The 112,500-nt window shown below is 44.1% G+C and overlaps 2 protein-coding genes, 1 long non-coding RNA gene and 1 pseudogene across 7 annotated transcripts; 3 read left to right on the forward strand and 1 right to left on the reverse strand.

Annotated features, from left to right (window-relative positions):
- The first annotated feature begins 28,498 nt into the window (after nucleotides 1-28,498).
- LOC118374177 (repulsive guidance molecule B-like) lies at nucleotides 28,499-42,512 on the forward strand. 2 transcript variants are annotated; one of them, XM_035760553.2, is made up of 3 exons: nucleotides 28,499-29,309; nucleotides 34,724-35,241; nucleotides 40,859-42,512. In XM_035760553.2, the coding sequence occupies exons 1-3, from the start codon at nucleotides 29,189-29,191 to the stop codon at nucleotides 41,591-41,593; spliced, it is 1,374 nt and encodes a 457-aa protein (XP_035616446.1). In that variant the 5' UTR covers nucleotides 28,499-29,188; the 3' UTR covers nucleotides 41,594-42,512. The 2 variants fall into 2 exon arrangements, with proteins under 2 accessions (XP_035616446.1, XP_052334890.1); XM_052478930.1 differs by having other exon boundaries at nucleotides 28,501-29,306.
- Nucleotides 42,513-47,172: 4,660 nt separating this feature from the next.
- On the reverse strand, nucleotides 47,173-47,864 carry LOC118374179 (uncharacterized). Its single transcript, XR_004823552.2, has 3 exons — nucleotides 47,725-47,864; nucleotides 47,433-47,600; nucleotides 47,173-47,207 (listed from the first exon to the last, which is right to left on the reverse strand). It is a non-coding gene; the product is annotated as an uncharacterized LOC118374179 (long non-coding RNA).
- Nucleotides 47,865-50,684: 2,820 nt separating this feature from the next.
- LOC118374176 (endoplasmic reticulum aminopeptidase 2-like) lies at nucleotides 50,685-62,647 on the forward strand (annotated as a pseudogene).
- A 9,902-nt stretch (nucleotides 62,648-72,549) lies between these two features.
- LOC118374175 (leucyl-cystinyl aminopeptidase-like) lies at nucleotides 72,550-97,968 on the forward strand. Of its 4 annotated transcripts, XM_052478934.1 has the most exons (23): nucleotides 72,553-72,905; nucleotides 76,979-77,097; nucleotides 79,241-79,335; nucleotides 79,458-79,651; nucleotides 79,797-79,908; nucleotides 84,435-84,692; nucleotides 85,281-85,471; nucleotides 85,663-85,801; nucleotides 85,986-86,120; nucleotides 86,268-86,388; nucleotides 86,680-86,831; nucleotides 87,064-87,177; nucleotides 87,266-87,403; nucleotides 87,525-87,656; nucleotides 87,983-88,143; nucleotides 88,646-88,734; nucleotides 90,822-91,005; nucleotides 91,411-91,567; nucleotides 91,673-91,857; nucleotides 92,027-92,188; nucleotides 92,753-92,893; nucleotides 94,303-94,384; nucleotides 94,613-97,968. In XM_052478934.1, exons 3-23 carry the CDS (start codon nucleotides 79,264-79,266, stop codon nucleotides 94,742-94,744), a joined length of 3,051 nt encoding a protein of 1,016 aa, XP_052334894.1. In that variant the 5' UTR covers nucleotides 72,553-72,905; nucleotides 76,979-77,097; nucleotides 79,241-79,263; the 3' UTR covers nucleotides 94,745-97,968. The 4 variants fall into 4 exon arrangements, with proteins under 4 accessions (XP_052334893.1, XP_052334894.1, XP_052334892.1 ...); XM_052478932.1 differs by lacking the exon at nucleotides 76,979-77,097; XM_052478933.1 differs by lacking the exons at nucleotides 76,979-77,097; nucleotides 94,303-94,384; nucleotides 94,613-97,968 and adding an exon at nucleotides 93,905-94,296 and having other exon boundaries at nucleotides 72,550-72,905.
- Nucleotides 97,969-112,500: the final 14,532 nt, after the last annotated feature.

Consider the following 112,500-nt stretch of genomic DNA (forward strand, 5'->3'; position numbering starts at 1 on the left):
TGGGGGTGCGTCGCCTGGGTGGGTTGATTCACTGTTGTGGTCCTCCACCCACTTGGGTTGTACTGGCGGAGATCTTTGTGGGCTATACCCCTTGTCTCAGGATGGTGAGTTGGTGGTTGAAGATATCCCTCTAGTGGTGTGGGGGCTGTGCTCCTTCCTGTTTGGCCCTGTCCGGGGTGTCCTCGGATGGGGCCACAGTGTCTCCTGACCCCTCCTGTCTCAGCCTCCAGTATTTATGCTGCACGGGGGGCTAGGGTCAGTTTGTTATATCTGGAACTTCTCCTGTCTATTCGGTGTCCTGTGTGAATCTAAGTGTGCTTCTCTAATTCTCTCCTTCTCTCTTTCTTTCTCTCTCTCTGAGCCCTCCATGCCCCAGGACTACCTGACATGATGACTCCACTGTCCCCAGTCCACCTGGCCATGCTGCTCTCCAGTTTCAACTGGCCTGGGCCCTAGGACCATGTCCCTCCACATGAGGACTCCTTGCTGTCCCCAGTCCACCTGGCCATGCTCCTGCTCCAGTTTCAACTGTTCTGCCTTACTATTATTCAACCATGCTGGGTCATTTATGAACATTTGAACATCTTGGCCACGTTCTGTTATAATCTCCACCCGGCACAGCCAAAAGAGGACTCTACCCCAACTCTCTCTAATTCTCTCTTTCTTTCTCTCTAGGACCTGAGCCCTAGGACAGTGCCCCAGGACTACCTGACATGATGGCTCCTTGCTGTCCCCATTCCACCTGACTGCTGCTGCTCCAGTTTCAACTGTTCTGCCTTATTATTATTCGACCATGCTGGTCATTTATGAACATTTGAACATCTTGGTCATGTTCTGTTATAATCTCTACCCGGCACAGCCAGAAGAGGACTGGCCACCCCACCCCTTCCTCTCTAGGTTTCTTCCTAGGTTTTGGCCTTTCTAGGGAGTTTTTCCTAGCCACCGTGCTTTTACACCTGCATTGTTTGCTGTTTGGGGTTTTAGGCTGGGTTTCTGTACAGCACTTTGAGATATCAGCTGATGTACGAAGGGCTATATAAATAAATTTGATTTGATTTGATTTACCAACCCCCTCTCTCTCATGTACCTCCACACCACTCTACCAACCCCCCTCTCTATCATGTACATTCACACCACTCTACCAACCCCTCTCTCTCTCTCTCTGTACCTCCACACCACTCTACCAGCCCCTCTCTCTCTCTCATGTACCTCCACACCACTCTACCAACCCCTCTCTCTCTCTCATGTACCTCCAAACCACTCTACCAACCCCTCTCTCTCTCTCATGTACCTCCAAACCACTCTACCAACCCCTCTCTCTCTCCTGTACCTCCACACCACATTACCAACCCCGCTCTCTCTCATGTACCTCCACACCACTCTACCAACCCCTCTCTCTCTCTTGTACCTCCACACCACTCTATCAACCCTTCTCTCTCCTGTACCTCCACACCACTCTATCAACCCCTCTCTCTCTCATGTACCTCCACACCACTCTACCAACCCCCTCTCTCTCATGTACCTCCACACCACTCTACCAACCCCCCTCTCTCTCATGTACCTCCACACCACTCTACCAACCCCCCTCTCTCTATCATGTACATTCAAACCACTCTACCAACCCCTCTCTCTCTCTCTCTCTCTCTCTCTCTCTCTCTCTCTCTCTCTCTCTCTCATGTACCTCCACACCACTCTACCAGCCCCTCTCTCTCTCTCATGTACCTCCAAACCACTCTACCAACCCCTCTCTCTCTCCTGTACCTCCACACCACGCTACAAGCCCCTCTCTCTCTCCTATACCTCCACGCCACTCTACCAACCCCTCTCTCTCCTATACCTCCACACCACTCTCTTTCTCATGTACCTCCACACCACTCTACCAACCCCTCTCTCATGTACCGCCACACCACTCTACCAGCCCCTCTCTCTCTCATGTACCTCCACACCACTCTACCAACCCCTCTCTCTCTCATGTACCTCCACACCACTCTACCAACCCCCCTCTCTCTATCATGTACATTCACACCACTCTACCATCCCCTCTCTCTCTCTCATGTACCTCCACACCACTCTACCAACCCCTCTCTCATGTACCTCCACACCACTCTACCAGCCCCTCTCTCTCTCTCATGTACCTCCACACCACTCTACCAACCCCCCTCTCTCTCATGCCTCCACACCACTCTACCAACCCCCTCTCTCTATCATGTACATCACACCACTCTACCAACCCCTCTCTCTCTCATGTACCTCCAAACCACTCTACCAACCCCTCTCTCTCTCTTGTACCTCCACACCACTCTACCAACCCCTCTCTCTCTCCTGTACCTCCAAACCACTCTACCAGCCCCTCTCTCTCTCCTATACCTCCATGCCACTCTACCAACCCCTCTCTCTCCTATACCTCCACACCACTCTACCAACCCCTCTCTTTCTCATGTACCTCCACACCACTCTACCAACCCCTCTCTCATGTACCTCCACACCACTCTACCAGCCCCTATCTCTCTCTCATGTACCTCCACACCACTCTACCAACCCCTCTCTCTCTCATGTACCTCCACACCACTCTACCAACCCCCCTCTCTCTATCATGTACATTCACACCACTCTACCATCCCCTCTCTCTCTCTCATGTACCTCCACACCACTCTACCAGCCCCTCTCTCTCTCATGTACCTCCACACCACTCGACCAACCCCTCTCTCTCTCATGTACCTCCACACCACTCTACCAACCTCTCTCTCTCTCCTATACCTCCACACCACTCTACCAACCCCTCTCTCTCTCCTATACCTCCACACAGCTCTACCAACCCCTCTCTCTCTCTCATGTACCTCCACACCACTCTACCAGCCCCTCTCTCTCTCATGTACCTCCACACCACTCTACCAACCCCTCTCTCTCTCATGTACCTCACACCACTCTATAAACCCCTCTCTCTCTCATGTACCTCCACACAACTCTACCAACCCCTCTCTCTCTCATGTACCTCCACACCACTCTACCATCCCTCTCTCTCTCATGTACCTCCACACCACTCTAACAACCCCTCTCTCTCACTCATGTACCTTTACACCACTCTACCAACCCCTCTCTCTCTCATGTACCTCCACACCACTCTACCATCCCTCTCTCTCTCATGTACCTCCACACCACTCTACCAACCCCTCTCTCATGTACCTCCACACCACTCTACCAGCCCCTCTCTCTCTCATGTACCTCCACACCACTCTACCAACCCCTCTCTCTCTCCTGTACCTCCACACCACTGTATCAACCCCTCTCTCTCTCATGTACCTCCACATCACTCTACCAGCCCCTCTCTCATGTACATCCACACCACTCTACCAACCCCTCTCTCTCTCCTGTACCTCCACACCACTCTACCAACCCCCCCCATCTCTCTCATGTACCTCCACACCACTCTACCAATCCCTCTCTCTCTCCTGTACCTCCACACCACTCTACCAACCCCTCTCTCTCATGTACCTTCACACCACTCTACCAACCCCTCTCTCTCATGTACCTCCACACCACTCTACCAGCCCCTCTCTCTCTCCTGTACCTCCACACCACTCTACCAACCCCCCTCTCTCTCATGTACCTCCACACCACTCTACCAACCCCCCTCTCTCTCCTGTACCTCCACACCACTCTATCAACCCCTCTCTCTCTCCTGTACCTCCACACCCCTCTCTCTCTCATGTACCTCCACACCACTCTACCCTCCCCTCTCTCTCTCTCTCTCTCTCTCATGTACCTCAACACCACTCTACCAACCCCTCTCTCTCTCATGTACCTCCACACCACTCTACCAACCCCTCTCTCTCTCATGTACCTCCACACCACTCTACCAACCCCTCTCTCTCTATCATGTACATTCCACACCACTCTACCAACCCCTCTCTCTCTCATGTACCTCCACACCACTCTACCAGCCCCTCTCTCTCTCCTGTACCTCCACACCACTCTATCAACCCCTCTCTCTCTCATGTACCTCCACACCACTCTACCAACCCCCCTCTCTCTCATGTACCTCCACACCACTCTACCAACCCCTCTCTCTCTCCTGTACCTCCACACCACTCTATCAACCCTTCTCTCTCTCCTGTACCTCCACACCCCTCTCTCTCTCATGTACCTCCACACCACTCTACCAGCCCCTCTCTCTCTCTCTCTCTCTCTCATGTACCTCAACACCACTCGACCAGCCCCTCTCTCTCTCTCATGTACCTCCACACCACTCTACCAACCCCTCTCTCTCTCATGTACCTCCACACCACTCTACCAACCCCTCTCTCTCTCATGTACCTCCACACCACTCTACCAACCCCCCCTCTCTCCCATGTACCTCCACACCACTCTACCAACCCCTCTCTCTCTCATGTACCTTCACACCACTCTACCAACCCCTCTCTCTCTCATGTACCTCCACACCACTCTACCAACCCCTCTCTCTCTCATGTACCTCCACACCACTCAACCATCCCTCTCTCTCATGTACCTCCACACCACTCTACCAACCCCTCTCTCTCTCATGTACCTCCACACCACTCTACCAACCCCTCTCTCTCTCATGTACCTCCACACCACTCTACCAACCCTCTCTCTCTCATGTACCTCCACACCACTCTCATGTACCTCCACACCCCTCTACCAACCCCTCTCTCTCTCATGTACCTCCACACCACTCTACCATCCCTCTCTCTCTCATGTACCTCCACACCACTCTACCAACCCCTCTCTCTCTCATGTACCTCCACACCACTCTACCAGCCCCTCTCTCTCTCTCATGTACCTCCACACCACTCTACCAACCCTCTCTCTCTCATGTACCTCCACACCACTCTACCAACCCCTCTCTCTCTCATGTACCTCCACAGCACTCTACCAACCCCTCTCTCTCTCATCTACCTCCACACCACTCTACCAACCCCTCTCTCTCCCCTTCTCTCTCTCTCTCTCGCTCTCCCTCTCGTTCTCTCTGTGTTTGTGTTCTTCTCTGCTCATATTTCTACATTACACTCACACCTGCTTTGTCTGTCTGTCTGTCTGACCATCTGGAGCCTCACTTACACCTCTCATCTGGGAGAGAAAGGAAGGAGAAGAGAGAGGAGTGTGAGGGGAGGTGTGTGTGGCGGGGGTGCTCTGACCTCTAGTTTGGTCTGGTGTAACATCAGTGTGAGTGAGTATCTCATTGTCTCATAGAAACATGATGAGTGTCATGAGATTCTGTGTGGCATCACTGAAGGAATCCCTGCCCCCCTGTGTAACAACCCTCCCTCTGACTTGTGTGTGTGTGTGTGTGTGTGTGTGTGTGTGTGTGTGTGTGTGTGTGTGTGTGTGTGTGTGTGTGTGTGTGTGTGTGTGTGTGTGTGTGTGTGTGTGTGTGTGTGTGTGTGTGTGTGTGTGTGTGTGTGTGTGTTTGAGAGAGAGACATTCATTAAGTCCAAACACTAACCGCATGATCCTCATCTGCCTTATCACATTCCTCAGCTGTTCCCCTCTGTGTGTGTGTGTGAGAGAGAGTATGGTCTGGACGAGGACACAGGCGTTGTTGTTTTCAAGTGACACTGTGCTGCTTTAATAGATTCAAGGCCTAGATGACAGGAAGATGTGGGGGAAAGAAAGAGGAGGGGAAGAAGAGAGGAGGAGAACAGGAAGAGAAGACATTGAGGAGGGTGAGGTGTGGACAAGGTTGATCCAGAGAGTGAAAGGGAGATGGAATAGGAGAATGAGCGATGGAGAGGGAGAAAGAGGAAGAGAGAGAGGTGGAATAGGAGAATGAGAGATGGAGATGGGGAAAGAGGGAGAGAGGGAGATGGAATAGGAGAATGAGAGATGGAGAGGGAGAAAGAGGAAGAGAGAGAGGTGGAATAGGAGAATGAGAGATGGAGAGGGGGAAAGAGGGAGAGAGGGAGATGGAATAGGAGAATGAGAGATGGAGAGGGAGAAAGAGGATGAGAGAGAGGTGGAATAGGAGAATGAGAGATGGTGAGGGGGAAAGAGGGAGAGAGGGAGATGGAATAGGAGAATGAGAGATGGAGAGGGGGAAAGAGGGAGAGAGGGAGATGGAATAGGAGAATGAGAGATGGAGAGGGATAAAGGGAGATGTGCAATAGGAGCTGTGTTGTCTTCCCTGCCAGGGGCTGGGACCGGAGATGAAGGAAGCTCTTTGTATGGCTGGGAGAGACACAGCTCAGCTGAATGTAGGAACCATTCAGAGACCAGATGACTGTGTCCCCTCCACCCCAACCATCTTACATCCTCTTCAACAATGTGATTTACACATCCATCTATTCTATCTCTCTCTCTCTCCCCCTCCTGTTCCTCTTACACTCTCTTTCTCTTCTCTGATGAGTATAATCTAGACACACAGTTTAGTCTGAGAGATGGGTGTAAACCTAAGATACTGTAAGATGTAAGGTGTGTGTGTCTAAGGTAAGATAGGTTGTACGGTATACAGAGATACCCCAGTGAAACCGACCATTATAGTGTTCAGTCATATACTAACATCACGACACAGAGACACATGTTGTCATAGGGAGGTTTGTTAGGTCATCAAGTCACATCAGATACACACCTGCTACTATCCCCAAAAAACGTGATCGGAAATTGTTTTGGAATTTTTGATTTAAGCTTATCCCAAACCTTAACCCTTACCTTAACCATTTGGAGTTAATGCCTAACCTTAAGAATATGGAGTTAATGCCTTAACTTAACCTTAAACACTTTGAAATGTGCTCTCTCTCTCTCTCTCTTATTTTCTATGGTGGTGGTGTAGAAGAGGCTGGGTCTAGTCATGCTATGGATGGTGGTGTAGATGAGGCTGGGTCTAGTCATGCTATGGATGGTGGTGTAGATGAGGCTGGGTCTTGTCATGCTATGGATGGTGGTGTAGATGAGGCTGGGTCTAGTCATGCTATGGATGGTGGTGTAGATGAGGCTGGGTCTAGTCATGCTATGGATGGTGGTGTAGATGAGGCTGGGTCTAGTCATGCTATGGATGGTGGTGTAGATGAGGCTGGGTCTAGTCATGCTATGGATAGTGGTGTAGAAAAGGCTGGCTCTAGTCATGCTATGGTGGTGGTGTAGATGAGGCTGGGTCTAGTCATGCTATGGTGGTGGTGTAGATGAGGCTGGGTCTAGTCATGCTATGGATGGTGGTGTAGATGAGGCTGGGTCTAGTCATGCTATGGATGGTGGTGTAGAAGAGGCTGGGTCTAGTCATGCTTTGGATGGTGGTGTAGATGAGGCTGGGTCTTGTCATGCTATGGATGGTGGTGTAGAAGAGGCTGGGTCTAGTCATGCTTTGGATGGTGGTGTAGATGAGGCTGGGTCTAGTCATGCTATGGATGGTGGTGTAGAAGAGGCTGGGTCTAGTCATGCTTTGGATGGTGGTGTAGATGAGGCTGGGTGAAGGTTTTTGGGGCTAGAGTGAGTGCAGCCCAACACAAGACAGTACACATGGGTGAAGGTTGTTGGGGCTAGGGTGAGTGCAGCCCAACTTGAACGTTTTTACATGTCCAGGAATCAGAGCAATAGGCTGTTGGGCGCTACCATTCTACCAGTGGGGTTTTCAGATCACCACATAACCATGGCTCGGCTGTCTATTTCACCAGGGCCTCGGCAAGCATCCTCTTGGAAGTTTAATGTAAAGCTCTTACAAGATGCCACTTTTTGCTCAGGTTTCCAGACCTTTTGGGAAAGGTGGAGGCAGCTAAGAAAGGAGTATGAGTCTCTGAGTCAATGGTAGTGTCACACCCTGGTCGAAGTATGTATGTTTGTCTTCATTTATTTGGTCAGGCCAGGGTGTGACATGGGTTTATTTTGTGGTGTGTTTTTGTATTGGGGTTTTAGTAGGTATTGGGATTGTGGCTGAGTAGGGTTGTCTAGGAAAGTCTATGGTTGCCTTGAGGCAGTTCTTAATCAGAGGCAGGTGATTTTCGTTGTCTCTGATTGGGAACCATATTTAGGCAGCCATATTCTTTGAGTGTTTCGTGGGTGATTGTTCCTGTCTTTGTGTTTGCACCAGATAGGGCTGTTTCGGTTTTCACATTTCATTATTTTGTAGTTTCTTCATGTATAGTTTTTTTCCTTCATTAAAATATCATGAATCATCATCACGCTGCATTTTGGTCCGACTCTCCTTCACCACAAGAAAGCCGTTACAGAATCACCCACCACAACGGGACCAAGTGGCGTGGTAACAGGCAACAGCAGCAGCAGGAGCAGCGCTTCAAGAATTTCTGGACTTGGGAGGAAATCCTCGACGGAAGAGGACCCTGGGCTAAACCAGGGGAGTGTAGCCGCACCAATGTGCAGCGAGAGAAGGACTGGACATGGGAGGACGAACTGGACGGTGAAAGACCCTGGGCTCAGCCTGGAGAATATTGCCGCCCCAAGGAAGAACTGGAGGCGGCGAAAGCGGAGAGGCGCTGGTATGAGGAGGCAGCACGGCGACGCGGATGGAAGCCTGAGAGTCAGCCCCAAAAATGTATTGGGGGGAGGCTCACAGGGAGTATGGCTATGCCAGGTAGGAGACCTGCGCAAACTCCCTGTGCTTACCGGGGGGCTAGAGAGACCGGGCAGGCACCGTGTTATGCTATGGAGCGCACAGTGTCTCCAGTGCGGGTGCATAGCCCGGTGCGGTACATACCAGGCAACGTAGGCCTCTAGGCTAATTTAGCTGAATTACGTAGGGACCTGGGTAGTTTATTCTAGGTTAAAGCAAAGGGAGCACTTGTAAGAGCTAGGTTCTCCATGCTCAAGGAGATGGATGCTCCCAGCTCCTTCTTCTTTGGTTTGGAAAGACAGAGCGGTGAAGCCAAGGGTATCCATTGTCTATGGCTGTCTGATGGGTGGGTGACCTCTGTGGTGGGTGAGATGCGGGAGCGGACTGTGGAGTTTTATACTGAGTTGTATAGGGCAGAAATGTGTGATCCTATGTGTGCTCAGGTCTTGTTCGCAGGACTCCCGAAGCTCTCTCTGGCACAGAGGGATGAAATGGACATTCCTCTGTTATCCCATGAACTGGCAGAGGTCCTAACCCAGAAGTCCCCAGGTTCAATAAAACATTCTGGGGAATAATTGGATAGGACTTATTTTGCGTGTTGCGTGAATGCGTCGGGGTAGGAGAGTAGCCGATGAGCTGCCGCCGGGCAGATTGAAGTCCCATCTGGACTCGACAGTACATAAGGACCAAACATATTGTGTACCGGGACGCTCAATAACGGACAACTTGTTCTTAATCAGGGACATGTTGGACTTGTTGAGAGGTTCTAATGTGAACTTTGGACTGGTCTTTTTAGATCAAGAGAAGACTTTTGATAGAGTGGACCATGAGTATGTGTTTAATGTGATGTCTGTGTTTGGGTTTGGGAAGATTATTTTGACCTGTGTGAAGCTGTTGTATGCTGGGGCATCATGTATAGTCAAGGTGGGAGGGGGGCTCAGTAGGGCAGTCTGGGTGAGACGGGGCATCAGACAAGGATGCCCTCTATCGGGGCAGTTATATACATTAGCCATTGAGCCTTTTTTGGGGCCTGCTATGTCGGAGATTGCAGGGAGTGTGCTGGACAGGCATGGGTGTGGTGACAGGCATAGCAGTGTCAGCATATGCAGATAATGTTTCTGTGATGGTCAGGGATGGTCAGGATATACAGGCACTAGAGACCAGTCTGGAGCTTTGTCAGCTAAGATAAACTGGGGCAAGAGCAAAGGTCTTTGTGGGGCATGGGGGGATAGGGCCCCTCCCCTGCTTTGCAGTGGGGTTGTGAAGGGCTTAAAGTGTTTTTTCTGGTCGGGCCACCACTGGCTGAGAGCGGCAGTGTTGTACATGACCGTCCACGAAGGAGGACAGGGCCCTGGTGGAACTGGAGAGCAGGGTGGCTGCTTTCCGACTAAAGGTGGCGCAGAGACTGCTGTACCATACTGATGTCGGCTGGAGAGAACCAGCATGCGCACAGCTGAGGAGAGCTGGCGGATTAGGGTTGGACCGGCAGCTGTTCCTCATGAAGCTGGAGAGGATGAGTACAGCAGGTCTCTCAGACTTTTACTCCACGGTGCTGAGGGCCTGGCAGCTGCTAAGGCCCACACGAGAAGGGGGTGTGGAGCCTGGGCTGTGGGTATGGGAGGAGCCTATTTTCCACAACCCAGCCATCTCTTTGAGATTGGTTCAGTCGGCCATCCTACAGGGGCAACTGATGGCAGCGGGTTTACAAAGGCTGGGTGACCTGCGACTGCTGGGAGAGGAGGGGTGGAACACTTCGGAGGAGGTCCAGGAGGCACTGTCTGAGCCGGTAAGGGGGGTGTTTGAGCGGCCAAAGGGGGCGGGGCCACCAATGTTTTTGCCAATGCAGGTGACTGCAGAGACTGGCAAGAGGCTCTGGAGGACTTGTTAGATTTTAACACTCCGAGCCTGGGGGAGTTTGAAGGGGTGGGAGGTAAAGCCCTCTACAACCTCTGCGTTAAGGTAAAGAACATTAGGAGCCTAACAGGAGTGAAGGCACATCAGTGGCAGTAGGTATGTGGGGTGGAGAGTATGGTGGGTTTTAGATGGAGAGGGCTTTACAAACCCCCAGTACCAAAGAGATCAGGGGACCTCCAGTGGAAGGTTCTTCATGGAGCCCTGGCCACTAACAGATGGTTGGTACGGGTTGAACCGGGAATCGGGCAGGGGTGTCCTTTCTGTGTTATGAAAGAAACTGTGATTCATGTGTTTTCTGTGTGCTCAAGGTTAATGCCATTAATGCCTCTGTTGGAATGTCTGTGTGAGAGGTTGGGGGTGGTTTTTACTGTTGGGATGTTTATAATGGGGTACAGATATTCAAAATAGGAGAAGGCCAAATGTGTTTTGTTGAATTTTCTGTTTGCTCAGGCGAAGTTGGCTATTTGGCTAACAAGGACGAACAGGGTCAAGGGTGGGATAAAAGAGAAAAGCCCAGTAGTGGAGACTGGACACTCACCCATTCAGTTTATCAAACCACTCACTACAATTTTTCTTATCAAGGTGAAAATGGAATTCTCTGGTAAAAAAGAATGTGCCAAAGCTACTGTACTGTATCAACATTCCAAGATGTTGATGGTGTTTTCTGGATGTTGTTGTCTTGTTGATGTTGTTGGTTTGATGTTTTTATTAATGGTCCTTCATTACATTGGCTGTTATTTGTATAGTTTGTGTCTGTAGTCTGTAAAGATGTGTGTGTACGTGCTATGTGTGTTTCCATTGGTGTACATGTACTGTGTAGGGAAATGAAAACACAGTGACTGTGAAAAAAATACATTTTACACACAAGTCTTCATTAGACCCACAGGTGTCTGATCAACCAGTAAAGTTCACAGCGTAAACATTACAACACCCTTGACAGTGATGTCAGAGGACGTCACACCCTAGTATTTTTAGCTCCATGATAACTAAACTGAAAAATTGACACTGTTGGTCTAAAATTAGAAAGTAGTCTAGTTACTGCCTTAAAGACACATATAACCTACTCACTACAATGTTCAAATATATAATAGACAAGTAATATTTAAATATTTAGACAAATGTACTTTACACTTCTGTTTTTGAAAACATCTGACACACAGCGCTCAAGAGATAAGTTGACACATTTTGTACCCTGATGAAGTAGAACATTGACTTGGCTCTGGGCCACATCCATGCACCCACTCAAACACTCACCGAAGCCAACCCCAACACCTTTTGTGCTGATACACAGACACAAACACATGCATTAACAGAGCAATTGGCTTTATTTGGTGCTGGTGACTTCTGTCCATTAATCTCAGGATTTGAGGCGGTACGTAACCATAACCTGCCTTAGCTTCCTGGTAGAAACTAAGAGGGGTAGAACAACACAAACAAGAAAACATAATAGCATAATGAATTCATAGATGGAAATGAGATGCATGGATACCTTCGTGAATATATCATGCCAGTCTCTTGTGAAGTACATACTCCTGTGCTGAGATTGTGTGTCTGCATTACTGTGCATAATTGTATGTGTGTGCCAGTCAAAGATAGATGGAGGACTCATCTTTATATCTGAGCCATTATAGCATATGTAACAGTATGGGCAGCACAATTGAGGCTACAACCCGTAGGAATCCCCAACTAGTTGACTACTTTAACTACTTTAAAATGGTGGAAGCCCTCAATGGCAATGTCCATGCTAAAATGGGATAGTATAGTCATTCTGGTCGGCTCGACTATAGTAGAGATTGATTGAAGCGCAATGTTAAATTCAAAACACCCCGCTTTTTGCCATGAGCCGTCCAGTCGTTACAGAGAACCACATACCAGATTTTTAACATTTCTCATTTCTGTCCATTATGAACCAACGATATGCTACCTTTTGTAACATTTCTGACAATGCTAACATCTTTTTCAGCCAACGCTCAGCGATCTAACACCAGGTTGGTTGCTCGGCAACAACACATCTGCTTGCACCAGGCTGCCAATCATAAGGTGTATGCGAACGCGAACAAACCTAGGCTACTGTACATAGCTAGCTTTATGGTGATATTCAAGCTGAGGTTAATCAATACGTGCAAACAAATATTTAGATTTACTCGGTAGCTAGCTAGCTCTCTAGCTAACACTTTGTTGCTTGTCCAAGTCCAACAGCTAGCCTGTGTAGTTAGCTAACGCCAGTCTGCTGGAAGTTTGCTAACGAACAGGCAAATAACGGTAGCTAGCCAATTAATGTAGTTTTGTTTTAATTAGCTGGGTAGCTAGCTAGCTAACATAACGTTATACCAGTCAGATGAGAGCTAATGTTGACTAGGTAGCTAAACAACAAGCGAGGAAAGCTAGCTATATTTTGCCAAGTAAGGTTTTTCATATAAGGCTAAAGTCATGTGTAAACTGCTGACCTAGACACTTGCGTGTAATCAGAGCACAAACGAATATGAACAAATAAGCTAGTGAACATACTTGGTTTCTTTGATAGCCAGTTAACATTAGCTAGGTAAGACTAACATTAGCTAACGCTTATGGCCAGTTCATGCACCACAATATATAATATGTTATTACTCAAAACATAGCTAACGTTAGCTATGTTAAGTTTAAAAAGACTAGCATTTGACAAACTGCCATGGTGCTCATGTTAGTTTGCATTGCTAGCTACAACCAATGATATGCATTGTTTACTACCGAACTAGCAAGTGAGTAAGCCAATTTTACCCCAATAAGATTGTACCACAACTCAATGTTGATGTTCTATCCTAGCTACATTTTTCCACAAAACATAGCGAAATAGGTTCAAAGCCAAACTTTGGGAAACTGTCAATAGAATGATAAAAAGTGTGGAGATGTTTCAGGAGATATGGTGTGTTGGGGGGCTGTTTGTATAGCTGGGGAAGATGTTTTGGATATACGGTTGTAGAAGTGGTAAGATTTTTTGGTTATTGTGATGTGTGGTGTTGTTTTGTATTGTGTGGTACAGGGAAAGATGAGTATGGTACATGTATGAAGTACAGGATATATTTAGGTGTTTTATTTTTAAGGGGGGGGGGGTTGGTGAATTTGAATGAAATGAGAATGTTTCATTAAAGAAAGACAAAGTCAAGTCTCTCCCTCTCTCTCTCTTTCTCTTCCTCTCCCTCTCTCTCTCTTCATCTCCCTCTTCCTCTCTCCCGATCTCTTCCTCTCTCTCTCTTAAGGAATATTATATTCATTGTATGTTTCATGCACACGTATGTGTGTGTGCCTTGTGTGGGGTTCTTTGCTGGTTAGCACAATAATAGCTGCTATCAGGGTTAGGACTACTGAGACTATGATCTAATTCTGTCGAAATCCCACTTAGCCAGGTGAATGAAATTAAGTTCAAACTGTTTGTATATCTTATCGTCCATGCACCAGTAGACAAAGGAAGCTGTCTGAGGCTGTGTTTACCCAGGAAGAGCCTGACTAATGTCTGACTCAATGTGTCTCTGTGACCCCTGGTCTGGAAAATTCTCGGTCATACTGGACCAACACTAGCTAGATAAACAGGTGTTCCCCTGGCCTGCTTTTAAAAACCGACACAGACACAGATAGACAGACACAGAGAGAGGTGTGAGCCATGTAGTGACAGACATTTTGAGGGAATAGAGAGGGGGAGGAAAAGAGGGAGAGAAAGAGGGACGGAGGTGTGGAAAGGAGTGGAAACGAGAGGTGAGAAGGTGAAGAAAGGGTGGACATTTGAAAACAGGTCGAGTGTGTGTACAGTTGAAGTCAGAAGTTTACATATACTTAGGTTGGAGTCATTAACACTCGTTTACCAACCAGTTGTAAAGGAGAACTTGTTCTCAACTAGCCTACCTGGTTAAATAAAGAGGAAATAATAACTTCAACTGTACGTCTCCAGTGCATTCTGATCACACATGTGTATGTTTCTGTCAGTTTCAGCCTCCCCAGTCTAAGCTGTGAATGTAATTGATTAAATTAATTAGTATGAAATTAGCATGATGAATAAGATAATGTGTGTGTGTGTGTGTGTGTGTGTGTGTGTGTGTGTGTGTGTGTGTGTGTGTGTGTGTGTGTGTGTGTGTGTGTGTGTGTGTGTGTGTGTGTGTGTGTGTGTGTGTGTGTGTGTGTGTGTGTGTGTGTGTGTGTGTGTGTGTGTGTGTGTGCATACTTGCGCATTAAGTACAAGATATGAAATGAGTATTGATGACTAGCACCATATGTTAGCACATGAGAGCTGTAATTGAACCAAGTAACATTTGTATCTGTTTCTGCCATGACAGTCAAGCCCCAGAGCTCAAGACTGTTTCCCTGCTTACTCCCAAATTACAGTTCTCTTTTTACACCTCAGAAATAGACAAATGTCAAGATGATTATCCCCATCCCGTCATGTTGCATAGATCCAGTTATGCACCTCATTCCCAGAAGAAGTGAAGAGATAGTCATCAGAGCAGAGTTAACAGGAAACGGCAGATATAATCTAATCACAGGAGGTTGGTGGCACCTTAATTGGGGAGGACAGGCTCATGGTAATGGCTAGAGCGGAATCAGTGGAATGGTATCATCCATTCGCGTCGTTCCAGCCATTATTATGAGCAGTCCTCCCCTCAGCAGCCTCCACTGAATCTAATATCAGTGTTTGGTTAACAAGGATCATTTGTTCTGGCTACGTCTGATGAGGAGTTTAGTAGTCTGTGTGTGTGTGTGTGTGTGTGTGTGTGTGTGTGTGTGTGTGTGTGTGTGTGTGTGTGTGTGTGTGTGTGTGTGTGTGTGTGTGTGTGTGTGTGTGTGTGTGTGTGTGTGTGTGTGTGTGTGTGTGTGTGTGTGTGTCCAGTTTTTGATTTGTTAAAAAAGTTAGAAATATCCAATAAATGTCGTTCCACTTCATGGTTGTGTCCCACTTGTTGTTGATTCTTCACAAAAAATACAGGTTTATATCTTTATGTCTGAAGCCTGAAATGTGGAAAAAGGTCGCAAAGTTCAATAATAATATGCCATTTAGCAGACGCTTTTATCCAAAGCGACTTACAGTCATGTGTGCAGTCAGGGGGCCGAATACTTTCGCAAGGCACTGTAACATACAAACATAACCAAACATAACACACACCAACCTATAACACACGTCAAACATAACACACACACACCAATAATACACACCAACCTATAATACACACCAACCTATAATATACACCAACCTCTAATACACGCCAAACAAAATACACACACACCTAAAGCACACCAACATAAATAACACCATCCTATAACACGCCAACCTAAAGCACACACCAACCTAAAGCACACCAACCTATAACTCATGCCAACCTAAAGCACACCAACCTATAACACTCACCATCCTAAAGGACACCAAACTAAAGCACACCAACCTATAACACACCAACCTAAAGCACACACCAAACTAAAGCACACCAACCTATAACACACACCAACCTAAAGCACACCAATCTATAAAACACACAACTAAAGCACATCAACCTAAAGAACACCAACCTATAACACACCAACCTAAAGCACACCAACCTAAAGCACACCAACATAAAGCACACCAACCTAAAGCACACCAACCTAAAGCACACCAACATAAAGCACACCAACCTAAAGCACACCAACCTAAAGCACCCCAACAACACACCAACCTAAAGCACACCAACATAAAGCACACCAACCTAAAGCACCCCAACCTATAACACACACCAACCTAAAGCACACCAATCTATAAAACACACAACTAAAGCACAACAAACAATAACACTCACCAACCTATAACACACACAAACCTAAAGCACACCAACCTATAAATCAAATCAAATCAAATTTTATTTGTCACATACACATGGTTTGCAGATGTTAATGCGAGTGTAGCGAAATGCTTGTGCTTCTAGTTCCGACAATGCAGTGATAACCAACAAGTAATCTAACTAACAATTCCAAAACTACTGTCTTATACACAGTGTAAGGGGATAAAGAATATGTACATAAGGATATATGAATGAGTGATGGTACAGAGCAGCATACAGTAGATGGTATCGAGTACAGTATATACATATGAGATGAGTATGTAGACAAAGTAAACAAAGTGGCATAGTTCAAGTGGCTAGTGATACATATATTACATAAGGATGCAGTCGATGATGTAGAGTACAGTATATACGTATGCATATGAGATGAATAATGTAGGGTAAGTAACATTATATAAGGTAGCATTGTTTAAAGTGGCTAGTGATATATTTACATCATTTCCCATCAATTCCCATTATTAAAGTGGCTGGAGTTGGGTCAGTGTCAATGACAGTGTGTTGGCAGCGGCCACTCAATGTTAGTGGTGGCTGTTTAACAGTCTGATGGCCTTGATGGCCAGAACAGGGCTCCGGGCAGCCGAGCGGAAATGGAGGAAAACTCGCCTCCCTGCGGACCTGGCATCCTTTCACTCCCTCCTTTCTACATTTTCCTCCTCTGTCTCTGCTGCTAAAGCCACTTTCTACCATTCTAAATTCCAAGCATCTGCCTCTAACCCTAGGAAGCTCTTTGCCACCTTCTCCTCCCTCCTGAATCCCCCCCCCTCTCTGCAGATGACTTCGTCAACCATTTTGAAAAGAAGGTCGACGACATCCGATCCTCGTTTGCTAAGTCAAACGACACCGCTGGTTCTGCTCACACTGCCCTACCCTGTGCTCTGACCTCTTTCTCCCCTCTCTCTCCAGATGAAATCTTGCGTCTTGTGACGGCCGGCCGCCCAGCAACCTGCCCGCTTGACCCTATCCCCTCCTCTCTTCTCCAGACCATTTCCGGAGACCTTCTCCCTTACCTCACCTCGCTCATCAACTCATCCCTGACCGCTGGCTACGTCCCTTCCGTCTTCAAGAGAGCGAGAGTTGCACCCCTTCTGAAAAAACCTACACTCGATCCCTCCGACGTCAACAACTACAGACCAGTATCCCTTCTCTCTTTTCTCTCCAAAACTCTTGAGCGTGCCGTCCTTGGCCAGCTCTACCGCTATCTCTCTCAGAATGACCTTCTTGATCCAAATCAGTCAGGTTTCAAGACTAGTCATTCAACTGAGACTGCTCTTCTCTGTATCACGGAGGCGCTCCGCACTGCTAAAGCTAACTCTCTCTCCTCTGCTCTCATCCTTCTAGACCTATCGGCTGCCTTCGATACTGTGAACCATCAGATCCTCCTCTCCACCCTCTCCGAGTTGGGCATCTCCGGCGCGGCCCACGCTTGGATTGCGTCCTACCTGACAGGTCGCTCCTACCAGGAGGCGTGGCGAGAATCTGTCTCCTCACCACGCGCTCTCACCACTGGTGTCCCCCAGGGCTCTGTTCTAGGCCCTCTCTTATTCTCGCTATACACCAAGTCACTTGGCTCTGTCATAACCTCACATGGTCTCTCCTATCATTGCTATGCAGACGACACACAATTAATCTTCTCCTTTCCCCCTTCTGATGACCAGGTGGCGAATCGCATCTCTGCATGTCTGGCAGACATATCAGTGTGGATGACGGATCACCACCTCAAGCTGAACCTCAGCAAGACGGAGCTCCTCTTCCTCCCGGGGAAGGACTGCCCGTTCCATGATCTCGCCATCACGGTTGACAACTCCATTGTGTCCTCCTCCCAGAGCGCTAAGAACCTTGGCGTGATCCTGGACAACACCCTGTCGTTCTCAACTAACATCAAGGTGGTGTCCCGTTCCTGTAGGTTCATGCTCTACAACATCCGCAGAGTACGACCCTGCCTCACACAGGAAGCGGCGCAGGTCCTAATCCAGGCACTTGTCATCTCCCGTCTTGATTACTGCAACTCGCTGTTGGCTGGGCTCCCTGCCTGTGCCATTAAACCCCTACAACTCATCCAGAACGCCGCAGCCCGTCTGGTGTTCAACCTTCCCAAGTTCTCTCACGTCACCCCGCTCCTCCGCTCTCTCCACTGGCTTCCAGTTGAAGCTCGCATCCGCTACAAGACCATGGTGCTTGCCTACGGAGCTGTGAGGGGAACGGCACCTCAGTACCTCCAGGCTCTGATCAGGCCCTACACCCAAACAAGGGCACTGCGTTCATCCACCTCTGGCCTGCTCGCCTCCCTACCACTGAGGAAGTACAGTTCCCGCTCAGCCCAGTCAAAACTGTTCGCTGCTCTGGCCCCCCAATGGTGGAACAAACTCCCTCACGACGCCAGGACAGCGGAGTCAATCACCACCTTCCGGAGACACCTGAAACCCCACCTCTTCAAGGAATACCTAGGATAGGGTAAGTAATCCTTCTCACCCCCCCCCCCCTAAAAAGATTTAGATGCACTATTGTAAAGTGGCTGTTCCACTGGATGTCTTAAGGTGTATGCACCAATTTGTAAGTCGCTCTGGATAAGAGCGTCTGCTAAATGACTTAAATGTAAATGTAAAATGAGATAGAAGCTGTTTTTCAGTCTCTCGGTCCCAGCTTTGATGCACCTGTACTGACCTCGCCTTCTGGATGATAGCGGGGTGAACAGGCAGTGGTTCGGGTGGTTGATGTCCTTGATGATCTTTATGGCCTTCCTGTAACATCGGGTGGTGTAGGTGTCCTGGAGGGCAGGTAGTTTGCACCCGGTGATGCGTTGTGCAGACCTCACTACCCTCTGGAGAGCCTTACGGTTGAGGGCGGAGCAGTTGCCGTACCAGGCGGTGATACAGCCCGCCAGGATGCTCTCGATTGTGCATCTGTAGAAGTTTGTGAGTGCTTTTGGTGACAAGCCGAATTTCTTCAGCCTCCTGAGGTTGAAGAGGCGCTGCTGCGCCTTCTTCACGACGCTGTCAGTGTGAGTGGACCAATTCAGTTTGTCTGTGATGTGTATGCCGAGGAACTTACTAGCGTTTAAGAGCAGTTGGAGGCCACGGAAGGAGTGTTGTATGGCATTGAAGCTCGTTTGGACGTTAGATAGCACAGTGTCCAAGGACGGGCCGGAAGTATATAGAATGGTGTCGTCTGCGTAGAGGTGGATCAGGGAATCGCTCGCAGCAAGAGCAACATCATTGATATATACAGAGAAAAGAGTCGGCCCGAGAATTGAACCCTGTGGCACCCCTTAGAGACTGCCAGAGGACCGGACAGCATGCCCTCCGATTTGACACACTGAACTCTGTCTGCAAAGTATTTGGTGAACCAGGCAAGGCAGTCATCCGAAAAACCGAGGCTACTGAGTCTGCCAATAAGAATATGGTGATTGACAGAGTCGAAAGCCTTGGCAAGGTCGATGAAGACGGCTGCACAGTACTGTCTTTTATCGATGGCGGTTATGATATCGTTTAGTACCTTGAGCGTGGCTGAGGTGCACCCGTGACCGGCTCGGAAACCAGATTGCACAGCGGAGAAGGTACGGTGGGATTCGAGATGGTCAGTGACCTGTTTGTTGACTTGGCTTTCGAAGACCTTAGATAGGCAGGGCAGGATGGATATAGGTCTGTAACAGTTTGGGTCCAGGGTGTCTCACCCTTTGAAGAGGGGGATGACTGCGGCAGCTTTCCAATCCTTGGGGATCTCAGACGATATGAAAGAGAGGTTGAACAGGCTGGTAATAGGGGTTGCGACAATGGCGGCGGATAGTTTCAGAAATAGAGGGTCCAGATTGTCAAGCCCAGCTGATTTGTACGGGTCCAGGTTTTGCAGCTCTTTCAGAACATCTGCTATCTGGATTTGGGTAAAGGAGAACCTGGAGGCTTGGGCGAGTAGCTACGGGGGGCGGAGCTGTTGGCCGAGGTTGGAGTAGCCAGGCGGAAGGCATGGCCAGCCGTTGAGAAATGCTTGTTGAAGTTTTCGATAATCGTGGATTTATCGGTGGTGACCGTGTTACCTAGCCTCAGTGCAGTGGGCAGCTGGGAGGAGGTGCTCTTGTTCTCCATGGACTTCACAGTGTCCCAGAACTTTTTGGAATTGGAGCTACAGGATGCAAACTTCTGCCTGAAGAAGCTGGCCTTAGCTTTCCTGACTGACTGCGTGTATTGGTTCCTGACTTCCCTGAACAGTTGCATATCGCGGGGACTATTCGATGCTATTGCAGTCCGCCACAGGATGTTTTTGTGCTGGTCGAGGGCATTCAGGTCTGTTCTTAGTTCTGCATTTTTTGAGAGCATGCCAAAATGGGCTATCTGTTCTTAGTGCTTTTTTGATGCTTATCTAAAATGGTGAGGAAGTTACTTTTAAAGAATGACCAGGCATCCTCAACTGACCGAAGTGTTTTAGGGAGCGTTTGACAGTGGGCGGAACAGCCAATGAGGCCGGAGATCCTGGTTGAAGACAGCGGAGGTAAAAAAAAATATGAGGTGCCCTTGTTTACAGAGTGCTCTGGTGATTTGTGTGAGATTGAGGGCATCTAGCTTAGATTGTAGGACTGCCGGGGTGTTAAGCATATCCCAGTTTAGGTCACCTAATAGAACAAACTCTGAAGCTAGATGGGGGCGATCAATTCACAAATGGTGTCCAGGGCTGGGAAGGGGGTTAGCTGAGAGACTTATTTCTGACAAAATTAGTAGTTCGGTTTGGGTAGCCTGAAGTATGACATTACTTTGCTATCTCTGCAATGTTTTGGCTGACGGAAGATGATAGCTGGTAGTTCCAAATGGTGGCCTTCCTGAGCCAGGATTCAGTCAGGGTTAGCAGAGTGTGCTAAAGCAGTGAGTAAAACAAACTTAGGATCACATGCATGAAACCAAGGCTAAACATGAAATGCACTTTTTAGGAAAGAAAGGAGTAGTATGAGGGTGCTAAAGGCTATTGGGTGAGCGTTGGGTTGGGCAGGAGAAGTATTTAGAAGACAGGGGTTGAGATTTAGCAAAATGTTTTAAAAGATATGTGAACAAAGAAAAAAAAAAAAAAAAACCAACCTGAAAAAAACCCATTTGAGAGAGACATACAGCGATATATGCCAAAAACAGTAGACAACAACAGCTCACACTAGACAAGAGGTAAAATGGCGTCTTATTAACTGAGCTAAAGGATCTTTATAACCTAAAGCACACCAACCTATAACACATGCCAACATATAACACACAGACCTAAAGCACAGCAACCTGAAGCACACCAACCTATAGCACAGCAACCTGAAGCACACCAACCTATAGCATACACCAACCTATAGCACACACCAACCTAAAGCACACCAACCTAAAACACACCAACCTATAACACACACCAACCTAAAGCACACCAACCTGAAGCACACCAACCTATAACACTCACCAACCTAAAGCACACCAACCTATAACACTCACCAACCTAAAGCACACCAACCTATAACACTCACAAACCTATAACACACACCAACCTAAAGCACACCAACCTAAAGCACACCAACCTGTAACACTCACCAACCTATAACACTCACCAACCTAAAGCACAACAACCTATAACACTCACCAACCTATAACACTCACCAACCTAAAGCACAACAACCTATAACACTCACCAACCTATAACACTCACCAACCTAAAGCACAACAACCTATAACACTCACCAACCTATAACACTCACCAACCTATAACACAACAACCTATAACACTCACCAGCCTATAACACTCACCAACCTAAACACAACAACCTCACCAACCTATAACACCAACCTAAAGCACAGCCTATAACACTCACCAGCCTATAACACTCACCTAAAGCCTATAACACTCACCAACCTATAACACTCACCAACCTATAACACTCACCAACCTATAACACTCACCAACCTAAAGCACAACAACCTAAAGCACACCAACCTATAACACTCACCAACCTATAACACTCACCAGCCTATAACACTCACCAGCCTATAACACACACCAACCTATAACACTCACCAACCTATAACACTCACCAGCCTATAACACTCACCAGCCTATAACACTCACCAGCCTATAACACTCACCAGCCTATAACACTCACCAACCTATAACACTCACCAGCCTATAACACTCACCAGCCTATAACACTCACCAACCTATAACACTCACCAGCCTATAACACTCACCAGCCTATAACACTCACCAGCCTATAACACTCACCAGGCTATAACACTCACCAACCTATAACACTCACCAACCTATAACACTCATCAGCCTATAACACTCACCAGCCTATAACACTCACCAGCCTATAACACTCACCAGCCTATAACACTCACCAACCTATAACACTCACCAGCCTATAACACTCACCAGCCTATAACACTCACCAGCCTATAACACTCACCAGCCTATAACACACACCAGCCTATAACACTCACCAACCTATAACACTCACCAGCCTATAACACTCACCAGCCTATAACACTCACCAGCCTATAACACACACCAACCTATAACACTCACCAGCCTATAACACTCACCAGCCTATAACACTCACCAGCCTATAACACTCACCAGCCTATAACACACACCAACCTAAAGCACACCAACCTATAACATTCACCAACCTATAACACTCACCAACCTATAACACTCACCAGCCTATAACACTCACCAGCCTATAACACTCACCAACCTATAACACTCACCAACCTATAACACTCACCAACCTATAACACTCACCAGCCTATAACACACACAAACCTAAAGCACACCATCCTAAAGCACACCAACCTATAACACACCAACCTATAACACACCAACCTATAACACACCATCCGAAAGCACACACCAACCTAAAGCACACCAACCTATAACACATGCAAACCTAAAACACTCACCAACCTATAACACACACAGCAACCTAAAGAACACCAACCTATAACACACACCAACCTAAAGCACACCAACCTATAACACACACCAACCTAAAGCACACCAACCTGTAACACACACCAACCTAAAGCACACCAACCTATAGCACTCACCAACCTATAATACACACCAACCTATAATACACACCAAGCTATAATACACACAAACCTATAATTCACACCAACCTATAATACACACCAAACATAGCACACACTAACATAAAGCACACTAACATAACACACACCAAAGCCTAACCTAAACACACCAACCTATAACACACACCAACCTATAACACTCACCAAGCCTAAACACACCAACCTATAACACTCACCAACCTATAACACTCACCAGCCTATAACAACATAAAGCACACCAACCTATAACACACCAACCTATAACACACACCAACCTATAACACTCACCAACCTATAACACACACCAACCTATAACAACCTATAAGCACACAACCTATAACACTCACCAACCTATAACACACACCAACCTAAAGCACTCACCAACCTATAACAAACCAACCTATAACACTCACCAAACCTATAACACACCAACCTAAACACTCACACAAACCTATAACACTCACCAACCTATAACACTCACCAACCTATAGCATCACCAACCTATAACACACACCAACCTATAACACTCACCCAAACTATAACACACACCAAACACCAACCTATAACACACCAACCTAAAGCACACAAACCTATAACACACACCAACCTAAAGAACACCAACCTATAGCACTCACCAACCTAAAGCACACCAACCTGTAACACACACCAACCTATAACACACACCAACCTAAAGCACACCAACCTATAACACACACCAACCTATAACACACACCAACCTAAAGCACACCAACCTATAACACACACCAACCTATAACACACCAACCAGCCTATAACACACACCAACCTAAAGAACACCAACCTATAGCACACACCAACCTATAACACACCAACCTATAACACACCAACCTATAACACACACAAACCTAAAGCACACCAACCTATAACACACACCAACCTAAAGCACACCAACCTATAACACACACCAACCTATAACACACCAACCTAAAGCACACCAACCTATAACACACACCAACCTAAAGCACACCAACCTATAACACACACCAACCTAAAGCACACACCAACCTAAAGCACACCAACCTATAACACACACCAACCTATAGCACACCAACCTGTAACACACCAACCTAAAGCACACCAACCTATAGCACTCACCAACCTATAATACACACCAACCTTTAATACACACCAACCTATAATACACGCAAACCTATAATTCATACCAACCTATAATACACACCAAACATAGCACACCAACCTAAAGCACACCAACCTAAAGCACACCAACCTATAGCACTCACCAACCTATAATACACACCAACCTTTAATACACACCAACCTATAATACACGCAAACCTATAATTCATACCAACCTATAATACACACCAAACATAGCACACCAACCTAAAGCACACCAACCTAAATCACACCAACCTATAATACACACCAACCTATAATACACACCAAGCTATAATACACACCAAGCTATAATACACACCAACCTATAATTCACACCAAGCTATAATACACACCAAACATAGCACACACTAACATAAAGCACACCAACCTATAACGCACACCAACCTAAAGCACACACCAACCTATAACACACACAAACCTATAACACACCAACCTAAAGCGCACACCAACCTAAAGCACACCAACCTAAGACACACCATCCTCAAGCACACCAACCGAATACACACCAATCAATAACACTAACCAACCTATAACACACACCAACCTATAACACACACCAACCTAAAGCACACAAACCTATAACACACACCAACCTAAAGCACCTCAACCTATAACATAACTCTAACTTAAAGCACACCAACCCACAGTGGGGCAAAAAAAGTATTTAGTCAGCCACCAATTGTGCAAGTTCTCCCACTTAAAAATATGAGAGATGCCTGTAATTTTCATCATAGGTACACTTCAACTATGACGGACAAAATGATAAAAAAAATCCAGACAATCACATTGGAGGATTTTTTTAATGAATTTATTTGCAAATTATGGTGGAAAATAAGTATTTGGTCAATAACAAAAGTTTATCTCAATACTTTGTTAAATACCCTTTGTTGGCAATGACAGAGGACAAATGTTTTCTGTAAGTCTTCACAAGGTTTTCACACACTGTTGCTGGTATTTTGGCCCATTCCTCCATGCAGATCTCCTCTAGAGCAGTGATGTTTTGGGGCTGTTGCTGGGCAACACGGACTTTCAACTCCCTCCAAAGATTTTCTGTGGGGTTGAGATCTGGAGACTGGCTAGGCCACTCCAGGACCTTGAAATGCTTCTTACGAAGCCACTCCTTCGTTGCCCGGGCGGTGTGTTTGGGATCATTGTTTGCTGAAAGACCCAGCCACGTTTAATCTTCACTTCCCTTGCTGATGGAAGGAGTTTTTCACTCAAAATCTCACGATACACGGCCCCATTCATTCTTTCCTTTACATGGATCAGTCGTCCTGGTCCCTTTGCAGAAAAACAGCCCCAAAGCATGATGTTTCCACCCCCATGCTTCACAGTAGGTATGGTGTTCTTTGGATGCAACTCAGCATTCTTTGTCCTCCAAACACGACGAGTTGAGTTTTTACCAAAAAGTTATATTTTGGTTTCATCTGACCATATGACATTCTCCCAATCTTCTTCTGGATCATCCAAATGCTCTCTAGCAAACTTCAGACGGGCCTGGACATGTATTGCCTTAAGCAGGGGGACACGTCTTGCACTGCAGGATTTGAGTCCCTGGCGGCGTAGTGTGTTACTGATGGTAGGCTTCATTACTTTGGTCCCAGCTCTCTGCAGGTCATTCACTAGGTCCCCCTGTGTGGTTCTGGGATTTTTGCTCACCGTTCTTGTGATCATTTTGACCCCACGGGGTGAGATCTTGCGTGGAGCGCCAGATCGAGGGAGATTATCAGTGGTCTTGTATGTCTTCCATTTCCTAATAATTGCTCCCACAGTTGATTTCTTCAAACCAAGCTGCTTACCTATTGCAGATACAGTCTTCCCAGCCTGGTGCAGGTCTACAATTTTGTTTCTGGTGTCCTTTGACAGCTCTTTGGTCTTGGCCATAGTGGAGTTTGGAGTGTGACTGTTTGAGGTTGTGGACAGGTGTCTTTTATACTGATAACAAGTTCAAACAGGTGCAATTAATACAGGTAACGAGTGGAGGACAGAGGAGCCTCTTAAAGAAGAAGTTACAGGTCTGTGAGAGCCAGACATCTTGCTTGTTTGTAGGTGACCAAATACTTATTTTCCACCATAATTTGCAAATAAATTCATTAAAAATCCTACAATGTGATTTTCTGGATTTTTTTTCTAATTTTGTCCGTCATAGTTTAAGTGTACCTATGATGAAAATTACAGGCCTCTCTCATCTTTTTAAGTGGGAGAACTTGCACAATTGGTGGCTGACTAAATCTTTTTTTGCCCCACTGTATAACACTCACCAACCTATAATACACACCAACATAAAGCACACCAACCTAAAGCACACCAACCTATAACACTCACCAACCTAAGGCACACCAACCTAAAGCACACCAACCTATAACACTCACCAACCTAAAGCACACAAACCTAAAGCACGCCAACCTATAACACACCAACCTATAACACTCACCATCCTAAAGCACACTAACCGATAACACACACAACTAAAGCACACCAACCTAAAGCACACAAACTTATAACACACACAACTAAAGCACACCAACCAATTACTCTCACCAACCTATTACACTCAACATCCTAAAGCACACACCAACCTAAAGCACACAAACCTATAACACATGCCAACCTAAAACACTCACCAACCTATAACACATGCCAACCTTTAACACTCACCAACCCAAAGCACATGCCAACCTATAACACTCACCAACCTATAACGCATGCCAACCTATAACACTCACCAACCTATAACACATGCCAACCTATAACACTCACTAACCTATAACGCATGCCAACCTATAACACTCACCAACCTATAACGCATGCCAACCTATAACACTCACTAACCTATAACACACACCAACTTAAAACACACAAATTTAAAGCACATCAACCACTGAGCATCTCTTTTCCATACTCTGGCAAGCACATGCACACACTCACACCCATATGCATGCATATATATAAACACACACACACACACAGCGTGACCACACATAGCAGCAGTGATGTTAATGTGAACAGAGATTCCCACTGGTGTCTAACTGTCCTAACACCTGACACATTCTGTCTGGACTACGGGAGAGGATTAACAGCCACACATGCAAACACACACACACACACACCCTAGAAGAGAGAGAGTGAGAGAGAGAGAGAAAAAACAGTTGGAGGGAATTCGATTTAAAAAAAAAAAAAATGTATATGCAGGCTCAGCATTCCAGACATCAACAATGGAAATGAGATGCTGTGAAGGTGTGTAAAAATAAGGGTTGGTAGGTAATATTCTCCTCTGAGCTAGTCTCAGTAACAAATATATTTGGGTCTCAGTGGGACTCCAACACCCACGATGCCTCTGTCTCACCTGTCAGGAGATGAAAGACATCGTACACCTGTGTGTGGCAATAATTGGTTTGAGCATGTTTAATAGTGTCATCATATTCATTACCATTAGGGCTTGTAAAACTTAATTTTGTCTCTAGGTCTTTGTCTTACTTCTGGAAATGTATTGCATCAATACATCATGTTTTTAAAATAACATGCACTATTCCTCCCTCTTTCTCTTTCTCCAGGGAAGCCAAGGAGGCCTCTATCGGAGGCAGGTTTTTCGCCAATGGTGTGGTTCATTCGCTAAGCAAACGGAGGAAGAAGCAATGCGAGAGGGATAAGTGGGCCCAAAATCTGTTTCTCCAGCAGGTGGCGATTTTTATTTGATTTTTTCGCTCACCAAGCGAAGAGTTTGTCTATGGGAGGTCACGAGAGTGTCGAATAGGGTTAACGAAAAATTGAATGGCTTATTTGATACGTGAGGCTTATTTAAAATAATAGAAATGTCGTAATACTTACCTTATTACGAGTTTACTGATATAAGTAGAACACGTGACATCCAGGCAACTTTGATAAAAAAACAAACACTTTATATCGGAGTCGTGCCCGTTTTCACACGCGTATCTGTCCTCTCATTGGCTAGAATGGTTCCAACTGATCTTACCTCCTCCCGACTGCCTTTTTAAATACATTTATTTTCATTGTTAGAGTGGCCACTTGAGTATCTGGTCAACAATGGATCATCTGTGGTATCCATCTGGGAAAGGCTATATGGACACTCCTGACCTGCAAATTGATATTTAATTTCAGAATCGGTTAAAATTAGATTACGGTAAGGGTTAAGGGTTTGGTTAAAGTAAGGGTTCGTTTTATATTTTAGTTAGTCGTTTGCAGGTCAGCAGTGTCCTTAAGTCTCTCCCATAGATCTGAGGAACAGAGAGGAGAGGGGCAGGATTCTGAGGTGAGGTAGAGAGAGACAGAGACAGGGGAGCCGAGGTTGATCGCTACAACAACACTCAACTCAGTCAGTACGGAATAAGCTGCTAGAGACACACTGCGGGGTCTGGGAAGGAAATCTGTCACAGGGGACGAAGAAGGAGTGGAAGTGTTTATGTTGCTGGATGGACTTGTATTTTTATATCGCAACTTAGTTTTTCCCTTTTCCTCTCCTTTCCTTTCCACCGCCCTAACGGATCGCATTCCGCGGAGCAGCTGCGCTTTAATGCCCCTGCGCACTCGAGGAGGAGAAGGAGAGCAGAGGCCTGACTTCTCGGAAACCGCTCCGCCGCCCCTCACGCCTCTCCCCCGTGGCTGTCTGTCCCCTCTTCCCTCCTGGCCCTGTATGGACGGGGATGGGGAGAGCCGGATGTTGTTACCGCGGGGCTGAGCGCCTCGCATCCCCACCGAGGGTGCCCCGTCTGCGGCCGTTGCTGGTGCTGCTCTTTGCTCTCTGCTACGGGGCTCACAGAGGTGGTAACTATATTACTTCGGATGTTGTTCATTCTCGGTAGCCTAAATCGGGACCTAGTACCCTGTACGCCGTTCACTTCAGCTCGAGCGCTGCGAATGTGCCATAACAATTATAGGCTAATGAAGAATTAATAACCAGTTAATAATGACACAACTTAGAATGTCCCACTGGGCATAAACGTCAATTCATCGTCTATTCCACGTTGGTTCAAACCACGTTGATTCAACCAGTGTGTGCCTAGTGGGGTGGGATTGGAATGAGTCTTCCATGTGGTTTGAGGGGAGTCTAATAGTGTGTATATCCTATAGGCCTGTGCCTATGGGAGTGTATCTGTCCTCTTCGTGTTATTTTTTGATAGTGCCTCTCTTTCTCTCTCCTGCGGACCGCAGTAACGCAGCAGTTAATAGGTCTCTCCAGTGTTTCTCCAGAGTTTCTCCCGCGGTGTCTCTGCCGTGGGACGCTAATGGCTGATAGAGAAAGGGAAGGCTGGCTATGCAGATATCTTGGTGGCAGGTCCTCGGCAGACAGGCTAACAGATTATTGTTGACACATTTTTTAAATAATAGAGGTTTATAATAATATTTGGAATGAAAATTATAAATGTGTACAATTATGTTCCAAAATTATAGCTTTACTTGTACTTTTAATACACAAAGGAAATAGTAGAATAGAATAGGACCACATGGAGACTCTAGAATAGAATAGAATGGAATAGAACAGAACCGAACCATATTGTGACAGTGCAAATAATAATTTGTTGTTCATTTAATTACTTATATCAGTAAAGGTAAAAATATAAATAAATATATAATCTAGAATAGAATATAACAGAATACAATCATACAGAAACTCTAGGATATAGAGAAATATAATATAATCAAAATGATGTAATAAAGTAGAATAGACTTAAATACCAGAGGAAAGCTTTTTGGGTGCTAGTAGGCTAGGCTACTTGAAGTCGTCATATAGAGTCTGGGTTGGCCTCAGTAACGCGGTGCTAGCTGGCAGTTGTGCCCATACAGAGAGCCATGTTCTGGGCTGGCACTGCGACAGCCCACCACCAATCTGGATGTCCCCCAGACCTGCTGTGCAACTCGTGCTCAATGACTGTGTGTGGTGTGAGTGCGTGCAGCAGGTAATTAGTTTAACATGGTCCCAGACAGCTGGACATGACACTGTCTGTGTACAGTTCTCTGCAGTAGGAGGATGAGGACTGGTTGATAAGCATGAAAAACACTCTGATGCTCCCTGCCAATAAGAATTACAATTTAAAATCATCTAATCTATTTAGAAGGTCCTATTTCAAATCAAATCAAATGTATTTATATAGCCCTTCGTACATCAGCTGATATCTCAAAGTGCTGTACAGAAACCCAGCCTAAAACCCCAAACAGCAAGCAATGCAGGTGTAGAAGCACGGTGGCTAGGAAAAACTCCCTAGAAAGGCCAAAACCTAGGAAGAAACCTAGAGAGGAACCAGGCTATGTGGGGTGGCCAGTCCTCTTCTGGCTGTGCCGGGTGGAGATTATAACAGAACATGGCCAAGATGTTCAAATGTTCATAAATGACCAGCATGGTCTGGGGACATAATCATCATGTCAGGTAGGCAGAAAGTTGAAACTGGAGCAGCAGCATGGCCAGGTGGACCGGGGACAGCAAGGAGTCATCATGTCAGGTAGTCCTGGGGCACGGTCCTAGGGCTCAGGTCCTCCGAGAGAGGTCCTCCGAGAAAGAAAGAAAGAGAGAATTAGAGAGAGCATATGTGGGGTGGTCCGACCTCTTCTGGCTGTGCCGGTTGGAGATTATAACAGAACATGGCCAAGATGTTCAAATGTTCATAAATGACCAGCATGGTCGAATAATAGTAAGGCAGAACAGTTGAAACTGGAGCAGCAGCATGGCCAGGTGGACTGGGGACAGCAAGGAGTCATCATGTCAGGTAGTCCTGGGGCATGGTCCTAGGGCTCAGGTCAGTTGAAACTGGAGCAGCAGCATGGCCAGGTGGACTGGGGACAGCAAGGAGTCATCATGTCAGGTAGTCCTGGGGCATGGTCCTAGGGCTCAGGTCCTCCGAGAGAGAGAAAGAAAGAAGGAGAGAATTAGAGAACGCACACTTAGATTCACACAGGACACCGAATAGGACAGGAGAAGTACTCCAGATATAACAAACTGACCCTAGCCCCCCGACACAAACTACTGCAGCATAAATACTGGAGGCTGAGACAGGAGGGGACAGGAGACACTGTGGCCCCATCCGATTTCACTTTTGTAAGTTTGTTCATGACAGCATAAAACACCATTGACAGTATAATTCCATTGAACTGATTCACACTTTTAATTTATCAGCATGTCCTGTCTCATTGGGGATGTTAGATGTTGCAACGAGGAGATATATACAAAAGCAAAACAACAATTATTGAGAAGAAACATCGACTTGGTGTGTTTTATAGTGTTGTTGGTGTGTGTAGCTAGCTTGTAACAAAACTTGGTCTGTGGGTTATTCAGCTGATGGTGTGTGGTCTGTGACTGTGTGTTACTGGTCTGTGTGTTGATGGTGTGGTGTGTTGCTTACTGGTCTGTGTGTTGATGGTGTGTGTAGCTAGCTGGTCTGTGTGTTATTGTGTTGCTAGTGTGGTGTGTGTCTTGCTTACTGGTAACAAGGCTCCACAGCTGTCTCATGGTGCTCATCACTGCCAGATGCACCAGACCAGCCAGGGATCTATCACTTCTGATCCTGATATTATATTGCAGCGTCATTACCACCAGCCGTCCACACTATTTACCGTTATTCAGCCCTGTGTGTGTGTGTGAGAGAGAGAGAGAGAGAGAGAGAGAGAGAGAGAGAGAGAGAGAGAGAGAGAGAGAGAGAGAGAGAGAGAGAGAGAGAGAGAGAGAGAGAGAGAGAGAGAGAGAGAGAGAGAGAGAGAGAGAGAGAGAGAGAGAGAGAGAGAGAGAGGACTGAAACGTAAGTGAGTGTCTCTGAAGCGGAGGCCAGAGCAGATGTGTATTGTGCCACAGTCAGTCACAGTTATCAGTATGTTCAGACTAGACTCACTGCACAAAGACCTGTGTGATCAGGAAGACCTGTGTGATCAGAAAGCACTGGAGACTTACAGTACATGTGTTTGGCATAGAGGTTTAATCTCAAGATTCAGCCTGAGAATTAAACTTTTTAGTTGTTCACTGTATCTGTGAGTAACTCTCATGTGTGTGTGTGTGTTTGTTGAGGACTAGTGTTAGTATTTAACACAATGAAGGGAGATTCTGATCCGGAGTGTGAGTTGGACGTGTTATGTTGTGTACCCCCCTCTAATACTCAGCACACTGCTGCCACCACCTGGTTGGCCCGGGTACTAACACACACAACCCTCTCACCACACAGTCCTGAGAGAGTGAGAGCGTTGGTTTTATGCAACATTCTTCTTCTTTCTGTTATCCCTTCATCTTATGGTTCAGGGCATTCATACCAGGATAACCATGGGTGTGTTTGCATTACCACTGTTTGCACCATGGGAACTAGGCCTATTGTTAGCATAAGTTCTGTATGACGTGTGTGTGAATAGGCCTATATTGTGTGTGTGTGTGTGTGTGTGTGTGTGTGTGTGTGTGTGTGTGTGTGTGTGTGTGTGTGTGTGTGTGTGTGTGTGTGTGTGTGTGTGTGTGTGTGTGTGTGTGTGTGTGTGTGTGTGTGTGTGTGTGTGTGCTGCAGGGGTTTTAACCAGAACAGAACATAGAAAGTGATCTCGAGTGGTTCAGAACAGAACTTTTCAAATCTTGAGAAACGGTAAATAATTGTATTTTTTGTTCCAAACAATATTCCTGGTGTGTATATCATTATGTAGATGATTGGAGTTATGATGATAGTAATAGCCTAAACACATTCCTACCCATCATCATGCTCAGTGCTTCAACACAAACCCCCTCCATGTCCACCGCTTTCTCCTGCTCTCTCCCCACCCGTGGAATTTCAATCACATCTCGTGCCTGCACTTATCTGGCCATCATACATGTAAACAACTAGCTTACCCGTTCCATAGCAAGATGCTCTATCCATGCTAATTGGTGGGTGGTAAATGAATGAGCTAAATGTAGAAACTATGTTGATTTCCTGGGATACAATGAACAGTAACTTTTGTTTGGTTGGAAACGGTTCAGAACTTTGTAATGCTGGTTGGAACACTGGAACGGTACAAAATAAATAGGGGTTCTACTCAGAACGGAATGATTCCAACCCCTGGTGTACTGGTGTCTGTTAGTAAATCATGCCATAATCAGGTGAGCTCTGACAGTGTGTGTTGTTGGCAGTGGAAGCAGAGCCAGTATTCACTCAGAGATAGTTATAAGTAAGTGTGTGTGTGTGTACGCATTAGAGAGCCTCTGGCCTAATCTAATAGGAGCTCACTGTGGCTGATGCATTAGGCCTGGCATCTTCTCCTTTTATCTCTTCTTTCTCTCTCTCCCTCTTCTCTAAGCCTTAACAGGCCTCTCTTTTCCAAGCATATATGAACTACTGCTGCAGTACATTGACCAAGATGCTGCACTACATAGGAAAACATTATCGCTGGCTGAACCATCTCTAGATGGCTTTTACTGCTGTATAGATATAATCAGTGAATCATTCCAACGTGCTTTCTTTTCCTCCATTGGCTAGAGGCCGGGGGCAGAGGTCACTGCAGACTCCAGCCTGGCACTGAGAGCTCGGAATAACTTCTAGATCATAGAGTTGGCTAACACACTGCGGTCTGCGGCCACCCGCAGCTTTTAGTACTTCTTCATGATGGTGTCTCTGAGCTCTTAAAGATGCACTCTGGAGTTTTCTTTCCCATGTGAGGGCATTATTTTGAGGCAATATCATAAACATGGCAGTCTGGAGAATGACAAGCTTCATTAGGCAGCATAGAATATTATGTAACAGTTATCAGATGTGGATGTGTGTGATCTGTTATTCTTTCACTCTCTAGCTCAGTCTTATCTCTGGCTCTGTGGGAAGGTCTGCAAGTCTCTGTGTCAGTCTCTCAGCGCTGCTCTTTGTTCTGGTTTATAAAAGTCATAAAGTGGTGTTTCTGTACACACACACACACACACACACACACACACACACACACACACACACACACACACACACACACACACACACACACACACACACACACACACACACACACACACACACACACACACACACACACACACACACACACACACTGTATCCTGTTCTTTCTCTGCTTTATTGGTCTAATCTGAACAGGCCAGTAGTGTTGTGTGTGTTTATTTGTGCCATAGAGATCAAAGCCTCCTCCATATATATGCTACCCTGCCAGGGCTTTGGTATTGTATTAGTGCTGTCATAATAGAACTGTAATACTCTTGTAGTTGTACTATAGTACTGACAGTTAGTGTGTGTGTGTTTCTCCAGGTCATTGCCAGGTGGCCACCCCTCAGTGTCGTATCCAGAAGTGCACCACAGACTTTGTGACCCTGACGTCTCACCTGACCCCAGCGCTGGATGGCTTTGACGTAGAGTTCTGTAAGGCTCTGAGGTCCTACAGCGCCTGCACCCAGAGGACAGCCAAGTCCTGCAGGGGCAACCTGGTCTTCCACTCTGCTGTCCTGGGCATCTCAGACCTCATGACCCAGAGAAACTGCTCCCGTGACGGGCCCACCTCCTCCACACACCCCGAGATGCAATCAGAGCCCTGCAACTACCACAGCCGCACCCAGCATGCTCACACACACCCTCACACACACACTCACACGCTGCCAGGGTACCTGTTCTGCGGGCTGTTCGGGGACCCCCACCTGCGGACGTTTAAGGACAGCTTCCAGACCTGCAAGGTGGAGGGGGCGTGGCCGCTTATTGACAACGACTACTTGTCTGTGCAGGTGACCAACGTTCCAGTGGTAACGGGATCCAGCGCCACGGCGACCAATAAGGTGAGGGGAGATCATTACTGTATGTATATATAAAAACTCCTTCCTACATACTTCAGAAAGGGTGACCGTCCACAAAGTAGAAAGCAATACACTTATAGATACAGGAAGATTGTTTTGTTTCAATATAAAACAAAAATACATGTACTAAAAGTATTATGTGGAGCATGTTCCATCTTGTAGTAGAGTAAAGGTATGAAACTCACAGAACAGACCCTGCTCTCGAGGACGGAGGGATGCCCTCTGTAAGACCTCTGATAGATGGATGTTCTGACCCAGCTCTCTACTGAAGCAGCAGTGTTGTGAGGATGTAGGATACAGTGAAGGCTGGGACAGAAGAAAAGAGGTTGAGTTTGGCGTACAGAATAAACAAGCTGTTTGGTATGAAGAGCTGTGCAGCTGAAGCCAGAGCTGTTCTCATTGAGGCAGAAAACACACACACACACACACACAGTCTCACTCACAGGTGCGAGGAGAGCAGAGCAAACAGTTGAGTCTTGTGACCAACACGTGACTAACGTGGTGTTGGAATCCTAACTTAACTAATAGCTGCTTATAGCATGACCCCTAATACCCTGGAATGGGCGGCGCGTGAAAGAAACCACTGTGTGTATATGTGTGTGTCTGCAGTGGGCTCAAGAACTTTCACACACATATGGCTTGAAGCAGGTTACTGTCGAGAGTGAAGGGCACCATACCTTAAATGACAAAATACGCACGCACGCACACACACACACACACACACACACACACACACACACACACACACACACACACACACACACACACACACACACACACACACACACACACACACACACACACACACACACACACACACACACAGGCTGAGAGTGTTTTTAGACGTCAGTAAATCCGTTTTGTGCCTCACAAAGGCATCTCTGTGGTGGCCAAGCGGCCATGCAGTCCCCCCCGCCCATTCAGGTGATAGTTATACTACTGCTGCTCTGACCCTGTGTCAGGGCTCGCTATTAGTCAGAATTATTAGCACACAGACATGCACACACACACCCATTGATGTGTGACTGTGCCTGCAACATGCCTAATGGCTGCCCAGACCTCATCTCTGACAACTGGACAAAGCAGTCATTCATGCTAATGCTAACCCTATGACTGTGTGGCTATGGCCTAGATAGAAGGACCTGGCTAACACCATGCCACTTAAATCCAAACTGGTTCTCTAGTAAATTGGTAGGAATGTCTCATCCTATGTTCAAGAATAGCCTTTTTCCCTTTGTTCAGATTACACCTGCTCACTTTCGGTTGTTTGAAAAGGAAATCATCTCAAATATCGTTATTTTTTTAAACAAGCCTTAGAAAGTTGGTTGCAATTTCAGTTGAATCCACCTGAAAAGACAGAACAAATAATACAACAAATATTGTGGTTAAATTCAAATATACTAATTGATTAAAAAAAAACATATTTTTCGAAGAAATGTTTAAAAAAGGTATAATTTTAGTGAATGATATCATAAATAGGATTGGTGGAGTTATGTCACACATGCAGCTAACACAGACATATGGAAATGTCTGCTCTACCCAAAATTACAACCAACTAATTGCAGCATTACCACAAAAATGGAAGAGGCCATATAGAAGGGGAAAAAGTAAGGAACTTGTATGTCGGCCCTGTATTAAAGAACATAAATGATTGAAGAAAAGTGTAATAAATAAAAACATATACCAATTTCATGTAAGGACCAAAATACATATAAATTGTTACATAGTTGGGAAGAGATGTTGGATGTACCCATTCCATGGCACATGGTTTATGAATTGATACGCAAAACAACGCCGGATTCAAAACTTTTTTCAATTTAAATTACGATACAAAATTCTTGCAACCAATAGAATGTTATATTTATTGGGGATACAACCTTCCCAGCTCTGCAGATTCTGCTGTGAGGAGGCAGAGTCATTAGATCATTTATATTGGTACTGTCCATTTGTAGCTCGTTTTGGGTCACAGGTCCAGGAATGGCTGAAGAATTGCAACATTTGCCTAGAACTAACACTGCAGATAGCAATACTGGGTGATTAGAAAAGCCATAGTTAATCAATCAGTAATCTAATTATTATTTTAGCAAAAAAATATATTTTTAATTTACAATCTGTAGGAGCTATGAGAATAGAAAGGATCACTGCACAGTTGAAAAATATATGGCAAATAGAAATCCAAAATGGATGATGTTGAGAGATAGATGGGAGAGGTTTAATGGAGCTGAAGGGTGGGACTAATAATAAGTAAAATGTATACAGGTTCAGAACTTTTGTGAAATAGCACAGTTACAAATAGAAATCAAACTGGATGGACATCAGAAATAGAGGAAGGACTAAAAACAAACTAAATATAACTTGTAAAATAGACTGTGTCTGTAAAATGTGTATAAGATGTATAAACTGAAGGTCGAAGCCTAAAGTGTTTATTGGTTTGCTCCAATTGGGAGAAGAGTGGTAGGGTTTTTTCAGGGAATAATAAAGGTATATTTTTAAAAAAAAAACGTATGTATGTCTATATAGGTATGTGTATATGTGTATATGTATGTATGCATGTGTGTATGTATATGGATATATATATTTACCCCAAAAATATAAGGGGGATTGGAAATGATGCAGACAATTACATTGATGGAAGCAACATTCTTTCCACAATATTAAGCTGATCCACCCCTTAAAAAATAAAAACCACCATGCCACTGCGTCTGCCATCCCACATCCTGGGTGTGTTTGCTTAGCTGTGTCTGCTAATCACGACTGGTTCAAATGTCATTTGGTCATCGCTAAAATGTATTCTGTGGAGAGTTAATGGCATGAGTGTAGCGACAGGTAGCCTAGTGGTTCGAGCGTTGGGACTAGTAACCGAAAGGTTGCAAGAATGAATCCCTGAGCTGACAAGGTAAAAATGTGTTGTTCTGCCCCTGAACAAGGCAGTTAACCCACTGTTCCTAGGCTGTCCTAGTTAAATAAAGGTCAAATATATATATTTTTAAATGAGTTTGTGTGTGCGCACGCATGTGTGTGTTTGTGTAAAATAGAGTTGGACTGAGCCCTCTGACAAATATGATTTCAGAGAATGTCAACAGTCTGCAAAGCTGTCATCAAAGCAAAGGGTGGTTACTTTGAGGAATCTCAAATATAAAATATATTTGTTTTACACTTTTTTGGTTACTAGTTCTGATGTCTTCACTGTTACTCTACAATGTAGAAAATAGTAAAAATAAAGGAAAAACCTTGAATGAGTAGGTGTGTCTAAACTTTTGACTGGTACTGTATATGTTCTATATTTTTTGCTGAGAAAACTTGGGGGGCCAAATAAAATCACCCTCAGTCCAAATTCGTCTCGCAGGCCGAAAGTTGGGGAATATTGTAGTATTTTACAATGAGTGTTCAAAACATTAAGGACACCTTCCTAATATTAAGTTGCACACCCCCTTTTTGCCCTCAGAACAGCCTCAATTCGTCGGGGTAGGGACTCTACAAGGTGTAGAAAGCATTCTACAGGGATGCTGGCCCATGTTGGCCACACAGGAAACTGTTGAGCGTGAAAAACCCAGCAGTGTTGCAGTTCTTGACACAAACCGGTGCACCTGGCACCTACTACCATACCCAGTTCAAAGGCACTTAAATATTTTGTCTTGCCCATTCACCCTCTGAATGACACACATACACAATCCAGGTCTCAATTATCTAAAGGTTTAAAATCCTTCTTTAACCTGTCTCCTCCCTTTCATCTACACTGATTGAAGTGGATTTAACAGGTGACATCAATAAGGGATCATAGCTTTCACCTGGATTCACCTGGTCAGTCTATTTCATTGAAAGAGCAGGTGTCCTTAATGTTTGTACACAGTATACAGTGGCAAGAAAAAGTATGTGAACCATTTGGATATACCTGTATTTTTGCATAAATTGGTCATCAATTGGCGGACAGCCTAACATTCTCCTGCAAAATGTCTTGATAAACTTGGGAATTAATTTTTCCGTCGATGAGAGCAAGCTGTCCAGGCCCTGAGGCAGCCCTAAAGCATGATGCTCCCTCCACCATACTTTACAGTTGGGATGAGGTTTTGATGTTGGTGTACTGTGCCTTTTTATCTCCACACACAGTGCGGTGTGTTCCTTCCAAACAACTCAACTGTAGTTTCATCTGTCCAGAGAATATGTGTCCAGTAGCGCTGTGGAACATCCAGGTGCACTTTTTCAAATTCAGACACGCAGCAATGTTTTGTTTTTGACAGCAGTGGCTTTTTTCGTGGTGTCCTCCCATGAACGTCATTCTTGTTTAGTGTTTTACATATCGTAGACTCGTCAACAGAGATGTTAGCATGTTCCAGAGATTTCTGTAAGTGTTTAGCTGACACTCTAGCATTCTTCTTAACCTCATTGAGCATTCTGTGCTGTGATCTTGCAGTCATCTTTGCAGGACGGCCACTCCTAGGGAGAGTAGCAACAGTGCTGAACTTTCTCCATTTATAGACCATTTATCTTACCGTGGACTGATGAACATCAAGGCTTTTAGAGATACTTGTGTAACCCTTTCCAGCTTTATGTGTCACGCCTTGGTCTTAGTATTTTGTGTTTTCTTTATTTATTTGGTCAGGCCAGGGTGTGACATGGGTTATTGTGGTGTGTTTTTTGTCTTGGGGTTTTGTGGGGTGTCTACGTAGTCTATGGCTGCCTTAGGCGGTTCTCAATCAGTCAGGTGAGTATCGTTGTCTCTGATTGGGAGCCATATTTAGGCAGCCATATTCTGTGAGTGTTTCGTGGGTGATTGATAGGGCTGTTTCGGTTTTCGTTATTTCATTTCGTTATTTTTGTAGTTTCTGTATGTAAGTTTTTCCTTCATTAAAATATCATGAATCATCATCACACTGCATTTTGGTCCGATCCTTGTTCTACCTCTTCGTCAGAGGAGGAGATAGAAGAGAGCCGTTACATTATGCAAGTCAACAATACTTCATCTTAGGTCTTCTGAGATCTCTTTTGTTTGAGGCATGGTTCACATCAGGCAATGCTTTTTGTGAATAGCAAACTCAAATTTTGTGAGTGTTTTTTATAGGGCAGGGCAGCTCTAACCAACAACTCCAATCTCGTCTCATTGATTGGACTCCAGGTTAGCTGACTGACTCCTGACTCCAATTAGCTTTTGGAGAAGTCATTAGCCTCGGGGTTCACATACTTTTCCCACCTACACTGTGAATGTTTAAATTATGTATTCAATATAGACAAGAAAAATACAATAATTAGTGTGTTATTAGTTAAAGCACACTGTGTTTGTCTATTGTTGTGACATAGATGAAGATCAGATCAAATTCGATGACCAATTTATGCAAAAGTCCAGGTAATTCCAAAGGGTTCACATCATTTTTCTTGCCACATTAGTATTGAATGTCAGTGTGCAGTCAGTGTTCTCTTTGCTGCCTAGAATGAGGGGTTAGAATTAAACAAGTTGGGAGGCCAGTATCCTTGCTGTGTTTGGATTGCAAGATAAACTTCATAAGATATTATAAAGTGTCTGGCAAACCTGTTTTAACCTGTTTCATACAAAGATCAAAGTTATTGTGTGCCTGGTCACTTTATGACGTTTGTGTGTCCATAGATCACCGTCATATTCAAGCCCTTTGAGGAGTGTACAGACCAGCGTGTTTACCAGGCAGTAACAGATGACCTGCCCGCTGCCTTCGTAGACGGTACCGTGAGCAGTGGGGCCCCTGACCACAACCTTAACGGAAATACCGGGAAGGTACAAGCGCTGTGGATCTCGGAGCATAGCCCCGGTCGCCACGTGGAGCTGCATGCCAGCTACATCGGCGTGACAGTTATCGTACGGCAGCTGGGGCGCTACCTGACCCTGGCGGTGCGCATCCCGGAGGAGATGGCCCATGCCTACGACGCTACGCAGGACCTGCAGCTCTGCCTGAATGGATGTCCCACCTCGGAACGCATCGACCGGGGGGGTCACCTGCCCCTGCCTCTCCCTCTACCACGTCCAGCCCTGGGCTTACAGCTCCAACAGCCACACGGCCAGGGCCAGTCCTCACACACACACTCCCACACGGCTCCCTACAGCGCCCCCCATGGATTCAGTATGGAGGGTGCGCGGGCACGCTGCAGGGAGCAGCTTGAGGTGCAGGATATTTATTTCCACTCGTGTGTGTTTGACCTCCTGACCACCGGGGACGCTAACTTCACGGCAACGGCGTTCAGCGCCCTGAAGGACATGGAGAGTCTCCACCCCCACCGCGAGCGCTGGACGATCTACCCACCCAGCTCAGCCCACACCTCTCAGCCTATCACATGGTTCCTACTGCTTACGCTCTGTGCGCTCGGATAGGCACTGGTATAGCGTGAGTGTGTGTTTGTGTGTGTGTGTGTGTGTGTGTGTGTGTGTGTGTGTGTGTGTGTGTGTGTGTGTGTGTGTGTGTGTGTGTGTGTGTGTGTGTGTGTGTGTGTGTGTGTGTGTGTGTGTGTGTGTTTGTGTATGTGTGTGTTAATATAGAGCTCCTAGCTGAGCTGTAGGATAAAGTTCCCTCTTGATGCAGATCTAAGTTCAGTATTGTGTTTTTCGCTCTAATGGTTATGATTGGGGAGGGTGACCTAAGCTGATCCTAGATCTTTGTCTAGGAGAAACTTCTAACCAGAGCCCCTCTGGAGATTTACCCTTTTCTTCTTCTTGATTGAACACCCGGGGTATATTACTGCCACAAATGAGCTGCAAGCCCACAGGTCCGAGCCCACAGGTGGATTCTGAACAGATTCCATGACAGTCTTGTACTATTCCCAACTTTGCTATGTGGGATCTAGCAAACCTTGTGGAGATTATGACCTATCTATATGTGAGCAAGCCTTGTGGAGATTATGACCTATCTATATGTGAGGATAACACATAAAGGAAGACTCCAATAAACACTCCCAACTTGTGTGTATATTGTATAAACACACCCCAGACTGTAAATAGTGTGTGTGAGTATTGTATCCAGGAACTCTGAATGGCGTCGAGTTTTTGTTTTTATTTTGCCTTGATTTTGTTGTGATAGTTTTTTTTATACCTCAGACAGGAAGTTGATTTAACCGAAGCACTTTATTTATTTTTTGTTGCTAAATCCACACCAGTGTTTCCCCTCTCTACCCCACCCCCTCAACCTTTCCCCTCTCTCCTCTCTACCCCACCCCCTCTCTACCCCACCCCCTCTACCCTCTCTACCCCACCCCTCAACCTTTCCCCTCTCTCCTCTCTACCCCACCCCTCTCTACCCCACCCCTCAACCTTTCCCCTCTCTCCTCTACCCCACCCCTCAACCTTTCCCCTCTCTACCCCACCCCCTCTCTCCCCTCTCTACCCCACCCCCTCTACCCTCTCTACCCCAACCCCTCAACCTTTCCCCTCTCTACCCCACCCCACCTCTACCCTCTCTACCCCACCCCCTCAACCTTTCCCCTCTCCCCTCTCTACCCCACCCCCTCAACCTTTCCCCTCTCCCCTCTCTACCCCACCCCTCAACCTTTCCCCCTACATGACACCCCCCCACACACCCCCACCCACCCCCTCCCACCCCCCCCAACCCCTCAACCTTTCCCTCTCCCCTCTCTACCCCACCCCCTCTACCCTCTCTACCCCAACCCCTCAACCTTTCCCCCTACATGACACCCCCCACCCACCACCACCAACAGCCCAAGCTGTGGATTTCATCTGCCATTTTCTTCACTCACAGTGCAAATCTCAAATGACTCCTGATTTCCTCAATATGCACTTTTCACCAGAGGGACATAGGGAAACAGGGCTCTGGTCAAATGTAGTGCATTATATAGAGAATAGGGAGCCATTTGAGACAATTAACCAGCTCACTAACACAGTGAGATGGGACCTCTGTTTTAAAGCCGACATTCCAAAGGCAGTTGAGTTGATTTATCCTCTGTTCTATTGTAAATACATTTTTCTGTTGAATGTATTCTGTATGGTACCATAGTAGCTGTTAAGAACAGTTTCACACACCATCACCATTTAATGTTTGGTTATCATTTACATTTTACAGTATTTCTGCAAATACAGTGGGTGTGTGTGTGTGTGTGCTTGTGCACAAGTTTGCGTGTGTTTACCTGACTTGTCGTCTGAGGACTGAAAAGTCAGTCACCCTCAGCAACTCTTTTTATGAACATATTCCCTGTTTGTTCACACTGGTGTAATGACTATAACATGCTCTGACTACGTTTATTTTTACTTCCGCAAATTTCAGCTGGTGGCAACAATCCATTTACCAAACAGCTTTGACTCTCAGCTTTTCTATGTTGTGGTTTTCTCTTTTTATGAGTGTTCAGTTTGCTTTCAAAGACAAACACGTACAGTGATTCACTATACAAGTTCGCCAGTTTTCATATGTTCGAACATGATGATCACACATCCCCTCCAAACCCAAACCGTAACCCTCGCCCTGACCCCTTCCTACACATCTGTAACTCTTAGTAAACTTGCTACTGTAGATCAAGTCTATTTTGGGCTGCTCCCCAACTGGACACATGACTAGACTGTAGTAAACTGTAGACCAGGGTTGCACACTTTAGTTCCAGCCCAGCACTAACACACCTGATTCAGCTACCCAATATATTGATGATTGGTTGATTAGTTAAACCAGGTAAGTTCTAGCTGCGCTGGAATAGAGGTCGGAACACAATTCCCTACAGTAATAGTGTTGCCTACAGGCTGTAGATGGAGCACTGGGACTCCTACAGGCCGAGACGACGTCACACACTTACAGATAAATCTACAATGCAGTGTCTGATGGGATATACTATACATGCCTATTGCGCTCATGTACAATTACAAAGCCGTATCTGATGGTAAATGAATGCTCAGTCTGCCTCTGGCATTGTGAATTATTAAGTTGTGTCCGTGGTGAAGAGTGACTGCTCAATGTTGAAATATGTAACTTATTTATAAACATAGTGTCTGTTAGAGGAAGGTACGCTTCATATTCTGTCTGTTTCAGATGGGATTGTACTGCCACCTAGTGGCGCTTCGTTGCTATGTCAGTGTTTTACTCTTAATGGATGCACTAAAGAGAACTTGGGGGAAAAATGTCATGTGAACAAGTGTTTTAGTTAAAAAAACAATAAATGAAAAAGAGACCCATTGTTTTTCAGATTATGTGTTGTTGTTGTAAACAATGGCAAAAGGGAAATCAATTAGACCAAATCATTTTGTTCTCAAACTTATTTACATTTTATTTACATATCTTATGTTATTTCACATTGTCTCTGGTCTTAGTGTTTCTAACTGACAGAGAATTAGGTCAGAGTGGAAGCCTCTGTGTGTCTACATCTGTCTGAGGTGATCAGATACTACAGGTTTGTTTACACACACACACACACACACACACACACAGAGACACACACATACACAGACACACACACACAGAGACACACACATACACACACACACACACACACAGAGACACACACACGCACACACACAGAGACACACACAGACACACACACACACAATAACTGTCACCCTAACATTCACAGGGACACACACACACACACACACAGAGACACGCACACACACACACACACAATAACTGTCACCCTAACATTCACAGGGACACCTGCAACCTCCATGTTCCTGAGAAGCATGCCCAAACTCATGACAGCTACTCCAGGAGATGCCCTCTGCAGACCCTAGACATTACTGGGCAATGTCCTCTGTGGTGGTCATCATGGTAGAGGTGAGAAGTCATCCTTTCTGTGGACCATGGTCTCTCTCTCCTCTATGAAGACCATATAGAAGTAATCTCTTTTCATCTACTCCTGGCCATCTGAAAAAGGGAAATACTAACGTTACTATTACAGCCAACAGTTAATGTTATAGAGTTGAAGTCAGAAGTTTACATACACCTTAGCCAAATACATTTAAACTCAGTTTTTTCACAATTCCTGACATTAATTCCTGACATTTAATCCTAGTAAAAATTCTCTGTCTTTGGTCAGTTAGGATCACCACTTTATTTTAAGAATGTGAAATATCAGAATAATAGTAGAGAGTGATTTATTTAAGCGTTTAGTTCTTTCATCACATTCCCAGTGGGTCAGAAGTTTACATACACTCAATTCGTATTTGGTAGCATTGCCTTTAAATGGATTAACTTGGGTTCAACGTTTTGGGTAAACTTCTACAAGCTTCCCACAATAAGTTGGGTGAATTTTGTCCCATTCCTCCTGACAGAGCTGGTGCAACTGAGTCAGGTTTGTAGGCCTCCTTGCTCGCACACGCTTTTTCAGTTCTGCCCACATATTTTCTATGGGATTGAGGTCAGGGCTTTGATGTCCACTCCAATATATTCACTTTGTTGTCCTTAAGCCATTTTGCCACGGGTCATTGTCCATTTGGAAGACCCATTTGCGACCAAACTTCCTGACTGATGTCTTGAGATTTTGCTTCAATATATCCACATCATTCCTCCCTCATGATGCCATCTATTTTGTGAAGTGCACCAGTCCCTCCTGCAGCAAAGCACCCCCACAACATGATGCTTCCCGGTTGGGATTGTGTTCTTTGGCTTGCAAGCCTCCCCCTTTTTCCTCCAAACATAACAATGGTCATTATGCCCAAACAGTTCTATTTTTGTTTCATCAGACCAGAGGACATTTCTCCAAAAAGTACGATCTTTGTCCCCATGTGCAGTTGGAAACCGTAGTCTGTTTTTTTATGGAGGTTTTTGAGCAGTGGCTTCTTCCTTGCTGAGCGGCCTTTCAGGTTATGTCGATATAGGACTTGTTTTATCTGTTTCCTCCAGCATCTTCACAAGGTCCCTTGCTGTTCTTCTGGGATTGATTTGTATTTTTCACACCAAAGTACATTCATCTCTAGGAGAACGTGTCTCCTTCCTGAGTGGTATGACGGCTGCGTGGTCCCATAGTGTTTATACTTGCATACTATTGTTTGTACAGATGAACGTGGTACCTTCAGGCGTTTGGAAATTGCTCCCAAGGATGAACCAGACTTGTGGAGGTCTACAAAATGTTTCTGAGGTCTTGGCTGATTTCTTTTCATTTTGCCATGAAGTCAAGCAAAGAGGCACTGAGTTTGAAGGTAGGCCTTGAAATACATCCACAGGTACACCTCCAATTGACTCAAATTATGTCAATTAGCCTATCAGCTTGTAAAGCCATGACATCATTTTCTGGAATTTTACAAGATGTTTAAAGGCACAGTCAACTTAGTGTATGTAAACTTCTGACCCACTGTGATACAGTGAAATAATCTGTCTGTAAACAATTGTTGGAAAAAATGACTTGTGTCATGCACAAAGTAGATGTCCTAACCGACTTGCCAAAACTATAGCTTGTTAACAAGAAATTTGTGGAGTGGTTGAAAAACTAGTTTTAATAACTCCGAACTAATTGTATGTAATCTTCTGACTTTAACTGTAATTCAGTGATGTCTGATAATAAATAGTCAGGGGTTAGACTTAGGAGTCAAGAGCAGATTTAAGGGTCAAGTAATCTCGGTTGAGTCATGGTGGACACACTATGCTCCCAAGGGGTCAAAGAGTTTTAAATTTTAAAAAGTCAATCCTGGTTAACTCAGAACTAAAATCTCAGGTCATTTGAGATCAGGGGTTAGAGGTAAAGGTTGGAGATCAGGGGTTAGAGGTCAGGGTTGGAGGTCAGGGTTACGGTCTCACCACTTTCTAACAGCACATGCTGTGATCAGAGCATTAAAGATGGTGGTCTTTAGGAGGAGAAGCCTCAATGCCTGTAGAGTCACATGATCAGTCCATAAGCCATTGGCTGCAGAGAGAGAGGAACACAGCTGTAATAAATGTGTGTTTGTTTCAAATGAATGTTCTAACTAAACTCACTTCCTCAATGGCAGTTTAGTTATTGACAATGCTTACACGCACCTTGAAACACACTGTTGTGATGTTCATAGCAACTTTCTTCGTCTTCATCTGTAGAAAAAAGTTGTTCACCATCGCACTCTTTCAACAGAACTAGAGTATTGTATACCAGGTTATTTGAAAGAAAACACACACACACACACACACACACACACACACACACACACACACACACACACACACACACACACACACACACACACACACACACACACACACACACACACACACACACACACACACACACACACACACACACACACACACAAACCTTACCTGTGAAGGTGGCATGGTGTGTCCTAATGACTCTGGCGTGGCGGCGGTGACTGACAAAGCAGCTGAATGATGCCCATTCGCTGGTCGCCACGGTTACTATGGCCACGGCGCTGCGGCCACTGTCCTGTTCCTCCCCGGCCACACTGTAGGGAGCACTGGCAGGACTCACTAGATTACCATGTCAGAGAGAACAGAGGTGTCAATTCACCAGACTGTCATACTGGGAAGGGCAAAAACAGAAAGAATTTCTCAAATGTAACATCTAGTCTAGTGTGTGTGCTGATGTGCCTACCATCTCCAGGTGACCTCCAGGTGACCTCCAAGTGACCCCTCCCCAGGTCAGTGATGACACACACCAGCAGCGTCCAGCCCACCCTCTCACCTGCCAGGTGCACTGGTGGGGCCAGGGAGGCCAACACATCACCATGTACTAGGACTGTGGTCGGGTGGAGGGGGAGAAGGAGAGGAGAAAACGACTGTAAGTCACTGTGGGTATGGGCATGATAAAAAGAGAAGGATGAAGAGAGTGATAGTGAGCTGTAACACAGTCTCTAATGGTCTCAGGCTCTACCAGTCATTCCTGTAGTTTGTTACTCAATATATATACATCATCATTTAAGTTATTGAGAACAAAAAACAGTAGTTGATTATACTAAAGATCACTCTTGAAAGCAGCAAAAGGTGTGCTGGCAAATGACCTTGTGGCCTCATGGATGGAATATTATTCATATTTTTCATAGTTTTATATTTCTCTTTAAATGCCGAAAATCCAGTGTTTCTTTGTCAAACAGTTTCGATATATTTCAGTCTTCTGTGATGTATATAAAGTGTAAAATTGGGATGCAACCTCAAAATGTAATACAATTCAAGTCTATATCTGACATGGTACAGGTGTCATCTTTTTTAAAGCCCATAACCATGTGTGTGAGGTGTATACGTTTGTTTCAAAGTAGATTCGTTCAAGACTACCAAGAATCACTCTGCGTGACCCCGATTTAGCCCACTGCAGTAAATGGTTAAAGACTATTAGTTAGTTAGGTAGTCAGGCAGTTTTTTAGTTAGTCAGTTTTTACTCACCAATACAAAGGTAGAGAATAGTGAGGCGGAGGAGAATCCTATGTCGTTCTTTCATGTCTGTTGTATGTCTATGTTACTGATGAGCATCCTGCTCTATGGAGCCGTTATGCATGCGTGTGAAAGTGTGTGAGAGAGTGCATGAGTTGGGAGAGTGTTTGAGTGAGTGAGCGTGTTCTTTTTTTTGTCAGTAGCGTTCTACAGGGTGGAGACCTTTCACAGCAGTGCATGGGGGGGATTATCAGCCCATAGTCATGTGATCTCACCCGCCACGGAATCTCCCCACAGATTGAGAGGGAGATTGAGAGAAGACAACGAGAGAAGGAGAGGGACCATTTCACCTCTGCTCTTTCACAGTGTCGTTTTAACTCTATCAAGTAGTGTGTCTGAAGTGTCTATAGTTCCGAGGTCCATAGGATATTGTAGTGTAGTGTACAACAGCGAGTTCACTGGTTGTGTCTTCAACTGTGTGAGTAGGCCAGTAGTCTACCAGTAGTAGAGCAGTAGTAAACAGGTAACCACAGAGGACACCTGGAGCTCTGGGCTGTTAGATCTGAGGTAAGAGGCTGATCATATCAATCATCCCCAGAGTACACCTGCACACACACACCTGCACACACATCTCATGCTCTACAGAAGCCTGGTGTTCTGGAACAAAAGAGCATCACTTCATGAACCCCATGGTACTGTCAGGAGGCTAGTTTAGCACTGTGGATGAGATACATGGAAAGTATGTTTTCTTGCAGTGTGTGTATACATGAGCGATGGTGGGGTTGGATATAGTATGTTAGTCTCCAGTATGTAGTGTGAGTTCTTGTGCAGGCCATGTGGATTAACCACCTGGTTTCCCCTGCTGACAGGCTAAATGCGGGCACAGGGCAAAAAAGTATTTAGTCCGCCACCAATTGTGCAAGTTCTCCCACTTAAAAAGATGAGAGAGGCCTGTAATTTTCATCATATGTACACTTCAACTATGACAGACAAAATGAGAAGAAAAGAATTCCAGAAAATCACATTGTAGGATTTTTTATGAATTTATTTGCAAATTATGGTGGAAAATAATTACAGGCCTCTCGTCTTTTTAAGTTGGAGAACTTGCACAATTGGTGGCTGACTAAATACCTTTTTGCCCCACTGTATATGTCACTCCCTTTGTTTCCTTCCCCAGGCGTTGTTGTTTCTGTTCCAGTGTATTGTCTGTGCTTTGTTTGTGTTTCTTGTTTTATGTTGTGTTTATTTATTAAAACACTTACTCCCTGAACTTGCTTCCCGACTCTCAGCGCACATCGTCACAATGTGCCATTGGAACATATGTATATGGAACATTGTGTATATATGTGTATGTATATGTATATATGTGTATATATATATATATATATATATATGTGTGTATATATATATGTGTGTGTATATATATATGTGTGTATATATATATATGTGTGTATATATATATATGTGTGTATATATATGTGTGTATATATATATATGTGTGTATATATATATATATGTGTGTATATATATATATATGTGTGTATATATATATATGTGTGTATATATATATGTGTGTATATATATATATGTATATATATATATATATATATATATATATATATATATATATATATATATATATATATATATATATATATATATGTGTGTGTATATGTGTGTATATATATATATATATACATATATGTGTGTATATATATATATGTATACATATATGTGTGTATATATATATATGTATATATATATATGTATATAAACAGTCCTAACATCAGCCTGGAAAAATAAGAAGAAATACACACACAAGTTTGTTTTACTATCTTTGCTGGGATCAAACAATTGATTCCCATTCAAAATCATATTTCCCTAACCTAAACCTAACTCCTAAACATAATCCCTAAACCTAACTCCTAAACATAATCCCTAACCTAAACCTAACTCCTAAACATAATCCCTAACCCTAACCTAAACCTAAACCTAAAATAGCCTTTTTCTTTGTGGGGACCGGCAAAATGTCCCCACTTGTCCAAATGTTCCTTGTTTTACTGTCCTATTTTTTTAATATCCCTCCCCCAATAACAGTTTGCCTCTGGAGAGAATGCTCAAAGCCCTTGTATATTTGCACTCATTCACATGTACACTCATCCAGACACACACACATACACACACACACACAGCTTCTGGACTCCCGATAGAATATGGGGGCGGGAGCATGAAAGAGAAAATGAAAGCAGAGACAAAGAGCAAGGCAATGATGATGAAGCTAACATGAGGTAAACAAATACAAACGTGGAATTAACCTTCATTTAGACCTCCCCCAACTCAGGAAACAGCTGGGGTGCTAGGGAAACATGATTACTGCTCTATCGTGGTAGTGCTGAACTTACCAATGTTAAAAGTTATTTTGCTGTTTTGCAGGGCATGATTCTGTGTGTGGAGTGAGTGTGCACAGAGATGGGCAGTATTTCTGTTACATGTATTTGAAATATATATTTCAATTACTTTTAAGAATTTTGTAATTCGTATTACACTGGGCTGAACAACACTCCAATGTATTTTGTTACAAGATACTTTCGAGAGCTGTATTTTGTATTTTCAAAATGCAATTTATGTTCACCATTTGGTGGCCCCCTTTCACCCTACATTGGTATCAGAAGTCTGATGGCACTATGGTGTGATGAGAGCGTCCGCTATGAATGAACTAACTATAAATGTACATATATTTAAAAATGAACAATTGCAAAGCATGCTGAGTATTATTTGACTGAGCTCCGCCCCGAACAAAGCCAATAATTAATACCTAGTGTATTTTGCAGTTCATTTTGGTATGTTCATTTTCACATATACATTTACATTTTGGCCGTTCCAGAGTGACTTACTATTTACAGTCAGTGCATTTAACTAAGGTAGATAAACAACAACATATCACAGTCACAGCAAGAAAACGTTTCTGTAACAGTCACTGAGAATGTTGTTGCTGTTTGGACCGGCTACTTGCAAATGTATTTCTGTATTTTAAAATACAAAATACATGTATTTGAATAAAATACATTAAATACTTTTATTTTGTCGTTTATTTTGATACATTCATCTTTATGGTATTTTGTGCTTTAATTTTGTAATTGTATTTTGTCATTTTTGCCCATCGTTGAGTGTGCATTTGTGTGTCTATCCCACTTTGAACCCTGGACAGCTATAGTGTAACTCTTCAACCAACTATCTCTTCAACTCACTATGTTATTTGTTGACATCTAACACACTGGGCTTGCCGTCTGGGCTGTAAGCGTGTGTATCATAACCTTTACCGACCCGACCAAAATGTGAGTTGTTCAGCTTCTTGGATTTATAAAATCAGACAGAATCAATACAACATATTAACACCTCACTGTGTGAGATCCTAGATGAGATTCACTGTTGCTGTTTTTAAATAACAATAACATAGCTTCTTCTTCTGTCTTCAGGTTCGAGAAAGAGCTGCTGAACATTTCAAGTCAATTCTACTGGCCTGTTGCTGTAAGCTTAGACTACACTCCTGAAGTCTAATGATTGACAGATATCTAAATTCTGAAAACAAACGGAATGCCAGTGTACCATTTACTGCACTCGAGTGATCTTTAGTATCCTTATCTTTACAGTAGTCAGCCAACAACTTTTCCACCATAATGTTCTGGGTCAGGTTCTTGGTTCTGGCCCTCCTGTCTCTGGCTGGTGTGATCCAGACCTACTCTAGTCCAACCCATGCCTCTGCGCCCCCTAACCCCACTGAGGAGCAGCCTCCCTTGAATACGGGAAGCCTCTCATTCCCTTGGAGCCACCTCCGTCTTCCGGAGGACATTGTTCCGCTCCACTACCATCTCCTGCTCCACCCTAACCTCACCATACTCAGCTACATCGGTACCGTCACGATAGAGCTCCAGGTTCAGAACAATACCAACTGGGTGGTGCTGCACAGCAAGGGGCTTCGTATCACTACGGCAACTGTGCTGAACCAGAACCTTGCTCACCTGTCAGACCAGGTAAACTATTCCCTCAGCACTAAACTATCATGCCCAGTTTCTAACAACATTCCCACTTCTGACAACTCTGTCTAACGACTACGTGTGTGTCCTCACGTTCTCCCTGTTCTCCACAACCCTACCCAAGAGCAGGTTGCCATATTCTCTCTCAGAGTGCTCACTGGTGGGCAGAAGTACTTCCTGTTACTGGAGTTTGGGGCGGAGCTAGGAGAGGGCTTCTATGGCTTCTACAGGAGCACCTACAGAACCAGCACCGGAGAGACGCGATACGGAATGTGTGTACTTGTGTGCGTGTGTGTATACAGTGGGGCAAAAAGGTATTTAGTCAGCCACCAATTGTGCAAGTTCTCCCACTTAAAAAGATGAGAGGCCTGTAATTTTCATCATAGGTAACTATCAGAATCCAGAAAATCACATTGTAGGATTTTTAATGAATTTATTTGCAAATTATGGTGGAAAATAAGTATTTGGTCAATAACAAAAGTTTCTCAATACTTTGTTATATACCCTTTGTTGGCAATGACAGAGGTCAGACGTTTTCTGTAAGCCTTCACAAGGTTTTCACACACTGTTGCTGGTATTTTGGCCCATTCCTCCATGCATATCTCCTCTAGAGCAGTGATGTTTTGGGGCTGTTGCTGGGCAACACAGACTTTCAACTCCCTCCAAAGATTTTCTATGGTTTTCTATGGGGTTGAGATCTGGAGACTGACTAGGCCACTCCAGGACCTTGAAATGCTTCTTACGAAGCCACTCCTTCGTTGCCCGGGCGGTGTGTTTGGGATCATTGTCATGCTGAAAGACTCAGCGACATTTCATCTTCAATGCCCTTGCTGATGGAAGGAGGTTTTCACTCAAAATCTCACGATACATGGCCCCATTCATTCTTTCCTTTACACGGATCAGTCGTCCTGGTCCCTTTGCAGAAAAACTGCTCCAAAGCATGATGTTTCCACCCCCATGGTTCACAGTAGGTATGCTGTTCTTTGGAAGCAACTCAGCATTCTTTACCCTCCAAACACGACGAGTTGAGTTTTTACCAAAAAGTTCTATTTTGGTTTCATCTGACCATATGACATTCTCCCAATCTTCTTCTGGATCATCCAAATGCTCTCTAGCAAACCTCAGACGGGCCTGGACATGTACTGGCTTAAGCAGGAGGACACGTCTGGCACTGCAGGATTTGAGTCCCTGGCGGCGTAGTGTGTTACTGATGGTAGGCTTTGTTACTTTCCCAGCTCTCTGCAGGTCATTCACTAGGTCCCCCCGTGTGGTTCTGGGATTTTTGCTCACCGTTCTTGTGATCATTTTGACCTCACGGGGTGAGATCTTGCGTGGAGCCCCAGATCGAGGGAGATTATCAGTGGTCTTGTATGTCTTCCATTTCCTAATAATTGCTCCCACAGTTGATTTCTTCAAACCAAGCTGCTTAACTATTGCAGATTCAGTCTTCCCAGCCTGGTGCAGGTCTACAATTTTGTTTCTTGTGTCCTTTGACAGCTCTTTGGTCTTGGCCATAGTGGAGATTGGAGTGTGACTGTTTGAGGTTGTGGACAGGTGTCTTTTATACTGATAACAAGTTCAAACAGGTGCCATTAATACGAGTGGAGGACAGAGGAGCCTCTTAAAGAAGAAGTTACAGGTCTGTGAGAGCCAGAAATCGTGCTTGTTTGTAGGTGACCAAATACTTATTTTCCACCATAATTTGCAAATAAATTCATAAAGAATCCTACAATGTGATTTTCTGGATTGTTTTTCTCATTTTGTCTGTTATAGTTGAAGTGTACCTATTATGAAAATTACAGGCCTCTCTCATCTTTTTAAGTGGGAGAACTTGCACAATTGGTGGCTGACTAAATACTTTTTTGCCCCACTGTATATGTGTGTGTGTGAGGTATATTAAATGTACACGGGCTCTGTGTAGGCTACCTCGCTCTCCATCTCTATGTGGGGGAGAAAGGCTGACACTCCTCATATAAACACAGAAACAACTGGTATGAGGAGAGAGATCACATGAAACTCCTTGTATTTTCTCTTTCTGTCTCGCCATTCCACCATCCCTCCTATCTCCCCCTACCTCTATCTCTCCAGGACCCTGGCCTCCACTCATTTTGAGCCAACCAGTGCGCGGATGGCGTTTCCCTGTTTTGATGAGCCTAGCTTCAAGGCTAACTACTCCATCAGTATCAGGAGAAGCCCAGCACACACCGCCCTGTCCAACATGCCTGTAGTGAGTAAACACACACACACACCATGGTGGAGATGTAAGACAACATGGTGGCAGGCAGATCATAGTGTGTTAGTGTACAGTTCCTTCAGAAAATATTGAGATTTATTTTCTTCCATTGGCCAACACACAATACCCACAAATGTCAAAGTGGAATTGTGTACAATGTACTACAAATGAAAAGCTGAAATGTTTGAGTCAATAGGTATTCAACCCTTTTTTATGGCAAGCCTAAATACGTTCAGGTGTAAAAATGTGCTTAAAAAGTCCCATAATAATTTACATGGACTCTGAATTTCAAGTGTTATGTTTGGGAAAATCCAATACTAAACATTATTGAGTACCACTCTTCATATTTTCAAGCATAGTGGTGGCTGCATCATGTTATGAGTATGCTTGTAATCATTAAGGACTGCAGAGCTTTTCAGGATAAAAAATCAACGGAATGGAGCTAAGCAAAGGCAAAATCCTAGAGGAAAACCTGGTTCAGTCTGCTTTCCGCCAAAACACTGGGAGATTAATTCACCTTTCAGCAGGACAATAACCTAAAACACAAGGCCAAATCTACACTGGAGTTGCTTACAAGAAGACAGATAATGTTGCAGAGAGGATTACAGTTTTGACATAAATCAGCTTGAAAATCAAAGGCATGACTTGAAAATCGTTGTCTATCAATGATCAACAACCAATTTGACAGAGCTTGAAGAATTTTGAAAAGAATAATGGGCAAATATTGTACAATCCAGGTGAGCAAAGCTCTTAGAGACCTACCCGAAAGACCCACAGCTGTAATCACTGCCAAAAGGGATTCTAACATGTAACATTGACTCAGCGGTGTGAATACTTATGTAAATGAGATATTTCTGTATTTAATTTGAAATAAATTAGCAAACATTTCTAAAAACATGTTTTCACTTTATAGGGTATTGTGTGGAGACGGGTGAGAAAAATTGAATTCATCCATTTTGAATTCAGGCTCTATCACAACAAAATGTGGAATAAGTTAAGTGGTATGAATACTTTCTGAAGGCACTGAACATTGCAATGTGTGTGTCTACATGTGTGTGTGTTTTCCCTCTAGGAGCAGACAGTGGTCCTGGATGATGGACTAATGGAGGATCGTTTTGCTGTGAGTTTGAGGATGAGCTCCTATCTGGTGGCCTTCATCGTGTGTGACTTCAGATCTGTCAGCGCAACAACTGCCTCAGGGGTCAAAGTGGGTATGACTGGGGGCAGGGGTCAAGGTAGGTATGACTGGGGGCAGGGTCAAGGTAGGTATGACTGGGGCAGGGGGGTGTATGTGGGTGTGTGTACATGTATGTATGTGCAATGTGTGTGTGTGTGTGAGTGTGTATGTGCATGATTTCAGAACATGACTTTAATAATGTTTCAGGTTTCTGTCTATGCTGCTCCTGAGAAATGGGAGCAGACCCATTACGCTCTCAAGGCTGCAGTCAATCTATTGGAGTTCTACGAGAAATACTTCAATATCAGCTGCCCACTACCTAAACAAGGTACTGAATTATATCAAAATCAGCTACCCACTACCTAAACAAGGTAACTAAATATATCAATATCAGCTACCCACTACCTAAACAAGGTAACTAAATATATCAATATCAGCTGCCCACTACCTAAACAAGGTACTGAATTATATCAATATCAACTACCCACTACCTAAACAAGGTACTCAAATATATCAATATCAGCTACCCACTACCTAAACAAGGCAGCTATACTGAACAAAAATATAAATGCAAAATGTAAAGTTTTGGTCCCATGTTTCATGAGCTTAAATAAAAGATCCTAGAAATGTTCCATAAGCACAAAAAATGTTCATGGCAAGTATGTCCATTTGAACCAGTTTGCTGCAGCAGGAAAATAATTATACAGCAACAGGAAATGGGAATTATTCTGTGAATTATAATTCATGTACATTTTGGTAGGGGTTCATACATTTTTCGTAAGGGAAAATCAAGTCAGACATTTTTAAGTGGAAATGACAAACTTCAGAAGCCTTTTTAAACCGCAAATACTACAAGTTCTCCTGCAACAGGGTGATCAAATTAAGATCCTACATCTGTTTCTATTATTTTGAATGCTAGATAATGAATAAAATGATTTAATGTATTATATAGATCAATAAAAACAAAGAAAGCTATTATTTTTACTAGTATAATGTGTGCTTTTCAGTTTTATGTCATTAGTGTTATCACATTGAACGTAACTGATTACAAAAATATCAAGTTCCACAATTCAAGTTTTATTAATCGTATGTAAGGCGAACACATGGTATACACCTTCCAACAACATGCTTACTTGCAGGTTCTTTGTCTACGATGCAACAACAATAAGAAATAATCAAATATAAGAATATGAACATAAAGTTATTGGCTCAGTAGAATATAATAAATATTTCAGCATCACTATAATACAGGAAGGCAGTATCTAGCAATCTAACAAGAGTATGATAGCATTTGTGATGTGTATCATGAATGTGTGTGTGTGTGTGTGCGTGTCTGGATGAGTGTACATGTGAATGAGTGCAAATATACAAGGGCTTTGAGCATTCTCTCCAGTGGCAAACTGTTATTGGGGGAGGGATATTAAAAAAATGTATTAGCTAAAGCTACCCTTTTAGTATGTCATCAATTTGAGGCTTCCATCCCTCTGATAAGTTGGTGTGTGTAAATCTGAAGTGTCACTTAGTGTTAGTCAATTAAAATGAAGTGGAAATACCATTGTGAGCTAAATGATTAATCACATCACTTTAGTAAATGTCTTAACGGTTTGATGGCCTTAGATTTGAGCATTTAAGGGCTGCATTTCACAAAATCCTAATTTATCTAAAATGTCTCATTGGTGTTACCATCATTGACCTTACAACTGCTACTGGTGTCCCAATGTTATCATAATTGTACACATTATTTAAGTCATTAAGCTACCATGTTGGTTATTTTAGAATGGGAAGATGTACCCAAATACATTTCAATACAAAATCTAGAAAAATGAAGTAACATTTTTCCAAAATGCCTTGCCCAAAGGCCACCGTAATTCAAGATCAACCCAGTTGCTTAAACAAGACAATCATTGTAAAGTTACTGCCTGCCTCCCCCTCCAGACCTGGTGGCTATCCCAGACTTTCAGGCCGGAGCAATGGAGAACTGGGGTCTGATCACCTTCAGAGAGACGAGCCTGCTCTACGACCCTACCACCTCCTCAGCCTCCGATAGGCTCTGGGTTACCAAGGTGATCGCCCATGAGCTCGCCCACCAGGTAAGAGTCAGACAGGTTAAGTTCACAGTGTAGAACAGGAAGTAGCCAGTCATGGCAATGATTTTGATTTTATATGATATGACTACAATGACATGAAGAGGGATTAAAAGTGATGCCATGAACCTCTGGATTCTTCAGGAAGTTTATCTGCACTGGAAGACAAATGGAACTCCTCTCTTCTCTTGACATCTCTCATTGTCTGTCCTCTCCTGCCTGCCTGCCTGCCTGCCTGCCTGCCTGCCTGCCTGCCTGCCTGCCTGCCTGTCTGCCTGCCTGCCTGTCTGCCTGTCTGTCTGTCTGCCTGTCTGTCAGTGGTTTGGGAACCTGGTGACCATGAAGTGGTGGAATGACATCTGGCTGAACGAGGGCTTGGCCACGTACATGGAGTACATCTCAGTGGACACCACATACCCCAAACTCAGTGGTATGATCCTGTTACTCACTTGTTGTACACATCCCTGGCCCGAGTTCATAATATGAATGTTCCAAATGATCTAGACATGTCCCTGAGGGAAATTCTTGTTGAAATTGTGCCTTTTTTAATCTCTTAGGAGGACTATCTTCTGGACAACTGCTTCGTTGCGATTGGTCGAGACTCTCTAAACTCCTCCCGCCCCATCTCCAGTGTAGCTGAAAGCCCTACACAGATTAAATAGATGTTCGACACAGTATCCTACAATAAGGTAGAAAAACACGCATACACACAAGCACACGTTTTCTATTTCATAGCTTTCATCAACCCTGTCTTTACTTCAAATGAGGGAGTAAGGATTCATGTCTAAAGTATTGGATCAGGCCCCCAGTGTTGATGTACTTTGTTGTTTGTTCCACCAGGGGGCATGTGTCCTGCACATGCTAAAACACTACCTGACTGACCAAGTGTTCCAGATTGGAATCATGCGTTACCTTCGCAGGTAACAGCTACAGCAACGCTCGCAACCAGGACCTGTGGGACAGCCTGGCCAACGTTCGTAGATCGATCAAATGATACATCATTTTTTGATCCCTGCAGGCTGCTTTAGTATGTAAATGTGAACTGCTGTGTTGTTGTTCTCAGTCATGTTCAGAAGAGGAGTTCACTTCTGGAGGACACTGCTACAGCAACAGCCAGGCAGCTAAGAACTCAGTAAACACACCTCTCTGTACATAACAGTACATTACATTACAAGACCAACAGTCTGACCATTACAAACAGGTGCTCTGTAAAAGTCTCACCACTGTTTTACCTGTGTGATGTTTACCTGTGGGTGTGGTTTTGACGTGTGTGTCAGTACCTGTACGCTGGGGAGCACCTGGACCTGACGATCATGATGAACACCTGGACGCTGCAGACAGGTGTGCCTTTGGTAACGGTTGCTAGACAGGGGTCTTGTCTGGTGCTGAAACAGGAGAGGTTCCTGAGGACCACACATCCGTCTGATCCAGCATGGCCCAGCCTGCAGCAGGGGTAAACACACACACACACACACACACACACACACACACACACACACACACACACACACACACACACACACACACACACACACACACACACACACACACACACACTCACACACACACACACACACACACACACACACACACACACACACACACACACACACACACACACACACACACACACACACACACACACACACACACACACACACACACACACACACACACACACACTCACTCTGATGGTCAGGTGTTGTGAGGTCATATTCCTGCATCTCATCCCTCCCCTCTCTGATCTCTGTGTGTTAGGTACCTGTGGCACATCCCTCTGACATACAGGACTGACACCTCAACTAGCATTCACAGACACCTCATGACTACACTCACAGGTAAGACGCCTCATGACCACACTCACAGGTAGGACACCTACTGACCACACTCACAGGTAGGACACCTACTGACCACACTCACAGGTAAGATGCCTCCTGACCACGCTCACAGGTAGGACACCTACTGACCACACTCACAGGTAGGACACCTACTGACCACACTCACAGGTAGGACACCTACTGACCACACTCACAGGTAGGACACATACTGACCACACTCACAGGTAAGATGCCTCCTGACCACGCTCACAGGTAGGACACCTACTGACCACACTCACAGGTAGGACACCTACTGACCACACTCACAGGGAATATAATTGCTTTTTCTCTCCTTAGTGTGGAGCTTGCTGTGGAGTTGATTGACTGGTTGTTTCACTAAATGATTGATTGCTGTGTCTCTCCTCTCCTCAGACAGTGTGGAGGTGGGGGAGGAGGTGGGCTGGGTGAAGGTGAATGTGGACATGCCTGGTTATTACCTGGTCCACTATGATGGTCCAGGCTGGGACGACTTGATACAACTACTGAAGGACAACCACACAGCTCTCACCTTTCTGGACAGAACAAACCTCATACACAACGCCTTCCAACTCACCACGTAAGAGACCTGTGTGTGTGTGTGTGTGTGTGTGTGTGTGTGTGTGTGTGTGTGTGTGTGTGTGTGTGTGTGTGTGTGTGTGTGTGTGTGTGTGTGTGTGTGTGTGTGTGTGTGTGTGTGTGTGTGTGTGTGTGTGTGTGCGTGTGTGTCCATGCGATTATGTGAATAGACAACACAAACACTCTTTTGTTTCTGACATCATCTCTCTATAATATTTCTATAGAGCAGGTCGGCTGTCACTCGATAAAGCCTTGGACCTCATTGGTTACCTGCGATCAGAGAGTCACACTGTGCCCCTCCTCCAAGGGTTGGCCTACCTGGAAGCCTTCTACAGGATGGTGGAGAGGATGGACATACCTGACGTCACACAAAACCTCAGTGTAGGGCACATACACATAAAACATAAAATACATCTCAAACATTCTGGTTCAATTACATGAAGTTTGAGTTGGGTATGTGTGTGTGTGTGGTCTGATGTCCTATCTGTGTGTGTTTTCTGTAGACGTACATCCTGTGGTATTTCCGTGGTGTGATTGACCGTCAGACGTGGAGCGACAAGGGCTCTGTGTCTGAGAGGCGGCTGAGGTCGGAGCTCCTCTCTCTGGCCTGCCATCTAGGAGACCTCCCCTGTCTGGAGCAGGCCCAAGCACAGCTTCACACACTGGCTGGACTCCAACAGCACACTCAGGTCTGTCTTTCTTACTGTCTGTCAGCTATTTGAGAGAGTAGTTACATCCCATGGACAGCAACATACAGTACTTTGTTCAATCCCTGACCCAATCAAAGGTGCAAACTTTTCCTGACTGCAGAAGTAAATGTCCTGTCCTGTCTGTGCCTCTCCCTCCACCAGCCTGCCTGCAGATGTGACAGAGACAGTATATTCAGTAGGGGCCCAGGAGGATAGTGGCTGGGCGTCTCTCCTCCACATATACACTCTCTCCCTCTCAGAGACACACAAACACAAGATCCTCTCTGCCCTGGCCAGCAGCAGAGACACAAACAAACTACACAGGTAAGTATAGTCTTCTATACTCTGTCAATTCAATTCAATATATGACCTTACATTTTGTGTGTGTGTGTGTGTGTGTGTGTGTGTGTGTGTGTGTGTGTGTGTGTGTGTGTGTGTGTGTGTGTGTGTGTGTGTGTGTGTGTGTGTGTGTGTGTGTGTGTGTGTGTGTGTGTGTACCCCAGGTTGTTGGAGCTGGGTCTAGAGGGGGAGGTGATCCGTACCCAGGACCTGGACTCCCTCATCGTCATGGTAGCCAGGAACCCCAGGGGACATCATCTGGCCTGGAGCTACGTCCAGAAATACTGGAGCACCCTGGTGGACAAGTAGGTGGTAGAGAGGGAAAGGGAAAGGGAGGGGCTGGGAGAGAGGGGGTGGAAGAGACAGGCACAGGGAGAGGGAGAGAGAAATTAACACTCAGGGGGAGAGATAGGGGGAGTCTATCCCTGTGGTAGAGAATGAGAGAGGGAAAGGGAGAAGGATGAACTGATAAACTGGCACGTGGGTGAAAAAGTAGGTATTAGTCGACCAGCAGTCCCATAGCCTGGGTGCTTCAGCCAACCTGTGATGTTTCCTCTTGTTTCTACCCTGCAGGTTCCAGTTGGGATCGTTCTCTATTAGAAACATCATCATCGGCACCACAGGCCAGTTCTTCTCAACAGAGGAACTCACTGAGGTGAGATGATTGATCTGTTAGTGGCAATATCATTCTCAACAACTAGACCCTGACCCTGAAAATGTATTGTATCAGTAGCAATGTATGAGCGAGGGTGTGTGTGTCCCAAAGCCCACGGCCATGTTTACCAAGAGTGTGTGTGTACCCTAGGTGCGTGTATTCTTTGAGTCGATCCATGAGCAGGCGTCTCAGCTGAGAGTCACTCAGGTTGCCATGGACAACATCCAGAAGAACATCCTCTGGTTGCAAAGAAACCTGGGAACTCTGAGGAGCTGGCTGGACCAACAGATAGACTGAAGAGAGAAAGGGGGAGGGGGGAGAGGGGTGGGGAGAGAGAGAGCAATAGAAAATGAAATAATTCAAGCTTAATTAGAGCTTTGATTTTTAATTATGAATATTTGTGGGATAATTGAGTGTATGGTCATGTTTTTCAGTTTACATCGGGGATTTGGAAATGTTTTTGTTGAATTTGGTTAAGATGTTTGATAATAAAATGTTGTGAAAGTATTATTTGAAGAGCAGTAAGTAGGCCAAGATCATGTTGAATTACACAGAGTAAAAGCAGATGAAATACAAACAGAAAACCATTTTTAGCTGTGAATGTAGGAGTGGTCTGAAAATGCTAAAACATCACAGGACAGAATGAAACTTGACTCCTGCCTGGCCTCACACACTACAACCTCACAGGAGCAGACTGCTGATCATTTAGTGTGAAACAGATGTGTGTAAACATATTGTAATGGACACATACAGATCTGCTATCTTAATTTGATCACTGTTATCAGCAGAACATTTGAATGTGCAGCAGGATATGCAAATTGTAGTGTATTCAAGGTTTAAAAAGGCTTCTAAAGTTAGCAATTTCCACTTTTAAATGTCAGACTTGATTTCCCCTATCAAAACATTTATCAACAGAAATGTACATGAATGTACATGAATTATAATCCACATGAATTCACATTTCCTGTTGCTGCATGATTATTGTCCTGCTGTCAGAAACAGGGTCAAACTAAGATCTGTTTCTATGTTGAGAGTTGGTTTAGTTGGTTTCCAAAAGACAGAAGTCTTTCACCTATAGTGTTTGCAAGTTGGTTGAATCATATCAAATAAAATGTTATTCGTCACATGCTTTGGAAACAACAGGTGTAGACTAAATGCTTACTTACGGGCCCTTCCCAACAATGCAGAGAGAGAAAATATGGAAATATTAGAAAAGTTATAAAACGTAATAATAAAAGTTACAATAAATACACAATGAGTAATGGTAACATGGCTATATACACGGGGTACCAGTACTGAGTCTATGTGCAGGGGTACAAGGTAATTGAGGTAGATATGTACAGTCGTGGCCAAAGGTTTTGAGAATGATACAAATATTAATTTTCACAGTCTGCTGCCTCAGTTTCAATGATGGCAATTTGCATATACTCCAGAATGGTATGAAGAGTGATCAGATGAATTGCAATTAATTGCAAAGTCCCTCTTTGCCATGCAAATGAACTGAATCCCCCCCAAAACATTTCCACTGCATTTCAGCCCTGCCACAAAAGGACCAGCTGACATCATGTCAGTGATTCTCTCGTTAACATAGGTGTGAGTGTTGACGAGGACAAGGCTGGAGATCACTCTGTCATGCTGATTGAGTTCAAATAACAGACTGGAAGCTTCAAAAGGAGGGTGGAGCTTGGAATCATTGTTCTTCCTCTGTCAACCATGGTTACCTGCAAGGAAACACGTGCCGTCATCATTGCTTTGCACAAAAAGGGCTTCACAGGCAAGGATATTGCTACCAGTAAGATTGCACCTAAATCAACCATTTATCGGATCATCAAGAACTTCAAGGAGAGTGGTTCAATTGTTGTGAAGAAGGCTCCAGGGTGCCCAAGAAAGTCCATCAAGCGCCAGGACCGTCTCCTAAACTTGATTCAGCTGCAGGATTGGGGCACCACCAGTACAGAGCTTGCTCAGGAATGATGGCAGCAAGCAGGTGTGAGTGCATCTGCATGCACGGTGAGGCGAAGACTTTTGGAGGATGGCCTGGTGTCAAGAAGGGCAGCAAAGAAGCCACTTCTCTCCAGGAAAAACATCAGGGACAGACTGATATTCTGCAAAGGTACAGGGATTGGACTGCTGAGGACTGGGGTAAAGTAATTTTCTCTGATGAATCCCCTTTCCAATTGTTTGGGGCATCCGGAAAAATGCTTGTCCGGAGAAGACAAGGTGAGTGCTACCATCAGTCCTGTTTCATGCCAACAGTAAAGCATCCTGAGACCATTCATGTGTGGGGTTGCTTCTCAGCCAAGGCAGTGGGCTCACTCACAATTTTGCCTAAGAACACAGCCATGAATAAAGAATGGACCAACACGTCCTCCGAGAGCAACTTCTCCCAACCATCCAGGAACAGTTTGGTGACAAACAATGCCTTTTCCAGCATGATGGAGCACCTTGCCATATGGCAAAAGTGATAAGTAAGTGGCTCGGGGAACAAAACATCAATATTTTGGGTCCATGGCCAGGAAACTCCCCGGGCCTGAATCACATTGAGAACTTGTAGTCAATCCTCAAGAGCCGGGTGGACAAACAAAACCCCACAAATTTTGACAAACTCCAAGTGTTGATTATGCAAGAATGTGCTGTCATCAGTCAGGATGTGGCCCAGAAGTTAATTGATTTCATGCCAGGGCAGATTGCAGAGGTCTTGAAAAAGAAGGGTCAACACTTAAAATATTGACTCTTTGCATCAACTTCATGTAATTGTCAATAAAAGCCTTTGACACTTATGAAATGCTTGTAATTATACTTCAGTATTCCATAGTAACATCTGACAAATATATCTGAAGACATTGAAGCAACAAACTTTGTGAAAATTAATATTTGTGTCATTCTCAAAACTTTTGGCCACGACTGTACTTATAACTAGGAATAAAATGATTAGAAAACAGGATAGATGATAAACAGTAGCAGCAGCATATGTGATGCGTCAAGAAAGTTGCAATGAGGGTGGATGCAGATAGTCTAGGCAGTTATTTGGTTAATTATTTAACTAACTATTTAACAGTCTTATGGCTTGGGTGTAGAATATGTTCTGGGTCCTGTTGGTTCCAGACGTGCATCGGTACTGCTTGCCGTGAGGTAGCACAGAGAACAGTCTAATGACTTGGGTGGCTGGAGTCTTTGACCATTTTTAGGGCGTTCCACTGACACCGCCTGGTATATAGGTCCAGGTTGACAGAGAGCTCGACCCCAGTGATGTACTTGGCCATACACACTACCCTCTGTAGTGCCTTGCGGTCGGATGCTGAGCAGTTCCCATGCCAAGTTGTGATGCAGCTAGTCAAAATGCTCTCAATGATGCATCTGTAGAACCGTTTGAGGATTTGAGGGACCATGCCAAATCTTTTCAGTCTCCTGAGGGGAAGAGGTATTGTTGTGCCATCTTAACGACTGTGTTGGTGTGTGTGGACCATGATAGATCCTTAGTGATGTAGATACTGAGGAATTTGACGCTCTCGACCTGCTCTACTACATCCCTGTTGACGTGCCTGGCACTCTGTTTCCTGTAGTCCACGATCAGCTCCTTTGTCGTGCTGACATTGAGGGAGAGGTTGTTGTTCTGGCACCACACTGCCAGGTCTCTGACATCCTCCCTGTAGGCTGTATCATCGTTGTCTCTGATCAGGCCTACCACCATTGTGACATCAGCAAACTTAATGATAGTGTTGGAGTCGTGCATGGCCACGCAGTCGTGTGTGATCAGGGAGTACAGTATGGGACTAAGCACACACCCTTGAGGGGCCCCCGTGTTGAGGGTCAGCCTGCGGAATCTGTTGTTGCCTTCCCTCACCATCTGGGGGTGGCCCGTCAGGAAGTCCACAAACTTGTAGCAGAGGGAGGTGTTCAGTCCCAGTGTCCTTAGCTTAGTGATGAGCTTGGAGGGCACTATGGTGTTGAATGCTGAGCTGAAGTCAATGAACAGCATTCTCACATAGGTCTTCAACTTGTCTTGTTGCTTTTTGTTCTATCTGTATGCTACGTCTTGCTTGTCCTATGTTGCTCTGTCTGTATGCTATGTCTTGTTTGTCCTATGTTGCTCTGCATGTGCTCACTGCTCAATGATTGCCGGCTGGCTAAAACCGGCACGTTTACTGAAACGTTGATTAATGTGCACTGTCCCTGTAAAAATAAAATAAACTCAAACTCTTGTCCAGGTGGGAGAGGGCAGTGTAGAGTGCAATAAAGATTGCGTCATCTGTGGATCTGTCGGGGCGGTATATTTTTACCTTTATTTAACCAGGCAAGTCAGTTAAGAAAATATTTTTATTTTCAATGACGGCCTGGGAACCCCAGTGGGTTAACTGCCTGTTCAGGGGCAGAACGACAGATTTGTACCTTGTCAGCTCGGGGGTTTGAACTCACAACCTTCCGGTTACTAGTCCAACGCTCTAACCACTAGGCTGCACTAGGCTGCACTATATGAATTGGAGTGGGTACAGTGTGTCTGGGATGATGGTGCTGATGGATGGGCCTGAAAAATAAGAAAAAGCTGTTGGAGCAGTACAGCCAAAGATTGTGGATAAATTAAGATGTCCCACTCAGACCGTTTACTATTGAATAAAAAGCAGTCTGCTTAATGGGGTGGCTCTCCCATAGGCACCAATGCAATGGCAGCTGGGTCTGGTCTGCTTAGTGAATGTCTCGCTTCCTCTTCCGTCTCTGGTCACAAAAACAACTAATTCCTGAAATCAGACACACAGTTGCAGGGCAGGAGCACTACCTCCAGTGCTCTAGCAATTCAAATATCTTGGCTACACTGACCAATAATGAACTTCTAAGCAAATGCACATTTGCAGATGCATACACATGTAATGTTTCTGAAGTGCTGTGACACGCTAAACTGTGTGTGGTGACTGACTGTTAGCAATCGCTTGTTATAAAACTGATTGTTAGGATCCTCGATGCTGATTGGACAGGTAGCGTTCTTAGCCGTGCTGTATTGGCCTTTATAGGCACACTATGCCTGCTTAACAGTTCCATCTCATAAATTATCACTGCGTCTCATAACAATATCATGTACATTTTGCTGTCCAAATCATCTCTTTTATTTATCTCAACTCACACATTATTTTCATTGTTAATGACAGGGAAGTAGCCAAAGCTCAGTCACATGCTGGCTTTGGGCCATGGGGACATCATCTTACGGCATGTGACTCCTGACCTCCTGTACAGTGTGTGTGTGTGTGTGTGTGTGTGTGTGTGTGTGTGTGTGTGTGTGTGTGTGAAGAGAGAGACAGGCCAGTGTGAGACAAACAGCCCCCCCCCCGCCCATGCAACTCAGAATGCTGAGTGTATGGATTCCTCTCCTAATGGACTAGTAGCCACAGAGACGGCCAGTGTCCTACACAGAGGTCGAACTGTCTTTCAATGCATATATGAATATATTACTGACCCGTCTGTCTGTATCACTATTGGTTTGAAACACCAGAATCAGTTTTTTTCCCCAGAGATTTGTGAAAGAATCTTCCCATTTGACACGTACACCTTTTTGTTTTTCATCAAATACAGCAAGGGTTCTGACTAGCCCCGCCCTGTCACAGCAGCAACCAATAGAATGCTGGTAAATATGTGATAAAAAACTCTTGTCAATTTACTGCCAGAGACCTTTATATATATATATATATATATATATATATATATATATATCAGAGAGAAAATGAATGACAAATGGTTTGATGAAGAATGTAAAAACCTAAGAAATAAATTGAGAAACCTAAGTCTGTGTTGCCCAGCAACAGCCCCAAAACATCACTGCTCTAGAGGAGATCTGCATGGAGGAATGGGCCAAAATACCAGCAACAGTGTGTGACAACCTTGTGAAGACTTACAGAAAACGTTTGACCTCTGTCATTGCCAACAAATTGTATATAACAAAGTATTGAGATAAACTTTTGTTATTGACCAAATACTTATTTTCCACCATAATTTGCAAATAAATTCATAAAGAATCCTACAATGTGATTTTCTGGATTGTTTTTCTCATTTTGTCTGTCATAGTTGAAGTGTACCTATTATGAAAATTACAGGCCTCTCTCATCTTTTTAAGTGGGAGAACTTGCACAATTGGTGGCTGGCTAAATACTTTTTTGCCCCACTGTATATGTCAACAAATTGGGGAGGGCACTAGAACATTCTGCAGCACCCGGCCTCACCCTACTATAATCTGAAGTCAAATGTTTACTGTTTGCTGATGATCTGGTGCTTCTGTCCCCAACCAAGGAGGGCCGACAGCAGCACCTAGACCTTCTGCACAGATTCTGCCAGACCTGGGCCCTGGCAGTAAATCTCAGTAAGACTAAAATAATGGTTTTCCAAAAAAGGTTCAGTTTCCACGACCACAAATACAAATTCCATCTAGACACTGTTGCCCTACTAGAGCACACGAGAAACTATACATACCTCATCCTAAACATCAGCGCCAGAGGTAATTTCCACAAAGCTGTTAACAATCTGAGAGCAAAGGCAAGAAGGGCGTTCTATGCCATCGAAAGGAACATAAAATTCTAAATATCAATTAGGATCTTGATAAAAATACTTGAGTCAGTTATAGAACCCATTTCCCTTTATGCTTGTGAGGTCTGGGGTCCGCTCACCAACGAAGAATTCACAAAATCGTACAAACACCAAATTGAGACTATATGTAGAATTCTGCAAAAATATACTCTGTGTAGAATGTAAAACACCAAATAATGCATGCAGAGCAGAATTAGGCCAATACCCGCTAATGATCAAAATCCAGAAAAAAACTGTTAAATTCTACAACCACCTAAAGGGAAGTGATACCCAAACCTTCCATAACAAAGCCATCACCTACAGAGAGATGAGCCTGGAGAAGAGTCCCCTAAGCAAGCTGGTCCTGGGGCTCTGTTCACAAACACAAACAGACCCCTGTCACGTTTTGACCTTAGTTCCTTTTTATGTCTTTATTTTAGTTGGTCAGGGCGTGAGTTGGGGTGGGCATTCTATGTTGTTATTCTATGTTTGTATTTCTATGTGTTTGGCCTGGTATGGTTCCCAATCAGAGGCAGCTGTCAATCGTTGTCTCTGATTGAGAACCATACTTAGGCAGCCTGGTTTCGCCCTTGAGTTGTAGGTAGTTGTTTTCTGTCTCTGTACCAGACAGGACTGTTTCGTTTGTTCCTCTTTGTTCTAGTGTTCAGTGTAATTAAAGGATCATGAACACGTACCACGCTGCACCTTGGTCCTCTCCTTCTTCCACCAAGATAACCGTTACAGAACTACCAACCACAAAAGGACCAAGCAGCGTGGTAAGAAGGAGGAATGGACATGGGAGGACATTCTGGACGGGAAAGGATCCTACACATGGGAGGAGATCCTGGCCAGAAGGGATCACCTCGCATGGGAACAGGTGGAGGCAGCAGGAGAGGTGAACCAGCGGTACGAGGGAACACGGCTGGCAAGGAAGCCTGAGAGGCAGCCCCAAAAATGTATTGAGGGTGGTCACGGGGAGATTGGCAAAGTCAGATAGGAAACCTGAGCCAACTCCCCGTGCTTACCGTGGAGAGAGAGTGACCGGGCAGGCACCGTGTTATGCAGTGAAGCACAAGGTGTCCCCAGTGCGCATACATAGCCCAGTGCGCTACATCGCAGCACCTCGTATCGGCCGGGCTAGAGTGGGCATCGAGCCAGGAGGGATGAAGCCGGCTCAGCGCATCTGGTCTCCAGTGCGTCTCCTCGATCCGTGATATATGGCACCAGCCCTAAGCACTGTGTCTCCCGTGGGTCTGCACAGCCCAGTGCGTCCTGTGCCTGCGCCCTGCAAGTGCCGGGCTAAAATCAACATCCAGCCAGGAGGGGTTGTTCATGCCCTTAGTTCAAGACCTCCAGTGCGCCTCCACGGACCGGTCTATCCTGTGCCTCCTCCAAGGACCAGGCCTCCAGTAGATCTCTCCAGCCTGGTGAGCACTGTGCCTGTTCTAAGAACCAAGTCTCCTGTGTGTCCCTCCAGTCCGGACGCTCCAGAGTCTCCCTCCAGTCCGGACGCTCCAGAGCCTCCCTCCAGTCCGGACGCTCCAGAGCCTCCCCTCCAGTCCGGACGCTCCAGAGTCTCCCTCCAGTCCGGACGCTCCAGAGTCTCCCTCCAGTCCTGACGCTCCAGAGTCTCCCTCCAGTCCGGACGCTCCAGAGTCTCCCTCCAGTCCGGACGCTCCAGAGTCTCCCTCCAGTCCGGACGCTCCAGAGTCTCCCTCCAGTCCGGACGCTCCAGAGTCTCCCTCCAGTCCGGACGCTCCAGAGCCTCCCTCCAGTCCGGACGCTCCAGAGCCTCCCTCCAGTCCGGACGCTCCAGAGCCTCCCTCCAGTCCGGACGCTGCAGAGCCGCTAGTCAGTCCCCACAGAGCCCCAGGACAGCAACACAATTAGACCCAACCAAATCATGAGAAAACAAAAAGAGAACTACTTGACACATTGGAAAGAAAAAAAGAAAAAAAAAGTAAACTAGAATGCTATTTGGCCCTAAACAGAGAGTACACAGTGGCAGATTACCTCACCATTGTGACTGACCCAAACGTAAGGAAAGCTTTGACTATGTACAGACTCAGTGAGAATAGCCTTGCTATTGAGAAAGGCCTCCGTAGGCAGACCTCTCTCAAGAGAAGACAGGATATGCGCATGGTCAAAACATATTGATACAACAGTAGCTAAGATGGGGAGAAGTCTGTCCATAATAAAGCCCTGCTCTACCTTCTTAACAGCACTATCAACAAAGCAGGTTCTACAGGCTCTAGTTCTGTCACACCTGGACCACTGTTCAGTCGTGTGGTCAGGTGCCACAAAGTTTTGGGCTCAGAACAGGGCAGCACGGCTGGCCCTTGGATGTACACATAGCACAAACATGAATTATATGCATGTCAATCTCTCCTGGCTCAAAGTGGAGGAGAGATTGACTTCATCACTACTTACGAGAGATATTGATATGTTTAAAGTACCGAGCTGTCTGTTTGACTACCACACAGCTCAGACACCCATGCATACCCCACAAGACATACCACCAGAGGTCTCTTCACAGTCCCCAAGTCCAGAACAGACTATGGGAGGCACACAGTACTACATAGAGTCATGACTACTACAGGTAACTACAGGTAACTGATGCAGTAGAATCAGATTTAAAAAACAGATTAAAAAACACCTTATGGAACAGCGGGGACTGTGAAGCAACGCAAACATAGGCACAGACACATGCATTAAAATGGTATAACTGCGTACAGTTTGCCGGACCCCAGGAAGAGTAGCTGCTGCGTTTCCATAACAAAATACAAATACATTGCCCACAAAATGAGGTGGAAACTGAGCTGCACTTCCTACCCTCCTGCCAAATGTATGACCATAATAGAGACAAATATTTCCCTCAGATTACACAAGCCCACAAGGAATTTGAAAACAAATCAAATGTTGATATACTCCCATTTCTTTTGGGTGAAATACGATAGTGTGCCATTTTTAGCAGCAAGATTTGTGACCTGTTGCCACAAGAAAAGGGCAACCACTGAAGAACAGACACCATTGTAAATACAACCCATATTTTTGTTTATTTAGTTTCCCTTTTGTACTTTAACTATTTGCACATCGTTACAACACTGTATATAGACTTAATATGACATTTGAAATGTCTTTATTTGTTTGGAACTTTTCTGAGTGTAATGTTTACTGTACATTTTTTTACATTTAGTTTTTACTTTTGTTTCACTTGCTTTGGCAATGTTAACATATGTTTCCCATGCCAATAAAGCCCCTTATATTGAAATTGAGAAAGATAGAGAGTATGGATAAACTGACAAGATACATGTCTCTCTGCCCAAACAACAGGAGTTGTCCACAAAGCAGCACATTATTGTAATATTTATTGAATATTCAATGAGGGTTGTTGACGTCAATCGCATGCTACTTTCCTCATGCCATGAATTATTATACATTTTTATTTAACTAGGCAAGTCAGTTAGGAAACAAATAATTATTTACAATGACGGCCTACCCCGGCCAAAACTGGGCCAATAATCCACCGCCCTATTGGACTCCCAATAACGGCCAGATATAATACAGCCTGAATTTTAACCAGGGACTGAAGTGACACCTCGTGCGCTGAGTGCAGTGCCTTCGACCACTGCACCGCACCGCTCAGGAGCCCTGACATATGCCTAGCCATCTCCAAACAACTCCGATATAGTGTTTTTGCTCAAAATTGTCAGTACACTCGTACGAATTTAAGCATTACGAAATTTATATTCGATCAACTAAACCTCACGTATGAAATAAACCACAATGTTTTGTTTTTGACCAAAGTCGACACTCTCATTGGTCTCCATACAAAAACTCCCTTGCTTGGTGGGCAAAACAACGCCACCTGCTGGAGGGAGACAGATTTTCCGCCAAGTTGGCCCTCTTCTCTACAGTCATTCCCGGGCGGAGACGAAGGAAGGAAGCAGTCATTTAAATGCATGGCGAATAGTTTGGTGACAGAATGTCGTTTGGATGGTTGATCATATTTAATTAATTTGATCGCACACGCTAATAACTTCACCAACCGTGTTTGTAGCAGCTAGCTAGTGTGTCATAAGTAGCTACCAGCCAAGTTAGCCCACAGACTGCAGCAACACAGTGGACTGATCGGGGCTGATAGCTCAGCCAGCCAGCCAGAAGTGAGGACAGCTCGGCTCTTTCAGATATCTTGTCATGGAGGACCCATTTGACAGTGGTAAGGAATAATGATGACGCTTCCTAGCTGCTCCCCATAATTTCCAGCCAGCCACAATTTCTGTAGTAACGTTAGTTAGTTAGCTAACTAGCATTTTAGCTTGCGGACGGTTACCCACATAACGTTCCAAGTCAACAAGTGTCAGGCTGTTGACAGCCAGGCAGCAGTTTTGGTACGAACTAATCAGCATTCATACACTTGTAATGATGGGTACGTTAGCTGATAGAAACATGACTAGCTACGCCTGGCCTTGGAGTACAGCTAAATTAAAATAGCCAGTGTATCTCTGACAGAGTTTGCCTGAGTAGACTGTGATCTGTAGCTTTAATTCTCAGTGTGACATTCACTTGGGGACACAGTCCCCAGTCAGGCTGAGCTCAGGGTTAACTTTTGACTCTTTTCAGCCGAGGGCCTATATATTTAACCCATTAAAGCAGTGTTACTCGCTATTTTTTTGTAAGGGGGCTACTTGGGGTTGAGACAATCATTCAGAGGGCTGCACACATCTTTCGTTTGTTGTACTTCTATTTCCAATATTAACAATGATCAATTCAGAGCAAATTCTGAGAAATTGAGCACATGTAAATATAAACATACACACACCAAATAGGCTACATCACATGTATAAGACCCATAAGTTGGATGAGTGAAAAGGTCCCTTCTGCTCCTTGACTGTTGTTGCTATCCTTGCGAGGCAAAACCAGGTATGCATTGGCCAGTCTGTTTTTGTTTTTATTTCACAATGTTCATTGTTGAAAATGTTGTTTCACATGAATAAGTGCTGACAAAAATTGTCACCCTTTGCACACACTGCTTCAGACGTGTATATACTATGTGTATACTATGAGTCTGACACAAGGCCCCAGAAACATCTGATCTTAGTTCACCTTGCAATGTGCCATTGCCTCCACTATCTCACTCTCTAGTCCAGCACGGTCAGGACAGAGGGCTGTGATGACTGGGGCTAGCGATGACACTGGCACATGAAAGGGGTTCTTAATGTCGTTATCTTTGGATCTAGACTCAAACTCCAACTCTTCCAACACATGCACAAAAGAAATAGTCTTGTCAGGTATGAACCGTGTGGTGATTTTATTTTGAAATGCTATGACCGCACGCAGCATTTTGCATAGAGTTTTAGCTTTCCCTTGGAGTTGGGGATTCATTGTTCAGGTGAAGTCAGTTCAAAAAGCCAGCTTTAATATCCACTGTGGATCATCCAGCTCAGGCAATTGCTTGCAACAATTGCTTGCAACAAATTCACGGATTTGAGGGAAAATCTTTCCAAAACTCTGCCACCAGACAGCCATATCACCGCATTATAAAATATCATGTTGCTGTATTCTGTCTGGGTTTCCTCCAGCAACTGGCAGAATTGCCGGTGATTCAGTGCCCTCGCAATAATAATGTTCACCACGCGAACAAATTTGCTGCATCAAATTCTGTTCGTCACACTTTGAGTTTCGCCACAAGTGCTTCCTGATGAATGATTCAATGAAATGGGAATATCCTCTCTCTTGCAGAGTTGCAGTCCCTTCATTTGCTTTAAAATAGCTTCCCTGTTTGTGAAATCAGCACACAATATTTAGGCTGAGGCCAAAAAACATTATTTTACATTGTCGTGTCTGTGAAGGCCGCCTTGTTTCTTGCGAGTATCCGGAGCAAGCTCATGTGTTGCCTCTGTCGTTTTCTCTGCAACAGCGTTAGATCTGTTTATTTGTTTTTGTCCTTTGAGTAGTGCTTGTTGTTTCGGAGGTTGCTTTGTGGCAGATATTTTTTGTCATGGTGTGACTGGAAATGTCGCTATAAATTTGCTTGTTTAAAACAATTGACTGCCTTCTGGCAAATAAGACAAAGTGAGCTAGTCCCACGATGCAGTACAACAAAGATCTTCTGTCCATTTCTCTTGGAACTTTCTGTGTTCTTGAATCGACCGTATCCTTCTTTTAGCCACCGGAGCCACATTAGCTAGCTGCATTTCCCCGCCGTTATCTTTCTGATTTTCTGGTGGTTGTTTTATCATAGCTGTCATGTTGTTTTCCAGCTCTTCCCCCTCATTTTCATTGTCAATAGATTTACGTTTATTTATTTTTACAATGATCCATGTCGACAAGACTGCAAAATGAGCTAGTAGCAAACTGATATGTGTCAGTCGCCGTAGCTGAGCAGTTGCGTTCCATTTCGGCCTTTCTGTTAAACAGCTGCGCTATAGGGCCATCTATTTGCTGTCCAGGGAACAATAGATATATTCAATGAAGTGATTCAGTCCTGCATTAAATAGTACCCGTCTCAACATCAACAGTGAAGAGGGTATACCAGAGTTCCTCTGTCCAGTGTCTGTGTTCTTTTGCCCATCTTAATCTTTTCTTTTTATTGGACAGTCTGACAATAGCCGTTTTCTTTGCAACTCTGCCTAGAAGGCCAGCATTCCGGAGTTGCCTCTTCACTGTTGAGACTGGTGTTTTGCGGGTACTATTTAATGAAGCTGCCAGTTGAGGACTTGTGAGGCGTCTGTTTCTCAAACTAGACAGTCTAATCTACTTGTCCTCTTGCTCTGTTGTGCACCAGGGCCTCCCACTCTGCTTTATATTCTGGTTAGAGCCAGTTTGCGCTGTTCTGTGAAGGGAGTAGTACACAACGTTGTACGAGATCTTCAGTTTCTTGGCAATTTCTCGCATGAAAAAGCTTTCATTTCTCAGAACAAAAATAGACTGTCGAGTTTCAGAAGAAAGCTCTTTGTTTCTGGCCATTTTGAGCCTGTAATCGATCCCACAAATGCTGATGCTCCAGATACTCAACTAGTCTAAAGAAGACTTTAATCAGCACGACAGTTTTCAGCTGTGCTAAGGTAATTGCAAAATGGTTTTCTAATGATCGATTAGCCTTTTAAAATGATAAACTTGGATTAGCTAACACAACGTGCCATTGGAACACAGGAGTGATGGTTTCTGATAATGGGCCTATATTCCATTTAAAAAATCTGCTGTTTCCAGCTACAATAGTCATTTACAACATTAACAATGTCTACATTGTATTTCTGATCAATTTGATGTTATTTTAATGGACAAAAAAATGAGCTTTTCTTTCAAAAACAAGGACATCTCTAAGTGACCCCAAACTTTTGAACGGTAGTGTACGTGTCAGCCTACTAATACTTAATTATTATAATTTTTTTAAATAGGCCCTATTATATTTCAAAATTCGAATTAAAATTCGCTAGCCTATAATGCTAACTTTGTAGGCTGCATATCCTGTGCCAGCATTGCATGTTCTCTCCCAGCTTCATGGTCTGAACGACGTACGTAATTCCAGTTTGTATAATACAATACAGTAACGTAATACAGTCCAGACCAAAAAAGATTAGCCTCCTGGAACTTGTTTAATTTATTTACCCAAGAGAGCATAGCTACATCTATGGGCTTATATGTTTTTCTGTTGTGCGTAATGTGTGGTATCCTATATATCATATCATAGGCGACGTATTGAATGATGGCACAATAATTTGGGCTTGGGCTCATAAAATGTATTTAATGTAGGGGTCATAAAATGTCTTTAATGAATGGCTCAGGTAGCATCAGACTTTAATTTTAATGCCGATTAAAGCTCTAATGAAATCAAGACATATTTAAATGCATTAGAATGACACTAACGATTTTGGCCGGAAATACCAGTTTATCCCGGGTGACAGGGGATTTATTCTCGGGATGGATGGAACATTTGTAAAATACCAGGAAAATATTAAACCCTACTACTCAGGAAAGTGATTAATTCAACATATGCGGTGGTACTTAATGAATATGATGTCAGTTCGGTTGTCATCTGAGACATTCTCATCAATGATAAGATTACATAAACTCTACAGTGGAAAGTCTACACATCAGAGTTATTTGATTCACATGGAATTGTTATTCAATTGAAATGTTTGAATATGAAATTATTCGTGATGGGATGAAATGTGATTTTAGCTTCTAAAATGTGAGATTTGGGTTTTCATAAGGGCTCTGCTCAACCCTGTGAAGGGACATGGTCTATACAAATTTCATACACGCCCTCCTCTCTCTTCCTATATAAAGCCTTGACGACAATATAACCTCCTGTTCCGAGGATGTGAGGACGACGGTCCGATGTCAGAATGGTTCAGATAATAACTACAGAACGAAGCCAACATCAGCGTGAGCTTTGGTTGTGAATGGTATGAACTTTGAACTCTTATTCACTACAGAAGTGATACCTCCTAGCCGTTGAGTTAGCAACAGCCGCTGCAAACGAGGGTTAGGAAGGAACAGACAGAGTATCCCGTCTATCACACAACAACGTTACTACAACATATTCAATTTACCAGCAGAGACATTCTTCAAAGGACTTGGTTGGGCAACACTGCCTTCCATCTACCACCAACCTACCGAAGAGCAGCTCAGTGTAAATATTTATTGCATTTTCCTTTTCCAAATGGGCGGTAATTTAAAATGCATAAGATACTGTATTTACGATAGCACAGCTTCGCCCTTTGTTCCTCAGTCTTCCCTCTCTTTCACTCAAACCCAGCCCTTTTCTTTTGTGTAACCAGCTGTCATATCTGTTCCGCCTGCTAGGGACGTTTTCCTTTATGATGTAATTTGTCATCAAGTTATGATTTAAATATGTGTATGTGTAATTCTGTGTGATTAGTTAGGTATTTAGTAAATAAATAATTAAACCCAATTTTGTATTGCTGATTCAACTTGTTTAGCCAGGGTTCGTGCAGATAACCAAGAATTTACAACTTTCAGATGAGACTGAATTAAGATGACGATTAATATTGACTGCTATTAATGTAAAATATTACTAGGTCTTTAAGAGTTTATTCGGAAGATAACAGCTCTATAAATATTATTTAGTGGTGCCCCGACTCTCTAGTTAATTACATTTACATGATTAGCTCAATCAGGTAATATTAATTACAGAGAAATTATTTTATAGAATAGCATGTCATATCACTTAATCCGACATAGCCAAAGACACGTCGTGTGTGTGTGTGTGTGTGTGTGTGTGTGTGTGTGTGTGTGTGTGCTTAACCTGATAAGGACCAGAAGGTTCTTTCTGTCGGCTCAGTAGCACTGACTGTACTCTCCTGCTCTAGCTCTGTGCTTGTCTGCTTTATGGCTCAACAGCTTTATTACAGCAAATAAAGGACTTCTGTCTTTTCGGATTAGAACACAGACACACACACTACTAGTCAATAGACACAGCTGTCTTTCTCTGTGGGAGCTTTTTCATTAAAGCTTAATTGACTATTTGAAAAATATTCCAAGTATGTTATTTCATTAGCCTAGCCTACCGCAATTCAGAATGCACAAGGCCTTTGTGAAAAGCCTAACTGATGGGGGGAATCCTGTCCTGGACATTGTGAGTGGGCTAGTAGGCCTATGTATGGAGCTGAAATGTCCAGAGGTTATGCCTTGTTCAGCTGACAGACACTCAAACACAGCTTCACCTACTTGGCCTTATATACCCTGCACTGGCCTCAAACTTCCGGTCTGCGTGGCTCTAGCTAAGTGGTGTAGGCTATAGGATATGTCTGTGTTTCTATGTATGTTTGGTGAAAACAGGAAAAGTGTGGTGAGCTGCTGCTGACGCTTTCCATTTCACTGCTGCTTCCGTTACAGCCCTTGCTGTTTCACTTTGAGGTGCTGTCATTTGGTCTGAATAACAGATACCACATTTATAGAACACCTCATTTGACACTATAATACTAGTTGTTCTAACATGACATTAGGTCTGTCGGGTTGGTGTGAGTCAGAAAAATCTAAGGTTGTTATGGTTCTTCTTTTGATCTGGGTATTATTTACATAGGAAAGATATTCAGCTCCATATTATTAGGAGCAAGACTGGCTGCAGACCAGATGACCTCTGAATCAGAACTATGTCTGCTGCAGGAAGGGATAGGGGAAACTGATGGCTTCATTCTCTTGTTAACTTAGTGTAGGCAACTCGGCCCTACCAACACGCACGCTTTCTCCCAATGGAAAACACACAATGGAACGAACGTACTAGGTGTATGAGATGGCTTTGTTCTTGCTCTTCACTTAGCCTACATGTTACACCAACTATTCACACACACGCTGGGACTTCAGAATACTTGCTCTTATTACAGGTGAGAATGGGACATTTTATACAGTTTGACAACTGTTGTTATTATTGAATTGGAGAGAGTTGAGCGTTTGTCTGTAGAGACACAGGGGATAATCAATAGAAATGGAGCGCCACACACATTTTATTGAACGTGTGTGTGTGTGTGTGTGTGTGTGTGTGTGTGTGTGTGTGTATTAACCTTTTTTGTTTGTTTGTGTAACCAGAGCGAGCATCCCTGCCCAGGAACATGATAGAGAACAGTATGTTTGAGGAGGAACCTGACGTGGTGGACCTGGCTAAAGACTCTACAGCCTTCCCGGTAATTACATACTATACAGCACTGACATTAACCCATCCACCCATCAGTTGTATCGTCTCTTCTAACTGTTTGACTTTTTCCAGATTTTCACATTGTCCCCTCCCTCCTCCACCTCCTTCCAGGCATTGGAACCAGATGAGGTGGTGTACGAGCCCCGTAGCTCCCGTCTGCTGGTGCGAGGTCTGGGAGAGAACGACCTGGACGATGAGGAGGAGGACTATGAGTCGTCAGCCCGCCTACTGGGCATGTCCTTCATGAACAGAAGCTCCACCCATAATCCTAGCCCCTCCCCTTACAACAGACAGGCTCCATCCAGGTCGTTTTTACTTTTCAAATCCAATCAAGCTTGATTTAAAGTGAATTTAAACATCCCAGTACACTTTACAGTAAATGAAAAACAGACATAAACAGTAATATTATATTTATAGATTTGTAAATACTGTATTTTGTTTTTTGGCCAGGTTATGTTCCTGCCCCTCGGCTCGTATGCTGGTGGTGGGCGTGTTCATCTTGGTACTGGTCGCATCCATGGCGATGGCTCTCTACTTCCTGCCTGGCTGTACCTTCACTAAGGTAGGTGTGTGTGTTGGAGTGTCGGGAGTTTGTGTATGTGAAAAGTGTGTGGCTCCTGCATTGGCCTCCACAGGTACGGGAAGTGGCACCAGTGCCAAAAGGGCAAGATAGTGTGTGTATACAGTTGAAGTCAGAAGTTTACATACACCTTAGCCAAATACATTTTCACAATTCCTGACATTTAATCCTAGTAAAAATACCCTGTCTTGGGTCAGTTAGTATCACCACTTTGTTTTAAGAATGTGACGTGTCAGAATAATAGTAAAGAATCATTTATTTCAGCTTTTATTTCTTTCATCACATTCCCAGTGGGTCAGAAGTTTACATACACTGAATTAGTATTTGGTAGCATTGCCTTTAAATGTTTTGGGTAGCCTTCCACAAGCTTCCCACAATAAGTTGGGTGAATTTTGGCCCATTCCACCTGACAGAGCTGGTGTTACTGAGTCAGGTTTGTAGGCCTCCTTTCTCGCTCACGCTTTTTCAGTTCTGCCCCCACATTTTCTATAGGATTGAGGTCAGGGCTTTGTGATGGCCACTCCAATACCTTTGTTGTCTTTAAGCCATTTTGTCACAACTTTGGAAGTATGTTTGTCCATTTGGAAGACCCATTTGCGACCAAGCTTTAACCTGTTGATCCTACCCCCTAGTTTTTCGAACATTCTGTTAAAAATCACGCAACATTTCAGCGCCCTGCTACTCATGCCAGGAATATAGTATATGCATATGATTAGTATGTGTGGATAGAAAACACTCAGACGTTTCTAAAACTGGTTAAATCACGGCTGTGACTACAACAGAACGTGTGTTTCATCGAAAAGCGCAGGAAAATCTGATCACTGGAAAATATATCAATGCGCCACTTGAACGTATTGTTGAATAGAAACCACAATACCTGGAGCCGAGGTTGCAATACCTACAGCTTCCACACGATGTCAACAGTCTTGTCATTTGCCTAGGATTTGTTTCTTGGTCAAACGGACAAGAGACAGCCCATTTCTTCCGGTCTCCGACCGGATATTTTGGTTGAGATTTACCCGGACATTATTTCAAGACGTACAGCTATAGAATATACATCGCCTCGTGATCAATTTGATCGATTATTAACGTTTACTAATACCTAAAGTTGCATTACAAAATTCGAAGTGTTTTGTGAAAGTTTGTCGTCGACTTTTTTAATTTAAAAAAATGACGTTGCGTTATAAAACGCTGTTTTTTTCCTTGATCACACAGTCTTCATAGATCGATATCTAGGCTATATATGGACCGATTTAATCGGAAAAAAAAGACCCAATAGTGATGTTTATGGGACATCTAGGAGTGCCAACAAAGAAGATGGTCAAAGGTAATGAATGTTTTATATTTTATTTCTGCATTTTGTGTAGCGCCGACTATGCTAATTATTTTGTTTACGTCCCCTGCGGGTCTTTAGGGGTGTTGCATGCTATCAGATAATAGCTTCTCATGCTTTCGCCGAAAAGCATTTTAAAAATCTGACTTGTTGGCTGGATTCACAACGAGTGTAGCTTTAATTCAGTACCCTGCATGTGTATTTTAATGAACGTTTGAGTTTTAACGAGTGCTATTAGCATTTAGCGTAGCGCATTTGCATTTCCAGATGTCTAGATGGGACGCCTGCGTGTCGAGTGGAGGTAAGAGGTTAACTGCCTGACTGATGTCTTGAGATGTTGTTTCAATATATCCACATACTTTTCCTGCCTCATGATGCCATCTATTTTGTGACGTGCACCAGTCCCTCCTGCAGCAAAGCACTCATGATGCTGCCACCCCTGTGCTTCACGGTTGGGATTGTGTTCTTCAGCTTGCAAGCCTCCCCCTTTTTCCTCCAAACATAACGATGGTCATTATGGCCAAACAGTTCTATTTTTGTTTCATCAGACCAGAGGACATTTCTCCAAAAAGAGTGATCTTTGTCCCCATGTGCAGTTGCAAACCGTCTGGCTTTTTATGGCGGTTTTGAAGCTGTGGCTTCTTCCTTGCTGAGCGGCCTTTCAGGTTATGTCGATATAGGACTCGTTTTACTGTGGATATAGATGCGTTTCCTCCAGCATCATCTGCTGTTCTGGGATTGATTTGCACTTTCCCACCAAAGTACGTTCATCTCTAGGAGACGGAACGCGTCCCATTCCTGAGCGGTATGATGGCTGGTGGTCCCATGGTGTTTATACTTGCGTACTATTGTTTGTACAGATGAACGTGGAACCTTCAGGCATTTGGAAATTTCTCCCAAGGATGAACCAGACTTGGGGAGGTCTTGGCTGATTTCTTTCGATTTTCCCATGATGTCAAGCAAAGAGGCACTGAGTTTGAAGGTAGGCCTTGAAATACATCCACAGGTACACACACCTCCAATTGACTCAAATTATGTCAATTAGCCTATCAGAAGCTTGAAGCCATGATGTTATTTTCTGGAATTTTCCAAGCTGTTTAAATGCACAGTGAATTTAGTGTATGTAAACCTCTGACCCACTGGAATTGTGATTAGGTTAAATAATCTGTCTGTTAACAATTGTTGGAAAAATTACTTGTGTCATGCACAAAGTAGATGTCCTAACCGAATTGCCCAAACTATAGTTTGTTAACAAGAAATGTTTGGAGTGGTTGAAAAACGAGTTTTAATGACTCCATCCTAAGTGTATGTAAACTTCAGACTTCAACTGTACACACGGTGCCTTCAGAAAGTATTCATACATCTGGACTTATTCCACATTTTGTTGTGTTACAGCCTGAATTTAAAATGCATTAAATTGCCTTGTAACTCTGCACATTGATCTGGTACTGGTACTCCCTGTATATAGCGCCATTCTTGTGTATTTTATTTTATTCCTCTCGTGTTAGTTACTATTTTATTTTGGATTATTTTTGCATTGTTGGGGAAGGTTCGTAAGCAAGCATTTCATTGTCAAGTCGATACCAGTTGTATTCGGCGCATGTGATAAATATAATTTGATTTCAAACATGTATTTTTTTTCCTCACGCATCTACACACAATATCCCAGAATGACAAGGGAAAACAAGTATTTAGACATTTTAGCAAATTTATCAAAAAATGAAATACAGACATCACATTTCCCTAAGTATTTACTCCACTGAATTAATACATGTTAGAATCACCTTTGGCAGTGATTACAGCTGTGAGTCTTTCTGGGTAAGTCTCTAAGAGCTTTGCACACCTGGATTGTACATTATTTGCAAAATATTTGCAAATGATTCAAACTCTGTTTTAGGTTATTGTCCTGCTGAAATAAGAATGTGTCTCCCAGTGTCTGTTGGAAAGCAGACTGAACCAAGTTTTTCTTTAAGATTGTGCCTGTGCTCTATTCCGTTTTATTTTTATCCCCAAAAAACTTCCTCGTACTTGCCGATGACAAGCATACCCATAACATGATGCAGCCACCAACATGCTTGCAAATATGAAGAGTGGTACTCAGTGATGTGTAGGATTTGCCCCAAACATAATGCTTTGTATTCTGGACATAAAGTTAATTTCTTTGCCAAGTTTTTGCACTTTTACTTTAGTGCCTTAGGATGCATGTTTTAGAATATTTGTATTCTGTTCAGGCTTCCTTCTTTTCACTCTGTAATTTAGGTTAGTATTTTAGAGTAACTACAATGTTAATGATCCATCCTAAGTTTTCACCTATCACAGCCATTAAACACTGTACCTGTTTATAAAGTCACCATTGGTCTCATGGTGAAATCCCTGAGCGGTTTCCTTCCTCTCTGGTAACTGAGTTAGGAAGGACACCTGTATCTGTATAGTGGCTGAGTGTAATTATTAACTTCACCATAATATATAATATATGCCATTTAACAGACGCTTTTATCCAAAGCGACTTACAGTCATGTGTGCACACATTCTACGTATGGGTGGTCCCGGGAAACGAACCCACTACCCTGGCGTTACAAGCGCCATGCTCTACCAACTGAGCTACAGAAGGACCGTGATCAAAGGAATAGGAATATTGATCAAAGGAATATTCAATGTCTGCTTCTTTTTATTTTACCCATCTAGAAGGTGCCCTTCTTTGCGAGGCATTGGAAATCCTCCCAGGTCTTTGTAGTGGAATCTGTTCTTGAAATTCACTGTTCAACTGAGGGACCTTACAATTATCTGTATGCGTGGGGTACAGAGTTGATGTAGTCATTCAAAAACCATGTTAACCACAATTATTTCACACAGAGTCCATGCATCTTAATACGGTATGTGACTTGTTAAGCACGTTTACTCCTGAACTTATTTAGACTTGCCATAACGAAGGGGCTGAATACTTACTGACTCAACATTGCAGCTTTAATTTTGAATTAATTTGTTTAAAAAATTCCACTTTGACATTCTGGGGTATTTTGTGTGTGTGTGTGTGTGTGTGTGTGTGTAGTGCAGTGACACACATTGCCAATTGAATCAATTTCAAATTCAGGCTGTAACACAACAAAATCAAGGTGTGTGAATACTTTCTGAAGTAACTGTGTATATTCACTGTGTTGATCCTCTTTCTCCCCAGGCTGGCTGTGGTAAGGATAACTCCTCCACTCCTATGGATCCATCCTATCCTAACAGCACCAATGGGGAGCTGTTTCCCTGGAATGAGCTCCGACTCCCAGCCAGTGTACGGCCTGTGAACTATGACCTCTCCTTGACCCCTAACCTGACTTCCATGACCTTCACTGGCCGCACTGTCATCAACATGACAATACTACACGACACCAAGTGCATAGTTCTGCACAGCTCTGAACTCATTATCACCAAGGCAACCTTCCAGGTAGTCTATGATCAGCTGTGCCATTGCTATTTACTAGAAAATAATATGAAGAGAAATACATCTTTATAGGTTTCGATTTTTAACTGTAATTAGTCTGATATTAATGTACAGTGTGTAACTGTCTCACTAGCAGTATAGAGATACATTGTTTTACCTCGATGGTGATGTTTTCCCTCGATGGTGATGTTTTCCCTCGATGGGGATGTTTTCCCTCGATGGTGATGTTTTCCCTCGATGGGGATGTTTTCCCTCGATGGGGATGTTTTCCCTCGATGGTGATGTTTTCCCTAGATGGTGATGTTTTCCCTCGATGGGGATGTTTTCCCTCGATGGTGATGTTTTCCCTCGATGGTGATGTTTTCCCTCGATGGGGATGTTTTCCCTAGATGGGGATGTTTTCCCTCGATGGGGATGTTTTCCCTCGATGGTGATGTTTTCCCTCGATGGTGATGTTTTCCCTAGATGGTGATGTTTTCCCTAGATGGGGATGTTTTCCCTCGATGGGGATGTTTTCCCTAGATGGTGATGTTTTCCCTAGATGGGGATGTTTTACCTTATTAAATGCTGTTTTTACTATAACCCTTCCAGGTTGGAGAGGATAAGAGTGTTGAGGTGAAGGTGTTGGAGTATAAACCATGGCAGCAGATAGCTGTCAGCTTCCTAGAGGATCTGAAGGTAGGCCAGGTGTGTGTGTTAACGTTGGACTACGCAGCCAACCTCTCACACACCTATGACGGCTTCTACAACAGCTCCTACAACGACAAGACTGGAGCCAAGAGGTAAGCAAAATTATTTTAAAAACTATGTACTAAAGTTTGCTCTAAAAATAACATAACTCCAGGTGAATGCAGTGAGATACATTCTGTGATAGTATGTAAACTTGACAATGTTTGTTGATGTAGTAAACTACAACTCCAGGTTGAGCCTCGTCCTTGCTCCCTGTGTGTGACTCTGGCCACCCTCTCCTCAGGGTCCTAGCTGCCACCCAGTTTGAGCCCCAGGCAGCCAGGAAGGCCTTCCCCTGTTTTGATGAGCCGGCTTTCAAAGCCACTTTCCTGGTCAGGATCACAAGGGAGCCTGGATACATCACTCTGTCCAACATGCCCCAGGTACTGTGTGTGTGTGTGTGTGCGCTTGAGAGTTTGCCTACCCCAGTGTATGTTTAAGTGGTAAACCTGCATCAATACATTACAAAATCAAATACGTGATATCAAGTGATTACTGGAGACACTTGACATGAAGAATGCCAGTGATTAAATCATCTGTTAATATAACTGTTGTTGTGTTCCCCAGGCTAAGACGACTACATTACCCAGCGGCCTATTGGAGGATGAGTTTGAGCAGACTGGCGTTAATATGAGCACCTACCTGGTGGCCTTCATCGTAGCCAACTTCACCAGCATTACTAGAAATGTCTCCAATACACTGGTACGTACAGAATCCCTGCCTCACAATCTATTCACACTATTTATATGACCTGCAAAACACTGGAATGCAACTGTCTACTCTGTGCCTATCCCCCTATTTTGGGATCTATTGTATTTATTCAATTTCTATGGTGTGTGTGTGTTCTAGGTGTCAGTGTACTCTGTGCCAGAGAAGAAGGAACACACACACTATGCTCTGGACACAGCCTCCACGCTGCTGCAGTTCTACAACACCTTCTTTCACATCGACTACCCTCTGAGGAAACTAGGTGAGAGGTGACACAAAGACACAACACACAGACACTCAGCCTTCACACAAACTCATCGATTAGGGTTTTTTTTTTTTTTTTTTAACATTTTTTTTAAAATGTTGGATTAAGGCTGTAATGTAAAATTTTGGGGAAAAAGTCAAGGGTTCTGAATACTTTCTGAATGTATTCAGAACCCTTGACTTGTATTGTAGATTCATTTGAAAATGTGTGAGAAAAGTGTAATATTTTCCCCTCCACCTTTCCGTCCCTCTCTTTCAACTCTTCCTTCCTTCTCTCCACCTCCTCCAGACCTGGTTGCTATCCCAGACTTTCTGGCGGGGGCGATGGAGAACTGGGGTCTGATCACCTTTAGAGAGACCAGCCTGCTGGTGGGAAACCAGTCCTCTCCTCTCGACAAACAACTAATCGCTAACGTCGTAGCCCACGAGCTCGCTCACCAGGTGTGTGTTTGTCTGACGTGTTTGTCTGATGTGTTTGTCTGATGTGTGTGTGTGTGTGTGTGTGTGTGTGTGTGTGTGTGTGTGTGTGTGTGTGTGTGTGTGTGTGTGTGTGTGTGTGTGTGTGACTACTACAAGGTGATGGAACATATGTGTGTGTATCTCCGCAGTCTTAATGCTGTTTTGATGTTTGGTCATAAAACTGTTCTAATTCCGTTGTAATGTTGTGTGTCAGTGGTTTGGGAACCTGGTGACGATGCTTTGGTGGAATGACCTGTGGCTGAACGAAGGCTTCGCCACCTACTGGCAGTACACGTCCCTAATGACAGAGTTCCCACAGCTGGACCTAGTAAGCAGCACCACGTCACACATGCAGGTGCTGTGTCAGTGTCGGTTTAGATAACTGTGGATTGATGATCCTTCTTCTCTGTCTCCAGGGCAATGTGTTCCTGGGGGTGCGCTTTAAGGCCATGGCCAAAGATTCTTTAAACTCCTCCCACCCAGTGTCAGTGTCATCCCAGGTGACCACACCTGAGCAGGTGTCTGAGATGTTTGACTCTGTCACCTATGAGAAGGTATAGTCTTGAGCTTTACTCACAAATGTGCTTAACATTTTATTGATTAGTAGAGCGAAGGATATTGGTGCTGTAGTCACATCAGTAATGTGTCTGTCTGTCCATGTGTGTCTGTCTCTAGGGTGCTTCCCTCCTGCTGATGCTGAAAACCACTCTGCCAGACGGTCAGTTCAGGAAAGGACTCATAAAATACCTGGATAACTACAGAGGATCTAACACTGTTACTGCAGATCTCTGGAACAGTCTCACCCAGGTAGGTGTGGTTTGTCTGAGACACTCTGTCTCCGTTTCCTGATTAGTTATTTTCACAGGTTCCTTATTTTGCGGCTGTAAAATCTGGCGCCATATCCTTCCTCTTTTCACAATGGTCACCCTGTCTGTGTATTAAGTGTGTGTGTGTGTCTTGTGTTGTATTAAGTGGGTGTGTCTTGTCTGTTGTATTAATTGGGGGGGTCTGTTGTATTAGTACTACTGATGCTGATACCTCATATGATGCTGATACCTCCCATGGTGATGAGTAGTCAAATTAGTAGATTCTTTATATTTATTATTGCTGATTGTTGGTTCTGGATGCTGCAGGCCCAGGTGCTTCCCCAGCAGGAGAATGTGTCAGACATGATGAGAACATGGACGCTGCAAAACGGCTTCCCATTAGTCACCGTCAGCCGCAAGGGTGGTCACGTGACGCTCACGCAGGAACACTTCCTGCTCTCCGCAGACAACGCCACACACACCTCTAAGTGAGACATGCACGCACACACACATTCACGCACACACTCGCTCTCTCACACACTCGCTCTCTCTCACACACTCGCTCTCTCTCACACACTCGCTCTCTCTCACACACTCGCTCTCTCTCACACACTCGCTCTCTCTCACACACTCGCTCTCTCTCACACACTCGCTCTCTCTCACACACTCGCTCTCTCTCTCACACACTCGCTCTCTCTCTCACACACTCGCTCTCTCTCACACACACTCGCTCTCTCTCTCACACACTCGCTCTCTCTCTCACACACTCGCTCTCTCTCACACACACTCGCTCTCTCTCACACACACTCGCTCTCTCTCACACACACTCGCTCTCTCTCACACACACTCGCTCTCTCTCACACACACTCGCTCTCTCTCACACACACTCGCTCTCTCTCACACACACTCACTCACTCTCTCACACATACACTCTCTCACACATACACACACACACACATTCAGACCAACCTTTCTTTGTGTTCTCCTCAGCCTGTGGCATATCCCCGTGACATATGTGAATGACAGCTGTAGCTCTGCCCCTTCCTGCAGACAGATCTTCACGCTGAGAAATAAGACAGGTAAATAATAAGACAGGAAAATAATAAGACCGGTAAAACTCTGTACATTCAGCTCTGTAGTTGTCAGTGAGCTTGACTAACTTCATGAATTGTCTAATTCAAGCAAGCCTTTGATGTTAATTGCTTGTGATACATATTTATACAGTGCATTCAGAAAGTATTCAGACCCCTTGTCTTTTTCCACATTTTGTTACGTTTCAGCCTCATTCTAAAATGGAATTAATTGTTTTTGTCCCCTCGTCAATCTACACACAATACACCATAATGACAAAGCAAAAACAAAATTGTTTCCAATTTATTAACCCCCCTTTACTCAGTACTTTGTTGAAGCACCTTTGGCAGCGATCACAGCATTGAATCTTATAATATAATAATAATAATCTTGTTCCTCATCGTCTGAGAGTCTTTAGGTGCCTCATGGCAAACTCCAAGTGGGCTGTCATGTGCCTTTTACTGAGGAGTGGCTTCCATCTGGCCATTCTACCATAAAGGCCTGATTTTAAAAAAAATTAAAAAATGTAACCTTTATTTAACCAGGTAGGCAAGTTGAGAACAAGTTCTCATTTACAATTGCGACCTGGCCAAGATAAAGCAAAGCAGTTCGACACATACAACGACACAGTTACACATGGAGTAAAACAAACATACAGTCAATAATACAGTAGAAACAAGTCAATATACGATGTGAGCAAATGAGGTGAGATAAGGGAGGTAAAGGCAAAAAAGGCCATGGTGGCAAAGTAAATACAATATAGCAAGTAAAACACTGGAATGTTAGATTTGCAATGGAAGAATGTGCAAAGTAGAAATAAAAATAATGGGGTGCAAAGGAGCTAAATAAATTAATTAATTAAATAAATACAGTAGGGAAAGAGGTAGTTGTTTGGGCTAAATTATAGGTGGGCTATGTACAGGTGCAGTAATCTGTGAGCTGCTCTGAGAGCTGGTGCTTAAAGCTAGTGAGGGAGATAAGTGTTTCCAGTTTCTGAGATTTTTGTAGTTTGTTCCAGTCATTGGCAGCAAAGAACTGGAAGGAGAGGCGGCCAAAGAAAGAATTGGTTTTGGGGGTGACCAGAGAGCTATACCTGCTGGAGCGCATGCTACAGGTGGGTGATGCTATGGTGACCAGCGAGCTGAGATAAGGGGGGACTTTACCTAGCAGGGTCTTGTAGATGACATGGAGCCAGTGGGTTTGGAAACGAGTATGAAGCGAGGGCCAACCAACGAGAGCGTACAGGTTGCAATGGTGGGTAGTATATGGGGCTTTGGTGACAAAACGGATGGCACTGTGATAGACTGCATCCAAAATTGTTGGAGTGCTGCAGAGATGGTTGTCCTTCTGGAAGGTTCTCCCATCTCCACAGAGAAACCCTGGAGCTCTATCAGGTTCTTGGTCACCTCCTTGACCAAGGCCCTTCTCCCCCAATTGCTCAGTTTGGCCTAGCGGCTAACTCTAGGAAGATTCTTGGTGGTTCCAAACATCTTCAATTTAAGAATGATGGAGGCCACTGTGTTCTTCGGAATCTTCAATGCTGCAGACATTTTTCGGTAAACTTTCCCAGATCTGTGCCTTGACACAATCCTGTCTCAGATCTGTATGGACAATTCCTTCGACCTCATGGCTTGGTTTTTGTTCTGACATGCACTGTCAACTGTGGGACCTTATATAGACAGGTGTGTGCCTTTCCAAATCATGTCCAATCAATTGGATTTACCACAGGTGGACTCCAAGTTGTAGAAACATCTCAAGGATGATCAATGGAAACAGGATGCACCTGAGCTCAATTTCAAGTCTCATAGCAAATGGTCTGAATACTTATGTAAATAAGGTATTTCTGTTTTTTTATTTTTAATACATTTGCTAAAATGTCTTGATCCTGTTTTCACTTTCTCATTATGGGGCATTGTGTGTAGATTGCTGAGGATTTAATAAAATATGTAATAATCCATTTTAGAATAAGGCTGTAACGTAAGAAAATGTGTAAAAAGTCAAGGGGTCTGAATACTTTCCGCTGGTTGTATGCGCTGAGGTTCTAGGTAAAAGCATGACCATGTGTCTAAGTGCATTATTATGTGTTTCCAATTAGCGACTCTGAATGTGTCGGACAGTGTGAAGTGGCTGAAGTTGAACTACATGAACACGGGCTTCTATATAGTTCACTATGGAGACGAGGGCTGGGCCACTCTCATAGATGCTCTTAAGACTGATATCAACACACTCACACCCCACGACCGCGCTTCACTCATACACAACATCTTTGCCCTGTCCAGGTCAGTGTGTGTGTTTGTACTGTGGCATGGTACGCTCAATGATCATAGTAGCTGGGAGATGGATGTCTGTCTCTCAGAAAGACTCGATTCATTTTTCTTTATGTGGTCGATGCTGTAAAAAAATAATATTCTCAGTCAACCTACCTGGTAAAATAAGGTCATAAATAGATTATACATAGATTCATCTATTTGTAACCTCATTTTACCAGGTAGGATGACTGAAATCACATTATTTTAACAGCAATGACCACTTTAAAAAAAAAAGTCATAATTGGAGGCCTGTCTTAATACTCTGCCTGGACTTGTACGATTGCGTGAATGTCTGCATTTTAGTTCCACAGACAACAGACACAATAGACAGAATTCATTCAGATCTATTGTCTATTTTTCTCTTCCCCTCATAAGACTGGGTCGTGTGTCCTTCCGTCAAGTTTTAAATCTGTTGGACTATGCCACCAATGAGACTGAGACTGCTCCTCTGACAGAGGCCCTATCACAGCTCAGCTCTGTCTACAGACTACTGGACAAGAGACAGGAGCAAAGACTGGTGGCCCGCATGAAGGTAAATAAAAACACACACACACACTAGATTGTCAGGTACCTTGTTTTTTAGCCTCACCATTTGGGACACACTGACTGTGCTTTCACTTTGTAATGTGTGTTTCAGGTGTACATTTGGGGTCATTTTGGCCAGCTGATGGACAGTCAGGACTGGGGAGAGGAGGAGAGTGTGTCCAGACAGGAGCTGAGGTCAGTCCTGCTAGAGATGGCCTGTAGTCTGGGACGGCAGAACTGTACTGACCAGGCCACGGCCCTCTACGACCAGTGGACCAACTCCAACCAAACCAAACAGTAGGTACACACACCAATTGACTTTAGAGTTTATATATAAGAATATATACTTTTGCTGGTTTAAAAAATATATATACTTTTAGATTTTTTGGCCGCCATGGTCTTCATCCATAGTAAAGCTAGATATCTATTCTATAGTGATCTTGTGGTGCTCTGTTGTCTCCTCCAGGATCCCAGGTGATTTGCAGCGAGTGGTGTTCTCTACAGCGGCCCAGTCTGACCTCAGATGGCTTTCTCTCATGGAGGCATACAGTTCCACCACATATGACTCTGAGAAACGCAAGATACTGCAAGCCCTGGCCTCCACACAGGACCCACAAAGCATTGTATGGTAAGGTGGAGAGTGAGTGTGGGTCCACGGTACTTAATGAATCAATTTACAGACATTAACTGGCCAACTTAACCTCTACCCAGAGTTTGTGCAGAGACATACAGAGACATACAGCTGTACTCAAGACATACAGCTGTACTCAAGACATACAGCTGTACTCAAGCTGATCTTCCCCCTGAAGCTAGGACAGAAGAGTCCCTTCCCATCTTCCTGAAAACATCTGAAACCCTACCTCTTCAAGTAGTATTTTAAATACCCTCTCCCATCTTCTCACACCCCCTCCTCATGCCCGAGGCTTTCGTGAACTAACATTCGCACTTTTTGCTCCCTTACTAGATCTGACTTTATTGATAGCTACTTTATTGGGGAAAAAGCACTTACTATGACTGAGATAGGTAGGTGGGACAACCACATATCTTAGGATGAATGGACTAACTATGTCGCTCTGGATAAGAGTGTCTGCTAAATGACTAAAATGTAAAATGTGCCTAAACTGTGCCCAGATATGTTTGTAGCAGCCTATGGTGTGTGTCTCTGCATCACTCTAAACACCTCCTCCTTCAGGATTCTGAGAACGGGGCTTGAGGGAGGGATTATCCAGACCCAGGAGCTGCCATTGGTCATCAGCACCATGAGTGACGGCTTCGCTGGCCACTTGCTCGTCTGGGACTTTGTCAAAGAGAACTGGGACAGGATCATAGAGAAGTGAGTGCCACCTTATTCATAAGATCAATTATACACTGAGTGTACAAAACATTAAGAACACCTGCTCGTTCCATGACAGACTGACCAGGTGAAAGCTATGATCCCTTTTTAATGTCACTTGTTAAATCCACTTCAATACGTGTTGATTCCTCAAGCATACAAGTATTTTACACCATTTTAAAGATAGAATTCTCATTAATCCAGCCACAGTGTCTGATTTCAAAAAGGATTTACAGCGAAAGCACCACAAACGATTGTTAGGTCACCACCAAGCCACAGAAACACAGCCATTTTTCCAGCCAAAGAAAGTCACAAAAAGCAGAAAGAAATCAAATTCATCACTAACCTTTGATCTTCATCAGATGACACTCATAGGATTTCATGTTACACAATACATGTATGTTTTGTTTGATAAAGTTCATATTTATATAAAAAAATCTGAGTTTACATTGGCGCGTTACGTTCAGTAGTTCTAAAACACACGGTGATATTGCAGAGAACCACATCAATTTACAGAAATACTCATAATAAACGTTGGACGAAAAGTTCAAAAAGTTCCGTTACCGTAGAAACATGCCAACCTAAGTATGGAATCAATCTTTAGGATGTTTTTAACATAAAACTTCATTAATGTTTGTACAAATTAAGTGGAACGTAGCTACCTTTCACGTGAGCGCGCCAGACCGAGGCTGTGGCACTCTGACAGACCACTCACTCAAAGAGCTCTTATGAGCCCCTCCTTTAGAGTAGAATCCTCAAAACAGTTTGTAAATACTGTTGACATCTAGTGGAACCCTTGGGAAGTGAAACATAACTAATATCACCCTGTATCTTCAATGGGGAATGAGTTGAAAAACTACAAACCTTAGCTTTCCCACTTCCTGGTTGGATTTTTCTCAGGTTTTCGCCTGCCATATGTGTTCTGTTATACTCACAGACATCATTCAAACAGTTTTAGAAACGTCAGGGTGTTTTCTATCCCATACTAATAATAATATGCATCTGGGACAGAGTATGCTCAACAGCTTCCTGTGTGTATCAAGAATGGTCCCCCACCCAAAGGACATCCAGCCAAGTTGACACAACTATGGGAAGCATTGGAGTCAACATTGGCCAGCATCCCTGTGGAACGCTTTCACCACCTTGTAGAGTCCATGCCCTGATGAATGGAGGCTGTTCTGGGGGCAAAAGGGGGGGCAACTCAATATTAGGAAGGTGTTCCTAATGTTTGGTATAGTCAGTTCACATTTACATACTTACAGCATCAACCGACAGAACAATGGGCCCAAAAACAATAGTTTCCCAATCGATATCAGTGGGCCTGTTTCAATTGGCTCTTGTGGATAAGTGGCTAGTTTCTATTGGCTGTTGTGAAGTAATGGCCTGTTTTTGATTGGCTGTTTGTGTAGGTTCCCAGTGGGGTCCTATCCCATCCAAAGCATAATCAAGTCCACCACCTCCCAGTTCTCCACTCAGACACACCTGGAGGAGGTGAGCTTACACCTCAGAACCATGCCGACTCTATATCATGTGTCTGTGTATCAGATGCCTAGTGCATGTTGGTCTTCTCTCATGTCGTGTGTGTGTGTGTGTGTGTGTGTGTGTGTGTGTGTGTGTGTGTGTGTGTGTGTGTGTGTGTGTGTGTGTGTGTGTGTGTGTGTGTGTGTGTGTGTGTGTGTGTGTGTGTGTGTGTGTGTGTGTGTGTGTGTGTGTGTGTAGGTCCAGGGTTTCTTCTCCAGTCTGAAGGAGCGGGGGTCTCAGATGCGTAGCGTCCAGGAGGCTTTAGAGACCATCAGACTGAACCAGCTCTGGATGGACAGGAACCTCCCAACACTCAGAATATGGCTCTAACATGGCTGCTTGGCAACTGTCGCTCCCGGCAACCTGCTCCGAGGGCCATGTTGCCATGGCAACAGCAGTGTTTGCACTATAGTAGGGCTTGTCTCAAATGACATCATATTCCCCATATAGTGGCTACTTTATTTTTTCACTATGATCAAGAGTAGTTCACTATATAGGGAACAGGGTGTCCTATGAGTTGTAGTAGCCAGCTCAGGGTTGCTCTAGAGATTGTGTATCTGACCCCGTATCAATCAGACTCTAACTCCTTTCTCTCTATGCTGTCGACCAAACCTTCACACCGCTTTCATCACTACAGCATGCCTGGACACACAACAGAGTGTCTATCTTTCAAACTCAACGTGCTTCACATTGTATGGAGGCAACTCACCCCTTCCATCACCCCCTAGTGCTGTAGCATCCACCTGAGAAAGGACAAGGAATACAGGAAGAGAACATGCTGTGTAATCAGCGCTGGCAACATGTCATCAGTATGTGTCACCTGTGAAACTCATGGCTCAGTGACTAATTGTGCTCTCTCAGGCCCTGGCTCCGACTCCAGCCTCCACATGACTGTCTTACTGTTTGGGGGAGGAGGGGGAGAATGTCTGTTGAAGGCCAGAGTAAGGCTACAGAGCTGACACAATACAAAGGGGTTAGGTGACCGTGTACAGTAGACACGCTCAGCAGGCTACAGCCAGAACGTGTATATGTTGAAGGAAAATACCTTACTGTTTAGATCAGTAGTGTCCCCCCAAAAATGTGGGACTAAAAATGACAAACCAAATTGAAACTGTAAAAATGCTAATGGCGCTATATTTATAGCGTTTGACTGTCCAGCTCACTAATAATAACTAAAATTAAAACTAGACAGTCGGGGAGCATCGAAAATTCTCAAAATGATGGATAGAGGACATTTTTTTTGCAGATTTTGGCACTTTTTAAATATTTATTTTTAAAGAGCGAATGTGGCCCTCAGGGTAAAATGAGTTTGAGACACCTGGTTTAAATGCTCCCAAAGTGAAACTCTACCACATTTCTACCACTGTCGGTCTGTTAGTTAGACCTCAAGAAGTGTGGGTTCACAACTTACTGTTACGAGATACCATGGTAGAATACATAACGTGTCATTTCAAAATTTGGTAGTGCCTCAGCAGTTTTCCTCTTGTTATGTCAGTCACTGACAGTCAATCAACTAGCCCATGTCAGCTAACATCGATTGCTAGGTAAGTTAGTCTAGCCAGCTATCTAAACCTTGTAGTAATCATAGCCAAATTACTGACTGGGCATCCAAGGCACATGCCCAGGGGCCCTGACCTCCAGGGGGCCCCTCGTTTCATTTTGTTATTCACTCTCACGGATATCATAGGAAATGGCATAAGCCATAGCAAACTGTGTAGAACTGCAGGGAATTAGCATTAAATGTGGCAAAATGTCTCACCATCCCATGGAAAAATGTGTACAATCACATGAAATTAGTCATGTTGAATTGCTGAAAATCTGCTTTAAAATATTGGCAATCAGAATGTGTTGTTAGGTGTCAAGTTATACGGCTACGATTTGATTCATGTTTCAAGAACCTAAAAAGCTCATGTTGACCTTTTTTTTTTTTTATATTTCAAAATACATTATTTATTTTTTTGGGCTGCAGCTCATCACTCAGAATATATTTTGGTACACCAAGCCCAAGAGTTTGAGCCCCCCTGGTGTAAACGTTGGGTGAATTAAACACCCCGGCACTTCTGTTGACGTAACTTTCATTGTTATATTTTGACAGTTAATGTCATACATTCATGTTTATCTAACAATGGTTTCAGTAACTGGCCTGTTATGTCTCAACAGATTGAAGGAGTATAGTCAAGACCGCTTTCCGCTTTTCCTTTGCGTACGAGGCAATCTGTGTCCAGAATATTTAATTCTCACAATGCTTGTGAAGATGTAATGCTACTACTATCCTTACGTTGCTTTTTGATCATGTTTTCTGTGCGTGCAGATTTTTTCTTTCGTTTTTGATGTTTGGTTTTGGTTGTATATATGGTGTAGTGTGATGCCTCAGATGTATGAGTCCTGGTCAAATGCTTTTAATGGTTTTGTTTTTACTAAAGAACAAAGTGTACTGATGAATGTGAGGTCACTTCAAGGGCTTAGGATCTTGTATGAAACACAGCTAACTGTAGATCCATATTAGGGTTGGGTGGCTGCACCATGGTTCTTCTCAATTTAAGTGGTGGTAATAATGAAATCAACAACTTCTTTAAATAATAATGTAAGTTTTTAAAGTACAGGGTTGCCTGATTGTTTCTGTCTTTTCCATTTAAGGAGTTTAGTGAGTGACCTAACAGTGTTGCGTCTGTAGACCTGGGTAGTGCAGTTTTAGCTGTGTCTGTAGTCCAACAGTCTTCTGTCGTTGGTTAGCCTGGCTTAATGGGCTAGGTTACGTTGTCTCACTATGTGCGAGCTCTATGGTACTCTGTTGTCTATTGTAGCCCTGTTGTTTTCGACTCTGTGTGGAAGATGATTGTATCAGCCTCCCGTCTGACTCTGGGTAGAAGTTCCCTGTAGCAACAGATCTATGATCAGTTACACAATTCAGACCTTAATCAAATATAAAACTGACCTTGGGTCAGTGTCTAGGGCACAGTTAAATGAGGAGGACGGGCTTCTGGTAATGGCTGGACCAGAATAATGGTATCAAATGTATCGAACACAGCTTCCATGTGTTTTGATGCCATTCCAATTCCTCCGTACCAACCATTATTTTGAGCCGTCCTCTCCTCAGCAGCCTCCACTGGTCTAGAGGTAACTACCTCCTCTCTGCTGCAGCAGCATTGGCTCAGATGTTGGCAACCACTGAATGTCCTCAAGGAGCTCTTCTATTACATAACAACATGACAAATGAATATCTGAGCTTCTAATGTAGCTTCTCTTCTAATCTGAAGCCTCAGAGGTCTGTAGCTATGTCTCCTGTTTGGTACTGTCTCAATCTGAAGGAGGGTTTACTTCTCACTCTGAATGTTGTGATGTAATGTTGAAAACATTGGAACAGCTAGGTCGTATTGGCCGTTATGATATGTCTATTATGAAATCTTGGGTGCAGAATTGTCAGTGTATTCCTATGCCAAGTCCACCTCGATTGTTGCTCATCATTTTAAACTGTTTTGCACTGGGGTTGACGATGCTGAATATTGTCAGGCTCTTCATGTCATGAAAAAAATACGAATAAAATGTTTTCTGGACTTTCGCTGTTCTGTATTTGTGTGCTAAGCGTGGTCTGTGTTCAGCAGTTAGTGTTCGCTTGAGGCTTACCTAAATGTACGGCCTTTTTAGGGAGTTTTTCCTAGCCACCGTGCTTCTACACCTGCATTGCTTGCTGTTTGGGGTTTTAGGCTGGGTTTCTGTACAGCACTTTGACATCAGCTGATGTAAGAAGGGCTTTATAAATACATTTGATTGATATAAAGGTAATGTAGAATATACAGAGCTAGCACAGATATAACAATGAGACAGATATTTCACTGGACGTATAACAGAAGCGTCCGTGTGGGGTTTCCCACTCACTACCAAATTTTGTCATCAATGAAACATTTGATCTCAATATGGTTTTCTGCTCCCAAAACTAAAATCTGTGCAGAACAGAGTGGATAAAGATTTGTAGACTTTACCCTTTGCCAAAGTTGATTAAAAAATGTGTTGTTTAGGAGTGCAAATACGAATTTAGTTATTGCACACTCGCACATCAGAGTAGGCGTTCCCTAACGGAAATATGCAAATATATGCTAGAATGCGCCAAAATGATCTCGCTAGCTCATGCTTGGCTATAACCATCTTGCTTGTTCTGCCCACTGACTCATTTGTCCCATTGGTAATGACAGGCTGTGGTCTATCTTAGTTATTTTAAAAAATTGGGAGCTGGTGTTCTGTTATTGGATTGTGTATGGTTAATTGCACAACTAGACCACCAGAGGATGCTCTTTCCCTCTCCCAGTGAGGCCTTGCTGTCCTCAGCCTTTTTCCTCATATCTATGGATGAGGGCACATTTGAATACAACATACATATATTGTATGAAAACACAACCTTAAACTATTTCTTTCATGTTTGTGCACCAATCAACTCCTGTCGTACACTGGCTATGGGACTGTATACACCGATCAAAAATATAAACGCAACATGCCAAGTGTTGGTCCCGTGTTTCATGAGCTGAAATAAAAGATCCCAGATGTTATCAGTATGCACAAAAAGCTAATTTCTCTCAAATGTTGTGCACACATTTGTTTACATTCCTTATAGTGAGCATTTATTTGTCAAGATAATCCATCCACCTGACAGGTATGGCATATCAAACAGCTGATTAAAAAGCATGATCATTACACAGGTGCACCTTGTGCTGGGGACAAAAGGCCACTCTAAAATGTGCAGATTTGTCACACAACACAATGCCACAGATGTCTCAAGTTTTGAGGAAGCGTGCAATTGGCATTCTGACTGCAGCCGCGGCTGGAGGACTTGGGGGAGGTGGTGGTTGTAGTTGCCAGTAGCCACCATGTGGAGACACCAGGATGTTGAAGGGAAGAGTGAACACTGGCAGTTCCCAACAACTGTTAATGGAGGCCAACGTACTGTACAATATAGGGCCGGAGGAGAGGAGGTTAATGTATCCTGCTCTACCATGATGACACATAATAACCTCTAATCTCTCTAGTAGCAACAAGACACAGTCAAGGTCAAATCTAGCCAGGCATCAACCGTATGTTCTGTTTTAACCATTTGGGTGAAACTTATTACACTGTTCTTTCTTATATAAGAAAAGTTGATTGTCACAAGTGATTGACACAGATGTGGTTGGATATGTGGCAGTAAGCCCATGCTAACGGAGGGCACTATCTACGTGGCTTCAGGGCATCAGAGAGCATTTCAATACAAAGATAGTGATCAGATTATTGTCGCTCTTTAACCTCTAGGGTAGGTGGGACACGTACCACCTGGCCAACATCCAGTGAAATTGCAGAGTGTGAAATTTAAAAAATACTAAATTCAAATATTTAACATTCTTGAAAATATATTTGTTATACATCAAAATAAAGCTTAACTTAATCCAGCCGCTGTGTCAGATTTCAAAAAGGCTTTAAGGCGAAAGCAAACCATGCGATTATCTGAGGACAGCACACCACATACAAACACATAAATCATATTTCAACCAGTCAGATGCGCCACAAAAGTCAGAAATAGCTATATAAATAACGCCTTACCTTTGAAGATCTTCTTCTGTTGGTACCTGAAAAATGTCCCAGAAACATCACAAATGGTCCTTTTGTTCGATAATGTCCTTCTTTATGTCCCAAAAATGTCCATTTATTTGGCGCGTTTGATTCAGAAATACACCGGTTTCAACTCGCCCATCATGCCTACAAACTGTCTAATAAATTACCTGTAAACTTGGTCCAAACATTTCAAACAACGATCCTAATCCAACCTCAGGTACCCTAAAACGTAAATAATCAATACGATTTAAGACGGAATAAACTGTTTCTAATAAAAACGTGAAGTTCACACTCGCCAAAAGAGTCCACCTGGAGTGACACTTACAATGAATAGCACTACTTCTTCATTTCTCAAAAGAATAACATACAACAATTTCTAAAGACTGTCAACATCTAGTGGAAGCCATAGGAACTGCAACCAGGTTCCTAACAATAAGGGAGTCCCATAGAAAACAATTGAAAAATCCTATGACCTCAATTTTTTTTCTACCCTAGATGGTTTGTCCTCGGGGTTTCGCCTGCCAAATCAGTTCTGTTGTACTCACAGACTATTTTAACAGTTTTAGAAACTTTAGAGTGTGCATATCCTAGCTTCTGCGACTGAATAACAGGCAGTTTACTTTGGGCACTGTCACGACTTCTACCGAAGTCGTTGCGGTGCTCGGCGTTCGACATCACCGGTCTTCTAGCCATCATTGATCCTTTATTCATTTTCCATTGGTTTTGTCTTGTCTTCCCACACACCTGTTTTCAATCCCATTCATTACCTGTTGTGTATTTAACCCTCTGTTTCCCCTCATGTCTTTGTCAGAGATTGTTTTTATTGTCAGTGTAGTGTGATTGTTGTATAGGTGCGCGTCGGGTCTTCGTACCCATGTTTGTTTGTTTATGTACAGTTAGAGTTATGGAGCATACTCGTTGGACTTTATTAAAAGACTCCATTTTAAACTCCATTTGACTCTCCTGTGCCTGACTTCCATGCCACCTATTACACCTATGCATGACAGAATCTCTGACCAATATATGAAGTCAGCAGGAGAGGACACTATGCCCATGGAGCTGGAGGAACGTGTTCAGGAACAAGCGAGGGAGCTTGACGTTATCAGCTCCGTCATGGATCACATTGTCATGAAAATGGATCGCTAGGAGAGACAGGGAGTTTCTCCAGCGCCACCACCACCACAACCGGAATCTCCCGTGAAGGTTTTTTCCTCTCCGGAATCGAAGATCCATTTATCCCTACCTACGGGATACAACGGAGATACTGCCGGCTGCCAGGGTTTCCTCCTTAAACTGAACTTGTATCTAGCCACAGCCTCCCCAGTACCATCTGACCGTGAGAAGAGTTACGCCCTCGTCTCATGCCTCACCGGGAAAGCCCTGGAATTGGCCAGCGCTGTGTGTAGAAGGGAGGATGCAGCGTTTGACCATTTTGAGGAGTTCACCCGCCAATTCAGGATAGTATTCGATCACCCACCTGAAGGCAAAGCAGCGGGTGAGCTTCTCTATCATCTGAGGCAGGAGACGAGGAGTGCACAGGATTTTGCTTTGGAGTTTAGGACCTTGGCTGCCGGCGCTGGATGGAGCGACAGGGACCTGATCGACCATTACCGATGTCGTCTACGCGAGGAAGTCCGTCGGGAACTGGCCTGTAGAGACACCACCCTTACCTTCGACCAGCTGGTGGACATGTCCATCAAGCTGGACAACATGCTGGCTACTCGTGGACGTCTAGATCGGGGTCTGGTTGTTCCATCCTCCCGCACCCTCTCTCCCGAACCTATGGAATTGGGAGGGATGGTGCCCAGGGAGACCGGAGGGGGTTCCCGCTGGAGCACCATTCAAGGTTGCAGAGAGCACACTGCTGGTCGGTGCCGGGTTGGTTCCTCTGGGAATAGAGAGGGCAGGCAGGGCATTCTGGCATCACCCCAGGTGAGTAGGCACCATTCTCATCCAGAGCCCTCTGCTGCACTAATGTTTGTCTCTGTCTCTTTTCCTGATTTTTCACTGCATTCCCAGTATAAGGTGCTAGTAGATTTCTCTTTGGCAAGAGGGTCTGGTTTACAAATTGATGAATAGTGGAGTTGGGGAAAAAACACAACATTATAGAATATATGTACACAAACATTGGCAAAATATTGGGGGGGAAAAACACACATTACTTTCTGAAAGGCTGTGTGGTGAGACAGGGATGCAAATTGAGCCCCACCCTGTTCAACATACAGTTGAAGTCTGAAGTTTACATACACTTAGGTTGGAGTCATTAAAACTTGTTTTTCAACCACGACACAAATTTCTTGTTAACCAACTATAGTTTTGGTAAATCGTTTAGGACATTACTTTGTGCATGAAACAAATTTTACAACAATTGTTTACAGACAGATTATTTCACTTATAATTCACTGTATCACAATTCCTGTGGGTCAGAAGTTTACATACACTAAGTTGACTGTGCCGTTAAACAGCTTGGAAAATTCCAGAAAATAACGTCATGGCTTTAGAAGCTTCTGATAGGCTAATTGACATAATTTGAGTCAATTGGAGGTGTACCTGTGGATGCATTTCAAAGCCTACCTTCAAACTCAGTGCCTCTTTGCTTGACATCAATGGAAAATCAAAAGAAATCCGCCAAGACCTCCGAAAAAATAGGAGACCTCCACAAGTATCCACGCAAGTATAAACACCATGGGACCATGCAGCCACCATACCGCTCAGGAAGGAGACGCGTTCTGTCTCCTAGAGATGAACGTACTTTGGTGCGAAAGGTGCAAATCAATCCCAGAACAACAGCAAAGGACCTTGTGAAGATGCTGGAGGTAACAGGTACAAAGTATTTATATGCACAGTAAAATTAGTCCTATATCGACATAACCTGAAAGGTCGCTCAGCAAGGAAGAAGCCATTGCTACAAAACCACCATAAAAAGCCAGACTACGGTTTGCAACTGCACATGGGGACAAAGATCATACTTTTTGGAGAAATGTCCTCTGGTCTGATGAAACAGAAATATAACTGTTTGGCAATAATGAACATCGTTATGTTTGGAGGAAAAAGGGGGAGGCTTGCAAGCTGAAGAACACCATCCCAACCGTGAAGCATGGGGGTTGCAGCATCATGTTGTAGGGGTGCTTTGCTACAGGAGGGACTGGTGCAGATGGCATTATGAGGGAGGAAAATTATGTGGATATATTGAAGCAACATCTCAAGACATCAGTCAGGAAGTTAAAGCTTAGTCGCAGGTGGGTCTTCCAAATGGTCAAGGACCCCAAGCATACTTCCAAAATTGTGGCAAAATGGCTTAAGGACAACAAAGTCAAGGTATTGGAGTGGCCATGACAAAGCCCTGATCTCAATCCCATAGGAAATTTGTGGGCAGAACTGAAAAAGCGTGTGCGAACAAGGAGGCCTACAAACCTGACTCAGTTACACTCGAGCTCTGTCAGGAGGAATGGGCCAACAATTACCCAACTTATTGTGGGAAGCTTGCGGAAGGCTACCCAAAACTTTTAACCCAAGTGTAAATTGTTTAAGGCAATGCTAATTGAGTGTATGTAAACTTCTGACCCACTGGGAATGTGATGAAAGAAATAAAAGCTGAAATAAATCATTCTCTCTACTATTATTCTGACACTTAATAAAGTGATGATCCTAACTGATCTAAGACAAGGCATTCTTACTAGGATTAAATGTCAGGAATTAATGTCAGGAATTGTGAAAACTGAGTTTAAATGTATTTGGCAAAGGTGTATATAAAATTCAGACTTTAACTGTATATTTCAATGAATTGGTGAGGGCACTGGAACAGTCTGCAGCACCCAGCCTCACCCTACTAGAATCTGAAGTCAAATGTCCACTGTTTGCTGTTGATCTGGTGCTCCTGTCCCGAACCAAGGAGGGCCTACAGCAGCACCTAGATATTTTGCACAGATTCTGTCAGACCTGGGCCCTGACAGATAAAATAATGGTGTTCCAAAAATGGTCCAGTTACCAGGACCACAAATACAAATTCCATCGAGACACCATTGCCCTAGAGCACACAAAAAACTAAACATCAGCGCTACAGGTAACTTCCACAAAGCTGTGAACAATCTGAGAGACACGGCAAGAAGGGCCTTCTACACCATCAAAAACCAAGAATTCCCAAAATGCAAAGAACACCATATTGAATGCAGAATTCTGCAAAAATATACGGAAAACACCAAATAATACACGCAGAGCAATATTAGGCCGATACCCGCTAATGATCAAATTCCGGAAAAGAGACGTTAAATTCTACAATCACCTAAAAATAAGCGATTCCCAAACTTTCCATAACAAAGCCATTACCTACAGAGAGATGAACCTGGAGAAGAGTCCCCTAAGCAAGCTGGTCCTGGGGCTCTGTTCACACACACAAACAAAGGCCCAGGATAGCAACACAGTTAGACCCAACCATGAGAAAACAAAAAGATTATTACTTGACACGTTGGAAAGAATTAACAAAACAAACAGAGCAAACTGGAATGCTATTTGGCCCTTAAAACAGTGTACATAGTGGCAGAATACCTGACCACTGTGACTGACCCAAAACTAAGGAAAGCTTTGACTATGTACAGATTTAGTGAATAAAGCCTTGTTATTGAGAAAGGCCGGCATTTGCAGACAAGGCTCTCAAGAGAAGACAGGTTATGTGCACACTGCCCACAAACTGAGGTGGAAACTGAACTTTACTTCCTAACCTCCTGCCAAATGTATGACCATATAAGAGACACACATTTCCCTCAGATTACACAGACCCACAAATATACAGAAAACAAATTACATTTTGATAAACTCACATACATGTATCTACTAGGTGAAATACCACAGTGTGCCATCACAGCAGCAAGATTAGTGATGTGCTGCCGCAAGAAAATGGCAACCACTAGAACAAACACCATTGTAAATACAACCCATATTTATGTTGATTCATTTTCCCTTTTCTACTTGAACTATTTGCACATCGTTACAACACTGTATATAGCAATAATATGCCATCTGAAATGTCTAGTCCTTTGGAACTGTTGTGAGTGTAATATTTACTGTTCATTTTTTATTTTATTGTTCACTTCAGCTTATTATCCATTTCACTTGCTTTGTCAATGTAAATATGTTTCCCATGCCAGTAAAGCCCTTTGAATTGAACTGAGAGCAAAGAGCGAGGAGCAAAAGATTTCATTTAATAAACTGGACTTCGCAGACACTCCAGCCTGGTAGCTTGTGTTCATTTGCATGTGGATGTGTGTTTGTATGTGTGTTTGTGTGCGTGTCTGGATCTGTGTGTGTGTGTGTGTGTGTGTGTGCATATATGTGTGAGCGTGAATATGTGTATGTACTATATGTATGTGTTCAACCTCAGGTAGGAAGGAACACAATGGCTGACTTGTTCACAGCGTTACTTTGTCATCATTACACCCTTCACATGTTTACACTGTAAACCTCAGGTCAATGTGTATGCACGCACACGCACACAGAGATGTAATAAACTGGACTTCGCAGAAACTCCAGCCTGGTGTGTATGCTTGTGTTAGTGCTGTTTACAATCTGTCTATGTGAGTCGCTATTTGCTAAGAATGAGATGAGTAGGTCTCCTCTCCTCTCTTACTTTCTACTGAGGTGGGAAGGATCCAGGGAGGATGGAAGGGGGAGAGACATAAAGGGCAGAAGTGCAGAATAAGGGTAATTAGGGTGGAGGGGAGACGGACATGTATCTGTGTGTGTGTGTGTTATATATGTGTCCATAGAAAACACACACACACACAATAATTGGCTCTATGATGGCTTCCAGCTGCATGGACTACAGCCAGACTAACTCTCCTAGGCATAGAACACTTTGTGCTATAACACACACACACACACACACACACACACACACACACACACACACACACACACACACACACACACACACACACACAAATAGCAGTGATAATAATAACATACGTTAGTAATAATAACACATTGTGCTGTCCAGCATGACAAATAGTCTTTGTGATTGGAATAATTGGCTCTCAGACTGTAGTATAAAGACACCACACTTTCGGGACAAGACTGATCTATGATTCATGCAACCACCTATCAAACTTGGTCATCAGTTGCATTAATTATGTATTATTTTACTAATCTCAAGACTAGGCAGCTACTAGAGACTAGACTAGAGACTAGGCTTCTACTTGAGACAAGACAAAACTAGAGACTAGGCTGCTACTAGAGACTAGACTAGATACTAGGCTGCTACTAGAGACAATACTAGACTAGAGACTAGGCTGCCTCTCGAGACTAGACGAGAGACTAGGCTGTTATTCGAGACTAGACTAGATACTAGGCTGCTACTAGAGACTAGACTAGAGACTAGGCTGCTACTAGAGACAATACTAGAATAGAGACTAGGCTGCTACTAGAGACTAGATACTAGGCTGCTACTAGAGACTAGACTAGAAATTAGGCTGCTACTAGAGACTAGACAAGAGACTAGGCTGCTACTAGAGATTAGACTAGAGACTAGGCTGCTACTAGAGACTGGACAAGATACTAGGCTGCTACTATAGACAATACTAGACTAGAGAATAGGCTGCTACTAAATAATAGACTAGAGATTAGGTTGCTACTAGAGACAATACTAGACTAGATACTAGGCTGCCACTAGAGACTAGACTAGAAACTAGGCTGCTACTAGAGACTAGACTAGAAACTAGGCTGCTACTAGAGACTAGACTAGAAACTAGGCTGCTACTAGAGACTAGACTAGAGACTAGGCTGCTAGTAGAGACTAAACTAGAGACTAGGCTTCTACTTGAGACTAGACAAAACTAGAGACTAGGCTGTTACTAGAGACTAGACTAGAGACTATGCTGCTACTCGAGACTAGACGAGAGACTAGGCTGCTACTCGAGACTACACGAGAGACTAGGCTGGTACTAGAGACTAGACTAGAGACTAGGCTGCTACTAGAGACTAGACTAGATACTAGGCTGCTACTAGAGACTAGACTAGATACTAGGCTGCTACTAGAGACAATACTAGACTAGAGACTAGGCTGCAACTCGAGACTAGACGAGAGAGTAGGCTGCTACTGAAGACTAGAGACTAGGCTGCTACTAGAGACAATACTAGACTAGAGACTAGGCTGCTACTAGAGACTAGGCAGAGACTAGTTTTTTACTAGAGTCCAGACTAGAGACTAGGCTGCTACTAGAGACTAGACTAGACTAAAAGCTGCTTCTAAAGACTAGAGACTAGACTGCTACTAGAGACAAGACTAGAGACTAAGCTGCTACTACAGACAAGACTAGAGACTAAGCTGTTACTAGAGACTAGACTAGACTAAAGACAAGGCTGCAACTAGAAACTAGAATAGACTAGAAACCAGGCTGTTACTAGAGACTAGACTAGAGAGTAGGCTGCTACTAGAGACTAGACTAGAGACTAGGCTGCTACTAGAGACAAGATACTAGACTGCTATGTGAGACGAGAGACTAGGCTGCTACTGAAGACTAGAGACTAGGCTGCTACTAGAGACAATACTAGACTAGAGACTGGCTGCTACTAGAGAATAGACTAGATACTAGGCTGCTACTAGAGACTAGACTAGAGACTATGCTGCTACTCGAGACCAGACTGGAGACTAGGCTGCTACTAGAGACTAGACTAGAGACTAGGCTGCTACTAGAGACTAGACTAGACTAAAAGCTGCTACTAAAGACTAGAGACTAAGCTCTTACTAGAGACAATACTCAACTAGAGACTAGACTGCTACTAGAGACTAGACTAGATACTAGACTGCTACGGAGAACTAGACGAGAGACTAGGCTGTTACTGAAGACTAGAGACTAGGCTGCTACTAGAGGCAATACTAGACTAAATCAAATCAAATTTTATTTGTCACATACACATGGTTAGCAGATGTTAATGCGAGTGTAGCGAAATGCTTGTGCTTCTAGTTCCGACAATGCAGTGATAACCAACATGTAATCTAACGAACAATTCCAAAACTACTGTCTTATACACAGTGTAAGGGGATAAAGAATATGTACATAAGGATATATGAATGAGTGATGGTACAGAGCAGCATACAGTAGATGGTATCGAGTACAGTATATACATATGAGATGAGTATGTAGACAAAGTAAACAAAGCGGCATAGTTAAAGTGGCTAGTGATACATGTATTACATAAGGATGCAGTTGATGATGTAGAGTACAGTATATACGTATGCATATGAGATGAATAATGTAGGGTAAGTAACATTATATAAGGTAGCATTGTTTAAAGTGGCTAGTGATATATTTACATCATTTCCCATCAATTCCCATTATTAAAGTGGCTGGAGTTGGGTCAGTGTCAATGACAGTGTGTTGGCAGAAGCCACTCAATGTAATTGGTGGCTGTTTAACAGTCTGATGGCCTTGAGATAGAAGCTGTTTTTCAGTCTCTCGGTCCCAGCTTTGATGCACCTGTACTGACCACGCCTTCTGGATGATAGCGGGGTGAACAGGCAGTGGTTCGGGTGGTTGATGTCCTTGATGATCTTTATGGCCTTCCTGTAACATCGGGTGGAGTAGGTGTCCTGGAGGGCAGGTAGTTTGCCCCCGGTGATGCGTTGTGCAGACCTCACTACCCTCTGGAGAGCCTTACGGTTGAGGGCGGAGCAGTTGCCGTACCAAGCGGTGATACAGCCCACCAGGATGCTCTCGATTGTGCATCTGTAGAAGTTTGTGAGTGCTTTTGGTGACAAGCCAAATTTCTTCAGCCTCCTGAGATTGAAGAGGCACTGCTGCGCCTTCTTCACGACGCTGTCAGTGTGAGTGGACCAATTCAGTTTGTCTGTGATGTGTATGCCGAGGAACTTAAAACTTGCTACCCTCTCCACTACTGTTCCATCGATGTGGATAGGGGGGTGTTCCCTCTGCTGTTTCCTGAAGTCCACAATCATCTCCTTAGTTTTGTTGACGTTGAGTGTGAGGTTATTTTCCTGACACCACACTCCGAGGGCCCTCACCTCCTCCCTGTAGGCCGTCTCGGCGTTGTTGGTAATCAAGCCTACCACTGTTGTGTCGTCCGCAAACTTGATGATTGAGTTGGAGGCGTGCGCGGCACGCAGTCGTGGGTGAACAGGGAGTACAGGAGAGGGCTCAGAACGCACCCTTGTGGGGCCCCGTGTTGAGGATCAGCGGGGAGGAGATGTTGTTGCCTACCCTCACCACCTGGGGAGGCCCGTCAGTAAGTCCAGTACCCAGTTGCACAGGGCGGGGTCGAGACCCAGGGTCTCGAGCTTGATGACGAGCTTGGAGGGTACTATGGTGTTGAATGCCGAGCTGTAGTCGATGAACAGCATTCTCACATAGGTATTCCTCTTGTCCAGGTGGGTTAGGGCAGTGTGCAGTGTGGTTGAGATTGCATCGTCTGTGGACCTATTTGGGCGGTAAGCAAATTGGAGTGGGTCTAGGGTGTCAGGTAGGGTGGAGGTGATATGGTCCTTGACTAGTCTCTCAAAGCACTTCATGATGACGGAAGTGAGTGCTACGGGCGGTAGTCGTTTAGCTCAGTTACCTTAGCTTTCTTGGGAACAGGAACAATGGTGGCCCTCTTGAAGCATGTGGGAACAGCAGACTGGTATAGGGATTGATTGAATATGTCCGTAAACACACCGGCCAGCTGGTCTGCGCATGCTCTGAGGGCGCGGCTGGGGATGCCGTCTGGGCCTGCAGCCTTGCGAGGGTTAACACGTTTAAATGTCTTACTCACCTCGGCTGCAGTGAAGGAGAGACCGCATGTTTTCGTTGCAGGCCGTGTCAGTGGCACAGTATTGTCCTCAAAGCGGGCAGATAGCAGCCTAGATACTAGGCCGACAATACTAGACTAGATACTAGGCTGCTACTAGAGACAATACTAGACTAGATACTAGGCTGCTACCAGAGATGAGAGACTAGGCTGCTACTAGAGACTAGACTGGAGACTAGGCTGCTACTAGAGACTAGACTAGAGACTAGGCTGCTACTAGAGACAATACTAGACTAGAGACTAGGCTGCTACTAGAGACTAGACTAGATACTAGACTGCTACGGAGAACTAGACGAGAGACTAGGCTGCTAATGAAGACTAGAAACTAGGCTGCTACTAGAGACAATTCTAGACTAGAGACTAGGCTGCTACTAGAGGCAATACTAGACTAGATACTAAGCTGCTACTAGAGACAATACTAGGCTGCTACTAGAGACAATACTAGACTAGAGACAAGGCTGCTACCAGAGACTAGAGACTAGGCTGCTATTAGAGACTAAAAGCTGCTACTAAATACTAGAGACTAGCCTGCTACTAGAGATAAGACTAGAGACTAAGCTGCCACTACAGACTAGACTAGATACTAGGCTGCTACTAGAGACTAGACTAGAGACTAGGCTGTTACTAGAGACTAGACTAGAGACTAGGCTGCTACTAGAGACTAGACTAGATACTAGGCTGCTACTAGAGACTAGACTAGATATTAGGCTGCTACTAGAGACTAGACTAGATAATAGGCTGCTACTAGAGACAATACTAGACTAGAGACTAGGCTGCTACTCGAGACTAGGCTGCTACTCGAGACTAGACTAGAGACTAGGCTTGTACTAGAGACTAGACACTAGGCTGCTACTAGAGACTAGACTAGATACTAGGCTGCTACTCGAGACTAGACTGGAGACTAGGCTGCTACTAAAGACTAGACTAGAGACTAGGCTGCTACTAGAGACTAGACAAGAGACTAGCCTGCTACTAGAGACTAGAGACTAGGCTGCTACTAGAGACAATACTAGACTAGATACTAGGCTGCTACTAGAGACTAGACTAGATACTAGGCTGCTACTAGAGACTAGACTAGATACTAGGCTGCTACTATAGACAATACTAGACTAGATACTAGGCTGCTACTAGAGACTAGACTAGATACTAGGCTGCTACTATAGACAATACTAGACTAGATACTAGGCTGCTACTAGAGACTAGACACTAGGCTGCTACTAGAGACTAGACTAGATACTAGGCTGCTACTCGAGACTCGACTAGAGACTAGACTACTACTAGAGACAATACTAGACTATATACTAGGCTGCTACTAGAGACTAGACTAGATACTAGGCTGCTACTAGAGACTAGAGACTAGCCTGCTACTAGAGACTAGACTAGAGACTAGGCTGCTACTAGAGACTAGACTAGAGACTAGCCTGCTACTAGAGACTCGACTAGAGACTAGGCTGCTACTAGAGACAATACTAGACTATATACTAGGCTGCTACTAGAGACTAGACTAGATACTAGGCTGCTACTAGAGACTGGACTAGAGACTAGGCACTACTAGAGACTGGACTAGAGACTATGCTGCTACTAGAGACTAGACTGGAGACTAGGCTGCTACTAGAGACAAGACTAGACTAGAGACGAGGCTGCTACTAGAGACAAGACTATACTAGAGACTAGGCTGCTACTAGAGACAAGACTAGACCAGAGACTGGGCTGCTACTAGAGACAAGACTAGACAAGATACTAGGCTGCTACTAGAGACTAGACTAGATACTAGGCTGCTACTATAGACAATACTAGACTAGATACTAGGCTGCTACTCGAGACTAGACTGGAGACTAGGCTGCTACTAGAGATTGGACTAGAGACTAGCCTGCTACTAGAGACTAGACTAGAGACTAAACTGTTAGAGACTAGTGTCGTGTCTTTGGCTATGCCGGATTAAGTGATATGACATGCTATTCTATAAAATCATTTCTCTGTAATAAATATTACCTGATTAAGCTAATCGTGTAAATGTAATTAACTAGAAAGTCGGGGCAACACGAAAGAACGTTTATAGAGCTGTTATCTTTCGAATAAACTCTTAAAGACCTAGTAATCTTTTACATCGATAGCAGTCAATATTTAATCGTCGCTTTACTCAGTCTCATCTGAAAGTTGTAAATTCTTGGTTATCTTCACGAACCCTGGCTAACAAGTTGAATCAGCAATACAACATTTGGTTTAATTTTTTATTTACTAAATACCTAAATAATCACGCAGAATTACATCTACACAGAATGGATCATACATTGATTACAAATAATGTCATAAAGGAAAAGGTCCCTAGCGGACGGAACAGATATGATGGCTGGTAACACAAAGAAAGGGGTTGGGTTTTGAATGAAAGCGCGGGAAGACTGAGGAACAAAAATATTTTGTGTCTCTATTGGGCCGTACGTAGCTATGCTATCGTAAATACAGTATCTTATGCATTCTCAATAACCGCCCATTTGAAAAAGGAAAATGCAATAAATATTTACTCTGAGCTGCGCTTCAGTAGATTGGTCATAGATAGAAGGCGGGGTGGTCCAGCATGGATCTCTGGTCCTCTGAAGAATGTCTAGTGGTGAACTGGAGCGTGGTAGAATGGATACTCTGTCCGTCCTCTCCTAAGCCCACGTTTAGTGCGGTTTCACTTCTTTAGTGAATAATAATAATAATATTATTCT

The sequence above is a fragment of the Oncorhynchus keta genome, chromosome 25 (genome assembly GCF_023373465.1).
Source record: "Oncorhynchus keta strain PuntledgeMale-10-30-2019 chromosome 25, Oket_V2, whole genome shotgun sequence".
NCBI lineage: Eukaryota > Metazoa > Chordata > Actinopteri > Salmoniformes > Salmonidae > Oncorhynchus > Oncorhynchus keta.

Coding starts and splice junctions, on each gene's coding strand:
- LOC118374177 (XM_035760553.2), top strand. CDS start 29,189: ATGGGGAGAGCCGGATGTTGTTACCGCGGGGCTGAGCGCCTCGCATCC. Junction 29,310..34,723: donor CTACGGGGCTCACAGAGGTG/GTAACTATATTA, acceptor GTGTTTCTCCAG/GTCATTGCCAGGTGGCCACC. Junction 35,242..40,858: donor GCGCCACGGCGACCAATAAG/GTGAGGGGAGAT, acceptor GTGTGTCCATAG/ATCACCGTCATATTCAAGCC.
- LOC118374175 (XM_052478933.1), top strand. CDS start 72,884: ATGGAGGACCCATTTGACAGTG. Junction 79,652..79,796: donor AACAGACAGGCTCCATCCAG/GTCGTTTTTACT, acceptor TTTTTTGGCCAG/GTTATGTTCCTGCCCCTCGG. Junction 87,178..87,265: donor AGTTCCCACAGCTGGACCTA/GTAAGCAGCACC, acceptor CTCTGTCTCCAG/GGCAATGTGTTCCTGGGGGT.